The sequence below is a fragment of the Antechinus flavipes genome, chromosome 2 (assembly GCF_016432865.1).
Source record: "Antechinus flavipes isolate AdamAnt ecotype Samford, QLD, Australia chromosome 2, AdamAnt_v2, whole genome shotgun sequence".
NCBI classification, from domain to species: Eukaryota; Metazoa; Chordata; class Mammalia; order Dasyuromorphia; family Dasyuridae; genus Antechinus; species Antechinus flavipes.
In genome coordinates this window covers 606,893,345-607,037,523 of record NC_067399.1, presented here as the reverse complement: position 1 = coordinate 607,037,523, position 144,179 = coordinate 606,893,345, and the positions used below count along the sequence as shown (strand labels likewise).

The 144,179-nt window shown below is 34.2% G+C and overlaps 1 protein-coding gene across 1 annotated transcript; it reads right to left on the bottom strand.

The window, feature by feature from the left end:
* Positions 1–38,170: 38,170 nt before the first annotated feature.
* KIF20B (kinesin family member 20B) lies at positions 38,171–138,240 on the bottom strand. Its single transcript, XM_051981620.1, has 34 exons — positions 138,135–138,240; positions 128,940–129,087; positions 125,978–126,064; positions 125,756–125,872; positions 123,960–124,098; positions 122,811–122,995; positions 121,871–121,907; positions 121,107–121,331; positions 120,680–120,791; positions 120,265–120,336; positions 120,026–120,172; positions 117,959–118,121; positions 117,069–117,338; positions 116,283–116,422; positions 112,979–113,120; positions 109,866–109,992; positions 107,542–107,603; positions 107,042–107,161; positions 103,529–103,694; positions 93,229–94,462; positions 91,026–91,164; positions 82,137–82,256; positions 77,778–77,838; positions 74,415–74,540; positions 72,628–72,767; positions 71,529–71,684; positions 65,212–65,388; positions 62,038–62,205; positions 60,025–60,153; positions 48,575–48,775; positions 46,260–46,355; positions 44,672–44,825; positions 41,779–41,921; positions 38,171–38,914 (listed from the first exon to the last, which is right to left on the bottom strand). Exons 2-34 carry the CDS (start codon positions 129,084–129,086, stop codon positions 38,837–38,839), a joined length of 5,580 nt encoding a protein of 1,859 aa, XP_051837580.1. The 5' UTR covers position 129,087; positions 138,135–138,240; the 3' UTR covers positions 38,171–38,836.
* Positions 138,241–144,179: the final 5,939 nt, after the last annotated feature.

Genomic DNA, 144,179 nt, shown 5'->3' with positions numbered 1-144,179 from the left:
GAATAGGGAATAACATGGTGAGATTTGTATTTTAATAATATTATTTGGGAGATTGTATGGTGGAGATGACAGTGTTATCAAGGAGGAAACTATATTGCAATAGTCTAGGCAAGTAATCTTCAAAGCTCCTGTAATCAATTACTTTGTCCTCATCAATTTGTATTTTTCAATTGCTGTCATTAATTACTTTGTTTTTATCAATTATTTTGTATTATAATTAATCACAGTTATCTATTACTTGGTTCTGTTATTATTTTGTACTATTATATTACTGTTATCAATTACTTAGTATTTTATCAGTTACTGTTATCAACTACTTTGTTATCAATTATCTTGTGTTATTAATTATTGTTATTAATTACTTTGTTATCAATTATCTTGTGTTATTATTAGTTACTATTATCAATTACTTTGTTATTATCAATTATCTTGTGTTATTATTAGTTACTGTTATCAATTACTTTGTTCTGTTATGTTACTATTATCAGTTACTTTGATAAGATCTGTGATCAGCTACTTTCATCCAGGATCTGTGAACTTTCTTTTCTAGTTATTCTTACAAGTGTTTGGTATCTTTTACAATTCTTTCCCTCTAAGTTACGGTTTACAAGTTATTAGGCTAAGTGCTGTATCCTTTTCACTGCTCTCTGAGCCATCTTCTCCTGAGATATTGTCGATTTATAATTTGCAGCTATTATAGCCAGGTGAGGCAGTTAGGTGGCCCAGTAAATAGGCAGCCCACTTGCTTGTTTCTGTTGTAAAATGGGAATAATAATACCAACTCCTCAGGGTTGTTGTGTGGTTAGAATGAGATATTTATAAAGCACTCAGCACAATCAATAAGAAACTTCAACAGTCAATAAATATTTATTAAGCACCTACTTTGTGCCCAGATCTGTTCTAAGCAAAATAGTAAGTACTATATAAAGGCTACTATTATCATCATTAATATTATACACTCAAACTGGTGTATGGTGCTGATGGTAGTTTAGATCCAGTATGGAATGAAATAAGACACTTATGGAACAGAAAGCAGTTAAGAAAAGGAGATTTATTTAGCCAAAAGGAGGAAGACATTCAATGAGGATACCATATTGATTCAGTGGAGCTCAACTTTCCTACCTTCCTGCCTCTGTGTTGTCTGTCAAGGTGTGGGGACCAAGCATTAGACCAGCTGGAGCTTCTTATTATTTGTAATACTCAGGCTAGCAGGAAGCCATGGCAACAACCTGAGCCTTCATCCTTAGAGTCAACTGAATCTCAAGGATAGTTTAAAGAAAGCAGCATGAGGCAGAGTCATATAAGATTGTTCTCACCATATTATGGTACAGTACAATTCACAACTGCACCAAAGAAATAGCGTTGTTATGGAGGTGGGGGATTGCAATAGCAAACCACTTGGGATCATTGAAATCACTTAACAATTTTCCCATGAAAGAGATTTTGGTGGAAATCTTTCTACAGTGTTATTACATATTTCTCTACCTCAGTAAACATGGGTTTAAAAGGTTAACTTAACCTTTTCTTGGTTGATTGTAGGTTATTATTCCAAATATCAACTATTGCTAAGTAGAATATGGATATGCCTTCCAGGAGCTACTAAGGTGTAAAATGCTGAATGGCCTCTCAGACTAATTTGTATTTGGGTTTTTTTTTTCCTTCTCTTCCATCTTGTCGTATCTATACTTCTTAGTCAGACTCCCTGAAATAAGACAGCTTCTAGGTGCCCCAGTTACTGCTTCATGCTAAGAAAAAACTTGCTGTCTCTGGCATCTCTCTCCTTGGTCAGATTGGAGTTTTTCCCCACTATTTTTATTTACTTTTTGGTATCCTTCTTTCTGTCATTTTCCCCATATATCATCTCATTTGGGTTCCTCTGAGGCTTGACTTCATCAGCAAGAATATTCATTCTTTCTGGTTGGCACTGTCAAGTCACAAGTTTACTAATTTCTGCTACTTCTTCATTTTCCAGCTATTTCTACTTGGTGGATAAATGAGACTGCCAGGGAATCTGAAAAATATATTAGAGGCCTTACTAATATTGCTTACTCTAAAATTTAAATTTAGCTTTTTTCTTCCCACCTAACAGTGAGAATTGGCAGAATTCTAGTACCCAATAAAAGGTGTACTTAGGACACAATGTAAACTGACTTTATGTTTTACTTTCTAAATGACTTGCAAATAAAATACTTAATAATTTTGTTTTAAGATTGTAAAAAGCTAATACTTTTAAAGAACTATGCTCTTGGCAAACTCTGGGCACTTTAAATCCTTTTGAGGCTGACATAGAGCGACACTTTCTAATGCATCCATTCATTATCATATTTTGTAATGCTCTCTTAGTTCTCTGTGCTCCATGAGGGCAGGAACTGTGTTTTATTTAAACTTTGGATCTCTCAGGGGTCTAGTGCTCTTCATCGAATAATGGAGCTTTAATAAGCATTTACCAAATTGAACTGAAACATTCCTCAGCTTTAAATGCTCTCAAGAAGATTCATCATGTCCATGGTTATTCTAAATGTTTGTTCTTCAATGGTTGGGTGGTCATTGATAAAAGATACATGTTAGTCCATTTCTTTTTGCCTTTGAAGCAGCCAAAAACATAAGCCTCTTTGTTCTGCTATCATTTTAAGAGCTTTGTGAGTTCTATAAAAAGATGAGTCATTTGAGTTGAAGTGGGAAGAATAATGAAATCCTTTTTTTTTCACACTATTTACCTTCAGGTATTCCGGCTCAACATAACTCTTCCCCTTTCCTCAACATATTATTTTCACCTCAGAGCCTATATACCTGGAATGCCTTACCCCTTCTTACTTAACTCACCTCATTGGTTCTTACCCATCTTTCTAGATACCACTCAAATTTCACATATTTCATGAAGCTTTTCCTGATCCCTCCAGTTGGCAGCAATCACTCTTTCACTTGAACTCATAGCCTAAAAATTGGCAAAGTTGACAAAAAATTCAGTGTTGGAAGGGTCATGGGGCAATGGATAGAAACAGGGCTTAGGGTCAAGAATATGTTCAAATCTGGCTTTAGTCACTTATTAGCTGCATGACCCTGGGCAAGTCATTTAACCTTATTTGTTTCAGTTCTTCTTCTATAAAAATGAACTAGAAAAGGAAATGGCAAACCATTTTAGTATCTTTGCCAGGAAAATTCCAAATGGGATAATATAGAGTTGGACATGACTGAAAAATAGACTTAGCAATAACAAAAAAAAGTGTAAATGTATTAAACAGAAAGAGATTTTTATGTGTACTAAGTCTTGTGTCATTTTGACTTTTTAAAATTAAAAACTTAGAATCTGTCTTAACATGAGCAGAATGCAAATATGCTTCTATTTTTCCATTTTGGCTTCTCTTTTAAAAGCCATTCTGGAGACCTTATATTTCCTGCCTTAGACACTCATTAGAGTAAGATCTAAGAAGTTATATGATTTCCTCATGATTGAATATCATGAACTCTGTTCCATCTTTATAAAATAGAACTGATGCTCATGCTGCCACCTCACAGTGTTGTGAGGGAAGTACCTTGCATAGTTTTGTTAAATACAATTTGTTACATAAATGTGAGTTACAGGATTCTTGTATTTTACAAGTATATGTAAAAGTATTTTTAGCCAGAGATAGGATGGCCAAACCATCAGGGAGTTATTAGTTCTTCTTGGAAAAAGAGGAAACTAACTCACAATCGGCCCTCAAAGAGAAGGGTGGTGAAAGTTTTCACAAGTGGGAATGGTGAGAGTTTTGGGGAATACTCTTTAAAAAGAGGAGGGAAGATGGGAAAAGTAAGCATCATCCTTTGCAACAAGCAGCACAAGCTAGTACTGATCACATCTATATTTCTCCTCTATAAGACCATGAGACATGACCTTGGAAAAGCTGAGAAGGGGATGTGACTGTATATGTTTTATCAGGCAGATACTCACTCCAGTAGCCCAAGCACAGAAAGAAATAAATCATGCCAAAAGGACAATAATCAAGCCCTACCCTGCCTTAGTCTTTATTCTATTTTTCTTAAATCTAATTTGTTAAGGAATGCATTTAACAAATTTAATATTATTTCTCAGAAACATGGATAATCAACTCTGACCTAATGTCCCTTTATTTGCAGCATAAGGGTGCAAAGGGAGGATACAAAAGAGACAGAAATGTTTTTCTAGAGTAGAGATTGGAGTTTGACCCCCATAGTTAGAATGTTTTCCTCCCTAACTGGGATGTAAGTACAAATCATTTCATAACTACTTTTCAAAATGCAGAATCTCTTTGAATCAAGTCACTATTTATTGCATAGATCTACCTGTTAGAGGTAAGTCAAGTTACACCTGTAAAGCACAAATAAATGTGAGTCATGTTTTTTGGTAACTCCATCTGGCCCAGTTTTCCTTTCCGCCCCCTTTCATTTTCTGTTAACATTTTGTGTTATAGAAGAGCAGGGAAGGTGAATATTTTAAGGTAAGGCATTTGCCTAAAAATTTTATGTTTTATATCATAGGATCATAAAATCGGAACTGAAGGGGTTATTGAAGGTAATCTAGGCCAACATTCTCATTTTACTGATGAGAATATTGATGTAAACAATGGCTAAGGGACTTGGCCAAAGTTTCAGTTAGTAAGTGTCAAAGGTGGGATTTGAATCCATATCCTCTGATTCCTGAACTCTAATTTTTGCAAGAAGAGAATATTAGGGAACTCATAGGGAAACTTGAAAGAGATGCAGCACAGTGAGTCTTGCAGCAACCTCTGGGTATGGTTGCCTTGTTTAATCAAGAAATTCTCTAATGTGCTATAGCAATACAAAATTATGCAGAAAATCCCTGAGAGACCTGTTGGAGACCAAGAAGAAGAAGAAAGGAGATAGAATGGACATTAAAGTTGGCAATACGATTAGATTCTCAAATGGTATGTGACAAAGCCATTCTAAGAATCAGTGAGCTAAATTGGGGAAGCTTTTCACCCTTAGAAAACCCTAAACAGAAATCCAGACTAAGACATTGAATGCTAAGACCCCTGAACCTCATCAGAGAAAATAGAGAAAAACTGAAAGAGACTGGAGTCCCTTTCATCAATGGCTAAATTTCATTCAAAATACTTGCACAGAAGATGGAGCAACCTAAACTCAGAACGCCATCTGGTTGTTTGCACAAGGATTGTACCCTGAATAACTTCCAGCCTCACCTCCCTGGGTGTGTGGGCACAGTGCTTTCTGCCTGTTCATTATACAATTGCAATCAAGTCTAAACTTAGAGATATTTTCTCTCATACTTTTTTTTCATTTTTAAAAATTTTATTATTTAACATTTTTTCTTTTTAAATTTTGAGTTCTAAATTCTCTGCCTCCCTCCCACACTATTGCCGACCCAGTGAGAAGGCAAGCAGTATATCAATTATACATGTGAAATGATGTACAAAACACATTTCCATATTAGGTATATTGCAAAACAACAAAAGTGAAGAGAGTGAAAAATTATAGTTCAATTTGCACTTAGAATTCATTTCTGTCTCTGGAGATGGAGAGTAATTTTTCTTCAGGAGTCCTTTGGAATTGTCTTGGATCATTATATTGATCACTGTAGCCAAATCTCACAATTAGTTATCATTGCAACATTATTATTACTGTGCACAATGATTTCCAAGTTCTTCTTACTTCTCTTTGCATCAGTTCATATAGATAGTGCCATGTTTCTTTTCTCTAAAACCATCTCATTTCTTATAACACAATGACATTCCATCACAATTATATGCTACTACTTGTCCAGTAATTCCCCAATTGATGAACATCTTCTCAATTTCCAATTCTTTGTCACCACAAAAACATCTGATATATTGTTTGTACATATAGGTCCTTTTCCTTTTCTCTCTTTAAGATACAGATCTATTAGTGGTATTGCTGACTAAAAAGGTATTCATAGTTTTATAGTCCTTTGGGCATAGTTCCAAATTGTTCTCCAGAATGGTTGGATCAGTTTATTGCTCTACCAACAATTCATTAATGTACCTATTTTTCCTTATCCCTTCCATATTTGTCATTTCTGATGAGTTTAAGGTAGTACCTCAGAGTTAATTTGTTTTTTTTTTTCTAATCAATAGTGATTTAGAGCATTTTAAATATAACTGTAGGTAGCTTTGATTTCTTTTCAGAACTGCTCTTCCATATCCCTTGACCATTTATCACTTGGGGGATAGCTCTTATTTTTATAAATTTGATTCAATTCTCCATATATTTGGAAATAAGACCTTTATCAGAGAATTTCGCTGTAATTTTTTTTGATGTTGCTTCATTGTCTATGCTGCCTTTTAGCAAAATGTAGTTTACTTATCTCTTTTAATTAGACTTATTTATGCTTTTGTTTTGTCTGATCAAAACTGCTATCTCTGCTCTTTTTTTTACTTCAAAAGAAACATTATATTTTGCTCCAGCTCTTTATTTTAACTCTGTGTGTATCTTTCTAATTCAAGTATGTCTCTTGTAAACAACATATTATTGGATTGTGGTTTCTAATCTATTCTGCATCCACTTCTGTTTTATAGAAGAGCTCATTCAATTCACATTCACAGTTATAATTACTGTTTATTTTTTTCCACCAATTTTCTTCTGTTTCTTCTCTCTCTTTTTAACCTGTCACTCCTGAAAAGTCTACTTTGCTTCTAACCACTGCTTCCCTTAACCTTTCCTCCTTTTGGAAAGGGACCTGTATGTGCAAGAATGTTTGTGGCAGCCCTCTTTGTAGGGGCCAGAAACTGGAAACTGAATGGATGCCCACCAATTGGAGAATAAATTGTGGTATATGAATGTTATGGAATATTATTGTTCTGTAAAAAATGACCAACAGGATGATTTCAGAAAAGCCTGGAGAAACTTACATGAACTGATACTAAGTGAAATAAGCAGGACCAGGAGATCATTATATACTTCAAAAACAATACTATATGATGATCAATTCTGATGGCCATGGCCCTCTTCAACAATGAGATGAAACAAATCAGTTCCAACAGAACAGTAATGAATTGAACCAGCTACACCCAGCGAAAGAACTCTGGGAAATGAGTATGAACCACTACATAGAATTCCTGATCCCTCTATTTTTGTCCACTTGCATTTTTGATTTTCTTCAAAGGTTAATTGTACATTATGTCAAAGTCTGATTCTTTTTGTACAGCAAAATAACTGTATGGACATGTATACATATATTGTATTTAACATATAATTTAACATATATAACATGTATTGGTCAATCTGCCATCTGGGGGAGGGAGTAGGGAGAAGGAGGGGAAAATTGGAACAAAAGGTTTTGCAATTGTCAATGCTGAAAAATTACCTATGCATATATCTTGTAAATAAAAAGCTATAAAAAAATTTTTCCTCCTTTTTATCATTCCCCTTTCCCTTGCTATTTCTCTATTGCGTAGAATGGATTTCTATACCCTATTGTCCATCTGTCTGTCTCTCTGTGTGTGCATGTGTGCCTGTGTATTTTCTTCCTTTTTTGAACCAATTCCAATGAGGCTGAGGTTCAAGCATTGCCCACACATGTATATTTTTCTTCTGTTGTAAAATTAACACATTTTTAAGATGAGAAATTTTGTCCATTCTACCTCTCTCTTTTCCCTTCTCCCTGTGCAAACCTCTTTCTCACCCTTTCATTTTTTTTTTGGAGTGGGGGTGGGGTGGAGATCATTTCAACATAATCAACTTATACCTATGCCCATTATCTATGTAAATTCCTTTTTGCTGCCTTAATAATGATAAACCTCTTAGGACTTAGTTCAGTCATCTTCCCCTATAAGAATATGAGCAGCTTAATTTTTTTTAATTTTATTTTATTTAATAATAACTTTATATTGACAGAATCCATGCCAGGATAATATTTTACAACATTATCCCTTGCACTCGCTTAAGTTTCGATTTTTCCCCTCCCTCCCTCCACCCCCTCCCCAAGATGGCAAGCAGTCCTATATATGTTAGATATGTTGCAGTATATCCTAGATACAATACATATTTGCAGAACTGAACAGTTCTCCTGTTGCACAGAGAGAATTGGATTCAGAAGGCAAAAATAACTCGGGAAGAAAATCAAAAATGCAAATAGTTCACATTCGTTCCCAGTGTTCCTTCTTTGGGTGTAGCTGTTTCTGTCCATCATTTATCCATTGAAACTCAGTTAGGTCTTTTGTCAAAGAAATCCACTTCCATCAGAATATATACTCATACAATATCATTGTCGAAGTGTATAATGATCTCCTGGTTCTGCTCATTTCACTTAGCATCAGTTCATGTAAGTCTCTCCAAGCCTCTCTGTGTTCATCCTGCTGATCATTCCTTACAGAGCAATAATATTCCATAACATTCATATACCACAATTTACCCAGCCATTCTCCAATTGATGGGCATCCATTCATTTTCCAGTTTCTAGCCACTATAAACAGGGCTTGAGCAGCTTAATTTTATTGAGTCCCTTATTTCTCTTTCATGTTTATCATTTTATGCTTCTCTTGAGCCATATTTTAATGTCAAACTTTCTATTCAGCTCTGATCTTTTCATCAGGAATACTTGAAAGTACTCTTATTTCTTGAAGTATCCATTTCTCCTCTAAAAGACTATATTCAGTTCTTCTTGATTGTAATCTTACCTCCTTTGCCTTGCAGAATATCCAGAAGACTTCTGCTCTTTAAACATAGAAGCTGCAAAATCTTTTGTCTTACTATGGCTCAATGAATGGATTGCTTTCTGGATGCTTGGTCTATTTTCTCTATGGCCTGACAACTCTAGAATTTGGTATTTTTTTATCTCCATTTTCTATTTGACCTATTCTTCTTTTCTTTAGTGAATTTTTATCTCTTTTACCAAGCTATTAGTTTTCTTTTCATCATTTCTAGCATATATTCATTTCTTTTCCCATTTTTTCTTCTTCCAGGCTTTTCTCTTCCTTTAACTCTTCCAGGAATTCTTGTTGGGCTTCTGTCCAATTAACATTTTTCTTTGTGGCTTTGGATGTTGCATTTTTTAAAAATGTTTTTGTGTTCTGCATTTATATTTTGGTTTTCCCTGCCACCATGTAGTTTTATAGTTGAACTTTATTGTTGTTATTGTTGTTTGCTCATTTTGAACTTTATTTTAAAATTGGGTTGTACTCACCTGGGAATGTAGATGCATTTCCCCACAATTTTTTCATGCTATTATTTCAAAGTTAGTTCTGGGCATATGCATGTTTTTAATGTTTCCAAGATGGTGTGATCCAGGGAGAAGTAAGTTCAGTTGAGCTATTGTATCTAATCCTTCATCTTGTCTTCTTCCCCACTAGTGGTTTCTAAAATAGTTTTTTTGACTCTGAATTTCTCAGGGACAATTGATTCAAATCTAATGTTCTTGAGAGTTTTTGACTTTCTTTTCAGCCATAGTTTAATAAATATTTGTTTGTTTGCTTATTATTAACTGGTATTTATATTGAACTTTACAAATAATAAAATGCTTTACATATTTTGTTTCATTTGGTCCTTGCAATTTCTCTCTGATCTTATTATGCCTATTGGACACATGAGAAAACTGAGAGTGAGAGAGGATAGTAAAACATAAAGCAGGTCTTTCTGAAAATAAGAACTAACTATGCTTCCTTTAAATGATTACATACAAAACCTACAAATAATTCTAAAGTCCAAAGAAGCCAATTTTTCACACTTTTATTGTACTGTATTAGAACTATTGACACCAATAAAATTCTATTTCTTTTTACTTTCCCCAGTCTTATTAGTAGCAAATTGAAAAAGAGAAGAGACTAAGAGAATCCAGAAATTGGATTCAAATAAAACAAGTGATAGCTGTATTTCAACTAAGCTAAAACTAACCCTAAATTTTGTTTTGTTTTTATAAGTCACATCTAAAACTTCTTCATCACACTATCTTCAGTTATGCATTTAGTCAAAGCTGTTAAAAACTTATAAACTCACTAGCCTGAAACCTGCTGAGATATCAGAGTATTGCAGGAGATTGCTCAGGGAGGAGCTATTTCTATATCCTGAGTTTGAAATGTGAGAACACCCTCCATAAATCATGCTTGACACTGTGCTATCAACCAGCATGTCAGACTTAAACTGTCAAAGTTAAAGAAGCAAAGCATGAAAATCCATTAGAGAAGGGGGAGGAAAGAGAAAGGATGTCAGGGAACTATGACATAAGAGAGGAGAATTGGAATGGAAAGAAAAGGGAAATGGTCCTAAAGAAAAATGTTGCCTCCATCCTTAATTCTTCTCTACTCAGAGGCCAAATCCTGTTGTCATTTAATGTTTGTAAGATCCTTAACTGCCCCATCTCCCTGCTGTTTATACATAACAGGCAATAATTAGTAACTGTGTACTGAACAGTTTGGCTACAAAACTAATTTCATGCAAGATGTTCCAAATTGGGCACAAGTCAATGAGTAAGACCATTGTCGACTAACATCTATCCAGAGAAACTGCTCAACAACATCAGTTTGCCTAGAGGCTGGTAGGATGGCTGCAACTTTCCTTATTTGTCTTTACATACATGATTCAGTCCCCTCATAGAAAATTGCTGTCCCACAACTGAGAAACTATTCCTTTGTACACTAGGGTATTTAAATCCTATCTTGTTTCAAGACAGATGTTTAACATCCATTAGGATGGAGGAAAGGGCTAGGCATAAGAAATCAATATAGGGAAAGTCGAATAGAGATTTGAAGCAAATGTTCAAATTACTTCTAGCTGTAAAAAAAAAAATGCATTAACATTTAGAAAAGACTATTTGTTTCAGCCTCGATGATTTGTATTATTGGTTTATGATCCAAGAGTATGAGATATCAAAGTTGGAAGGCATCTTCCACATTCTCAAATGCCTTTTCAACTCAGTACATTACTGATAGATGCCTTGATTATGCAAAGAGTCTATCAAAAGAACAAATGTCTCCTACCTAAATCAGACAATAGAAATGATGTGAAAAAACAAGCTTGGCTTCAAAATGATATGTGAAAACATTTTCCCCTCCCATTCCTTTGCAGAGATGGGGATCCATATGTGTAAAACTTTGCATGTAATGTGTGGATTTTCTTTTTTTTTTTTCTATTTTCTGCACTTCTTTCTCTTTCCCTTTTTCTTCATTAAAAAAAATTCCTTGTTATAAAAGATGGGTCTCTGGTAGGGAGATGGGAAAAGAATAGAAGGGGAAATCCAAACAATGTGAAAAACAAAAAGATATAAACAAAAATTAAGTGTTCTGTTTAAAGTAATGTGAGTTTTTAAAAAACAATAAAACAACAACCAAAAAAACCTATTTATCTTCTCTGCTACACAGCTTCTCAAAGGTTCCAGACCTTGAACTGACATCACTATGAACATGTGAAATACAGGAGCCCAGAAGGACCCATGTGGCTCAATGATAGAGTCAGACTGGAGCAGCTGGCTGATGTGGGATGCCCAGAATAATCCCACAGTACAGAGGGTGACAAGGATGCAATATTAGTACTTCTTCCTGTTCTCTAATGATTATAGCTTGGTGGCCTCGAAATTTTGGGATATTTTCATTATACATAATTTGGAAGTAATTATTGCTATATAACTTGTTGTTATGGGAAAATTATTTTTCTCATCTTGTTTGATGGAATTCAGATAGAAATAGCCTTGCATGGTATAGTCATTCTGAAAAGCAATCTACAGCTATGCCCCCAAAGTCACTAAATTTTGCATGCCCTTTAACTAATCAATATCACCACTAAGTTTATACTCCCAATGAGACCAAAGAGAAATTGAGTCTTGAAAAGACTTTTATAAACTGATATGGAATGAATGAACAGAACTAGAAGAAAAATTTATACAATAACATCAATAATGTAGAAAAAAGAAAGAGAGAGTGAGGGAGGGGGTAAGGGAGAAAGAGAAGGAAGAAGGAAGATAGTCATTAATGGGGGGAGTTATTTGCTTTTTGTTTTGATTTGTTTTTTTTTCTTTTTTGCAAACTAACAGCAGAAAACAGAAGGAAGTCTTGAAAAAAATCACAGATAAGCAGGACAGTTTTGAAAATTACATGCTGAATTTATTATGTACTTTAAAAGAAAACCAACTGTACATAACAGAGCTTCTTAATGTTGTGTAAATCTTCTTTTTCTGTTCCATTCCATATATGTTACTGTCAATTTTATCTGGTGTTTTCTGGGCTCAGAACAAAAAATATGATTTTTAAATGTTCTAGAGAGAAATTATATATATGATATATATGCAGACTATTTCATAGGTGGATAAAATCACTGCTTTTTGTAGTTGCATAAAACTGTTAGGTTGTGTGCCCATTCTCTGTAAGCTCACTTATAGCATCCTCAATATAATGCAGTAACACAGAGGTTCATGATGATACTGACATTTGGTCATTGTCATGACCAGGAGAATCAGATACACCTAATAAAAAAGTAACTGAGTTGAGCTGCCTCTCAGAAATCTTACGCTACTATTCTGAATCCCATGTATAAAACTAAAACATCTTTTCTCATGTACTAAAAATTTTCCCTTATGCAACAACATACTAGACATGGCTGCCTCCTTAGCTCATCTTACAACCCTCAGAGGCACAGAAAAAAATCATTCTCTAATAAAGTAGTTGAGATAAGAAAATCTGGTTCCAAATCAGAGCAACAGAAAGTTTTGTTCACATGTAGCACTTAATTCAAGTGACTTGACTATTATTTTATCTCAGAATCTTCTTCCTTCTTACTGCTACATTGTGCTGTGGCTTATTTGTAGATTTTGGGATTTTGGTAATCTTAACCTCATGAACACCAGGATCTTACAAACCTGACTTAGTTTACCCTCCCAATAATCTGAGAAGATCTATATAATCCTTTTTAATGGTGAGGAATAGAAATCCTATAGGTTAATAAAGTAAGTTAGGTTTGACCTTGTATTGGCTATCAAAGTTTTCCATTTCCAGATGGAATAATTTCCCAGTTTTCATCTAACCTAAACTCTTACTCAGATTTCAAATTTCAAATAGAAATGGGACCACTAAACCTTATATAAGGATCTCTGCTGACTACACATGGACTTAGAAAACTACATATTAATATTATCTATGTATTGTTATATTTTTATTTTGTTAAATATTTCCTAAGTACAGTTTAATTCTGTTTAACCTTACTAGAGAATGGGAGACACGTTTGCTCTATTTTTATTTTGTTAAATATTTCCTAATTACAGTTTAATTCTGTTTAACTTACTAGAGAATGGGAGACACTTTTGCACCAGGAGCCCAGAACTACCTTATTGCAAGATTCCTGATATATTCAAGCCCATTTCCTTCATTCATCTCAAGATTACTTTTCAAAACCCCATCAATTATGCATTCTACTCATACTTTTCAAATTTCTCCAAAGAAGCATCATGTGCCTGGCATTCCCTTCTCTCAATCTGGCCAAAACATTTAAACAATTCCCTCAGTTTATCTGTGAAAAGGGACTTCATCTTGTCCCCCTATAAATCAGACTATGGACCTTCTATGGCTATCCTCCCCAGTTTCTTACGTTGTCAAAAAAGAATTAGGAATTATTGAACTGATGATTCAGAAGGGAAATCATCTTATATAAACTGCTCAGTACATGGATCCCTTCTATTAGGATTGAGCAGTTATGAATCCTTGTGTGTTTCACTGAATAAAAGTAGAACAAAAAACAAATAATTGTGTGCCTGATGTTATTTTTATACTGAGAGAACAGGGTTTCAAATGTGACCTGAGACCTCAAAAATAAACAGAAATAATTATTGCATACATGTTGATGAAACTGTGCATATGTTTGCTCATAATCTAAGTGCTGTAAATTAATTTCTTGCCATTCTAAAATAATTGGTCATCAGAGAGGTTAAAAAAAGTTAAGGGCTTTTTGTAGTGGCAAGGAAGTAGATGCCCTTCAGTTGGAGAATGGCTTAATACATTGTGGATATGAATGTTATAGAATATTATTATTCTGTAAGAAATGATCAGCAGGATTATTTCAGAAAGGCCTGGTGAGACTTACATGAACTGATGCTAAGTGAAATGAGCAGACTCAGGAGATCATTGTACACAGCAACAAAACTGTTATGATGAACCATGATAGACGTGGCTCTCTTCAACAATGAGGTGATTCAGGTTGATTCCAATGGGTTTGTAATGGAAAAAGCCATCTGCATCCAGAAAGAGGACTATAGGGACTGAATGTGGATCACAATATGCCCCTTTTTGTTGTTGTTTGCTTGTTTTTTTCTTTCTCATTTTTTTCCTTTTTGATTTGATTTTTCTTGTGCAGCATGATAATTGTGGAAATATGTATGAAAGAATTGCACATGTTTCACATGTTTGATTGCTTGCTGTTTAGAAGAGAAAGTGGGGGGGACAGAGGGAGAAAAACTTGGAACACAGGGTTTTACAAGGGTGAATGTTGAAAACCATCTTTGCATGTATTTTGAAAATTAAAAGCTATTATTAACTATTTTTAAAATTAAAAAAAAAACAGGCTTGAAAATTTTTTTTAAAAATCACCTTGTTAAAAAAAAAAGTTAAGGACTGAGAAAAGACCTTTGCATTTAGTAATAAGAGATCCTTGGTGAGTTTGGATAAATGGGTTTCAGTAAAGACATATTTCAAGGGACTGAGAGAAATGAGGGATGAGAAAGTAGAGATAGTGAGCATAATGTCTATCATGTCTAGATAGATGTCTGTTAGTAAAGGGGAAGAAAGATAGAATGTTAGCTTTTAAGTATGGTAGGATCTAATGAAGGTTTTTAAAGAGTGAGGTAGACCTGAATATATTTATAGAAAGCAGGGAAAGAGAGCCTATGGATAGAGAGAATATGATATTTATCATATTCTCTCTCTGATAGTGAAAGAAAGAAGAAATGACCAATTGGTCAAATTTCTAGAGGATAAAGGAGGGGATAGGTTGGAGGATATAACGACAAAAAAGGTTGGATTTGGCAAAAATAAAGTCCACCACTTTCTCAGAAGAAAAAAGTAAAGGAAGAAAGGATAAATAAATAAATTTAGAGGGCATGAGGGAGCATGAAGGTATGGAGCAGGTGAGAAGGGGTAGTTCCTGTAGATAATCTCTGCTCAGTAAAATAGAAGATGAGTGCATCTTTTGAGAAAGAAAAAGCCATCAAGGGTTGAAAGAGAGAAGAAACAGTTTGGTATAGCTACTGAAGAGAGCAAAAAGAAAATCAAACAAGGAGAAATAAAAGTTTTGCAGTGAAGTCCCAGATGAGAGAATATGAATTGAGGGAGAGAAGGAGGGAAAGGCATTGTTCACTATCTCCAGAATAACCAGAAAGATAGGTAAAATGATGGGGCTAGTCTGAAGACTCATAGAACTAAGGAATCTGATATAGTCAACAGTGTACTGGTCACCTATCTGATCAAGACTCTTTAGAAAAATATGTGAAGCCAAAGTGATGGAGTGGGAAAATAAAGTTATAAAATTGGAGTTTGTGGTGAAGATGACAAATAGGTTTACTAGTGGGCCAGAAGAGGGAGAAAGATGGTTAATTGTGGTTATTTGACCCATCTTCCTCATTTTTCTATGACTATCTGGCAGGCAAAAAAAAAAAATCTGATGATTGTTTGGCTGGAAATCAGTTTTGCTTTTTAATTCTTCTCTGCCACCCCTCACCCCCCCCCCAAAAAAAAAAAAGAAGTGTTCTAGCCCCATCTAGTGGACATTTTCTTATTTTATCAACTTTTGAAGAATCTAAATCCTTGGTACCAAAAGTATTTTCAACTCAATCAGAAAAGCTAAGCAGTGTTCTCAGCATTACAATGATCCAAAACAAGTGTAAAGGAATTATGATGAAAAATGCTATCCATTTCCACAGAAAAAAACTGATAGTCTGAATACAGGATGAAGCATACTTTTTTTAACTTTATTTTTCTTGGATCAGTTCTTGTTTGTTTTCTTTTACATGAATAACATGGAAATACGTTTTGTAGAACCACACATATATAACCTATATCAAATTGTTTGCCTTCTCAATGAAGGGTTATAGGAGGGAGGGAGAGAATTTGGAACTCAAAATTTAAAAAACAAATGTTAAAGATTGTTTTTACGTACTTTTGGGGAAAAAAATACTAAATATTAAAAAAGAACACCTAAGAGGTAATTCATTACTACAAAGGAGAAAGTCCAGTACGGGTGTATGTTACCACAATTTTTAGTTAGAATCTAAAAGTAGGTTCTCTCCTAAAAGAAGAAACGTCTAAAGGTAAGCCTTCCCATTGTCTCATCCACAAATTGAGAAACCCTCTAATTTTCTGATTTATTCATTCTGCACATCCGTTCCCTGTTGCGTGCAGAATGCTATCCTAATTAATGAGGAGATGCAACGTTTCTATCAGAGACAGCTTCATCCACCAACTCACAGTTAATAGAAAGGAAAAGGTCACAAGGCAAAAATAACTACAATAGACAATGTTATATGATAAGCATCATAAACCTGCTGTGCTTGTCCAATATCACTTTATTATCTTCTAAAAAAAAAAAAAAAAACTTTTGCCATATGGAAAAAAACTAGAGGATTTATTTCTTTGTTCAGCTATCCAACCAAGTGGTAAAGACTTTCAAGTCACTTATCTTCCTTGGCATTCAATTTTTTTCCTAAAAGGAAGAGGCTGGATTCAGTAATCTCTAAGGTCTAAATTTTATTTTAAGAGTATTAAAAATAATGGACTAAATAAGGGCCATGCGAGAATATCATTTAATGGCTGGAGACAATCAAGAAAGGATTCATGAAAGAAGTGACATTTAAGATGGCCTTTAAAGGATAGCTGGGGTTTCAGTAAAGGAGGGAATAGTATTCCAGTCTTAGGAAATAGAAAACAAAGATTTTATCTCTTGGGTTTGTAGCAATGACTACAAATAGCTCTTTCCCAGAAGTCTTTTTTAAATATTTATTTAATTTAGTATTTCATTGCTTCCTCAATTATATGTAAAAACAATTTAACATTTTTTATTTTTGTGTTTTCAATTGTTTTTTTTATGTTTCTGATTATACATGTACATTAATTTTTTAAATACATGTTTCTTTATGAGTCATGTTGAAAGAGAAAAATCAGAACAAAAGGGAAAAATCACAAGAGAAAAAAAAAAACAGAAGACAAAGAGGAAAAAGGGAACTATTTTTTCATTTTTCTGAGTTTCAAATTTTCTTCCTCCCTCTCCTTCTTCCCCCCTCTATTGAGAAGGCAAACAATTTTACAAAGATTATACATATTTAGTCATGCAAAATAAATTTCCATGTAAATCAAGCTTTCCCTCTCTATTGAGAAGGCAAACAATTTTACATAGGTTATACATATTTAGTCATGCAAAATACATTTCCATGTAAATCAAGCTTTGAAAGGAAACAGAAAAAAAATGAATGAATAAATAAAATGAAAGTTTCTTTGTTCCATATCAGGTTCCACCAGTTCTTTTTCTGTAGGTGAATAGCATTTTTCACCATAAGTTCCTCAGAATTATTTTGAATCATTGCATTGTTGAGGATAGTCACGCCATTGTCATAACAATTACACAATATTGCTGCTACTATGTGCAGCGTTCTCCTGGTTTTGTTTATTCCATTATCAGTTCATGTAAGCCTAGGTTTTTCTGACATAATCTTACTTCTCATTTCTTATAGCACAATGGTATTCTATCACAATCATCCTCAACAACTTCCTTTTTCATGAATCTGTGTTGCTGGTCCTGTAGTTCATATGTTCAGCAGCAATCAGTATGACCTGTCCCTAATCCCTGGTATGATCCATTTGTGCTATCCTGCTTTGCTTTGCCAGAAACCACAGCCTCCAGTTATACTACATGCAAGGTGAATGAAATGCCTAAAGGATAGAGAGTGGATCTTTGAACTGTGTTTGACACACACTATCTGTGTGATTCTGGATAAATTACTCATTTTCTCAAAGCCCCAGGCAGCTATCCCAAAGCCTAAATTACAGAAGTTTATGATTTTTGATACAAGGCACTTTCTCACTGAAAGTTCTCTACTACACTAGATTAAAATATAACTGAGAAATATTTAGCAAAATAATTAAAAATATAAAAATGCATAGATAATATTATATTTTAAAATCAAGTCAATATGCACCAACAAGGATACTTATGGGGTCACTTTTTTTATTTGAGTTTGACATCACTGCTCCACAAAGATTAAAAAATATATATTAGCTGTCCTCAAGAAACATATCTGGGAGAGGCTATACTTGGATACAAATGATTACAGTATAAGGACAAGGAACTAACACCTGAAGGGATGGGGAAAGATTTCTCACAAGAGTTGGCAATTTATACTCATATAAAAAATGCCCTAAAACATTATTGATTAGAGAAATGCAAATTTAAATAATCTTGAAATATCATTTTATATATCTGAACTATGTCATAAAGGAAGATGGAGATCCTAAGAGAGGGAGGACATGTATTCCAAGCAGAAGAAGATGACTTGTACAAGGAATGGAAAAATAGAATTTTTAGATCAGAAAAAAAGTTTTGCTATTCCAATTTAATGAATTCATACTCTCTGAGCTTCCTTTCTCAAATTGCCCTGGCATCGAAAGTTTGAGTCTTCAGAGGGTGTAGCATTCTAGAGATCATCCCATAAAGAGGACTATTCTCATAGCTCATGAACCCCCAATGGTGTGCTTTTTTTTTTTTTTTTTTTTTAGCAATCAGGCAGCAGGTATTTTGGGTCCTTAGCAAAGGCATTTATTTAAATAGCATAACAAGAAGAGTAAGTTACAAAGCATTTTTCACTCTCCCATAAGTATACCTAAGATTATGTGGAGGTAAGAGTAGGTCTACAAATCTAAAATTCAATGGTCATAAGACAATTATAGGAAACATACCTGGCATAGCTAAGGGCAATTCATGACTCTAGAACTATAGTCTTGGTGGTTTTTCTTTCCCCAGGTAATACTCATGAAGTTTGAGGCAGCTAGGCTCACTCTTCCCAAAGCATAGCATAAACTCCATAATGAATGGATGCTCTGCTGGTCTTGTTCATTGTATATTCACATCTGGGATAGACCAAACAAGTTATAGGATGGACATGTCACTTGGCCACTGGGAAGCTGCTGTCATGCAAGACAAGGCTAATCTCTTTGCCTCTGGACAGCTGCTGGGGCGTTGGGCAGACTACCTGACTACTTCCATGAGCCAAAGACTTCTTCACAGGGCTCAGCCTCTGACCTTCACCTCTGATGGGCAGCTGCAGTGACTTTCCCTACTGGCTCAGGTGGATGACATGTGCTCTCTTTAGCTGAAGTACAAAAATGCTTTTTAGCTGGAGTGCTAGGATAACAACTCTTAGCTCAAGAGTAGAGGAAGCCTCTTCTCCTCCACTCCCTTTCAGCCTCAGCTCTGAAAATTGTTGTCTTTAAGTGGGAGGTGGGAAGACATGCCTTTTTTGTTTAACATTCCTTCCAGAATCAAAATTAATTCTTTAAGAGATATAGCTTAGGGTGATCACTTGCTTATGAAAATGAGTAGCTAAGAACAAAAGTACAAATGTAAGTTCATTTTATCCTTGGATTCTTCATATTCAGTTAATCTATTAAAGCCTCAAACCAAACCAAATCCATATCCATTATATTTCACATTCTCTGTTTTTTAGCTCCTCGAGTCCTCCAACATTTATTGAAACCTCACTGGGGTACCTTATTTCAATTGAGCTTGGGAGATACATGCAGAGTAAAGGTAAAAGGTTGGAGCAGAATCTACTATGCTTCAGGTGAAGTCAAAAAAGCAGGGGTAGCCATTCTCATCTCAGATCAAGCAAAAGCATAAATTGATCTAATTAAAAGAAATAAGGAAGGGCACTATATCTTGCTAAAAGGTAGCATCGATAATAAAGCAATATCAATATTAAATAGATATGCACCAAGTGGTGCAGCATCTAAATTCTTAAAAGAGAAATTAAGAGAGCTGCAAGAAGAAATAGACAGCAAAACTATAATAGTGGGAGATCTCAACCTTGCACTCTCAGAATTAGATAAATCAAATCACAAAATAAATAAGAAAGAAGTCAAAGAGGTAAATAGAATACTAGAAAAGATAGATATGATAGATTTCTGGAGAAAATGAAATGGAGACAGAAAGGAGTACACTTTCTTTTCAGCAGTTCATGGAACCTATACAAAAATTGACCATATATTAGGACATAAAAACCTCAAATTCAAATGCAGTAAGGCAGAAATAGTAAATGCATCCTTTTCAGACCACGATGCAATGAAAATTACATTCAACAAAAAGCCAGGGGAAAGTAGACCAAAAAATAATTGAAAACTAAATAATATCATACTGGAGAATGATTGGGTGAAACAGCAAATCATAGACATAATTAATAACTTCACCCAAGAAAATGACAATAATGAGACATCATACCAAAATGTGTGGGATGCAGCCAAAGCGGTAATAAGGGGAAATTTCATTATCTCTAGAGGCCTATCTACATAAAATAGAGAAAGAGAAGGTCAATGAATTGGGCTTGCAACTAAAATTACTAGAAAAGAAACAAATTAAAAAACCCCAGTCAAACACTAACCTTGAAATTCTAAAAATAAAAGGAGATCAATAAAATTGAAAGTAAAAAACTATTGAATTAATTAGTAAAACTAAGAGTTGGTTCTATGAAAAAACCAATAGACAAACCCTTAGTAAATCTGATTAAAAAAAGGAAAGAGGAAAATCAAATCGTTAAGTCTTAAAAATGAAAAGGGAGAACTCACCACTAATGAAGAGGAAATTAGAGCTTGTAAAGGAAAGGAAATAATACCTAGCATTTATCTAGATCTAGACATATTAATTTATCTGAATCCTCATAAGTCTATGAAGTAGGTGCTATCATGATCTCCATTTTATAGATGAGGAAATTGAGGCACAGGAGGATGAAGAAATTTGCCCAGAACCATACAGTGGGAGTCAGGCTAGCTGGTGGGGATGGAAGACAGGTTTCAAACTCAGCTCTTCCTGACTCCAAGTCTTGTGCTCTCTCCACTGTCCCATTTAAAAAAGATGTGGGAGTCAGTTGGTAGAGGGGCTTATATGGAAAGATAAGGAATTTGTATTTTATCCTATAAGCAAAGGTTTTTGAATAAATAAGTCACATGGACATGGACAGTGACTTCCCCAGCATCAATTTTTTTCTTTCCCCTAGATATTTGACTAAATGTATATTGGATTCCATTGTATATGTGTGTGTATATATGTGTGTCTAGAGAGATGAAGTGAGTTGTCCAAAGTCACAAAAATTAGTGGCAGAAAAAAGGATTTGAAATAGGAATCTTTATGACTCCCCGTCTACTATAATTCCCCTTAAGGCTATTATGCAGGTTCTTCCCTCAATCCCTCCACTTAACAAAAGGTTCCTGAATTAGTATTCAATTCCTTCTTACCTAGGTGACCCTATAAAATAACCTCATAAAGTCATCCTCCTTGAAGTACAAATGACCAAAAATAACAATGTATAATCTCTTAGGGAATTGGGGCAAGGCAAATCAAGGCCTTTCTCCATAGGAATAACTCTTAAGCATTGGAGAAAGACAGTTGAGGTGTTGAAGGACACTGGGTCTTTCAGAGACCCCTCAGAACATATATCACATAAGCAGTGACATACTATCCCTACAGCAAATGTCAAGAAAGCTTCAAGTCATTAATTATAAAAGAAATGGATGTGAACAATATATCTAAGGTTTCCCTCAAAGCCACCAAAGTGTGAAAGTGTTAGGGGCATAGGGGAATTCCTCTCTCCGAGATATGCCTCGTAGCCTATATGACAAGTCAGCTTGGGCAGGGTGGGGCCCAGGGAAGTAAAAAGGAACATGGTCTCTGAGATGGGCTTTGAAGGAGTTATAGGAACTTTATAGGTTCCTTGAGATGGCGGGGGTATGTCCTCTTGCTAGATCTCCTCCTTGGGTACAATGTCAACTCCACACGCCTCCTTCCTCTGGCAGTGCTGAGTGGGTGGGCACAGGTAATCTGGGACGGGAGGAAGCATAAAGACAGCTCTGAGCAGAACTCACTCTCTTGCTTCATGCTACCCCCACTGAGAAGATTACTGAACAAAAACAGACTGCTTGCACCTCCTGATTGGTTCATCTCAATGTATACCCGGTGGGGCACTGAAGACTGGTAGGTATGGCTCTGGTGGCCCACTCCATTTAGGGAGAAGTATGCTTGGACAAGCACATGAAAGACCATCAAAGACTTAAATAACCAATATCAAACTTGGAGATAGGTATTAAGATAGGGAACACCTTTTCTTTGATGGTAAAATTGTGAATTTGTCCACTTGATTCAAGTTCCAATTCTGCCATTAATTAAACATGGATCTAAGGCAAGTTACTTAATTTTTTTTCAGGGTATCTTTTCCTTGTCTGTAAAATGAGGGGACTAAAATAATATCAAAGATTTATTCTAGTTCTGACATTGTGATTTTATAATTTCTTGAAAAAATATGTATTGTGATAATAAATTTTCATCTTTGATTTACTTTTGTTAATTTTTTTGAAGGGGTGGGTGGGAGAAAGATTATGATTGTTTTTCCTAGTAAGGTTTTAGAGTTAGCTTAAATCTGTCCTATAGGATATGAACATTAAGAACTGAAACATTCCTTAGATATGAAGCAAAAAAGGAAGTATAGATTTCCCAAGTATTTTGATTTGATTTCTTTGAGAAAAGGATTCATCCTGATTCTGTGAGCATATACATCTCCCTTTTCAATTAACCCACTGTGAACTCTAACGGTAATTTAATCTATAACCTGACTTAGTTTACAGACTTAGAGTCTGTTTAACTAGATTTGTTTTCATAGAGGTATATATTGATTCAGCTTAACTGTTCAACTGAAGGTATGAAGGAAGCATAAGATGATGAATGTGTCCTCTTTTAATTTTAATGGTCTAAGAGGATTATGAGATTGCAACATGTAAAAGAATTAGTTCTCTGATGTAATTTTGTCTATAAGAAGGCTTGTTAGAATCCTAATCTTGGTTCAAGGTTATTTTTCTAACCCCTAGCATAAAAACCCAGATATTTTTATCTCTACAATTTCTGCATTGTGGTAAATTTATTTTGGCAGCACTTATCTACCACATGAACTCAAAGAGGAGATATTCTACAGCAGAACGTGTGTGTATATGTATATGTGTGTATGTATATGTGTATGTATATGTGTGTGTATATGTTTGTTTTTATATATATACATATATATAGAAGAAAAGATTTATAACTCATATATGTATGTTTAACCTTTATATATAACACCAATTATCATACCACACAGATCTGGGCAGTGGGGAATGGGATTTGTGGCCCATATATGAGCAAATATCATGTTAAGAAATATGTAATATGTACAAGCACTGTTACTAGATGCTAGGGATACAAAGATAAAATGGAGGAGAATTTGTCTTCAAAGTAAGGTGAGTAATATCATTAAATAGAAAGAACACTGACTTTGGAACCATGAATTAAGGTACTAATATTATATATCTGCATAATCTTGGACAGATGCTTTCCCCCTGTGGGCTTCTGTTCCCTCACATGTAAGATGAGAAACTTAGACTGGATGAGCTCTATGTTTCCTAACAATGCTTTCTTTGTGTGATTCTATGGTAATAGAGAAGAAATTACATAATTAATTCTAACAATTAGATCTTGCCAAATGCAATTATGAGGTGAAAAGCCACATAAAATTTAGAGATGGAGGACACCTTAAGAATCACATAGTTCACCTCCCCACAACAATCCCATACACACACATCCATTTTATAGATGAGAAAAATAAAGAGTTCATAATAGGATGGTAAATCTCTTTTTTTAATTATAGCTTTTTATATACAAAGCATATAAATGGGTAATTTTTCAACACTGAGCCTTCCAAAAACTGTTTCAACTTTTCCCCTCCTTCCTTTCACATCCTCCCCTAGGTGGCAGGTAGACCCATTCATGTTAAATATACTAAAGTATATGTTAAATACAATATATGTATACATATTTATACACTTATCTTGTTGCACAAGAAAGATTGGATTTAGAAAGAGTAAAAATAACCTGAGAAGAAAAAAGAAAAAATTCAAGCAAACAATAACAAAGAGTGGAAACGTTATATTGTGGTCCATACTCATTTCCCAGTGTTCTTTCTCTGCGTGTAGCTGGTTCTGTTCATTACACATCAACTGGAACTGATTTGGAACTTCTCATTGTTGAAGAGAACCATGTCTATCAGAATTGATCATCAATATAGTATTGTTGTTGAAGTGTATAATGATCTCCTGGTCCTGCTCATTTCATTTCACTCAGCATCAGTTCATGGAAGTCTCTCCAAGCCTTTCTGTATTCATCCTGCTGGTCATTTCTTATAGAACAATAATATCCCATAACATTCATATACCACAATTTATTCAGCCATTCTCCAATTGATGGGCATCCGTTCAATTTCTAGTTTTTAGCCACTATGAAAATGGCTGCCACAAACATTTTTGCACATATGGGTCCCTTTCCCTTCTTTAAAATCTCTTTGGGATATAATCCCAGTAGTAACACTGCTGGATCAAAGGGTATCACAGTTAGATAACTTTTTGAGTATAGTTCCAAATTGCTCTCTAGAATGGTAGGATCCATTCACAACTCCACTAACAATGCATCACTGTCCCAGTTTTCCCACATCCCTCCAACATTCATCATTATCTTTTCCTGTCATCTTAGCCAATCTAAGAGGTGTGTAGTGGTATCTCAGAGTTGTCTTAATTTGCATTTCTCTGAACAGTAATGATTTGGAATACCTTATCATATGACTAGAAATAGTTTCAATTTCTTCATCTAAAAATTATCTGTTCATATCTTTTGACCATTTATCAAATGGAGAATGGCTTGCTTTCTTATAAATTAAGAGTCAATTCTTTATGTATTTTGGAGGTGAGGCCTTTATCAGAACCTTTAGCTCTAAAAATGTTTTCCCAGTTTATTGCTTCTCTTCTAATCCTGTCTGCATTAGTTTTATTTGTACTTAATATAATTGAAATTTTCTATTTTGTGATCAATGATGATCTCTAGTTCTTCTTTGGTCACAAATTCCTTCCTCCTCCACAAATCTGAGAGGTAAACTATCCTATATTTTTCTAATTTATTTATAATCTCATTCTTTATGCCTAGATCATGAACCCATTTTGATCTTACCTTGGTGTACAGTTTTAAGTATGGGTCAATGCCTAGTTTTTGCCATACTAATTTCCAATTTTCCCAGCAATTTTTGCCAAATAATAAATTCTTATTCCAAGAGCTGGGGTCTTTGGGTTTGTCAAACACTAGATTGCTATAGTTATTGACTATTTTGTCCTGTGAACCTAATCTATTCCACTGATCAACTAGTCTATTTCTTAGCCAATAGCAAATGATTTTGGTGACCACTGCTTTATAACAGTTTTAGATCAAGTACAGCTAGGCCACCTTCATTTGATTTTTTTTCCTTTAGTTCTCTTGAAATTCTTGACCTTTTGTTCTTCCAGATGAATTTTGTTATTTTTTAAAGGTCATTAAAATAGTTTCTTGGGAGTCTGGTTGGTATAGCACTAAATAAATAGATTAGTTTAGGTAGTATTGTCATCTTCATTTTATTTGTTCAACCTACCCAGGAGCACTTAATATTTTTCCAGTTGTTTAGATCTGACTGTATTTGTGTGGAAAGTGTTTTGTAGTTCCTGACTTTCCTTTAGCAGATAGATTCCCAAATATTTTATACTATCAACAATTATTCTAAATGAAATTTCTCTTTGTATCACTTGCTGTTGAATTTTGTTAGTGATGTATAAGAATGCTGATGATTTATGTGGAGTTATTTTGTATTCTGCAATTTTGCTAAAGTTGTGAATTATTTCTAATAGCTTTTTAGTAGAATCTCTGGGGTTCTCTAAGTATGCCATCATATTATCTGCAAAGAGTGATAATTTGGTTTCATTACCTACTCTAATTTCTTTAATTTCTTTTTCATCTCATTGCTGAAGCTAGCATTTCTATACAATATTGAATAGTAATGGTAATAGTGGGCAATCTTCTTTCACTCCTGATTTTATTGGGAATGGTTCATTTATCACCATTACATATGATGCTTACTGACAGTTTTAAATATATGCTACTGACTATTTTAAGGAAAAGTCTATTTATTCCTATACTCTGAAGTGTTTTTAATAGGAATGGATGTTGGAATTTATCAAATGCTTTTTCTGCATCTATTGAGATAATCATATGATTTTGTAAATTTGGTTATTGATATAGTCAATTATTCTAATACTTTTCCTAATATTGAACCAGCCCTGCATTCCTGGTATAAACTTGCTCATGGTGTATTTTCCTGGAGATGATTTTCTGTAATCTTTTTGCTGATGTTTTATTTAAGATTTTTGCATTGATGTTCATTAGAGAGATTGGTCTATAATTTTCTTTCATTGTTATCATCCTACCTGATTAAGGTATCAGTACCATGTCTGTATCATAAAAGGAATTTGATAGGACTCCTTCATTCCCTATGTTGTCAAATAGTTTATGTTGCATTGGAGTTAATTGTTCTTTAAATGTTTGGTAGAATTCACATGTAAATCCATCTGGTCCTGGGGATTTTTTTTTTTTAGGACGATGATTAATAGTTTGTTCTATTTCTAAAATAGAACTATTTAACCAATTTACTTCTTCCTCTGTTAATCTGGGCAAGGTATATTTTTGAAGGTATTCACCCATTTCATTTAAGTTATCAAATTTATTGGCAGAAAGTTGGGCAAAGTAACTCCTAATTATTTCTCTAATTTCCTCCTGATTAGTGGAAATTTCTCCCTTTTCATTTTTAAGATTAACAATTTGATTTTCCTCTTTCCTTTTTCTAATCAAATTTACCAAGGATTTATCTGTTTTGTTGTTTTTTTCATAAAACCAACTCTTAGTTTTATTTATTAATTCAATAGTTTTTTTTTTTAACTTTCAATTTTATTGATCTCTCCTTTTATTTTTAGAATTTTAAGTTTAGTGTTTGATTGGGGGGGGGGTTAATTTGCTCTTTTTCTAGCTTTTTTAGTTGCAAGCCTAATTCATTGATTTTCTGTTTATTTTATGCAAGTAAGTCTCTAAAGATATAAAATTCCCCTTTATTACTGCCTTGGATGCATCCCACACATTTTGGCGTGACATCTCATTATTGTCATTCTCTTGTGTGAAATTATTGTGTCTATGATTTGCTGTTTCATCCAATCATTCTTTAGTATGAAATTATTTAGTTTCCAATTATTTTTCAGTCTATTTTCCCCTGGCTTTTTATTGAATGTAATTTTTATCACATCGTGATCTGAAAAGGAGGCATTTACTATTTCTGCCTTTCTGCATTTGAATTTGAGGTTTTTATGTCCTAATATATGGTATTTTTGTATAGGTCCCATAGACTGCCAAGAAGAAATTGTTCTCCTTCCTGTCTCTATTCAGTTTTCCCCCAAAATCAATCGTACCTAATTTTTCTAGTGTTCTATTTACCTCTTTAACTTATTTATTTTGTGGTTTGATTTATCTAGTTCTGAGGGTACAAGGCTTTGATCTCCCACTATTATAGTTTGCTGTCTATTTTTTCTTGAAACTCTCTTAACTTCTCCTTTAAGAATATAGATGCTATACCACTTGGTACATATGTGTTTAGTATTGATATTGCTTCATTATCTATGTTACCCTTTAGCAAGATATAGTGCCCTTTCTTATTTCTTTTAATTAGATCAATTTTTGCTTTAGCTTGATCTGAGATCAGGATGGCTATGCCTGCTTTTTTAACTTCACCTGAAGCATAGTAGATTCTGCTCCAGCTCTTACCTTTATTCTGTATGTATCATCCTGTAAACAACATATTGTAGGGTTCTGGATTTTAATCCAATCAGCTATCTGCCTCTGCTTTATGGGGGGTTTTTCCCCATTCACATTTATGGTTAAAACTACTAATTCTGTATTTCCTGCCATCTTATTATCCCCAAATTATACTTTTCTCTTTCCTTTCCCCCTTACTCCCTCCCCAGTATTAGATTTATGAGCACCATTTCCTTCACACAGCCCTCCTTCTTTAGTATCCCTCCCCCCCTTAGAGTCTCTCCCCTTTTCTTAAACCTTTCCCTTACAATTTCTGCATTCTCTCCTATTTATCCTACTCCTTCTCTTTTTGCTTTTCCCCTCTCACTTTCAATGAGGTAGGAGAAGTTTCTCTGTAAATCAAATAAGTCTAATATTTTTTCTTTGAGACAATTCTGATGAGAGTAAGATTCACACTATGTTCATCTCCCTTTCTTTTTTCTCTCAGATATAATAGGTTTCCTTTGTCTCTTTGTGTGATGTAGTACTTTTCCTTGTTCTGGTACAATTTCCTTTCCACCTCTAGATTCTTTTTTATAACAGTAAAACCAAATTATACTTGTATTTGTTATGTATACTCATAACAGAAATATAGTTCCCAAGATTTCTTTTTATTTTTTTATGTTTCTCTTGAGTCCTACATTTGGAGGTCAAACTTTTTGTTTAGTTCCAGTTTTTTTTGTCAGAAATAGATGGGATTCACCTATTTCATTGAATGTCCATCTTCTTCCCTGGAAGAAAATGCTCAGTTTGACTGGATAAGTTATTCTTGGCTGCATACCATGTTCTTTTGCCTTTTGGAATATCAGATTCCAGGCCCTTTGATCCTTTAATGTGGATGCTGCTAGATCCTGAGTGATCCTTATTGTGGCTCCTCAGTATTTGAATTGGTTTTTTTTTTTTTTTTCTGGTTACTTGTAGTATTTTTTCCTTGGTCTGATAGTTCTAGAATTTAGCCACAATATTTTTTTGGAGTTTTGATTTTGGGACCTCCTCAGTAGGTGATCGATGAATTTGTTCAATGTCTATTTTGCCTTCTGTTTCTATAATATCTGAGCAGTTCTCTTTAATGATTTCCTGAAAAATAGTATCTATTCTCTTTTTTTCATCATGATTTCAGGGAATCTAATAATCTTTAGATTATCTCTCCTAGATTTATTTTCCAGGTCTGTTGTATTTCCAAGAATGTATTTAAAATTTTTTTTCTATTTTTTTCATTTTTTTGGTTTTGCTTGACTGATTCTTGGTGTCTCCCAGATTCATTCATTTCCATTTGTTCAAGTCTGATTTTTAATGAATGATTCTCTTCATTTACTTTTTTTATTTCTTTTTGTATTTGTCCAATTGAGTTTTTAAATGAGTTGTTTTGTTCTATTAAATTTTTTTCCACTTTGCCAATTTTTTTTTAAAGAATAATTTTCTTTTTCCAATTCAAAAATTCTGTTTTCCTTGGAATTGTTTACCTTTTCCAATTCACTAATTCTGTTTTTCAGACTTTATTTTTTAAAGAGTTACATGTCTTATCCTGACCCTCTTACAAAGCTTTCTTTTCCTTTCCCAATTTTTTTTCCTAGTTCTCTTTTAAGCTCCTTTTTAATTTCTTCTATGAGAGCCTTATGTAGTAGGAACCAGATAATATCCCGCTTTGGGGTTTCATCTAGAGACAATCTGTTTTTAGTCTCCTCAGGGTTTGAAATCTGCTCTCTTTCCATATAGAAGCTATCTATGAGCCCGCTTAGCTTTTTTGCTCATTTTAAGAAAAGAAAAAAAAAAAAAAGTTACAGTCTGCTTATGGGGTAGTGGGGTATTTCCAAAATGCCTCTAAAGACAACAGGAAGTGGCAGTGAAGCGGCAGTGGGAAAACACCCACTGGCTGTGCTGGGATTAGCAGTTGTGCTGAAATCAGCGGCAGCAGTAAGGCAGTATCTGCCTTCAGAGCAGTGAGTGTAGCTGCACTTGGATCATGCAGAATCACTCCTGGTGTTGGGTGGATGTGGCCAGGTCCCGAGAGACTCTAGCTTTTTGAGGTTATAGACTTTACCCCCTGTGTTTATAGCTTCTATGCTGATCTACTGGCTTGCTGCCAGGGCAGAGAAGCTCACATTGTGATAGAGTTCTCCCCGCAGATTTTCCACCAGCAGAGATCACCTTCCATCCCACCCTCCTGGTCTGCTTAGTGTGAGCTGTTCCCCATGCTCTCACTGCCTGCCTGAGTCTGCCCCTGGCCTAGCCCTGTTCCATCCCATGCGTGAGCAAAAACAGATCTTTTCTGGCAAATTAGGAAATTATCTTTGGTTGGTAATGTGTTGTACTCCCAATATTCATGGGTTTTGACAGTCAAGCACCAATTCCAAGGCTGAATTCCATTAAAATTGAATGAGGGAAAAGGAGAGCCTAGGAGAACGCATGTCCTCTCTGTCATCTTAGCTCCGCCCCCTAGGATAGTAAATCTCAAAGTTGAGATTCAAACCTATCTTCTCAGACTTCAAATCCCATACTTTTTCTACCATACCATATTGTCTTAAAGTAACTGATTTCTTTACCAGCAAACTGTACCTAGAATTTTAGAGCTGAATAAAACCTTACAAGACATCTAGTCTTAAACACCCATATTTTAAGGATGGAGGAAACGAATGCAAAAAACACAGTCAGTTAATGTTACAGATATAAGACTGACCATATGGTCTTCTTTCTATCATTCTACCTCCCATTGCATATGTGTAAGTGTGTGTGCATGCATGTATGTGTATTGGTAAGAGAAAAGAATGGAAAAGATATTATTGAAGGAAAATCTGATATAAACAGATTGATTACAAACCAAGACTATTAATGACAAGACAGAATATCCAATAGTACATACAATATTATAGAATGACATCACTACAAACTAAAAATCAGCTAAGATGGAGGGATCACTGTTAATATGGGCATGAGAGAGGGAAGAAAATCAAGGAAGGGTTCTAGTATAATTAGGACTTAAGTTAGTCCTTGAAGAAAGAGAAAGATTTCAATTAGCAGAGATGCAGCCTCAGAAAGGAATAGGATCTGTCCTAGTCATGATAATGTGACAGCAAAAGTTGGGGCGTTAGGTTTTAAAGGGCTTTAAATACAAAATATTTAATCTTGGGACTTGATAGGAAATCCTTGAAGCTTAATAACTAAAGATTCAGACCTGTGCTTTAGAAAAATCACTTGGGCCGCTGAATGGAGAATGGACTGGACTGTGAAGAAACTTGAATGTGGGAGACCAACCAGCAAGCTTTTACAATAGGTTACAGGTAAGGAGATGAGGGCCTGTATTAGGCTGATGGCAGCATCAGAGAAGGGCAATGGGTTAGCTGTAACAAAGGTAAACATGACAAGTCTTGGTACCAGATTGGATATGGGGAATACGCAATAATAATGAGTTGAGCAAGACACCTACATTGTTCTCCTGGGGGACTGGATGATAGTGCTGTACTTGAATGTAATAGGGAAGTGTAAAAGGGGAAGGCATTAATTAAGATGGGGATTATGAGTTCTGTTTTGGACAGATTGAATTTCAGATATCTATAAGACATCAGTTTGAGATCTCTAATAGGCAGATGGTGATGTGAGATTGGAGATCAGCAGAGATTAGAACTAGATAAATAGGTTAAAGATTCATCAGCACAAAGATAATTGAATCCATGGGAGTCTATGAGATCACTAAGTGAAATAGTATAGAAAAGAGAAAAGGACCCAGAGCAAAGAACCTTGAGGGACACCCATAGTTAGTAGGCATGATCTGGATGAAAATCCAGCAAAAAAGATGGAGAAAGAGCAATCAAATAAAGAAGACACAGGAGAGAGTGGGGTCATGAAAACCTAGAGGGACATATCAAGGAGAAGAAAGTAATCAACAGTGTTGAAAACTACATAAAAGTCAAAAAGGATAAGGATTGAGAAAAAAGATCATTAGATTTGGCAATTAAGATATCATTAGTTATTTTGAAGAAAACAATTTCAGTTGAATGATGAGACTGGAAACCAGACTGTAAAACTTTCTAGTCTGACAAAAGATAAAAAAGATTATTCTCCCTACAAAAAAATTCACAGAGAAACCCTATAGTGAACTTCTTTACGGAATGAATACATAGGAAACAAATGCAACTTATATTTGATTGACACATAGTTTTTCAGTAATATAGCTATTATCAAAGCAAATACAGATGGTGATCACTTTTAGGCACAATGGGATCCTCAGAAACTGCAATGTTTTTGTCGTCAAGTTTGTTTTAAATGGATCCTGTTTTTAATAGTATTAAGGGCTGTGTTCTTTAGCATAAACAAATCAACCATATGGTAAGAGCAAAGTTCCAACCCCTTTCATATTAAACATTCAGCTATAAATATGAACAAGTCTATTCCAGGCTCTTTGAAATTGGCATAGAGTGCAGTGATTATATGCACACCATTAATATAGGCATTATATTAATTGATGAATGAATGTGCATATGACTATATAAAGTATATCTAATAATACACAGAAAGAAATGGTATAGGGTAGATATCAGACTGGCCTTTTAGAATGTCAGGTTCAAGGCCCATGCCAGGTGCATGGCTATAAGTATAATACTTAGCTACCTAGTCTTCCCAGGCAAGGCTCTAAGCCTATAAGAAAGTAGCAAACCACTTGCTCTTCTGTACCATTAAAGAGAATTTTATTTTACTTTGGTTGGGTAAAGGGAGAACAGGAAATGGTGTTTTTGGGCCAGACTTGTAATTTCTTTAATATATAGAACTTCAAGTATAGAAATCCCTTCACTGATTCAGGCTAGTTAATCCTGTATAATTTATAATCTCAGATTGTTTAAAATATGAAGATCAAGTAACTTTTCTATCTTCACAAAGCTAGCATTTCCAAAATCAGACATGAATAGGATTACACTATGCTAGTCATGCCTTAGGCCATTTATATTGTTATTTGTATTATGTCATATTCAAATAACATTTATATAATGAAGTTTCCATGTATTGTTGCATTCAATTCTCATAACCCTATGAGATTCTGTACCCACTTTATGGTTGAGGAAACTCAAAGAGGTGAAATCACTAACCCATGCTCCACTGGCAGGTGTTGGAATCTTTACAAACTGCTAACTAATTAGAGTTGATCTAATCTTACAAGAAGATGTTTTGGGCAGAACCTGAAACAAGGTACTAAGTAGAACTGATTAGTACAATGCTTGTGTTTGCACCTTTACTCATTGGAGTTACAAGTATGCCAGCTTCACAAAGTAAACTTTGTAACTTCAAGGGAGTTCACACCTCCCTTGAAGCTCTTTGGGCCAGAGAGCACTATGGGAGAAAACCCATAATCCCTCTCTCTCGTATCCCACAATTCCTCCCTCTTGTATAAAAGAAACAGACACAGAGACTTTGAGAGATTTCACCGGAATGACATGAAGAGTGGAGCTGACTGGAGGCTGAAGAAAGCAGAGGCAGAGGCTGAAGGACAGAATCCTTGGATTTGGCGACATTCGGAGGGAGCTCTTGGAGCCAAGCAGAGAGATAGACCTCTAAGCTAACCAGGCTATATTGGAGATAATAAAAGCTCTGAACTTTTATCACCTGGCTGTGTTTTGAGAAGAAAAGGCTCACCACATTTTGGCACCCGAACAGGGACCGACAAAATCCTGATTCCAGGGAAGGCACCCAGAGAGAACTTTTATAATATTTTAAAGAAGAACAAGAACCCAACATTTGAACTCCCACAGGCAGGGAAGTGTTAGAGAAAGGACTTGAACCCAAGACTTCTTGAATCAATCAAATGCTCTCCATTGTGCAACTCTACTTCATACTGTTCCTTCCATCCTACTTCCTTCTTTTTCATTTCTAGAATTCTCCAATCTGTGATGTTCTTGGCTTCTGTTGCCTTCTGTCCTGTCTTTCACAAACCACTCATCAATCCCTCTGGATACACTACAGATTTGTCCTTGTCATATCAAGCCATGCTCAAACATTTAATAACTCCCATTGCCTTTTAAAAATGAAGTTTAAATTTCTTCACTTGGCATCTATTACCCATTTTTCATTATCAATAATTTGTTTAAATAGGTCAGGTCTAGCCATTTCAAAAGCATATCATATCTTTCCCTTATTTTTATTTTTTCTTCGAGCTTTGTGCTAATTTTGATCTTGCTCTGAGTTGATAGTTAAGACTATACATGGACAGCTGACATCTACAAAATTATTGAGATTTCTTGTGTGTTAAAGTACAGTTTTAATTTTTGATATAAATCCTCAGCATGTCCAACACCACAGATAAAGAATATGATCAACATTGTTTAAATACTAGGTGCCAAACACTGTGCTAAGTATGATGAGGATACAATTAAGAAAAACAGTTCCTGTCCTCAAAGAACTTACAATTTTATTAAGACAAAAAAAAAAAAAAAAAAAGAGAAGCTAAAATATATTGATGATATAGGAGTGTGAGGCTTCCGTGTGGTCTGCAAGTCTTTGAGCTCTCTCATTTATTTCCAATATCTTTCTCATCTATCTTCCTCTTTGCATTGAAATTTCTGAATATCAAGTTATCTGTTGGTAAAAATAAACTTAAGGAAATATCTAAATGCATTCCTCCAGACTATTTCATTTTTTTATCTTTTGCTTTATTTCTTCCAAGTATTCATGAAGTCCTTGTAATAAATATATTTTTTACTCTCTTTGAGTTATAGTTACTCTCTCTTGCTAAGCTGATCTTTTTGGCAAGTCTAAATCTACAATAAATTTTATTCTTCAGTTTATATTCTCTATTCTTGTGTCTTCTATGATTTACTCATCTCTCAAGCTTTAGATCCTTCACTGGGGCTTATGGCCAATCAGATTCTTTTCCCCAATATACTTTTGGGAGGTCTTATTCTTCCTCTGAGTTACCTGGGTTCTTCAGTTGACCACCATCTCCCAAGAGGAATGACCCTTACACCTTTTCCTAGCCCTCATCGCTGATATTTAAAGTTCTAGATCTTCAAGTGTACTAAAGACTATCCTGAGGCTTCTAGAGAGCCCTGGCTCTTGCTGCTTCTGAACACACAATCCTACAGGTTTGATATATTTCTGCCTGTTTTTAGTGGTACTGGGAATTAGTGGCTATTTCTGGCCTACATTGGCACTGATTTTGCTGGCAGGGCCCACATTCCTATTACCTGTTGACTTCTGCCAAATTCTTTTAGAGTTCTTGGATGGAACAAGTCACTATAGTTTTCACTTATTTTAAAAAATTAATTTTGATTTTCATATTTCTTTCTGTGCTCATTCATTGAGTTTTTGGTATTTTAAGTTGGATGCTCAATCAAGGCTACAGGGGTAATTAGATGTTCCAGGGTAGGGAGTTTCCAAGCATTAAGAAATTCCAGGATGAGGCAGCAGCAGAGACATGATTTTAAAATCTGGAAGTCATGAAAAAAAATCAAGAGGGAAATGGGCATAAATATAAACTGGGAGCTTTAAATTTACAAGTGGAGTGAGGGGAATGGGGGGATAATGAGGAATTATGCAAAGAGCATATCTAAAATGTCCATATCCTTTGAGCCCCTGTGAGCCAGAGATTCCATTGTTGGATATATTTTCAACTTTTACAAGGGTAACATTCTCAGAAAACAGCAAAAATAAAAACACAAATGTTGATATATTAAACCTATGGAAAATAGGAAATTAGGTTTCCATGACCACTAAAAACTATCATCTTTCACTAGCGATTGCTGAAAACACATTTTTCTGCATATAATTCTTTATAACAAATCATTAATTCTGATAATATGCACCTTTCCTAATACAATAACCAAGAAATAACCTATAAAATGCAGTATGCAAAATTGGTAACATTTTTTCTCACTAGTAATTCCCTAAAAATTGTGACTTTTTATGCTAATATCTCAATTTAAAAATATATTGTTCATATGACATTTACTTTTCATAACACATGAAATCTACTGCACCATGAATGCTACAGCAAATAAAACACATATGCCAAAAACATTTTTTACATTTGAATCTTACCTTCCACTATGTCAGATGGTGGTATAAGGGCATTGTGCTGTATTGCTGTAAATCTCTATCTTGGCTGCCTTCTAAAAACCAAAGGAGAGGCTGTTGGAACTTTAGTTGCTGCTGTTGGAAGACGTCAATACTGACTACATCTCAAAATCACTTCTGACACTGTCCTTTGTTGATGACATTGGAGATCGTGAAGGACATATACCAGCTTGACCAGATGATTAGAGGCATAATGGCAAAACAAAATTTTAGCTTTAAAGGCAAACAATGAAAATATAAAATAAATGCATGGGGAACTCTCTATAGTGGCAAAGTAAACAAGACCAGTGAAGTATCTAGTATACCAGCTTTTCCACAAACTTGCCCACATCGCACCTCTCAATATTTTCCTCTACTTCTTTCTTATAGCCACAAATGTGCATGATTGTCAATGATAAAATGAAAACAAGATTACTAATAAAATCATGTGAATGCTTAAAGTTCCAAAAGTTAAATGTGCAAATGTTGAGGGTTAACAGTATACCAAGAGGACCAATATCAGAAAGAAAGGTCCTGTGTATAACAAAATAATTACTGCAGCTTTTTTGATAGTAGCAATAAACTAGAAACAAAGCAGATATCCATTGACTGAGAATGATTAAATACTATAGTACATGAATGTAATAGAATTTTACTATGCTATAAGTAATGATAAATATGAATATAAAAAAGTATGATAAGACAAGTAGAACCAGGCAAACCATATACATACAGTGGACAGCAATGTAAATGCAAATAACAAAACAATCCAAATTAAATATCATGACTTTAAAATGACCATGCTTGATTGGCCGTACGAAGAGCTATGAGAAGACACCTCTCTTGCTTTTTTGCAGACCATGGGTCTGGAATACTGCACACAGTATCAGATTTTTTGACATTGGTTGATTTTACTGAACTTTTTTTCTTATTTTTGTCTTCTTTTTTCTTCTAAGGGATACCTCCATATAATGGGAAAGGTAAATGAAGAACAAAAAAAAAAAAATCAATTAAATTTTTATTTTTCAAAAATCAGTCATTTGGACCAAATAGTAACCAAAGTATTTTATTTGAATTCTGTTCTTTTCATTGTCTTCATTTAGATCACTACAGTAATTTTATAGCTTATTCCTATGGTTTGCTTTCTTTGCCTTGCATCAATTCATACTTCCAATGCTTCTCTGTTATGCATATTCATTGTTCTTTATAGTAAAATATATTCCTTTAATTCAAATTTAACAACTCGTCAGTCCACTGATCCTTACTTGTGTGGCCTTGCTCAACCATTTAACTTGTCTGGACCTCAGTGGTAATTCTAAGGTACTTTAAATTTATGATTCTAGGAGAAACTCAGAATTTTTGTTTCTAGCTTTTAGCTACTACAAGTAAGCTGCTATGAATATTTTTGTATACTTTTGTATGCTTTAGATCACTGGATGCTGGATCTACAGTCAGGAAAAGATGAATTCAAATTCAGGCACTTTCTAGCTTTCTGATCTGGACAAGTCAAATATCTTCTGTCTCTACAAGTTTGTCAAATATAAAATGGGAATTATAATAACATCTGTTTTCCACAGTTGCTGTGAGGACCAAATGAGGTATTTTCAAAGTACCTGGTTGTGTTTGTGTGTGTGTACACACACACACACACACACACTCGACTCTTAATAAATCTTTGTTCCCTTCCCTCTTTTCTCACATAATTACAAATTATTTTCCAAATAAGATCAACACATCCACATTTCCACCATAACATATTCATGTCGTTATCTCCCTCTCTCAATATGACAGCAGATGAAACAGAAACCTATTTCTTAATATCCATATTCTTCTAGTGATGTTGTATGAATGAAAGCTATAGAATACATACATCATTCTCTTAAGAACGTGAAGTTGGAGATAACTTTAAAGGGCAATGGAAAAGTATTATATACTGTATTACAAATAAGATTTGCAAAATACTATTGATCTAACAAATGTCATCAAAGAAATATGTGATTAGTTAAAAACTAGTTTAGTGGTCAAGTAAGTAGAGCAGGAGATAATTGGTAAACAATCTGCATGTTCAGTTGTCATCAAAAAAATACAATAAAGACCCCAGCAAAATGGACAGAACCCATGAAAATAAATTATGGAAGTTAATGGAAAAAGTTATATAGGATTAGCAGGTGTGAATCTGTTCAAGATAGACCTCAGTGGAAGAAAATTTTCTATCAATGAGACCACAGACCCATAAACATAGTCTGAAAAAGATATTTATTTCTTTGACATTACTAGCACATGATTGATTTTTGTAAATGTTATGTGTCACGCATAGAAAGATTTAGATGGGCAGGACATACATTGAGGCTGAGAGATAATGTGGTACTTGATATCAGAAATATAAAAGCATTTCAGTATTTTGAATGGATAACCTATAGAAAATTTATGGGAAGACAGAGATGAGTGTAGCACAGAATGGGCAGGCAGGGATAGTTTATGAGCGGCATTGGTGAAATCCAAACTGATGAGATCACTGATCCATGAATATTTATGCTTAATTTTTAAAAATTATTCCCCTTTCGAAACCAGAGCTTCTTTTCCATGTACCAAAGCCAAGGAAAAACAAGTCAGGAAGTAGTATCCTGCTTAACAATTCTCCTTAACCTCCTACCTTCATATTCAGTCACCTGGAAATTTGTACACACAAAAAGGTTACTTTTCCAAGTCTTGGTATTCCAAAAGGAATAGTTCTTGATATCTTCTTTAATGAATTACAAGTATAAAGTATATATATAAAAACATGAATGTATACAGAAAGAATTAAGGAACCATACTATATACAAATCATCTTTTAAAAAAGGGTAAGGTATAAATTACACTGATTAAGAATGAGAAGTCCGTTAAAATATTCTCCAAATCTGACTTATTTGGCTGTTCTGGCTCGGAGTCTTCGTTTGAGAATCTGGTGATCGCTTTCTTTTTCTTTTGGATCCATAAAAATCTGAAATGGATTAAGATTTATATGACTTTTTGATGAAGAACAATGGTCTCACACTTATTACTACTTCTTTTACTATTTATACTTAAATGATTATGAATTAAAAGTGGCAGCAACACAGGTACAGATAACTGCTGTTTTGATATCCTGTTTGATTAACTACACACCAATTTTTATAGACATAAAATAATTTTTTAAGCAAATAATCGTAAAAACAAAAGCATCTAATAATCCATATATTAAAGTGTGAAAATGTTAGTCAAAAAGAATCATGAAACATATTTTTATATGTTATAGAAACATAAATTATGCCGAGTTTCACACGTGTATAGAAATGGCAAAATTGTAAGTGGCAAATGTGAACAGCTTTATTGGAGACCCTGATGATCAGGTGAAAGAAAAGTTTATAGCTGTGAGATCTACAGAGCAAAGGGTGAGAAGTAAGATTCAAATAGAGAAAGAAGAAATACAGTATGAGTTGCTACCAGGTCTGAAATTATCTAACTCCCTCAAACTACCTAACTTTCAAAACTTAGCCACTATGTTTTATGTTGTGTGACTGTGGATAAATTCTCCCTGTGGGCTGCATATTCTCTTCCTGGCAAAGTAATGGTGGTTACCTAGATTTACCATAAAGGTTTTTTTTTAAGCTCTAAAATTCTATTATTCTAATAAGCAAAGGCTTATGGACAGGAAAGCCATCAACATTTCAAAATAATTGGACAACTTCTACTTTCCCCTCCCAAGTTCTGCCACTTCCAAGTTTCTTTCCTTTGGCAGACTGCCACTGTTGCTAGCAGATCTTTCAAAATGTTTATAGATTACTTCCTGCTCAATTCTCTTCTATAATTGCATTTCCATTCAACTTTCTCTGCTTATTCAACCAAGCAAATATACATATGAAAAATAAGAACTTCTAGTATAGTCATTTATAATTCAATTTCATAGAGAAAGGGTAGAGAAGAGACTGGGTCCTACTTTGAAAAGATTTTCTTTTTTTAGCTATTTATTTATGTCCCAACAGCAGAAGTGATAATAATAGTGGGTTATAGCATCACGGAAATTCAGAGTTGAATGGATTCCCAGAAGACATACTGGTCCAACTTAAACTTAAAACAGGATCTTCACTACAATAGCTATCCCCAAAGTAGTGGTCCAGTTTGTATCAACATCAAGTGAGGGAGAATATACCACCTATACCTTCCAAGACTATTTGATCCAATCAATTTTCATCATTAGATTGTTTTTACTTATATTAAGCCTTAATTTGCTTCTCTGAAGATCACAGGATAGTTTTTTAAATACTTAGAAACAGCTGCCAAATTTCCCCAAAATCTTCTCTACTTTATAGTAAACTTCCCATATATATTCCTTTTTGCTCCCTGATACTTCCCCAGACCCTTGTGAAGTGAATTTTTTGAACCAAGCTTAAAATTGTATTTATCTCTTAACAGTAATTTAATGATAGCACCTTAGCCTATTAAATTTCATCTTATTTCAAAGGATATTCAAAGGATATGAACAGACAATTTTCAGAGGATGAGATTGAAACTATTACCACTCATATGAAAGAGTGTTCCAAATCATTATTGATCAGAGAAATGCAAATTAAGACAACTCTGAGATACCACTACACACCTGTCAGATTGGCTAAGATGACAGGAAAAAATAATGATGAATGTTGGAGGGGATGCGGGAAAACTGGGACACTAATGCATTGTTGGTGGAGTTGTGAACGAATCCAACCATTCTGGAGAGCAATCTGGAATTATGCCCAAAAAATTATCAATTTGTGCATACCCTTTGATCCAGCAGTGTTTCTATTGGGCTTATATCCCAAAGAAATACTAAAGAAGGGAAAGGGACCTGTATGTGCCAAAATGTTTGTAGCAGCCCTGTTTGTAGTGGCTAGAAACTGGAAAATGAATGGATGCCCATCAATTGGAGAATGGCTGGGTAAATTGTGGTATATGAATGTTATGGAATATTATTGTTCTGTAAGAAATGACCAGCAGGATGAATACAGAGAGGACTGGCGAGACTTACATGAACTGATGCTAAGTGAAATGAGCAGAACCAGGAGATCATTATACACTTCGACAACGATATTGTATGAGGACATATTTTGATGGAAGTGGATTTCTTTGACAAAGAGACCTGAGTTTCAATTGATAAATGACGGACAAAAGCAGCTACACCCAAAGAAAGAACACTGGGAAACGAATGTAAACTATCTGCATTTTTGTTTTTCTTCCCGGATTATTTATACCTTCTGAATCCAATTCTCCCTACGCAACAAGAGAACTGTTCGGTTCTGCAAACATTTATTGTATCTAGGATATACTGCAACATATCCAACATATAAAGGACTGCTTGCCATCTAGGGGAGGGGGTGGAGGGAGGGAGGGGGAAAAAAATCGGAACAGAAACGAGTGTCAATATAATGTAATTATTAAATAAAAAATTAAAAAAAAAATAAATTTCATCTTATTAAATTTGGTCCAAGGTGCTAGTTTGTCAATAACTCTTTGGATACTGAATCTGTTGTCTATTTTGTTAGCAATCTCTTCCAGTTTTGTGTCATCTGAAAACTTATGAGCATACTCTTTATGCTGGGGATTCTTAATTTTTGGTATCCCCAGGTAAACTATGGCCTGCAGGCAAAATCTAGTCCACCACCTGTTTCTGTACTGGCTATCATTTGTTTTTAAGAATGGTTATTATTTTTTTGAAAATTCATTCCTATACCTGCGTACAAGGCATTTCTTTCTTATACATTTGGTCTGGATAAAAATATCCAAATCATAAGATTTGGAATGTTAACATATTCCTGACTGCCAAATCCCAGACACAAGAATTTTACTTACCACTTGGCCAGCAATATCTAAAGGAGTGGAAATCTCACTTGTATACAATTTCCGTTTAGCTCGCTTTGGTCGGGATCCATTTTCTTTACCTATCTCAGCAATAGCAAGCTTTGAAGGGCTCATTTTTTCCATCAGCTTCTTTGCTAGAAAATAAAGTTTAATTTCTTAAAATTCATCTAACAAAACAATTTATATTACGGGGGTGGGGAGGGGGGGAAGAGAAATTCTAGGGACAACTCTCCTGAAACTAGAGTGTATCCCTTGAAAAGATATAAGAGATAATGACTCCTGAAATGGTACTTTGGAAAGAGAAGGTATTAAAGACTTCCAATCCTGCTCTCAACAATTTTGACTAATAATAAGTTCCTGCATATAAAAGACACTGTGCCAGGAGCTAAGAAATACAGACAGAAACAAATTAGCCCCTGCCCTAAAGAAGTTTATATTTTACAAAGCAGTTTCAGGAAAAAGAGAGAACATTAAAAACCAGAAGGATCAAAAAAGAGAAGGCAATAGATGAGCTGAACTTTGAAGGAAGCTGGGAAGTTGTAAGGAGAGAGGGGATGGGGTGATAATGAAGCAGTGTATCCCACAGGGACAGCCACAGAAGTAGGAAATGGAATGCTGTATCTCAAGAATAACTAGGAGATCAGTTTGACAAAAAGACAGGATATATAAAAAGATAATAATATGAAATAAGGATTTAAATATTGAGCTGATCTTTGGTGACAAAGAGTAGCAAACTGAGGGGATGCTCATTAATTGGGAAAAAGCTAAATAAATTATGTCATATAAATGTGATAGAATTGTTGCTCTCATCTTTCATTTTTTTTGAAGACAACTAATGGCATCACAGATGATGTTCTGACTTGCTCATGAATTTTATTTTCATGAAGAAGTGCCCCAAAGCCATTAATCATATTCTCTCTTCCAGAGTCATCAAAGTCTAGTGACAGGACAAAATTCAAAATGACTGGCGATGGCCTGGGATATAGTGGATGACCTTGGCATCTCTGATGTCTAACCAACCTCTGAGCACTCCACAGAACCTGATTTGGCCACCTTCATGTCTAATGGAGCAAATAATTCTCATTTACTCATTCTGCTGGGGGAAGTTAGGGGACAACTAAGTCAATGACTGCTTTAAGGCTTGCAAGTACTCTCAACATAGTTTAGTTCGTCCGCCAAGGTAGTTTTACTATGTCCTACGGTTTTTGAACCACAGGTAAGAGTGGAGGGAATCAAGGAAAAACAAAGGTATATGAGCAGCCCTAAAGAAGACAGAGCAAGCTCTTACACCGGAAGTGCTGGTCCTCCTTGAACATCTCATATGCCCATGGGATACCATGGGGATGAAAGAAACGATGCAGGAAATGGTTACAGAGAAGCCTGAGAAAACTCAAATGAAATGATACAGAGTGCAGTAGACAAGAGAGAATAATTTGTACATTAATAATATTTGAAAGACAAATAACTTTGAAGGACTTCGGAACTCTGATCAAGCAATAATCAACTATGATTTCAGAGGACAAGTAATGAATCATGTCAGGCTCATCCTCTCAGAGCGGAGACCAAGACATGCTTTTTTAGACAAGGTCAAAGCCAGACTTGTTTTGCTTGGCTCTATATATTTGTTACACATTTTGCTTGTGATGGGAGTGTTATAAAGGAGGAAAGTGAAATGGGAGGGAAATTAAGTTTAAAGAACTAAAAATAATAACAAAAAGTAAATTAGTATCAGGCTGAGGGATTTGAATTTTATCTTAAAGGCAATAAGAAACTTCTCATGATTAGATATTCTAATTAGTGAGAACAGATGTGAGTACCAAAAGATAGAATATACAAAGATAAGAGAACCTATGACAAAATTTAAGGAACACTCACATTAAGGTGTAGGAATTATCAAAGATTCAGCAAACACCAGCACTAGGATCTGGCAAGGAACCAGCAGTGCTAGGACAAAGGATTCTAGGACTGAGGAGGATATATCATTAAAGTGGTCAACTATAAAGTCTGGCATTTTAAGGAAGGACAGTAAAGTCAGAGGAAGGATGAAGGATCAGAATGGGGAAAGACTAAATAAAGGTTGCAGTGAAAACAAAGAATAATCTTATTTAGAGTAAAGCAGAGGATTAAAAAAAATAGGATACTGTGATCAGAGAGGAATTTCAGAACATTAGATCAAGGAAGCTACAGAAAGATGGCAAGACGAAGCATGTGGTTGTCCATCTAGGTGGCTGAGATGGAGTGAAGATGTAAGCTATGGTAGCTGAAAATCAAGGGAGAGGCATCTGAGTTTGAAGGGATATCAACATAGATGCCAAAGTCCCCATGTATTAGGCAGAGGTTGGGGTGGAAAGAAAACCTGCAGGCCAACTTCTGAACTCTTAGATAAATCACCTAGATGCCAACAGATGGCCAACAGTGACAAGAACCTAGGATGGTGACAGAAAGAGAGCGCCTCATAAGAAGGTGCCTCAGGATAGTGGCAGAGGAGCCCAGATCAATAATTCCTTGGTGAGTGAAGTGTGTATGTTCCACTTCCTGGCAGAGTGTGCTCAGGGATTGTGAGAGAAGCAGAAGCCAATATTAGAGAAGGCAGCCAGGGCGCAGTGTGTTCCAGAAAGCTGTTTTCTACCAACTTTTCTTCTAATGCATTTTCCTTTCAACGCCTTCCTTTAATCAATAGGCATGTGTGACATAAAAACTGTTAGAGCTTTATTTAAAAAAAAAAAAAAATTAAGAGGAAGAGATTTAACAAGGATCATGCCTCCTCTCCTTTGTCTCCCCCTCATCCCCCTCTCCCCACCAAAAAAAGATTTTCTTCAAGGGAAAAGTCAGGAAAATTTTACTAGACTTTTGGATATCCATGTAACTAATTTTTTTTACAAACCTTTTGAATGAAGAATTGTTGGCGAATGTTGCAAGAAATCTCCAAACTTCTGCAGTGTTCCATCTTTTTTCTTAGTGGATGACTTTGTGCTAAGAGTAGATACCTGATTCCGTAAAGAATAATATGCCTTTCTGGATGACAGGGTAGTAGAAATCTAGCAGGCACACGAATATTTTTATTTCTCAAAAATTTATAAAAAGGTAGAAAAATACTGGTAATTAAATGACTACAGTTCTTCCTCATTCCTTTACTATTATAGCATAGCAAAACTTTTTTTTTGGCTTCAACTCAAAAATGACTATAACTAAAAACCAATGAATACAAAATTAATTTACAACTTTGATATTTCCTATAAGGTTTAGTATAAACAATTTGTTTTTTTAACAAATCACTGAGTCTCTTTGTAGTCTACCAATTGTCATGTTTGAAAATTAAGGTAAATTGAGAAATAATGGTCTGATTTTAATCAGTTTAATAATTAGGCTAGTAGTAACCAATAAATTGGGTCTGTGGCCTCTCAATAACTAAAGATCCCAAGATAGGGTTTGCTAATCATCATACAATTTGAAGAGTACAAGAGAAAAAAATAACAGAATTGGGCAGTGAGGAAAGACAACATTATTAGTTGGTTAGAGGAGATAACATCATTGAGTAGGAAAAACATGATTAATTACATCAAGGAAAGCGCCTAAGTGGGGCTATCATTAAAGAATATTCCTGAGGATATTGTTAGTGGACCAGAGATAGCAAACTTTGTGGCTCTTAAGAAAGTTTCTTAAGAAGATGAAACCCTCCTTAACCATACAATGTTGGGCAAGGGTGGACAATATTCCTTGTGGAAACATTAAAAATAACAATCATATGTCCTAGAATTTTTCCTGGAGCTGAAGGTACAATAGGGTAGTAATTCTCCCTGTTAATTATAACTTTAAACTAATTCAGAAAGAAAACTTAATTCTTGAGCTCAAGGACATAGACAGATGGTTTTGGGCAGATGCTGACTTAATTATAAAAAAAAAATTAATACAGCATAAAATCAATTACACTGTAGAATCAATATAGTGGAAATCAATATAGTAGAAACTAGAAGTAATATTAATTTTGATCTTTTCACAATGAAAATAGATTATAATTTATGACAATCATGGGCAATCATGCTCTCTTTGGGGGCAAGGTCAAAGAAAGGAAATTAAAATGGAGATAAGAGCATGGGCCAAATTAGAAGAAGGAAAACTTCAATGACTACTTAGTAGAGGACTATGATGGAGTAGATGTCACCACACAAGAGTAATAGACAGGCTATACAGGGATTGAAGCTGGAGACTGAGGTGATGAAGGCAGAGAATAACAGAACAACAATGTTAACAAAACAAGTTGAATATGACAAAGTATCCTATATATTTGATCTGTTATATTTAATCAACTTTGTTGCACCCAAGGTATTCTACATAGAGTTTAAATGTTACAACTTAATAAATTAATATTTTGAATTTGAAATAATAATTGATAAAGGTACTTCATTGTCATTTTAAAATTTTGCTAAAAAAATTCAGGCTAATAGCTACTATTAGAGAGTTAAAGCATTAACCTTTTGTTCCTTTTTGACAGAACTGCAACCATCTGAGCTTGGCAATTTAGATCTGGGTGTGGTAACATTTTTCTTATTTTCATGCTTCACAAAGTTCTGGAAAAAAAATTACAATATTAGTCTACTATGACATTTTTCTGCACTGACTTCTAAGACATTAACTTATTAACTCCCATGTCATAAAGATACCATAAAATATAGAAAACAATTAGAAGAAAAAAACAACTTTTTTTAAAGTTCATTCTTTAGTGGCTATAACAAAAATTTCACTCCATCTTCAACCCTAATAATTCAGCCCTTAAATGCTGTACACCCCCACGTGTCTAAAATAGCCACAAACTAAAGAAGTTTTCCTAGGAATACACCCCAAGGAGATGATGGATAAAAAGTCCTCAAAGACAGTGAATGATGGAAGCACTTTTTGTAAAGAATGACAAAGTAAATTCCATGGGAAATGGCTAAACAAATTGTGTTTTGTAGAGAGCCAAAGACAGTAGGGGAACTTTCAGTGAGGTATAAGATCCTTCAGCCCTGAGGGAAGCTGCTGAAGATGTGTGGCTTTCATCTCCCCTTGGGGTATTTCGACTTTCCTGAGTAGCTGGGGAAAGGTCTACTTAAAGCAGAGATACTTACAGTAAGAGATGCATTTACATATTAATAGTAGGATGCTTATAGTTAGCTTATAGTGAGCCTTGCTAAGTGTGTTGTGGTGATATAATGGTACTATAGTTAGCACATGCTCAGTGTGCTGTAGTGATGCAACTGTACTAAGATATTTAAGGGCTGAGAGGACTGGAAATAAATGGACTTCATCTTTGACCATCTTCGTGGGTCCCTGCTTCATCACTCCTCCACTAAGACCAAGGACTTGGGTTGGTCCCAAGATCCTCCAGAGAGCTAGTCCAGATAGTATATTTTGGTACCCCAGCATGGGGGCTTTAGAAAGCAAAGTTGGCACCCCAACTCGGAGGCTCTAGAAAGCACACTACAGTGTTGTATGATGTAAGGGGATTTTACTGTGCTGTAGAAATGAAAAAATGATGAATATAGAGAGGCAAGGGAAAGTTTATTTGAATTAATGCAAGTAAGCAAAGCCAGGAAAATAATATATTTGACTACAACAATATAAACAAAAAAACAATCACAAAATCAAAACCAAATGTGATGAAATTATTAAAAAACAAATCTGACAACTTTTTCAATTCCTTGGCAGAGATCAAGGTTCACTGGTATGGAACACTGAATATAATATTACATTTTTTTCACTAGGTGATCTGATTTGATCATTTTTTCCCCTCTCCTTCCTCTTAAAAACATTATTTGCCATAGGGATGGTTCTTGGGGAAAGGAGAAAAGATATGGAGTGATAAAGATATCAATAAAAATCTATTTTAAACCACAAAAAAAGATGTGTTCAGTTATATGTGGGAGATCCAGCACAGTCCAAGTTGAAGAGGTATTCACAAAGCATGATAAAGTCCTCCAGATATTCTTACTTGCATATGACATTGGGCTAGCTGCATCAAGCCCTAGGAAATTTGTAGAGCTTCTTGGAATATTAAATATTAATAATAAATAAATAAATCTTTATTAAATATTGGGCCACTTTTTACTCACATCCATAGCAAGGATCATTAAAGTCTGACATTTTAAATTGGTCTACACAAGTAGAATGCTAAAGAAAAAGTGAAATCCCATGTGGAAGATTATGGTTGGGCCCCTGTACATTGCAATGAAAGAAACAGGTCTCATGAAAGCATTTTAGGGGAAGTTTAACCTGTGGAAGAGATGGTGTTTCAGCCAAGAGAACACAGGTAACCATTAGCCTTGGCTCCATAAAAAGCTACAGCACAAGGTTTATGCTTCTTTCTTGGAAACATAACAGAAGAGATATAGTAACTGGAAATAGCATGGACACACAAAAATTCCCAGCACAGTGATGGGGAAGGTCTAGGCTAGACTCTCTGTAAAGAGCAGGAAGAAAAAGGGGAGTACACATACTAATCAGAACCAGCATAAGCACCAAGTATATTTTCACTCTGACAATTTTATTCTTCGTATCTCTTGCCTGTGTCAGGTCATTTTTTTGTATAATTCTGGAATCTGTGCTTAGGATAGTTGCCAGCAGCTTCTGAAAGTATCAGGTCCATCATAAATAAAATTTTTATATAAAGAACTTTTTCTAAAATTCACATTTAAAGTGTTATTCTAGAGACTTTAGATACAACTAAAATTCAGCAGGTCCATGAGAATTCTGGAGAAGATAATACATGAGCAATGTTTTTTGGAAACTGACTTGTCAGAGAAAGACTTACCTCTTCCATCTCATTACTCTTCCTCTTCCTTGGCTTAGCTATTTTAACTGTCACTGGAACAGAACTACCAGCATGCTTCACTGACACCTTGTTAGGCTGCAGAGGTGTAAACTGGATCTCTAATTCTGATTTTGGAAACCGAGTTGTGTGTTCATGTTCTGTAGATACTTCAGAAGAGTCAAGGACTACGACTGAACCATCCTAGAGTTAAAATGGAAAAACAGAAAAAAAAAAAGTTAAACTTTAACAAATACCTTGGATCACAGTGACTGTTCCTTCTTAGATTATCAACAGGAACTGTAGAGACAAAGTGAAACTGAATGTCTCAAGTGTACTACCTTGGAAGCCCTCAATTCAATTAAACAAATGTTAAACAAAGCACTGTGGGTAAAATACAAAGAGTTATAATAATAATAATAATAATAATAATAAAGCACTTTTGTAAATAATGGAGGAGATACAAATATTAATGGTTCCTGCCCTGGTCATTTAACTTGTGGTGTAGCTAGAAGGGCACATACACAAATGATTATGATTATGATTATGATTATTAGAAACAAAGTGAGACTGAACATCTATAAAAGAGCCTGCCCAAGGTCTTAGAGCTCAATGAGCCACATCAAGATCCTGAAGCAACCTGACTCCATTAAAACTAGTGTTAGGAACTTTCGTCTTTGGCCCTAGAGTTTTTCACTAACTTCTAAACATCCTTTGATTTCTAAATCCCAAACTGAGCTCTTTAGTCTCCTGGTCCTTTCCAGTGCTCAATATCTCCTTGACTAATTTTTTAATAGACTCTAGGTTCAAACCAACAGACCTATTGCCATCCCTCTTCCAAGACATTCCATTTCTCTCCACACCTTACACAAGTTGGTCTCCATACTCCTCCTCATCTCTTCTTTGTAGAATCCCTAAATTTCTTCAAAATTGAGCTCAAATGATACCTTTTACAAGAGCCCATCCTGATGTCCTCCCCTGCAAATTACCCCACATATGTTTTGTATTTAATTTTTTTTATACAAGTTGTTTCCTTTCTCCATAGAATGAGCTAACTAACTGAAGGCAGGAATTGTTTCATTTGTTGTCTGTTTTATCTACAGTAACCAGCACAGTGTCTGGCACATAAGAGATGCTTGCTGAATGAATTCTAAGATAAACCTTACCTTACAGCTGATTATTTTCCCCTTCTTCAATCACTCCCAGCATTACCTTGTTACCCAGTTATAGCAGCACTTTGTTTCTTTTTCTTTTTACTCTAGCTATTACTTACTCCATAGACTAAATGAAAGTCTATTTCCTAGGATTTATTTACCAGAAAAGAGAACATGCAAATTCAGAATACATGGGGGATAAAAAGGATCTTGTTCCAGATGAGATAGCACTCTAAATGAAACACAGAAGAGAGGAAGTAGCCCTGATGCTAACCAGAGTCAAACCCTGGGTTTCGGGGCCAGCTCTGTGACTCCAGGCTAATTGTGTCACTCCTCTGAGCTCCATTTTCTCATCTGTAACACAAGATTGGAATCAATGATCTCTAAGATTTCCCCTCCCAGCTCTAACATTCTAAGGTTCCATGATTGCCAAGCTATAACTAACTGTCATTCCCCAGGGTCTAGCTGGGTTCATCAACATTTTTGTTGTACCTGAAAAATCGCTGCTTCTTTGTGGTCCTGAAACAAAAACAATCTTCAGCTCAATAGCCCCACATCCATTTACCTGTTTCCCAAATTCCAGTTTACCTTTGATCAAATCAGGGAGCCTTTTGATTGACTGAGTTTGAGGTTGGAAACTAAGTCATATTATTTTATTATTTTATTAATTAACTCAATCAATGAACAAGCATTCACTAAGCACCAATTAATGTGCCTAGAAATTGAGGATACAAAACCTGAAATGAACTAGTTCCTTCTGCCCTCAAGCTAAAAGAGAGAACTGAACTTAAACCCTCTCTCTAGCACTAACCCCCTAATGCCCCAGATCACATCTTAGGAGTCACCCCAAATTCTTCATTATCTCACACTGTTACCAATTTCACCTTTCCAGCCTCTCTAAAATGTGCCCTTCTCCCCTGACACTGCCACCCCTCTAGGGTCCCTCATTACCTCACTCTAGATGGTATCATAATAGTTTCTTCTGGGCCTGCCCATTTTACATCTCTTCCTACTCTAATCCATTTTTCCATTTAATGATTGTCCTAAAGCACAGATGATCATATCACATTCCTACTAAACTGTGAGTGGCTCCTGGAGACTATCCAAAATAAAGTTCACTGAGCATGCAAGCATTTACTGGTTCAAGTGCATAGTAGGTACTTAACAAATGCTTGCTCAATGAACTTTGGATAGTCCACAGGAAGAGGGTCTTTATTAACATACAAATCCCCCTGACTCTTACCTTTTAGTATCTTTCTCAAAATCAGCATGTTTTGTTTATAATCATTTATATAAATATAATCTTAAACATAAAACAGCCTTTAAAAACTTATTTAATTTCATAATAAGGTTATGTATTAGTGTTGACAAAATTATGGCTCAGACAATGCTTTCCATGTCTGGTTTGTATAGCTCCTCTAATAATGAATACAAATGCATGTTTTCCATCTAAGATTTTTGTAACTGCAAGTAAAAATCCCCATGCAGTAAATGCAAACAAATCGATATCACCTGCTAGAAACTATGTAAATAACAATGATGTCATTCACCAAATATCTAGAGGAAGCAATACTGATATATTGAGGACTTTTCTCTCTAATATTAGAATCATGTTGGAGTTTTTCTTTCCATCTCTATCTAGGTCAGCATTCCCAGAGGGTAGAATCCTAAGGAAACCAACTAACTGCTTAAAGCAAAAGCTTTATAATCCATTATCCAAAAGAACATATCTCAAAGGGCTCTGTGTTGGTAAAATTATTTAGAGATAATAACTGCTTAGAGTTAGTTTTAGAGTTTAGAGTGATGGTTTTAGTCTGCTTATCTGTGCAATCTGCTGCCCTTCTCGATTTTGCCTTTTTCTGCTGGGAACATCTATCCATTTCTAAAATTATGTTAATTCTTATCTCAGCCTAAATGAAAGGGTGTTTGGTAGCACCCTAATTCCTACAGATAACAGAATTCTACCTTTTAAGTAGAGTCCTTCCATCCTATGCTATTCATCCCACCTAGCCAATTACTGCCCTCAAATCTCTAGGAACAAGACCAAGGAAACACTACTGATAAGTTTCAGAAATGAGACCTTTTTTTCTGTTTAACAAGGGAAATGTTGTGAGTCATATTTAGTCTCTCAAGACCTCTACTGATTGCAAATACTATCTTCCAATAAACCTCCTCTGTACATAGGGCCTTTTTCTTTCCTTAATGGATATAATCTTGAGTTTACCATAAAATTAGTGATTTACAAGCCAACTAATTAAATATGGAAAGTAATATGGATGAAGGAATCTAATCAGTTTCTCTTTTACAATTATATCCTGTGGATTCCAAAAATAATCTTAATTCATCTAATGAAAGGAAAAAAGATATCAAGTGGTCACATCCAAACAATTCTCTTGATTGATCCATTAGGAACAGAGAATCCCAAAATTCAAAGTGAGAATAGAAGAATAGTGTGGAAATGTAATGACCTAGAACTCCAGAGAAGCATACTTGAAACAAGGTGTTAACTCAGAGGAATTGATAAGACGATGGTTATCTAGTTTAACATAGTGATTAATAGTTCTCTAGGTCAGTACATGTACTTAGTACTTAATATAGTTCTGCAAGATTCACACCTACAATGATGTAATTATAATAGAGTATATAAGCTAGGACAAATTCAGCCAGAGACATTCATTCCATCTCCCACCTTTGTGGTGGCTAGAGACTGGAGCATAGGCCCTCAGCCTCAGAGAGACATTCATTCCATCTCCCACCACCGTGGTGGATAGGACAGAGTTGGAGAAAACAGAGGGCTGGAGGCTAGAGCACAAGCTCTTGGACTGAGACAGACTTCAAGACAGAGACTGTCGTGATGGTCCTCCTGCCTCCCCCACAGAAACCAAGACACACTCCAGAGGACCTCCAGAAAGCTGGTTTGGGCCCCAGGCAAGGAAACAGACTGTGAAGGAGATAATAAAGAATTTGGACTTTATCCCTGGCTATTCTCGTGGTGATTACTCAGCTGAAACAAAGACTGGCCCAAAGACCTCCAGAAAACCAACCAGAACACTACATGAAAGGAATAGTCCTTCCTTTGCCCTCATCATATCATCTAATATTTGCCTACAGTTATTAATACTGAGGGTTTATAGACAATCATTTCTGAAATTATTAACTATGGCCAAGTATGTACAATTACAACATAAAAGCCTAATGAGCAGAATGGTCAGAGCTGCCCTGAAGAAAACTCCAGACTTTCAACATTTTCCCAGGTTGTTGGTCCTTCGTGTATGGAGTGAATTTCCTCTTAAGAATAAGACAAAAAAAGATGATTGGTGGAGTACAGGTAAATTCTTCTACTCTTTAAAGGGCTGAAGATCTACAGGAAAAGAAGGTTGCATGTACTAGATTTGGTTATTAAGTTTGCTGGTTTTACTTAATTGTTTTTCTGTAAAAAGGAAAAGTTCTTGTTAGATAGAGAAGCAGGGCAAATCAAGAAATGGTATCAAAGGTTCAAATAAAACTTTCTTTAAAATCACACCATTAAGTATCAAGAAACTTAAAAACATTAAAGTAATTTCTTCCATCAGGCAATTACTAAAAAACAGCCAAACTTCCAAAACAATAGGAAACTGTATTCCTGGAAAAATGCAGAGAATGTGGCTGGGGAGGAGCCACAATGGCAGAGTAGACAGGACTTTGAGCTCTTCCTGGCTTCCCTCAGATTATCACCAGATCAAGCCTCTACATGGGTTTTGGAGCAACAAAACCCACAAATATTCAGAGTATAACAAATTTCTAGCAGAAGTTATTTTGGAAAAACTTCGGGAAAGGTCTGTCTCAATAGTTGCAGTCCAGCAGAAGCACAGCACAGGGTGGCCTAAGATGGAGAGGCTTATGAGCACTGGTGGAAACCTAGTGGGAGGCTCTAAGACAAAATACAATGGCATTGGCTACTCTGTCCTGGTTCAGAAGCCAGCAGATCAGCTGTGAGACCTCCAACGCAAATAGAGAACCCCTGAACCCTAGCATAACAAGCAGTTCTTGCCTAGGCCCACCCAGCATGGGAACTAACCCAGAAGCACCAGCCCCAGAGCATTTTGAAGGTGCTGTGGCCTGTAGAAGAAGCTCAGAACAATCTCCCTTTTGCCCCAAGAGCAGATCTCAACCTTTAAAAATGAGCAAAAAAGCAAAAACAATTCTGACCATAGATAGCTTCTATGGAAAAACAGAAGAACAGACCTCAAACCCCGAGGACACTATAGGAAAATATCTCCAGGTGAAGCCTCAAAGAGAGATAGATATTCGTTGGTCTCCATCTCACAAGGCTCTCTTGGAAGAATTCAAAAAGGATCTTAAAAGAGAGTTGGAAGAAAAATGGGCAAAGAAAACGAGAGTTCTGGAAAAGGAAACACAGAAATTGCTTAAAGAAAACAACTTCTTGAAAACAGAATTTATGAAATGGAAAAAAAAGCCAATAAATAAAACAACTCATTTAAAAATTCATTTGGTCAAATACAAAAGGGGGTAAAAAAGCTAATGAAGAAAATAATTCACTAAAAATTAGAATTGAACACAAAATTAGAATTGAACAAATGGTAGTGAATGAGTGAATGACTCAATGAGACATCAAGAATCAGTCAACAAAACAAAAAAAAAAAGAAAAGAAAAATAGAATATAAAATAATTCATTAGAACAACAAATGAACTGGAAAATAGATTCAGGAGAGACAATCTCAGAATTATCTGAAAAAAAGAGATTAGACAACATTTTTCAAGAAATCATCAAGGAAAACTGCTCTGCTGTCCTAGAATTAGGGATAAAATAGTCATTGAAAGGATCTACTAATCACCTCCTGAAAAAGATCCCAGAATGAAAATTCGAAGGAATATTGTAGCTAAATTTTGGAATTCTATGCTGGCTCGATCTTTTGATGTAAACAGATAATTGTAGGAGGGATTGGGGGTGGAGTAGGATAAGCCAGAGTCACTTTGGAGGAAGAGGAGGAGAAGGGAGGTTAGTCGGTGGAGAGCGTGTGGCAGTTTTACCCATTCCCTTCACTCCTCCCCCTAAAGACCAAGGACTTTGCCTATCTGACTCTGGCTAATTCTGAGGCTTCCAGGGAGCTAACCTGGACTCCACATTTTGGTGCCCAACGTGAACCAAGGACCCTAATTTCACTACAGAAGTCCCCAGTGACAAGGAAATAGGGTGAGTATTTTAATAGACAATTTTGTTTGTCTTACTTTGTTAAGAGTTTAAAAAGTTATTCTCATTTTCTAGCTGAAAAGGCGCAGATATTAGGAAAAGATTCTCCCCCACCCCAAAGAAAATCTACAGGAAGCATACTCAAACTGATAAAGAGACAGGGTTTAATTGTAACTTGGGAGCAGATTGATGGACTCATGAGTACATTAGAATGTACTCCCTGTAAAGGGCTGAAACTCTGAATAGGTGCATGTGAATCAGACAACCAAGCACTTAAGGTTAATTACCTATTGGACAAAAACTCTATTAGCATGTTTCGAATATCCTCTTCTCACAGTTAATACTGGCTCAATGTTGGGAGTTAAGAGAATTATAAGGAGGGATTAGGGGGTGGATTGACACTAGCCAGAGTCACTTTGGAGGAGGACCAGAAGGGAGGTTGTAATGGATTGTACTGGAAGAGGGAAGGGGAGTTAAAATAAGGTAAATCACATCACATGAAGAGGCAAAGTTGAGGGAAAGAAGGGAGGAGGATGAGCATTGTGTGAAGTTTAATCTCATCAGACTTGTCTCAATTTACAAGAAAGTAGGAGGGAAGAGGAGAAAGGAAAAGAGGAGGTCCTAGTAGGGGAAATGCAGCACCCATGCTCAGGTAAACCAGATGGAAGCCTCACTAGCTCTACATAAACAAGGCAGAGACAATTTGTCTCCGATGACATCAATAGCAGAAACCTGCTCCATGAAATTCCCAGGACTATGAGGATCCCACAATAAAGAAAACAGAACAGTATGCCTGTGTCTTGAAACACGGTGAAAATCCAGCACCCTATTCCAGAGGGCCCTAATCCCAGTAGATAGAGATCAGTTCAGGAACTCAGGTAATCCAGGTTGAGACTAAGTAGGACTCTCTACCCCACTTAAAAAAACAAGAGGCATAAAACCTTAAGTGCAGGAACTAAGGTTGATGAGATAAAAAAAGCAAAGTACTATAAAGAATTACAATATATCTGGAAATGACCAATAACAGCAAGCAGGAACCCAAAGGAAAAAAAAAAATAAATTTCCACAAGGAGTATATGAATACCAAGAAGAAATGAAGCAAAAAAACAAAAAAGAGCCTGCTACAAAAGAAGTGATATGGAAAGGAGATCAAGCAGAGAAAATTTAAGAATCATTGAACTTCTTGAAAACTGATTTAAAAAAAAAAAAGTTTGTAGTATGGGAGAAACTAGGCATCGACCCACACTTCACACTGTACACTGTTAGAATCCTTATAAGCTGTTAAGTCATTAGAGTTAATAGAGACAATAATTATCTAATTTAGCATGGTTCAGTATGATTGATCTGATCCTATGAGGAGATGTTTTGGGCCAGAACTTGAAACAAGGTACTAAGTGGAACTGATAGAAATAATGCTTGTGTTCAAATCTTTAGAGAGCTCATATAAGCAAGAAGTGTTTAAGTACTTATTGGAGTTGACAAGTATGGGAGATTCAAAACATTAACTTTGTAACTTTGTGAATTCACACCTCCCTTAATCCCTCCCTCAGAGGAAGAGTCAACGTTTGGGAGATCATATATAAAGAAGCTCTTAGAGCTTCAGGTTAGTTAGTTCAGAACATTGCCAGGAGTCAGAGAGGAGCACTCTGGGAGATACAGAAGCCCGCAAGCCCACTCTCGGAGGCAAGTCAGATTCATTCCAACTTTCACCTTGGTGCTGGCTGGAGACCTTTGGAAGAAGAGAAACCAAAGCTGGCAGAGTCAAAAGATTAGCAGCAAGAGCTCTTGGAACCAAGCAGAGAGATAGGTCTCTAAGAAAACTAACTGGGCTATTTTGGAGGAAGCAATAAAAGATCTGAACTTTTAACACCTGGCTGCATTTGGAGTGATTACTTTCAACTGAAACTAAGGCTGCCTCCAGAAAACCTCCCCAAGAAACCTGCTCTCAGAGAGAACCATCATATATTATATTTTAAAGAAGAGAACACCACAGTATACCAAGATAAGGTCAAAATGGGTTCATGACCTAGGCATAAAGAATGAGATTATAAATAAGTTAGAGGAACACAGGATAGTTTACCTCTCAGACTTGTGGAAGAGGAAGGAATTTATGACCAAAGAAGAACTAGAGATCATTACTGAACACAAAATAGAAAAATTTGATTACATTAAATTGAAAAGTTTTTGTACAAACAAAACTAATGCAGACAAGATTAGAAGGGAACCAATAAACTGGGAAAATATTTTTACAGTCAGAGGTTCTGATATAGGACTCATTTCCAAAATATATAGAGAATTGACCCTATAAGAAATTAAGCCATTCTCCAATTGATAAATGGTGAAAGGAATGAACAGACAATTCTCAAATAAAGAAATTGAAACTATTTCCAGCCATATGAAAAGATGCTCCAAGTTATTATTAATCAGAGAAATGCAAATTAACTATGAGATACCACTACATACCTGTAAGATTGGCTAGAATGACAGGGAAAGATAATACGGAATGTTGGAGGGGATGTGGGAAAACAGAGACACTGATACATTATTGGTGGAATTGTGAATACATCCTGGAGAGCAATTTGGAACTATGCTCAAAAAGTTATCATACCCTTTGATCCAGCAGTGTTACTACTGGGCTTATATCCCAAAGAGATACTAAAGAAGGGAAAGGGAGTCACAAGAATGTTTGTGGCAGCCCTCTTTGTAGTGGCCAGAAACTGGAAACTGAGTAGATGCCCATCAATTGGAGAATGGCTGAATAAATTGTGGTATATGAATGTTATGGAATATTATTGTTCTGTAAGAAATGACCAACAAGATGATTTCAGAAAGGCCGGCATTTTGGATTTCCTTCACAGGCTAATTGTACAATATTTCAGAGTCTGATTCTTTTTATACTGCAAAATAACGGTTTGGTCATGTATACTTATTTTGTATTTAATTTAAACTTTAATATATTTAACATCTACTTACTGCTCATACTGCCATCTAGGGAAGGGGGTGGAGGGAAGGAGGGGAAAAATTGGAACAAAAGATTTGGCAATTGTCAATGCTGTAAAATTACCCATGCATATAACTTGTAAATAAAAAGATATTAAAAAAAAAGTTTGTACATTAAATTTAAATAAGTCATAAAAGAAAACTTCCCATATGTATTAGAATCAAAGGGCAAATCACTTGCTGGAGCAAAAAAAATGCCAAAAGGAAAGTCCTAACAAAGATATAGCCAAAATTCAAAGCTCTCAAGTGCCAGAAAAAACACCACAAACAAGAAAGAAAAAAGTCAAGAGTCAAGGAACCAGAGTCAGGAGCATGTTTGATTCATTGTTTTTAACACACAACCATCTGTTTCTCCCTGTACTTGGGGTCCAGTGCCAAGGCTGAGAAGGCCTGGTTTCAATTTGTTATGCAATTGGCACATTTTGCTTATTAATAAATGGATATGCTTGGAAGCTCACCTTTGTTTCCTCAGTTATTTTATCCTTCATGCATCATAGCAGAAATTTGTCAACTGAGGAAACAGAAGTGGATGGGGGTAAGGAGGAAAAGAAATGATAAAAAGGAAGGATGACAATGGGGAGGGAATAAACACAAACAAACAAACCTTCTGATCCTAATGGAGAAAATTAAGAGGAAAAGAAAAAAAAAAACTACTCAATTGAAGAATTGCAGAATTGTGGTATATGAATATAAAGAAATATGAAAACACCGTAAGAAATGACAAAACCAATGGCTTCAGGGAATTCTAGGAAGCAGGAACTGATACAGAGTTAACACAATGTCAACACTGTGAAGAAAAACAACTTTAAATGATCAATCTCTGGAGAACCCAAAACAAAAAATATTACCCTTAACATAATGGTGAGATGAGGGACTCAAGGTGTGGAAAGAGACATATATTCTTGAATGTGGCCACTGTGTGAATTTATTTTGTTTGAATATGCTTAATAATTACAAATTTGGTTTGTTTTTGTTTTAATTCTTTTTTTTTGAGATGTCATACTTTTTATTAAGCTATTTATAGATAAGGAAACAGAGTCTGAGAGACATTAAGTGACTGTCCAAAACAGCACAATAAATATTGAAGGGAGTATTCCTAACTTCAAGTCCAACATTACAGCCACTAGCCAAGCAGCCTGTCCTTATTAAAACCAGACTTTTTTTTCCTATTAAGAACAGCTGGGTGAGGGCAGCAAATAGAGTTCTGGGCCTGGAGTCAGGAAGTACTGAGTTTAAATCCAGTTTCAGAAACTTAGTAGCTGTGTGATCCCGGGAATGTTATCTAACCTCTCTTGGGTTGCTTTTGTTTTTAGCTTTTTTTTTTTTTTAAATACATATGTAGATATTTTTCAACATTCGCCCTTGCAAAACCTTTTTTTCTCTCTCCCTTAGACAGCAAATAATCTAATAGGTTAAAAATATGCAATTTTTCTATACATATTTCCACAATCATAATGTTGCACAAGAAAAATCAGATCAAAAGGAGGGAAAATGACAAAAACAAACAAAAAAAGCAAGCATGTATTTTTTTTTATCCTTTTTCTGGGGGAGGGATTGAGGGAGAAGGATAATAACAAATGAACAAAAGAGCAAGTTGTTTGAAACATTTTAAAAGGTATAGAATGCCTCTAGGGTGGTTCGGAAGTAAGTACAGACAAGAGGATAGTTCTGTAGATACTAAGTTTGGTTACATAATTTTTTTTAAAGTACTACATAATGGAGTTTCACTTTTATACACAATTTTCTTTTTGTGATCTATATTGTATATTGAAATGGTTTTTGGTGTCTGTTAAGTTCAGAATTTAAAAAAAAAAAAAGCTTTTTAAAAAGAATTAAATATGACTTATCCATTCCCAAAGAATAACATAAAGATAGTAAGATGGGGTTAATGTCCACTGGGAATTTCTAAAATTATGATTTTAGTCCAGTAAGAATAGTTTAATATCATATCAAATGGTTAAATATTCTCTCAATAGAAAATAAAACATTTTCAGTTAAACATTTAACTTAAGTATTGGTCAAATCAAGTTTTAAAATACAATTTTTGAAAATCAGTACCACTGATGATAACACCATCAAATTCATTAGTAATCCAAAAATAGACCTACCTCTATTTCGGCCACAGAGAGCTCATCACTTGGGCAAGGCTTTGAGGACATCTCCCTCTTTACTGTGTCAGAAGTGGGAGGAAGAGCATTTCCAGACTTGCTGTTATCCAAATTTTGTTTGTCCTTTTCCTTAAGGCAGGGAATAGAGTTCTGGCTCAAAAAATGAGCTATGAAACTTTGAAAAATATTTTAAATACTCTTGATATGGAACATAAATCCCAAACTGGTTCTTAAAAAATTGTAAATTGGACTAAACTGTGCAGATGAAGCATTTATGTTCCCCCAATTCTTCAATGTAGTCACACGGTTGCTATTCTCCCAGTCCATGAAGCCAAAATTCCATTTTTATTGTGTCTCCCATTTTTCCCCCCTTCTGTTTTATTTCATGCTAAATTAAGCCTAGGGTCCTATTAACTCATATTTGGGTGACAATAATAATCTCATAAGTCATTTCTCTCTTCTGATCATTCCTGCAGGATCTGCTTCCATGAAGACTGTGTTTCACTCTGTTCCTCCATGTAAACACTATTCAACTGACATCCTTAATGTTAAACCAATGAACAAGCCACCCCAACATGAAAAATCTTTAACTCTTGGAAATCAATTTGTATAATTATTTTTCAGTATATACCTCATAAACATACACATGCACACAAACGTGCATATTCATGCACTATTGTGAAGATAAAGTTTCAAAGTCATGTGCTATTAACTCCCCAGTTTATGGGTAAATGATATTATGATAATATCTTGCTATATTCCCAGAAATATAAAAATCTTTCTCTCAAGTGTAGAGGAAAAATCTAAAATCTCATCATCCACGCAGAACAACTCAGATTTTGATGCCTAACACATTCTCAACTCATTCTACTTGCTTCCCCTTCTAATTGGAGGGCTTGATAGAGGAGTAATGAATTCCTCCAAAAGCCTTTATGAAGGATTAACAACCTTCCAGTAACTCCATTTTCCATATAAGTAGCTTTCAAATCCACTGAACACCATGAAGTACCACTACTCTCCTTTTTAGGTTTTTTTAATAGATTGTCTTCCCCTATCAGACTGTAAGCCCCTTTAGGGTAGAGGCTGTCTTTTTCTTATTTATGTCTTCAGTTTTTAGCACAGTGTCTGGCATATAGTAGGTGATTAATGCATGTCTACTAAATTCAAGTCACAACTCAAACTAGGCTTTGTATGAGTTAAGTATTAAAGTGGCGTGGTGTGCTATGATGGTAATTAGTTAGAAAGGACAGAAAAAATAAATGAATTATTTAATTCCTCCAAAAAAAAAAAAAAAAAGGGTGTCAAGATTACTTTCTACATTCAAAAAAATAATCAATAGTTATTATCAGACTAGAAATGTGTGACGATAATATTGTATCCGTGAAAACAAAACTGTTGTTTAGCTATTTTTTGTCATGTCTGACTCTTCATGACTCCATGTGGGAACTGGAGTGGTTAGCCATTTCCTCTTCCAGCTCATTTTAAAGAAGAGGAAACTGAGGTAAAGAGGGTAACTTGCCCAGGATCTCACAGCTAGTATCTGGAGTCAGATATGAAGTAAGAAAAAGGAGTCTTCCTGACATCAAATCAAGCACTGTTACCACTGTGCCACCTAGCATATGAAAACATGATGTGACTATCTAAGTAAAAATTTTCATTACTGCTGTTATTTTCAACATTGATACTATAGTAAGTGTCAAAATCACAAGAGATTAGGGGAAAAAAAAACATAATTTTTAATTCCATTCCTGAATTGCTGTATACCTGTTCTATAAAAATTAAAATTCAGTTATTTGACAGGAAGAAAAGGAAGATGCTACAGCAAAATAGTGATTTCCACAAAACAACTTCATTACTTTATAGTCACACTAAGGCTATATTGAAAAAATACAATAAAATTCTCATCATCAAAATGTATCTCAAATTATAACCTGATGTGTTTTATGGTCATTATTCAATTATATTTCAATAAACACCTGTTCTAAAAACTGAAAAACTTCAATTCCATTTTACCTGTATGTTAGGAGACAACTGTTTCCCCGTGTTCATCTCTATATCAGCTGTAGTTAAAGGTGTTACTTGCAAAGCATTAGAATTCTCACAATTCAATTCTTTAAACTTTTGAATGTCTTCTTTGTCGGCTAATATTGTCTGCGATTCTTTAATTGTAGGCTTATAATCCTGTATTTAAAACATGATTAAACATAAAATAATTGAAAAGTAAGTTGTGTTGAGATATCTTTACACATAAAAATATTTAAAATTATATAAAGCCAAATTCCCTTCACTTTCATATTTTAAAAGCAAGTCCTAAAAGGTAGTTCAAAATAAAAGTAGAATATTTCCCTAGAGAACTCAAATAACCTATCCAGATACAAAACAATTTCATTAACTATTGCATCAGAGTGAAGTTGTTTTAATTGTAACCTATATTTTCTCCTTTTTATCCTTACTTCTAATTAGATCTAATGGGTCAATAGTCCCCAATACACTCAGATAAAATATTTAAATCTTTTACCATTCATTTCTTTTACATTATGGCAGGAGTTCTTAACAAAGGATCCATGATCTTTGGTTAGATTTGGGAAGGGAGTGTTTGGGAACTTAGATAAGAAAACTTTCATTTTTCTTCTCAATAACTTCTGAAATTTTGCTTTTCTTTTAAATTATGAATGCAGGCAACAAACATTATTTCCAAAAGGGAACCATAGGCTTCTGGGATCTGGGACACACATAAATGTTAAGAAACCTTACATTTATGTGTAATCAATTTCATTTTCTATGATATTATTTAGTACTTGTCAAAAGTGGAATTGATTACACCCTAAATGGTTTAAAAGAACTCATTAATCAGTCTATTAACATAGAACAAAGATCAAAATCAACATCAAATTATACTACATATATCAAAATATACTATACTAAGGCAAATATCAAATTGCCTTACCTATATGATTAAAAGAAAAAGTAAGGGAATTGAAGAATACCTCTCTATTCTGCAGGTTACTGGGACAATGGAGTGCCTTTAAAAGCTATAAGGGATTAAGTGTGGAAAAAAAAAACCCAAAAGAATTTGAAAAGGTGAAGATGGAGTCTGACCTTGATCATGAAGTTGGAGGTTGAAAAACATCCAACAAAGGAAGAAAGGAAGACCTTGGAGATAATAAACAAGTATGAAACTTTTTCTGAAAATAAAGAGTGAAAAGAACCAAGGAAGTGGCAGATACTGATCCTCTGGGGAATGAAAAAGAAAATCCATAGAAACCAACACAGATGCAAGATTATCCAGTAAGGATCAACAGAAGAGGCCTGGTGGTTGTAATGTCCTTCTAAAGGGTATAAATTGACTGGAAATGGATGAATGACAGCTCCCTGGTAATAACAGCAGAGGTCCACTATCCCCCTGGATCAGAAATATCTGACCCCAAAGCAGCTGGTAAGATTAATCAGAGTGAATGACTCTATGAACGCCCAGTTCAGGGCATTGCTAGTTTATGCTCTTTCTTTTGGAAGAGGATCCATCTAATGGATGATGTCTTGACTTGACATGGGAAGTGGATTTATGTGAAGCAGAACTGCACAAAGTCATCAGCCTCCCTTTTCCAGGAATTCAGGTTCAGTGGCAAGACAAATGTCTAGATGGGATGAAGTGGATGACCTTGGCTCTTCAGTACCTGACCAAGGCCCAGGTGCTCCACAGTGCCGGCTTCAGCCCCCGTGGGACAAACTTTTCTCGCCTCCCGATTTTGCTAGGCAAGTCCCTGGCACACGGAAGGGTGCAAGTCCTGTTGGTTACCCCCATCAGGTAGAGTCCATCTGCCAAGATGGTTTTACCTGGATGTGGCTTTTTGGAGCCATAGGTGCAATGGCTCCAAAGAGGGAGGAGCAGCCCTGGAAAGGGTTCAGCAAACCCTCACGCAGAGGTGCTGGCCCTCCCTGAATACTCCGCACACCCAGCTGTAAAACAGAAATGAAGCTGTAATACAGAAAGGAACCCCAATATATAGGAGAAAAGTTGTTCTTGCCACCAACTAGAATTGGGGACAGGGAGTTTTCCCCTTCCCATCTGCCATTCCAAACAACTAAATGGTAACCTTGTGATGACTATGTTAACCTGTGATATCATCAAATATGGCTGATAAAGAATACTTTTAACAAAAGCTAAGTTAGAAAAGTAGGGAAACAACACTGTACTACCAGTTAAAATTACAATAAGGAAGCTTTACTTAGGTATAGGGAGAAAATGCTTTTTAAAAAAAAAAGAGAGATGGTGTCATTTCTATCAGGTCAAAACAAAGCTTAATAATAAAAGGGATTTTCAAACTTTTTCTTGATCATTTCATCCCTGTGCTTTAGTTTATCTCTTCTCTTTTACTGCCAAGATCCTAGAAATCAATGCCTGTTTTGATTGCTTCTAATTCCTTAAACTTTTTAAAAGTGAAATGACAATGAATATAATATAAGAGAAACAAGAAATATCATCTTTCTAAAAAAATTAGCGACAATTTTAGAGAAATCTGGGAAGATATATGAGAACTGATGCCAAGCAAAGTAAATGAGTAATTTATACAATATAACATCCATACTTAAAAAATGAACAATGTTTAAGACTGATCAATGCAGTGGAGAGGAAAGAAACTGGAGGGAGAAAAAAATAAATGCTTAACAATTGAAAAAATAAAATTTAATTCTTATAAGTAATAAAAATAAAATATATGGAAAAAAAAACTTTTAAAATGACTGAATAATGCCCACCATGAGAAATACAACAACCCAAGTAACAACAGCTCAGGAAGATCAAAGAATATGCAGAAAATCTCAGGAAACAATGGAGAATTACAGAACATGAAATATTATATTTACAGAATTAAGAAACACAAACTATGAATTTTTACAGATAATAGATCACATTTATGCAGCACTTTAAGATTACAAAGCTTTTTACATGCATTTACATCTTATTTGACAATTATAAACAACCCATGAATGGATAGTTATAATTACAATGAAATCAAAATTAGGATGGTCTGCTTTCCATTCTAACATTCTTTCTCCTATATAAACCTAAATTTCAAACCTTTATGGTACTATGAACTTCAGCTTTTTAAAATTTTTAAACTTTAAAAGATAAACCAACAATTCCTGTTGGTGAAGGTGAAGAAAAACAGAAAAGAAAAGAAAGGTAACCTTTTTGGAGTCCTCTGATATGGTCCTTTTTAGTTGCTCAATTTCATCATCTTTTTGCATGTTACTGGAAATTAATGTTTTGAGCTGTACTTCTAATGCCAAAACCAAATGATCTCTTTCTTCTCGCCATTTCTGTAGGTCATTATCTTTATTTGCTAGTTGTGCAGTAAGCCTTTCCTTTTAAAAAAAAAAAAGAAAGAAAGAAAAATCATGGAAAAAAACCACTATAATAATCATAACTTGAAGAAATTTTATTAAAAGGTTCCTGTTAAATGTTTATTATGAACTCCATCTTTATTACTAAAAGATACATAAAATAATGTGGTCACACCTATGCATGTTGTCACTGTGAAAACATCAAGATAATGCATTAAATGACTACTTTTGGCAATGTTTTAAAGTTTTAGACAAAATAATGTCCCAATTTTCCAATGTAGTCTAAAAACTGAATAAAGCAAAGCAACTCTTTTGATTTTCTGATAAAAGTTCACGATATTAAAATTTCATAGCTCATTATGAAGAAATATCAATATTATCAAAATTAAAAAAAATAGAGTATGGTTTTAGGGTCAGGATAGGAACAAAGGGGAGGGTCATGACCAGATTATTCTGACACTTTTCCTCATCCATTATTTGGAGTTTGGATATTGTTGAATTATTAATATTTGGCACCATCTACCATACTGAAGTGTTGTATAATTGGAAAACTACTTTATAAATTTCAAATGTTATGGAAAATGGAATTATTATTTTTTTAAAAACCAAGAATCTTAAATATCATCCATGGAGTTATACAAATTGAATGTATAAAACTCCTTGTGGTTTTGTTTATAGCCCTATGGTCAATAATACCAAATATTGTATAGAGGTTTAAAAAAAATTCATTAGTAATCAGGTAGGATCTTAATTTTTATTAGATGAATAATGACAAAGACATCTCTTAGGGCATCAAATTTCTTAATCTATAAAATAAGGGTTTTAATTCACTACTCTCTAAAGTCTTTTCCAACTTTAAATTTCTATGACTTAAAACTTACTCTATTAAGATTAAAAAAAAAGTGTAAAGAATCAAATTCTCCAACTATATTGTAAACTTCTTGGATTCAAATTCATTAGTAGAGGGACAAAGTCTTCTACTCTCAAACAATTAAGTTTGAATGGTGAATGGAAGAGAAGATAGAATTCAAAAGAATCAATCAGACAATAAGATCCTACAATTTTAGACAATCAGTGAAGGAGGGAAGCAGGGGGAGGATTCAGCAAAAGCAGCGTTGGAAAAGAAGGCACATTGGACAGATAGTATTCTACTTGACAGCACTGCCAGCAGCTAGTTGCCCCCTGAAAGAGGCAAAAATGATTATAAAGTAATGCAGTGTAATGGAAAAGAACATGGAAATTAAGGCCAGTACTGGGTAATTAGTAAGACAACACACTTCCTTCTTCTCAGTAAAGAAGTGTGTAAAGCATTCCATGTATGTATAGTCCTCCCCTCATAACAAGGAAGAGGGAAATGTTTTGTTTTGTTTTTTTTCCAAGTAATTACATAGTGTTGGGCTTAACTTCCATGTCCTTTTTTCATTTATATTAATGTAGAGACTCTGTAGAGGGACAACTAAGTAACACAGTGAAGAATGCTGTTTCTAGTCAAAAATTCTCATCTTCCTGAGTTCAAACCTGACCTCAGACTCTTGCTATCTGTGAATGGCTTTGGGAAAGTCATTTAATCTTGTCTATCTGTTTCCTCATCTATAAAATGCACTGGAGAAGGAAATGGCAAACAGCTCTAGTATCTCTGCCAAGGAAACCTCAAATTAGATCATGCAGACTCAGATACAACTGAAATAATTTAACCACCACAAAGCCACTGTGTGTATCATCTGGTTTCATTGATAATGTGTTAGTGTTCCCCAAAACTCTCCAATAAAAGATATTTTCCAACTTTTATCTTCTTTGACAATTTGATGGATGTGAGGTTTGAAAGTTCACATTAATTTTTAAATTTTCATTTTTCTTGGGTTATCTGGAATGTTCCTATTATACAGTAGTTAGGAATTGGCAATTTCTTTGAAAATTGTCCTTACTTTTTTTATTGCTCATCTATGGTCCTTGGTTTTATTTATAATACATATGAGTATATAGTATACTTACATATGTGTATATGTTTATGAGTGTTAATCTCAGCCTTCCATCAAAGATAAATGATGCAAAGATTTTCCCTGTTCTCAGCACTTTCTTTGATTATAGGTGGGTTGATTTTGTTCATGAAAATTTATAATCAATTTTGTCTATTTTCAATCTTTCCTTTTAATATTTTGGTTAAGAACTTCCTCTGCCCCATTTATTTCTCACCGCCCCCCCCTGCCCTTCCATCCTCTGTCCCATTTATTTCTCACCTCCCCCCTTCTTCCATTCATGTTTAATGTATTTATTTTATTGCTTAGGTTGAACAGTCATTCAGAATTTATTGTGTTACATTGTAAGCTGCTGGTCTTAATTTATACATTTATATATCTATAATTTAACATATATATGATATAACATATATATATATATATACATATTATCATTAACCTAATTTATACATTCCAGTTTTCCCAGCAGTTCTTACTAAAGAAAGAAAAGTAACCCTTTGACCAACAGCTTATGCTCTTTATGAACCTGTAGGCTATTTTTTTGTTTGATTATTCTTAAATCATACTGATTAGTGTGCTCCACTGTTCTACTTTTCTTTTTGTTAATTTATCAAAGAATTTTGGTTATTACTGTGTTTGAAATCTTAATCCCCTTATTTTACAGAGGATCTTTTAAATAAGTTTAGTGTATGATCTAAAATTGGTAATGTTTACCTTTATCAAGGTTGGGTGCAAATCACTGGGAACCTAAATAAATACTATTTTCCCTGTCATGCAGTTCATTTAAATAATTTTATATTCACATTTTCTAAAAAAAATGAAATCTTTATAGCAGCACTTTCTGTGGAAATAAAAAACTGGAGGGAAGGGGAGATAGGAAGTGGATATTGCTGAATAAACTGTTATACATAAAACTTGTGGGAACAGTGAGTCAGCCTTGGAATGAAGACAATATAAGATCAAATCCCATCTTCTTTTACTTATGTAATCCAAGCTAAACCACTTAATCTCCAAAAATAGCAGGCAAGTCTCTAAGGCTACACACAATGTAAACCTGTATTGGTAGAAGTAACCCCCTTATTAGGAGCTCCATCATCAATGACATTACAGAAGATGAAGAAGAGGGAAGAGGGGACATGGATAAGAGAAGGTAACAAGAGAAGAGAAGGAAGGAGGAGGAAAGTGAGAAGACAGGAAGGAGAAAAAGAAGGAAAGGAGAGGAAAAAGCAAGTAGAGGATGAGAAGAAGAAAGAGAGAAGGAAGGGAAGTAAAGGAAAAGGAGGGGAAGAAAAAGGGAGACAGGAGTGGAAGAAGCAGGGAAGAAGGAAAGGAGAAGTGAGGAAAAAGAAGAATAAGATTCAGGAGCAATGAATATGATAAATTCAGAGAAACATGGGAGAACTTGGATGTCCTGATGCAGATCAAGTAAAATAGAACTGAGAAAATGATCAAAACCAATCTGGATCCCAGAAAACAGAAAAGGAAATATATTTCCCTCCTGGCCTCAGAATTTTAAAAAACCCATGGGCACATCTCACATCTTCCATATATTGGCTGTGCAACCTCAAGTAGCACTTAATTTCTCCAAGTGTTCTAAATAATTCTGTAAGAACACAAAACAGAGCATAATTTTGTCATAATGCCTAGGAATGGGTTTCTGCAGAAAAAGGTAACTATACCAATTAAGGAAAAAGAGTTATTAAGTAAGAGGCAAGGAGAGAAGGAAATAAGAGTTAAACCATTTTAATAATCAAGATGAAAAACTCCAGACAACTTTCTAGTAAAACTACCAAAATGTTAAATATAACTACCAAGTTATCAAAGCAGAGGATAAATCAGAGATTTTCCATTTGAAGTTGCTTCCAATGATTACTTTCTGGCTATTCTGGGACCAAGGTTAAAATCTTATTTCCTTTTCTGAAAGACTATCAGTTGTTATTTTTATGAACAATTTTCTCAGATAAAGGTTATATTGCAAATATACAGAGAATTTTATAAGAATACTGAGTCATTTCCCAATTGATCAAAGGATATGAAGTTAGTTTTTTCAAAGAAATAAAAGCTATATGTAGTCATATAAAAATGCTCATAATTATTATTGGTCAGAGAAATGCAAATTAAAACAATTCTGAGGTATTATTTCACAACTATCAGATTGGCTAAAATGACAGAAGTAACAAATGACAAATATTGGAGATGTGAAAAAATTGGGACACTAATACACTGTTTTAGAATTGTAAAACTGATTCACCCATTTTGGAGACCAATCTGGAATTATGGCCCCAAAGAGTTATAAAACCCTGAATGCCCTCTAACCCAGAAATATCAGTACTAGGCATGGTTCAGAAAAAAAGGAAGAGAATGTATGTTTTAAAATATTTATATCTCTTTGTGATGGCAAAGAATTGGGAACAGAAAGGATGTCCATCAATTGGGGAATAACTAGACAAGTTGTGATACATGAAATGTAATGGAACAGTACTAATGACGAGTGGGTTGATTTTAGAAAAACATGGAAAGAGTTAAAAGAAATAATGAAGAGTGAAATGAGCACAACAGAACGTTGGTTACAATAACAGCAATATCATTCAAAGAATGAGCTAAAAAAAATAATTTGAGCAAACAGGCAGGTCCAAAGAATTTCAGTTTAAGTTTTGACCAAAAAAGGTCATCAGCAAATAGATAATACACGTCACAAGGAAGATGAAAACAAGAATCAATGGGAGAAATTTAACAAAGCAAAGGACTTGAAAAAGGAGGAAAAATTGCTTTTAAAATTGTAAAAGAAAAGTGAACAATGGACTACATGTTTTTCCCGTAAAGATAAGTGGACTGTACTTTCTATCTTTTCTACTCACTCACTAAAACTTTAGCCACAATGAAAGATTATTTAATTCTTCTCAAGTAAGAAGGATCATAGCACCTTATCTGCACAAATTTTACTTTTTCCTACCACACTGTAAATAAAGTCAGTATATTTGGCCATCACCTTGGAGCCTTGTTCAAATACAGTAGTGGTTCAAATCCTACAAGGGCAACCATGGCAGTAGGAAGAGTTCTGTACTGTGAACAATTCTTAGAAACTCAAGTCAAGGAAAGAAGCAGCTACACCCAAAGAAAGAACACTGGGAAATGAATATAAACTGCTTGCATTTTTGTTTTTCTTCCCAGATTATTTATACCTTCTGAATCCAACTCTTCCTGTGCATCAAGAGAACTGTTCAGTTCTGCACACACATATATATTGTATCTAGGATATATTGTAACCTATTTAACATGTATAGGACTGCTTGTCATCTGGGGGAGGGGATGGAGGGAGAGAGGGGAAAAATCGGAACAGAAGTGAGTGCAAGGGATAATGCTGTAAAAAATTACCCTGGCATGGATTCTGTCAATTAAAAAGTTATTAAAAAAAAAAAAAGAAAGAAAGAAAGAAACTCAAGTCAAAGTGAAAACCAACACTTTCTTTTAAAGACTCTCTAATATAGACTTATATAGAGCTTATAAAGGCTCTCCAATATTCTATGGTGGATATATACTTTTGTGGTGTCTCACATTTCTCTAGTACTGCCTTTCCCTAAAGGTCTTTGTATCCTCTTCAGCATCTAGCACCCACAAGAAGAGCCTGAATGGATTAAACTGTCTCACAGGTTTGAGAACAGAAGAATTTGTATTAGAGAAAATTCTTCCCAAGGAGAATCCTAAACATACACAGCAAATTGGTGTTTTTCTTGTCTATTTTTTCTATTTTATAATAGTCACTGTACAACTAACAGCATGAAGCTATCAAAGAGGATGAAAAGCTGTGTTTGATAGCATGGACAAATTTCTGGCCATATTTGTTATTCGCCAACACCATATGATCTCTTTATCATTTTTCAGGCATCTTCTGGTTTGGTTCTGTTTACCTGATCAACATGTCCCCTGGGTCCCCCATAGCAGGGGAATCCCTATCTTCTTGCTTTCTTCTGAGCAGTATCCCACCCTCTTCTTTCCTTGCCTTAGTCTCAAAAGACTGACTGAGGCCCCTGCCCCAGGAGGGAATGTGGGCTTCTCTCTGCCTGAGGAAAGCTGAGAATCTGAGGAGTGGGCAGAGAAAATACTTTTTGCAAAATAGGCAATGTATCAGGTGCTGCAGCAAAGGGAAAACCAAGAAAGCCAAGCCTCTTTCAGTCTCCCACCTACCACTTCATTATGAAGCTGTAAACAACGGGCTCGGTCTTCAGCATACTTTTTCATCTCTCTGTTTCGATGGTTTTCAGCTTCTTTTGCTTGAGTGATAAGCATTGTTTTTTCTTCCAACCATTTCTTTCTGTCATCTTGATGCTTCTGTTCTGATTCCTATATACAAAAAAATCAAGGGAGCAAAGTTGTTAAGAATAGTTTATGCAGGTCAGATTTGCAAAAAGTTCCTTCACTTAAGATCTTTTCAAAACAAAGCCTATAATTCTGCAAATTAAAAAGGCTTCCTGGAAGAAGCAGAATGGACATGCTTCTGGATTTCTCTTCTAGTTGGGATTATAGTCATAAAATATTCAAATATCCCTTAATTTAGGAATGTTAAGTACAAAAGTATTCTAAAAGATACATGCCTGACATAATATTGAACTGAAGAACATCAGTATTGGAAAGGATGCTAGACATCTAATTCAACTAATAGTCCAAAACTTTTAAGATGACATTTTAAAAGGAGAGCCATTGAATTGATATAACATTTGGTAAATCTCATGAAAGGAATTAATCATCTAGTATTAAGGCCCTGTTGCAGCATTTCTACTTTCAAAAAATAAAAATGACATTAATAAGAGAAATTCACTTTTCTTAAATATCATTTTGTCAACCCAATTTCCCTAGAGAAATTCTTAATTTTTAATTTTTAAAAAATAGTTAAAAATCAAAAGGAATGTGTAGCCCAATACTGAAATAGAAGTTCACCATTATTCATTAAAGGAACAGAATCTCAGATTACAGAAGGCAATGACTTAGTTGCTACAAATTTGATTTTCATGACACAAAGTTTGTTTTAGGAAAAACCTAAAGTTTTTAGCTTTCCCACATATACAGTCATATGTATATATGTGTGTATATGTGTTTTATGTGCATTTATAAATGCAATATGCATGTAACTTATGTTACATGTAACATATATATATATTTTTTACATACTTCTTACTTCTGGGTTTTAATAGATTGCAAGTGATTCATTAACTCAGCCATCTTAAGTTTACTAATCTATTGTATTAACATATAATTAGAAATAAAGATCAAATAAAGATAATATTACCTGTAATTCTTCTTGTAACTGATTGAGCTTTTCATTGAGTATATCTGTGTTAGCCTTATCACTTTGATCTGAGTTTTGTAGCTCCTGCTGACTGATTTCAGAGTCCAGATTCTTGTATTTTTTCTTCCATTTTTCCAACTCTAGTGATAAACATAAGTAGACCAAGAGAAAATGGGACATGAGAAAAAAAAAGATTGACAAACATAAAATGCCATACAGGTGTGTACATTTATTTTCACTTGTGTTTTGGTCCATACTCTGATTTGAGAATTATAAGGGAACTCCATGCAGGAAAACCCCCCTACCATGTAAATCAGCAATTTATTTTAGCACGCTGAAAAGTTGTGGCTTGCCCATACTCTAATATGTATTTGACTAGTATATATCAGAGGCAGGACCTGATCACACATCATCTTGGCTCCTAGGACATTCTTCTGTCCATTCCTCCATATGGCTATCTTATAGAATCATTATTACTTATCACTGAATGTAGTAATGTGCCTATATAACTACTTCATGTCCCCAACAGACTTACTGATGATGCTGAGAGACTGGACAGGATGTCTAAGGATATAACATCTGGAGTACTGCTAAGATGTAAGACTATGAGCAGGGAGAAAGGTGAGCCTTAGTAGTTTACTAATCTATGGTATTCTCAACTATTCTGCAAAACAAGCTCGAGATGTGGCAGAAATACTCAACACAAGTGATTCACCACACAATTTTTCCTACTCTCCATAGTGGCTGAGATTTTTCAACCTTGGTTCTTGATAAAAATAGAATATGAGACTGATTCTAGTAACATAAAATTCAATAAGGGTAAATGTCAAGTCTGGTACTTGGCACACACAAAAATTAACTTTACAAATTAGAGGGAATGGCAATTTTTCTAAAAAAGATTTGAGTGTTTTTTGAACACTTCAAAAGTAACATGAGTCAGGAAGTGTGACGTGATGGCTAAAAAACCTAGTAGGATCTTGGGCTGCACAAAAGGTCAGAGCATCCAAGAGTGGGAAAGTCCCACTATGCTCCCCATCTTTGTCAGATTTCATTGGGAGTACTGTCTTGGGCACCAGTGTTTATCAAAGAAATTGATAAAGTGAAGAGTGTCCAGAGGAATGAGACCAGGATAATGAAGGGCCTGAAGAACTTAACATATGAGGTTCAACTTAAGAAAAAGGACATGTTTAGCCTGAAGAAGAGAATATTCAGAGGGTCCATGATGGTTCTTTTGAAGAAGAAACTAGACTTCTTTTAACCTCATCCCAGAGAACACCAGAAGAAATGAGGTAGAAATTACCAAGAAATTTCCTAATAATTAGAGCTAACCACAAATATAATCAAATGCCTCAAGAAGTGCTAAGTTTTCTAGCAAAGGCTGAAAAATCACTTATTGAGTATATCATGTATGGGCCATTGAGGTCTACTCCAACTTTCAAATGTTGGGATTCTGTGTCCAAATTCCTTCTAAGTCCTCCAATTTTATCTACGCAAGTTTATGCTATCTTTTGTATTTATATATACACATATATAACACTATAATATTTATAAAAGTAGAAAAGGCAATTTTAGAAGAAACAGGAAAATCAAAGCTTTAAATCTGAGATATTTCAAATCATTCTAGGTAGAGATAGGTTGATAGATGAACAGATAGATATTAACTGATAAATAGATGGACAGATAGACAGATGATAGTAGATGGATGGATTGACAGACAGATATAGATAAACAGACAGACAGATAGATGGATAGATATACTGTTATTGTTATTATTATTTTTTTTTTACCAGAAGTCAGTTTCACAACTTCTTCTGATCTAGACTCAAGCATTTCTTCCATTTCTACTTGAGTTTGCTCCTGTTCTTCCATTGTTGCTCGCATTCCTTCAATTATTTTCTCTTTAACATCCAGATCTGGAATTTTTCACAAATTCATTTCAAATATCATTACCATTCTAAGTATTCCATTTCCCTTTAGCCCTTCACAACTGAGAGATACTATAAAGGTAACACATTGAAATACACTTAAAACATATTCAAAACTCTTTAACACTGGGACTTAAGATAAAGTTTTATTAAGCAGCATTTCTAACAACCTTCACTTTTATAAACAAGTTTTCAATAATTTTAACAGGACTCATTTGTGGTACCTAAACACAGGCTCAATCCAAAATTAAGGCTTTGACTAATAAAAAAGTCATCTAGATGAACTAAAACAAACTTTTAAAAATATAAATTTCATTTACATTTATACAAATAACATAACTACATAGATAAGCAACTATTCTTACTTCCATTTTTATGTAAAAGAACATATAGCAGAATATTTTAAAAGACCCAAAGTTATACAAAAATCAATGCAAAGAATAATAAAGATTACTGATCAATTAATATTATTTTTTTTTTGTTAAATACTTTTGTCTGGATCATGGTAGCAAATGTTATAAAAATTGATTTTATGTTGTTAAAGAGGGGAAAATGAGACAATTTTGAACTAGATCTTCCTGTTTCAACATATGACTTTGTAACCACAATGTATACATGAAATGCTGTATTTGAACTTTTAAGAAGAAATTACATTGCTGAGTTTAATAAATATGCTAAGAGTTATACATGAGAATTATTCTTCTAAATAAACACCTGGAGAAGTTGTATATTTATTCCATTGAAGCCATCAGCTTTCCAGCCTCATCATTCAAATGAATCTTCCCTCTAAAGCTATCAATGATTTCATTAATTGTCAAAACTGAATGTCTTTTCTTAGTCCTTAGCCCTCTCATTATCTTTGCAGAGGTTAATTAGTACTGCAAATACTTTTTCCTTCTGGATACTCTTTCCTCTCTGGCTTTCTTACCTGTCTGGCTGATTTTTCTCAATCACCTTTGCAATATCATCAATATCACCCTCCCTAATTGTGAGTGTTTCTCAAGATTTTATCCTAGGCCTTTTTTTCTCCTCCATCTGTATTTCCCCTTTTGGCAATCTCCACAGCTCCCAAGGGTCTAACTATTATCTTTGTACATATGATACATAACTATATGCATCTATCCCAGTCTCTTTGAAAGTCTCAGTCAAACATTAATAACTACCCATTGGACATTTCAAACTGGACCGTTCCCAAACATATTAAGCTTGACAACTCCCAAACTGAATTTATTACCTTCCTTGTCCAAACCTTACCTCTTTCAAGCTTTCCTATTTTTGTCCAAGGTAGCACCAAACCATTTTCTAGTCTATCAGGCTGGTAATCTAGGCATTATCTTGGACTTCTCACTATTTTGCAAACTACATATCCGATCAGTTGCCAACTCTTGCCATTTCTACCTTTACAATATCTCTCAAATCCTACTGATTGACTCTATTTACATAGCTTCTACTTTAATTCACATCCTCTCCACTTTTCTCCTACATCAAGAAGCACATCGGACAAATTTGGATAGTGCCCATTTTTGCATGGTCCACAAGCTAAGAATGATTTTATTAAAAAAACATTTTTAAATACAATAACTTTATTTTTTCCCACTTATTAGAATCCCCCCATTTACATATAAAGATAGTTTTCAACATTTACTTTTGTAAGATTTTGAGTTACAAATTTTTCTCTCTTCTTTCCTTCCTTCCCCCATTCCCAAGACAGAAAGCAATCATGTTATAATGTACAATCATTTTAAACGTATTTATTAATTATGATAAAAGTTTATTTTTAAAAATGCAAAAATCTCTCTTAGCACACTAGTGTCAAAAAAAACTCAAGCAGTATTTTGCTGATTCCTGGTTGACAACAATAGCCTCCTTACTGGTCTCCCAGCCTTGAACTTCTCAAAACTCAGGTTGATGCCTGAGTGATTTTCTTTAAGCACACATCTAACCATGTAATTTCCCTATTCAACCAATTCCAGTGGCTTCTTATTGCCTTTAAAATAAAATATAAACTTCTCTTTTTAGTCTTTAAAGTTCAACATAATCTGATCCCAACCTCACTGGACATTATTCCCTATATTTTGCAATCCAGCCAAACTGTCTCTCTCTGCTCCTTAAACACAAGTAGGGGGTCAGAAAAATGTTACTTGAGTTTTTGTAACACCACATGCTAAGAGAACTTGTTCCCATCTCCATGCTTTTGCATTGGCCATCATGATTAAAATGAATTTACTCAACTTCTGCTTTCCTCTTCCTTTAAGACACAGCTTAAGCATGATGTTTCCCCAAAGCTTCCTGATCCTCCAATTGCCAGTGAACTTTCTCCTAAACTATTTTGTATTTAATGTATATGCATGTATTTCTATTTACTAACTTTGTATTTATGTTTTATACATTTTTATGAATATTTGTCTGTTTCTCCATTAAAATAAAAGCTTTTTGTGAATAAGGATTATTTTGTTGGACAACTAAGTGGTACAGTGGTTAAAGCATTGGGCTTGGAATCAAGAAGACTCATTTTCATGAGTTCAAATCCAGCCCCTGGGAAAATCCATTAACTCTGTCTGCCTCAATTTCCTTACCTATAAAATGATCTGGAGAAGGAAATGGCAAACTATTCCAGTCTCTCTGTCTAGAAAATTTCAAATAGGATCATAAAGAGTCAGACACAATTGGAAATGACTAAACAACAACAATAAAAATTGTTTGGTTTGGTTTGGTTTGGTTTTTTTTGTGGTTTTATCACCAGTGCCTTGCATTGGGCTTGAGACACATACTAGGCACTTAATACTTATTAACTAATTTGCCACAAGGATTTAATATAAAAGCAGTTTTAAAAGAATGAAGTTACACTTCCCTCTCCTTCCCCCCAAATAAATACTTTCCTTTAGAAAAAGCATGTAATTTTTTTTAAAGATACACAACCACATATGGAAAGAGTTCACTACACATAACCTTTAAACTAATTTTGTAAAATACTTTACTTTGTGAAAAGAAACACATTAGCAAGAATCCAGTCTTCTGTCTTTATAACATATGCAATTCATGCTACTATTTATCCAAAGAGAATGTAAAAAATGAGAAATAAATAAAACCTAGTTACCCGTTTTCCATTTTGCAAAAATAAGCACTACCAATTCCACTTCACTTAAGAATTTTGAAGATATTTCAAAACAAATTCAATAGAACACATTTTGCCCCATTTTATTATACAAAGTTTTTAGTTCTTACCTTTACATATGTTTTGATATTGTTGAATAACTTCTTCAGTATTCTGATTATTCAGCTGTTCCTGAAAAATTTAACGAAACTACATTAGTAAATTTATACCTCAAACTTTAGAAACTGGAAAATAAGAAAACATTTATGGGATTTCTAATTTGCAATGTCTAGGGTAGTGCCAGACTTAAATTCCAAAGTTGCTCTTACCTTACAGAAAAAGAACAATCAAAACACAAATTCTCCCTTTACTTCTATAACTACTAGATTCAATAAACACCATGTTTTTTTCCTCTTTCTTGATCCAAAACAAATGTAAGAGGCAAGATCAAGGAGAACCCACAAATTCAGAAATAAATGTTAAAAGATGGTAAGTGATATTCAGTGATGTTTAGGAGGGAAAATATATGACATCTTTGTCAAAATAAAATGTGATCTAAGCTTATTTGTCACCGACCCAGCAATTTAGAAATAGTTTTAGAGCTTATGAGAAAAGGAATGAAGAGTTAGCTATAGCACATCCCTAACCTGCTTCATGTCAATCACACCAAAAACAAAAGAAATGAGAGAAAATCTCTAAACAACAAAACACGTCCAGGGATCATAAGAACATAAGTTTGGAACTGGAAGAGTCTTTAGAGATGATCTAGTCCTCCTCATTTTACAAAAAAAAAAAAAAAAAAAAACTAAGACCCAGTCGTATCCAAGGTCACAAAGAACAAAAAAAAGAGCAAGGATCTATCTGCCAAGGAAGATATGAAATAACAAATGATTTTTATATGACATTTTAAAATTTATACAGCGCTTTACCATCTTAATCTGATCCTCACAAACAGTGGATATTAAGGCATTATTACTGCATTTGATAAGTGAACTAAGATAGAGAGGTTAAATGTCTAATACAATGGTTGACTAGTTAGTGTCCGAAGGAAACTTCTAACTCAAAGTCCAGGCAGTGCTCTCTAACACTGAACACTGAATACTGAATGAGGCCTTTGTACATATAGGTCCTTTTCCTTTTTTTTTTTTTTAAATCTTTTTGGTGTATATACCTAGTAATGGTTTTGCTGAGTCAAAATCAAAAAACCACAGTTTTATATCCCTTTGAGTACAGCTATAAACTGCTCCCCAGAATGGTTGAATCAATTCCAACAATGACTTAGTGTCCCAATTTTCCAAAATCCCCACCAAAATTAATCAATATGATATGTATGAGCGGGGTACCTCAGAGTTGTTTTAATTTGCATTTCTTTAATTAATAGTAATTTAAAACAATTTTAAGTATGATTTTAGTTTTGAATTTTTTCTTCTAAAAACTGCCACTTCACACATTTTAACCTCATCTTAGTAGATAGTGTGAGAGATGTTGGTCTATACCTAGTTTCTACCAAACTGCTTTCCAGTTTTCCCAGGAAAGAGATAAACTCTGAAATACTAAAGCCACAAAAGTTTTTAGGAATAAGGATGATAGCTCTAATTACTGGACACAAGGCAATGAAATTTATATTTAAAAAAAAAAAACAACAAAATGGAAAGAAGATAAATAAGAAGATAAATAATTTTTGTAAATGTCAGAAAATTTTCTAAACTTTTATACTTATACAATTTATCAATGGATAAATGTTCAAAGTTTAAACACAAGATTTACAAAATAAAAATTATAAAAAGTAATGTTAAAAAAAAAAAAAAAAAGCTAAGTAAGTACTTCAAAAAAGTTTATCCTTAGTAGCAAAGTGTTGTGTCCTGCTTTCTAGGGCCCCCAAGCTGGGGTGATTAAATATACCTTCCTAGTGGAGAAGTGATGAGGCAGGACTCCTGGGGAGGGTGAGGAAATGGAGTCTGTTTATTTCAAGGGCTTTCCCCTTTTTATAATGTAACAAAAACAACTCCAATAATGTAAGACCACGTAAACAACTTGCTATGTAGTTTGCCACCTGGTATCATCACTCTTCCACCTTCTATACTCTGCTTCAATCTCTATACAGGTTGTCACTGCCCCCTGACTTCTCAGGAAGGCCGAGAGTCTTTAGGGGAGATGGGGAGCCAAACCAGACATTGTTAGCAGGTTCCCTCTGGGCTAAGGGTCTTATACATTATGCAGTTACCCCATTGACTGTAACCCTTTATAACAAAGTATTACAATTTCTAGGAACTCTGATTCATAATCTAGAAGTCATCCTTTATTCATTCCTCACAAGCACTTATTGCCAAATGTTATTCAGTCTACTCCCATAATATACCTGAAATCAATGATCTCCTCTCTGCTCATATAACCATCTCCTTTGTTATGACCCCATGCCTCAACCCAAACAATCACAGCTGCCTAAAAACGATCTCACTGCCTCAAGTCTCTCCCTTCTCCAATCCATCCTCCAACCAGGTACCAATAGATACTATCAAAACACAAATCTGATGAACCCATGCTCAAAAAATTCTAGTGGCTCCCTGTTGCCTCTATGATAAAATACAAACTTTCTTTTATGAAGTTTTTGAAGCCTTACTGCACATTGCTTTGCTCATATACTCTAATCCCACTGGGCTAGTTGCTTGCTGTTCCCTGTATACCATACATGACTAGTACATGTTCTTATTTCTGCTTAAAAAAAAAAAAATCACTGATTTCCTCCTAAGTATCCCCTCTCATAAAAAGCTGACCCTGATTACCATAATCTGTCACTTTATATTACTAGATAGATGGAGATATAGAAAGATAGAAAGATATAGTTGTATCTAATTTTCTATGTACATTGTTTTCTCCTAATTGAATGTAAGTTCAATGAGGGCAAAAGCAGTTTCATTTTTTCTTCATTCTCTTTACCCCCCCGTATGTTCTAATAATTCACTTGTTACTACCTTGCCTATTTTCAATATCTGTTTCCAGCTGAATAATCTGCAACTATTCCTGCTCCCAGGATGCTAAATAGCACTAGGAGAGGTCATAAAAATGAAGCTAATGTAACCCAGAATAAATTTATGGAGCATAAACTGGGCTCTCACTGTTGCCTGGTCATCCTCTTACTCTAATTGTTGGATTTCCTCTCTCCTTCCTCATAGGAATTATTCCCAACAGTTTCTTCTTTCCTCACAAGATTACACGCTAAATACACAGACCCTTCTGTTGATTTCTCAGCAGCAGCAACATCCACCCTCTTCCCATTTACTAACACTAATCCCTCTAACTACACTCTTAATTACAATCCTCCCAAAACTCCTCAGACTTTATTCCCGTAATCATCCCTTCTCAGCCATCTTCAAATTCTCTTTTCCCACAGCTTCCTTCCCATCTTCCTTCACAAGTTCAGGTTTCCTCATTCCTAAGAAAGATTCCTGATCATTCTATTCTCCATTCAGCTACTATCCCAATTCTTTCCTTCTCTTCGCAGCCAAACTTCTTAAAATTTTTAGTGTCTGCCTACTCTTTTGTCAAACCCTTGCAATCAAATTTTGATTCCTACTGAAACTTCTTTCTCAAATAGTCAAATCAAACACCTTTTTTCAATCCTTCTCCTATAAAAACTCTCTGAAGTATATGATACTCTGTGGTGGTACTGACTACATCTACCACTATAATAAAAGCCTTCATTACCACTTCACCAAATTATTCTAATAGCCTCTTAAAAAGAGTCATTCTGTCTCAATATCTTCCTCTTCTGGTCCAGCCATCACACCACTACTGATCTTCCTTAAATCAAAATTTGGATAAGTCATTTCTTTGCTCAAAAATGCTTAGTGCTACCTACTGTCTTTATGTAAAATACAAATTCCACTGCCTGCCATCCAAGGTCCTGTATAACCTGGGACAAAAACAATGCAAACTTACTCCATGCTACTCCCTCTGCAGTAGGCTTTAATCAAAGGGAAGTCTTCAGCTCCTGGTTTTCCATTCCTCACTCACATCATTCTGTGTATGAAATGTCTTTTCTTTCTCTACTTCCTTGATGAATTTTGATCCATCTTAAAAACCCAATTTAAATCCTATCACCTTCACAAATATATCCCAGATCCCTCAATCTGCCCTATCACTCCTCACAAAGGTCTGTTTGCCTTTATAATAGCTGTCTGCATATATGTCACATCCCCCAACTACACTCCATAAGATAACACATTTTATTTAATTTTGTATCTACTTCCAAGATCAAACTACACCAATATGCATATAATAAGAATTTAATAAATGTTTATCAAATTGAATTGAATTAACTAAATTCAAAGCTTCCTTTGTAATGAAAGCTAAACACCATTAAATTAAAATAAGCAAATTTTCTTTTCCAAAATGAAGCTAAAAAAAAAAAAACCTGAAATAATTTGCTTCTCCATTTTACCAAACATTAAACTATAACCAAAAGAAATTAATTAAAAGAAACACATTACCTTAAGCTGTTGGATGGTTCGCTGTTTGATATCTAATTCCTGGGAAAACTGGTTTTTAATTTTCTCAAGTTCATTAACTTTATTCCTCAGTAATTTCTCTTGGTCACGCATTATAGATATCTGCAAAAAGTAATCTTTATTAAGGAGACTGAACACTTCTAAAAGAAGCAATAATCTTGACCACTTTTGAAGATTTACATAATTTTTCAGATATTAAAAAATCATAAATTCCATCATTATGTAAGGTGTCAAAATAATTCCTCATTTTTCTAACACAGAATATAGACAAATCAATGCATATTTTCATGTTACACTGATTTCAAAAACAAACTTTTAAAATCAATTCTATAAGAATCAACATAATACTTTTTATGTAATGGCAAGTTTTTTTAACATTGTGGAAAATTACAGGGTAAAGAGTGCTGAATTTAAATTCAGAGGACATGATACCAAATTCTAATTTTGTCACTAATTATTTACTACTTTTGTGTCTATGGATAAATTGCTTAGGTTCTATGGGGCACAGTATTCTTAGCTATAAAATCAGGGGTTATCAACTGATAAATGATTAAAAGATATTATCTATGCCAAAAGGGCTATAAATTCACGCATATCCTTTGACCTAATGATACTACTATTAGGCATAAATACCAAAAGAGATTTAAAAAAAAAAGGAAAAGGACCTTTCCATACAAAAACTATTTATAGCACCTCACTTCTCAGGGCAAAAAATTGGAAATGGAGGGAATGTCCATCAATTGGGGAATGGCGAAATAAATTATGATATGTGACTATGACGTTATATTATTGTTCTATGGGAAATGAGGAGTAGGATGCTCTCAGAAAAATCTGGAAAGTCCTCCACAAACTCAAGCAAAGTAAAATGTATTGTGTACAAAGTATTAGCAATGTTCTGAGATAACCAGCTGTAAATGACTTTACTATTTTCAGCAGTATAATGATTCACAGCTATTCTGAAGAACTTATGATAAAAAATCATATGTATATCCAATAATTGATTGTGTCTCAACATAGATGGAAGCATTTTATTTTTCTTGAGGATTTTGTTGGGTTTTTTTTTTTGAGGTGGCAGATCTGTTTTCTTTTACAACATGACTTTTACAGAAATGTTTGGGGATTAGGGAAAGAATCTAGAACTCAAAAGTTTTAAAAATAGGAGTAGGACCTAGTGACGTCAAGGGTTACTTCCAAAGCTATAATTCTACAAGAATTTATGACTCCAAGTTAATTATTCTTTCTCTCTAGCACTACTCCTAGATAGGCATGGTACAATGAAAAGAATATTGAAAGTGGAGTCCGAAAGCTTGAATTTGATTAATAGGCTTATTACTCTCTACTTGTGTGTTCCTGGGCAAATAACTTTCTCATTTGAAAATGATGCTAACTGGACTAAATGGTCTCTAAGATTCCTTCTAACATTAGGTGCTATTACACAATCTTAATTTGTTGTATTACAAGTGTAGAATAATGGCTGCTATTAGAATATTTCTTAAAGCATTGAGACGCTTTGTCTATTTAAATCCAGAAGCAATAAGTGAACTAATTGCTCAAAGTCGCAAATAAATGATTAGATACTAATGATAATAAATTATGTTAACCAAACAATAAAAAGTATATTTAACTATATTAGTAGGTTCTTTAGCCAAAGTTGTTATAAAATTACTATAAAATTACTTAAAATCTAGAAATCCAGATCTATAAGTTATCTAGAAAATGAAAGATCTGATTCCTTATGTTGAATGACACAGGAAAATTTATGCTACACTAAAGTTAGCAAGAACAATGGCTGAACAAAAACTAGATACACCTAAGTCTAAAATTTCTCAGTCCTCACACATATTCCATCTATTTATACAGATGAAAATACATAGGATCAAAGCTAATCTATTTTTATTTTTATCTTTGTTACGTAGAAGTGTTAAATACATTGCCATTAGGTCACATTTCACCCAAAACATTCCCAACTGAGGTACAAATCAGATTAAAATGTAAAAATATTAACAAAATAAAAATAAAATAAAACATAGAAAATATTACATTTTAAAACAAAAGTAAATATGCAGGCAGTTAGGGACTTTTATGTATAGACTGGTGGCCATTTGAGTTTTAAGCTAAAGTTTTATGATATATGGATACCTCTCAGAATCAGCAAGTACAGAGGTAGATAATTAAAATGCAAATCTGAAATTGCCTGCAAATCACTTAAGTCAGGAGAAAACAGAAAGAAAATTCAGTTTGGCTTAAAGGCAACATGAGGCAGGAATCAAAGTAGGACAATCTGGGAAGGAGTTAAAAAGTTGACAAATAAGCAAACTTTAGGGATCTTCACTTTTTTTGACTATTGTTTCCCAAGAACTTCTAAATCTTTCCCTTTCTAAATTTCTCTAAATATAAGTTGGTAAAAGCACTGTTTTAATTAATTTGTGAATGAAAACTGAGTTAGTTTTTAGGTTTAATCTACTCTAGAAGTGATTCAGATTTATATTTCTACTGTAGTCTGATATTTAACCAATACTTTTCAGAAATCTATTTTTTCAGATCACTTTTAGTTTTAAACATTTCTATTTTGGTTTTACTTTTAAGTATCTATTTCTCATTCCTTTCTGAAATTTTGTTTGCTTCTTGTGAAAGGTTTTAGAAATGATCTAATTTTTTTTAGCTTTATTTTACTTTAAAGTCATCAGATACAATTATAAAATTTACATTTTTTATTGAGCCTCTTCCAATATGTGTTGGTACTACAGTTGCAAGATCATGTATCAAAAAAGACAATTTTAGAGCTTTCTAATTGGCATTTAAATTCTCAAATAAATCTGTGATCACATTGATGTGATACTTCCTCTAACAATAGAGACTACAACACATCTAAGCTTCCTCATGTATTTCATGTCTTCCGATTAAGTTTACCATAAGAAGTAGAAAAAGGTAGATGAGGAAGATGGTTATTCCTTGGATCTCAACTAGAATATACACCACCTACTCACAAACCCCAGCACTGCTGGCTTCCATCCTAGGAGCAAGCACTGAGTGTAATAATTGTCATCCTTTGGCTCTTTCCTAAGAGTCACTTCCTACCTCCACATCAGAAGGCTTGACAAGGATGTCTAGGCAGAAGGCAACTTAACTGACTCTTATTGCTGAATAATCTCTCATCACCCAGCAGATCAGTAGGGAGATATTCAAGATACTATAATGTTGTGATACGCATTCAGAAAATAGGAGACAAGGAGAAGCTAGGTGGTACAGTGGATAGAGCACCAGCCCTGAAGTCAGGCAGATCTGAGTTCAAATCTGGTCTCAAGCACTTAACACTTCCTAGCTGTGTTACCCTGGGCAACTCATTAACCCCAATTGCCTCAGCAAAAAGAAAAAAGAATAGGAGACAAACACAAATTATTTTCCAAAAGATTTTCCTCCAGAATCTAAAGATGATTTCAAAGGCTTTAACATTGAAGAACTGATCATTTTATCCACAGATTACCAATAAGGTTATGATAGAATTGAGAAAAAAATGGTAAGAAAATTTAGAAAGTAAATCAAGGGGACCAGCAAAAAGAGTTTGTTTTAAAAGTTCACTAGAAGCCACTATTGCCAATCACATAAAAGTCAATAAGGGCAAAAATCCACAATTAGTCAATATTTTTTTGCTTTTAAAAAAACCTAAGGATACTTAATTGGAGGGTGAGAGATAGGTGGAAGAGGTTGGCTCCTATTTTAAAATTTTTTAGAAAGGTTGGTCAATCCATGTGGAATTTCAATGAATGTTACCTGGGACACTACAAATGCAGATCTTGTATCTTTGCCTTGTGAACAATGTCTCAACTCAAAACAACAGGATTTGAAGCCTGTTTCATATGACAAATGAATATGTTGCAATACATTTTGATATACTGTATATATTGAAACGATCACTTCATATATGTGAGTAGCTAAAGAACTGTATTTCTTCACAGATATTTGGGATCTTATCAATGTTCCATGAAATAACAATGGATAACTATTCAGATATAAAGAACTGGAGTAGCATCATTTCTTTTAGATGTAATTACAATATGAACTTGAAATAAAATTGTGTTTTCAGGAAAGGTAGCTATTTTAAGAATTGATTTAAGAAAAATATGTAAAGAGATTGAAAAATGGTCCCCTTTCTACACCTGCAAATCAGTCACATAGGCAAGATCTTTCTCATAAAATTAATAGTATACCTTTTATATTTGGGATTTTGTTTCCTAAACAACATTATGGACAATTCTAAAGAAAAATTTTTTTTGATGTGTCTTCATCTTAGGTTTAGCCTGGGTCAGAATTTTAAGGGGGAGCTACTTTACAAATAAATATTGGCTTACGGAGACTTTTCCTGTAATGCAGAAAAGACATTTTGTATTTTAGGTTTTATGAATTTGTCAAAATTATGTAATAAAAACCGACTCCATGCACAGCATTTGTTTTTTCTTCAGAGTTTAAGGATTCTTATTTTTAAGGCTCCTACATTTGGCTAAATAAATTTTGTCTCCCTTGTTAATGCATTAATTGTTTGGGGTTTGTTTCTTTTTTAAAACCATCACAAGAGAAATTCCCCATACTGAGCCTTCTTATTTTATTCTATTATTGGAGTATGTAACCACCTACTTATGATCACCATATATCTTGGTCATATGCCTTTTGTTCTTATATCTCCCCAATACTATCCTCATCAGGTTTTATTCCAGATTTTTTATTTGTTATGTGCTGCAGTATACACATACACACAAAGCAACAATCCTATCAATTTTTATAATACTCATTTTTAATTTTTTAAAGACCCAATGTTCAAAGATTCATACATATATATATATTCATATATTCATATTACACAATACCAGTAAAATACTGGTATCAAAAAAGAAAACCTTAACAGTAATGCACTATTGGTGAGGTTATGAGACATAGTACAACCATTGCAGATATCAGTTAATAAAAATGCAAGAACAGTGACTGAACTGTCTGTACCCTTTGATCACATAAACCTACAGCTGAGTCTATAGCTCAAGAAAGTAAACAAATCAAAGGTCCTATATATCTCAAAATGTTCATAAAAGGATTCTTTATGATTAGAATTAGAAATAAAGTGGTACTCATTGATTTGGGAATGTCAGAAAAAAAACTGACATATGAATGTAATAGGCTATCATTATGCAACATAAATGACAAATGGAAAGAAAAGAAACATGAAAAGATTTATATAAACTGAAAGAAAAAGGAGAATCAAGACAACAATAAATATGACTTTAATAATGCACAGAAAGAAATCATTAAAGTAAAGTTGAACTCTTTTGAGTTTTGAGGAGAAAAATCGCTCTCAAAGCACAGAGTTGAGAGACTAATACATATTTTATCAGACAGGACCTCCCTATCAGAAGTATCTCCTTAATCATTTTTCTTTGTTACAAGATAGGGTTCAATCTAGAGGAAGGATGGAAAATCACTCCCATTAGAGTAAAGTGTAAAGACAAAAGACATTAATAAAACTTTTTTTTTAAAGGATTGATCTTGGTTTAAAAAATTTAAAAAGCAGTTCAATAAATAGGCTAGATAAGAATCAAAATCAAATGAGCCAGCTATGTGGCACAGTGGATAAAGTACCAGCCCTGGAGTCAAGAGGACCTGCGTTCAAATCTGCCTTCAGACATGTATCAGCTGTGAAACCCTGGGCAAATCACTTAGCTCTTATTGCCACCAAAAAATGGAACACAAATGAATTCAATTACTTAATATATGTCAAATCCAATAATAAAAATTACTTGGAGAATATGGGAAAATTAGAAAATAGTTATGGCTAAATTAGGTTTTGGACTAATATCTTATACTACATAATCACAGTTATGGTTAAGTCATCAAACATTAAAAGTAAAAACTTTAAAATACTGGAAAATAAAGTACCTTCTATAGCTATGGATATAAGGCGATCTTAGCCAAACAAGGGACTCATAAAAGATAAAAATTTCAATTACACGAAATTAAAAAGCTTTTGCAATAAGCAAATTAGTGCAATTAGGATAAAAAGGGAAAATGTCAATCGGGGACAAACACCTTTACACAATAAGACAGTACAGAGAATTTAAAACAAAGATATCAGTCCAAGAGTCATTCCCCTGTGGATATGGGGTCAAAAAGATATGAACAGTTCTCAAGAGAACTACAAACTTATCAACCATATGAAAAACTGTTCCAAATCACTACTAAGAGAAGAAATGAAAATCAAACTTATTCTGAGGTTTCAACTCACTCTCCAGCAAATTGGCTAAGATGACAAAAGAAGAAAATAGTGTTAAAGAGACTATAGGAAAACAAGCATACAAATATACTGTTAGAAGAGCTATGAATTGGTTCATCTAACATGGAAAGCAATTTGAAATTATGTCAAGAAAATTTATGCTTGCCATCTGGGGGAAGGGGTGGAGGGAGGGAGGGGAAAAACTGGAACAGAAGTGAATGCAAGGGATAATGCTGTAAAAAATTACCCTGGCATGCGTTCTATCAATAAAAAGTTATTTAAAAAAAAAAAAAGAATGTATTTAGATGCATAAAATAAAATACATAGGATTATCTGTTATATAAGATTGTGAAGTGAACCCATTATACCAAAATAAAGATGTATGTTTTTCATTAAAAAAAAAAAAAAGAAAATTTAAATATCTATAATCCTTTAAACCAAAAATCTCACTCTAGATATATACTCACAAACAAGTCTAACAAACACTCTGAGAAAGATCCTATAAACATCAAAATAATAATAGCAACATTTTACATAATGGAAAGAACTGGAAATAAAACATATTATCAACTGGAAAATGGCTGAATTGTAATAGATTAATGCGATGGAATTTAACTGTGAAATAAATAAAGACTACGAAGAATACAAAGAAGCAAGGGAAGGCTTAATAGAAGGGATACAATGTAAAGAAAGCAAAACCATGAAAAAAAACATACATAAGGACAACACTGAAAAAGAACAAAGAAAAAAACACACAACTAAACACTGTATAAATGTGAAGACCATGCTTGGCTCCAAAGAAAAGATGAAAAAATATATTTCTTTCCTTTATTTACAAAGGTAGAGAACACAGATTTGGAATACTGTATATGCTATTCCAAACTGCTTTAAGTGTTAGTTTTGCTTTTCACCACTAAAAAAAACATAAAGAGGAAAAGGACATATTTGAAAGTGAGTGTGATATCCAAAAAAAAATGATGAAGGTGGGAGATTCATAGATATGTAACATCGTATATATTTTTCATATTTTTCAATGTTCTAAACAGTTTTACTGTTTTTTTTCCTTTTTCTTTTAAAACAAAATCATACAGATAATTCTTTTGGGGGGAAAGGAGAAGTATATAAAGGGGAATTTAGAAAATATAAAAAGAAAAGATATCAGTAAAAGTTTATTTTTTAAAATTAGCTTACTAAGCACTATCATTTATAAATTCTACTAATATTAGGGATGCTCAAGATGCAGATCAAGGTGATTCAAGAAATTTTATGAAAAAACAGTACTATAGGTTAGTAGTGATTGATATTTTCTTGACTGCCTTTCTTCAACATTAATAAAGTACATAAATCAGCATTTTCCCTTTTTTTTTTCATTTTTTGTGACTCAATTCTCCAAGAGCTTTGTAAATTTGTAGTCAGAGATATATACTTGTATGTATGTACATATGTATGTGTATATATATATAATACACACACACACACACACACATACACACACATACACACACACACACACACACACACACATATACACTTGTTCTAATTCAGACAATTTCCCCACCTTTTTAGTCTTTGGTGACACATCTTCCTAAGCAGGCCCAGGAGTAGGTTGTTAGAGACCAAGTAAGTGGCTCTATTTGTTTGACAGTGAAAAGTTTGCTTTAAAATTTTGCAGAGCTTTTCCATTTTTGTTCTGCTTCTTACTCTCCATTTTTCATTCATCCTCCAGATAACTCTGCTTATTTGGATCTATTGCCAAGTTTTAAAAATCAACTGATTTTACCTGCCACTGTTTACCTATGCTTGGTGCGAAAATACTATTCATAATCTTCCATCATCCTTCTTCACAAAATTTTACAAACTGATGTTTCATTGATGTTCCCTCTGGTTCCAACCTTGCACAAAGAAGTCAAATATTTGTTGACTAAAGTGTTCTTTAACTTTTTTTGTTCTCCCTGATAAGGTGATTGAATTACAGTGGATAAACTTTTGTATATTACTATATTTTTCACAATATTTATCTGCCTTTGGTAAATTATTAAATAACATAGATTTTACTTTCATTCAAAAAATTCCTAAGAGTAACTAAACTAAGGTATCATCAGAATTTAATGAAAGTCTCTAAAGTACCAAATGGAACAATCTTAGCCAAGTAGGACAAAATATTGGTTTTGTATATCAGTAGAAAGGTATAGATTATATATTTTGTTTCCTTCCCTTCCTATCTTTTTATTTTCCCACCTCTCCTTTTTTTTTTTTTAAACTTTTCTTTTCCTCTACTAGGCAGAATACAAAATAAGAGTTGTGGGATTTTTTTAATGTTGTACTTTCCTCATTAAATTTTGTATGTTGTGATAATAATTACTTGAAACATTTTTCATCTCTGGGTGTTGATTTTTCAAAATTGTTCCTTGCTGGTTTTTTATGAGTCTTGCAATTGTTTCTATCAAACTTCCCAGAAGTTTCTAATCCCAATTCTAATATGTTATGTTTCAAATATGTTAATTACAACTAATTAAAGTTTTTTGAAACTCTTAATTTTAGGGATAGAGATCCCATTGCTAAAACCAATTTACAACTTCATGTCCATTTGATATGACCAATCTGAAATAATTTACCTCTTTCTGTACTTGCACAATTTGCTTTTTGGCATCAGCAAATTTCTCTTTCAGATCAACATAGTCCTCTTCTTTCCGCTGAAGATCTTCTTTCAATTTATATGTAAGAGCAGAGTTGGTAGAGAGTTCTTCCTTCAATCTTAAAAATACCATAATTACTTTCCAATAGTAAAGGAAAGGTGCAATGTTATTATTCTAAAATCACAGATGTTAAATATTTAAATACAATTTTATACAATTATATCTTATCATTAATATTTAAAAATTCAAACTACAATAAGTTATAATAAAACAAGTTCATAATATCAAAAAAAATTACAAATCAGGATTTCCAGATATGATGGCTGCCTGAACAGAGGCTGGCAGCCCAGATCTCACATACCTGCTCCAAGAACCTATAAAAAACTGAAAAACTACCTTGATTTTTTCCATTCCAGAATTACAAAAAAAAAAAAAAAATCAGCCAGAAGACTATAAGCCATGGGTCCTCAAACTACAGCCCACGGGCCAGATGCAGTAGCTGAGGACAATTAGCCCCCTCAACCAGGGCTATGAAGTTTCTTTATTTAAAGGCCCGCAAAACAAAGTTTTTGTTTTTACTATAGTCCGGCCCTCCAACAGTCTGAGGGACAGAGAACTGGCCCCCTGTTTAAAAAGTTTGAGGACCCTTGCTATAAGCAATAGTAGCAAAAGAAGCCAACCAGCAAATCCAGCACCAGCACAAATAAGTGAATGGCCTCCAAATACAATAAGGCCAGAGATACATGTAGATTGGAAGATTCAGTATTCAGCAGCAAAGGAAACAGAAATTGCCCCCAAGCTAGTCAGAAATCTTTAATGTGGCCTTTCAAAGTCACTCAGGGCGCCAAAGAACAGAGCAGGAAAAGCATCACTCTGACACCACTTATACACAAAGGGTTTAGAAGATCCAGTACTCTGAACTTCAAATACTTATGAAAGACCTGATCCAAAGAGGCAGAAGTCAACATAGGAACCCAAAAGATCCAGATTAGGAACAATTAGTACCAACCATTCTACCTCAAAGTGTACCAGGGGATGATGGAGACTAGCTTTGGCACAAATCCCCAATTGAGGAATTAAGACTAGAAACTTAAGTCAATAGAAGAAGTCAATGATCACAATAAACATTTACTATAGATATAGAGCTGCCCAAAAATCCAATCTAAAAGAAAATACAAGTTTACAACAAAGACACGAAGACCTAAAGAAAAAAAAAAAAGTACTCCCACAAACTTGACATGAATATCAAGAAATGATGCAAAAGATTTTTTAAAATTAAATTTTAAAATCTTGAAGAATTAGAATAAACAACTTGAGGGGGAGGAAGGGAGAAGCAGATACACTATTGGTGGAGGATAGAACTGATTCAAACACTCTGGAAAACAATTTGTAATTACATGAGTAAAGTTAGACAACTGTCCATATCCTCTAACGCAGCAATCTCAATATACTAAATGACAGAAAAGTGTCATAGTGACCAAAATATTCTTATTAGTACTTTTTTGTTGAAGCAAAAACTGCAAATAAGCACAAGTACGTAAACTAGGGATAGATAATAGGAAATTTTTATGCTGTTAAAAAATGTTAAATATGAATAATTTGTCACAGAAAAATTTATATGAAGAAATAATGCAGACTTAAGAAAGAACTAGGAAAGTATACAAATGACTTCCATAACATAAAAGGAGAAACATAAGACAATTCAATTTAAACACAATGACTGATGTTGGTTCTAGAATAAGAATACTGTTAAAATATATTTCCTTCCCCTTAGATAATAGTGAACTGATTTACATAGAAAATAGGTTTGGGAGTGAAAAAGAACCTTGGCTGTCATCAAGTCTAATCACTTAATTTTAAAAAGATAAAAACTAAAAATCAAGAGGTAAAATAACTTGTCCAAGATCCCAGAGGTAGTAAGTAGCAGAACTGAGATTCAAAACCCATATCTTTTGTCCTTTATCAATCACTTGCAAATACTATATAAAAAACAGATATTGGTCTTTGTTTGTTTTTAGGTAGAGAAAAGTACTATGGAAAAGGTCAGGAAGTGACTATTGTACATAAACAAAATGCATTGACAAATTTTTTGAGCTTTTTTTTTTTAATTTAGCTGTATTGAAAATTTAGAGACATATAGTTACTTAGCATTTAAAATAACTATTAATAATGTTTAACTTACTTTTTTATTTCTTGATTGTTGTTTTCATTTTCTTTATCTTTTAGTTGAAGTAAATTGTTCACACTTTGTAAATTGTTCATCAGTTGTGTGACTTCCTCCTTTAATTTACCTTCCTTGTCACTTAATTCTTTGGTATTTTTGCTGGAATTATGAAGATTTCCTTCAAACTCTTTCAGATTTCTTTCCAGTTTCAAAATAGCAGATTCTTTTTCCAGAATTGTTTGTTCTAACCTAGCTAACTGATTATCAGTGTCTTTGGTACCCAATACAGTTTCAAGTTCCTTTATTTTTTCCTTCAGGCTTGTGATTTCTTGTGTGAATTCTGAAACTGTTTTCTCTGACTCAACTACAAGCTGTTCTTCAACAGCGAGCCTAATTGTTTTTCTTTCTAATTCTTCTAAAAGCTGCTTAATGAAGTTTTCTTTTTCCTTTAATAGATTATCCTGATTATTATTCTCACTGATTTTCAGTTTTAGATGACTGTTTTCCTCCTTAATATTTCTCACTTCTTCATGTAATTTTTCAACTTGTTGCTCCAATTTCTGGATCTGGTTGCTTTTATTGGAGGAGATATTTACCATTGCCTTGCACTCTTCCCAAATGGCTTCAATACTGCAATGAAAAGAACTCTTTCTCCTAAAGCTCTCACCACCAGATTCTTCAACCTGTGCATTTACAGAATAGTCTTTAGCATCCATGGTAAATGGGGTATTTGGCAAATTATCAACCCTAGTATCTTTCAGAGAGTTTAGATTTTTTGATTCTGCCTGTACAGTCTGAGGCACAGAATCAAACGTATGCAATTTGTCTATTTTTGTTTGCATTATTTTTATTTGTTCCACTTTATTTGTGATATTTTGTCTGGTTGTTGCTATCTCCTTCAGCAGTTCCATAACCTTTTGTTCTTGTTCTTGGTTTATGGTTTTCTGTGCATGTAATTCAGATATTGCATTTTCATAATCAGATCTGATTTGTTGAACCTCTGCATTTAACATACAAATTTTCTCTTTAGAGCAGGACAATTCCTGCAGCAAACTTCCAATTTGTTGATGTAGCTCCTCTTTCACTGTTTTTTCATTTGAAAGTTCTTTATTGATACCAAGTATGTTTTTCTGTAATCTTCCATTTTCCTCTTGTAAATCTTTAATTTCAGCTTCTTTTGCTGAAATGTTTTCTTGCAGATCTCCAATTTCCTTCTGCTTTCCAGGGAGGGTAGTGCTAATATTAACAGATCCTATAAAAATAAAAGTGTTAATATTCTGGAAAATTTCAGTAAAAAAATCTTTTAAAAAATTAAAACCATCCAAATAGGCAACATTTTAAAACCTTCTAATGAAAATGCCTATATTAAACCTTAAATAGCATGTTAAACTGAGAGATCTTGGATCATGTGTTTGTTATGGAAGTCATGATTGACTTCCAAAAGACTAGATCTTACTAAATGTCTGTATTTTATACCAAATATGCAGTCCCAAGGTTCCACATAATACCTCTTTTCCAGGGTTACTTTGAGCAAAGGTCAAAAAATAAGCTTAATTTGTAAGCAGGAATCTCCAAATCACATGGCTTTGAGCTGGACCTGGATTTTCAGACATAAAGGACAATACAAAGGAAAGTTCTTCCTCAAAAAATTTCAAAATCAGGGCACTTCAGCTCTTCCCTAGTTCTCTTTCCACTATACTACAAGAGATCACAAATTTTTTTTGTTTGGGGAATTACCTTCAAATCTTGAATATATTCTCCTTTTGTTTTAAAAGTTGATTCGTTTATCACTAATCCAATATTCTTCCCATTAATCATACACTGAATTCATGGCAAAATAATAACTTTTTTAAATGGGGTCAAAAGAAATTATCCCATTCCTTATTTTCCCTACTCTTCACCTTATTAAATAATTCTGAATGACATTATCCCACAGTATAATGTTGACAATATTATGCTGTTGAAGTGAAAAATATTAACATTTTCCAGCTGCCTTTACTAAAACATTGTGTCTTCTTTTTTATAATTAGAAAAAAAGATCTAAAAAAGAAACTCAATGGCTTTCTTTTCTCTAAAAACTGCATGAATTTTAGTGCATGGGCCTGGTTAATCAGATCTCTTTTGGACTTACTCCCAGGCTCTCATCCATGCTTTGGATAGCTAAGATGGTCAGAAATAATGTATCGAAGTAATGGGTCAAAGTTTTAAAGAAGTCAAAAATGTCTCCAAAGTTAGAGGTGTTCAAAAGTTGAATGTGCTGCTTCAGAAAGACATCTAGCAAGAGACTATATGTAGTCTCTTAAGAGACTATATGTAGTAATAGAGATTCCTTCAGTTTACTAGATGAACTAGGTGATTTATAAAAGGGGGAAAAAAAGAAAATGCTACTATAGCAAGAGCTCTGACATAGAAATGACGATAATTAATAAAACCAGGATTTCTTTTTCAGTGATGTAACAAACGAGCTAATAATTATACATATATGTATAAAAATATATTTCTAAATTTTATTAAATTTTAGTTGTGCTATATTCTTCATGATTCTATTTGGGGTTTTCCTGGCAAAGATATTAGAGTGGTTTGCCATTTCCTTCTCCAGCTCATTTTTCAGATGTGGAACTGAGGCAAACAGGATGAAGTTACTTGCTCAGGTGCACAGTTAGTAAATGTTTGAGGCCAGATCTGAACTCAGGAAGATAAATCAAAATTCTTTATTCCTTGCCCAGAGTTCTATCTACTGTGCCATGCAGCTACCCTGTATTAAAGATTCCCCTCTTCTTAACTTCCCTCTTATTATCAAGGGTACCACCATCTTCTGAGTCATCCAGGCTCACTATTTCATTGCTGGAAATGATTCCTCACTTTCACTTACCTCACTTATCATTGTCAAATCCTGTCACTTTTACCTTTATAAAGTCTCTCATATATGTGCCCTTCTCTCCACTCATATAACCATATTAATTCAGGTTTTCCTCAGCTCTCATTTTCCCTACTACATTTTAAATGTTCTCCCAATTGAGGCTGACTAGTACTTGATTAGTTATGTGGGGTCAAAGAGAAAGAGACATCATGGGTAATAACAAGGTTATGAACTCTTTCTGCTTCAATCCATTCTCTGCTCAGATGCCACGCTAATTTTTTTAAAGTATATTTCTGACTATATCACTATCCTGCTCAAAAAACTCCAGTGACTTCCAATTGCCTCCAAGATTAAATTTAGTCTTTTTTTATCATTTAAAGCTCTTCATAACCTGACCCCTTTCTATCTTTCCAGCTTTCTTATCTTTTACTCCCTTCTATACTTCAATCTAATTACAGAAATATACTTACAGTTCTTCATTCATGGTATACCATCTTCCTATCTCCATGCCTTTGTAGCCCCATGCTTCGAATAGTCTGCTCCACCATCTCCCATCTCTTGAGTTTTCTTAACTTCCTTCAAACCCAGCTGAAATGTCACCTTCTACAAGAGTCGTTTCCCTCTAGTTACTTTTATATAGCTACATATTACCGGCCTATCTATTATATTACTGATATATTTAGTTATTTATATATTGTCATCACCATTAGAAAGATGAGGACAGGGACTATTTCTTGTTTTCCCTTTGTATCCCAAGCTTAACATAGAATTCTTACAGAATAAAGGACCATCTTATCAACAATTAAAACCAAAGAAAAATTTTGCACCATAAGTTTATGCAAGTATGCAATTAAAACAGGATACATTTGGCTAATTAACTTCCTGTAACTTCCTTCCTGAACAAGTACCATTTGCCTTTTCTTCTAATTAAACAGCACCATTATAAACTCATTGTATGATAACCTGATCAGGAAAGAATGCCAACATAAATTTACATACGCTATCCACATAATTCTTAAATCACAAGGAAATCTTGGTTTATCAGATACAATAAAATCATATTTGGCTTCATCATCTAGAAACTCTGCCTGAACCATAATCTTTACAATTGGCTAGCAAATTAATGTTTTAAACTACTGAAAAGTTACTTAAATCTAACACCTAACTTCAGGGGGGGAAAAAACACTTTTACGCTTTTTCTTGCCTCTAAGTTGTAACTATTCCCCACCCCTCCACTCCCAAACCCCAAAGCCCAATTTTTACCTGCTGAATTCAGTTTTTATTAAATTCCTACTATGTATAAGATATTGGACAAAAAAGAAATCATAACTACCCTCAAGGAATTACATGAAGGAGAGGGACAAGAGGATGGGAGTGTAATAGTATGACAAAGAAACAGATAAATAAAATACAATTTCAGGAAAAGAGAGCAAAGTCAGAGAAGGTCCCATTGAGGAGTCGGCATGTAGTTTTCTCTTGCCTCTGAAACTCAATGTCTAGGTACTTTGATTATACTTACTTTTCTGTAATTTTTTCTTCTATGATAACATTCTTCCCTTATATCATAAATTCCCTGATGGAAGAGATCATGATTTTTTATAATTCTGTATAGGGTTGATCATGTTATATACTCTCTCCGATATAACAATTTCTAAAATATTCTCTTATTTAAAGACCTAGAGTTTATATAAATCATTAAAAAAAAAAAATGGGAGTGGAGGGAAAACTAGGTATTTTTGGTTTTATTTTTCAAGTTTTTATTCCCTTCCTTAAGCAACTTCTTGAAAACCACAGAATTTTAAGAAACCTCTGAGGTTCATTGCTAAGAAGTAGAGCTGGGATTAGATTCCATTCCTTGCCTCGTATTTGAGAGCTACCATGAGATTTCCCCCCAAAATACATTCCTCTTCCAGACTTCCTTATTTCTAGAGAATTCTATTAGTCTTCCAGCTTTATAACATCATTACTCTGGATTTCTCACTCTCCCTCACTCTACATATGCAAGTGCCAACTGACCTCTGCAACATCTCTCACATACAGCCCCTTCTCACTAATCACACAGCTACCATCTTAGTTCAGGCCCTCATCACCTCTCACCTAGATTACTTCAACATTATTAATTGGTTCTGTGTCATGTCCAATCTCCACATGCTGTTTCATATCACCTCCTTAGTTAGATCTGATCATGTCATTCTCCAATTTAATCAACACCAATGGTTACTTATTGCCTCTACAATCAAATGAAAACTCTTCAGTTTAGGTTTTAAAGCCTCAAACAACTTGACCCCATGTTATCTTTTCAATATTATTGGAAATATTGGTATTTAATAGTTGGATGGCTCAGGGTAGTGGTAGGAGGAAGACAATCTTTAGGTCGAATAGGACCTAGAATGTAATGGCAACTCGGAAGAATTTTATTGAGAATGCAAGACGGGTGGAGCTACTTCCCCTCCCATAATCAGTGATCTGGCCAAACTGGACTTCTTTCTGCTCCTCATACACGACACTCTCTCCCCATATACGCTATCTTCATACTGGTCATCATCCACATGCAAAATACACTTCTTCATTTTCATTTCATGGACTCCCCTTCCTCCTTCAAGATATAGCTGAAGTTTTTCTTCATCTCTCCCGCCTAGGATCCTGCCTGTCTCATCATACCTTACTATTTATTTTATGTTTATTTGTATTTCTTTTTTAGCATTTATTTTGCATTTACTTACATATAGGCTTGTCTCCCCTAATAAAACATTAAGTTTCTGGAAAGTAGGTATTGTTTCATTCATTGTATTTCTATCCTAAGCATCTTGAATAGTAACTGGTATATAGAATGTATTTAATGAATACTGGTTGATAATTATTTGCTAAAGTAAGTATGTCATTGACAGATCCCCTATTGGCTGTACTATAATCACCAACTATGAATTCTCTTCTAAGGTGTTATTTTGGTCATTAATTCAGTAATCTGTCTCCGTGAGAAAATCAGATCCTTAAAGGATTTTCTGAAAGGTTTTTTCAAAGCATTTTTCATGCTTATCTAAAACTTCAGAAGTATTCATATAACCTTAATTTCATTCTGCTTCTGAAGAATGCTCTGAATTGTCACCATTGTTTTGAACTCCATTTTTATCATCCCTGTTTGTAATTAGCATCATTTCTGAAACAAATTTGGTCATTTCCAATTTTACCAATGTTTAAAGAGCCCAGACCAACAAGAAATCTATTACTCCATAAAAGCAGAAGAGGACTACAAGAGCCTTGAAAACTCACCAGTAGTAACAAAACACTATTTCACATCTGATTCCAGTTCTCACTTACAAGATGTTATTGTAAATACTGTCCATTGAAGTCTTACTTTAATGTCTGATCATAAAATGAAAGGGACACCATGACCCTCAAAGTCTCAAAATGAGAATGTGGAACTGACCCAATTGGAAAGGCTTTAAGAAGGTCTATTATTTGAGGACTGATATAAGAAAAATCAAAAAGGAGGATCAAATAATTTTCTCCACAGATTCATCAAGCTTTGCACCAATAAAAGGGGAACCTATTCCCATGCAATCATGAATCTCTAATGTATTGTCAAATATATTCCATTTGATTTTCCTAATTATGAAAGTCATATGAAACAAATATCATCCCAAAATCTAGCTAGATTGTCATTATTTCTTTCTCTCATCTATTATGTTGTGATGTACCAAAATTAAAATTATTTTTGATGTGTAAGTCCTATAAATTATTGACTAGTAGCTTATGTCAGTTCTGCCTCATCAGTACTGTTGACCAATTGCTAAACATAGTTATGATCCAGAGCCTTTCTGAGTACCTAAATGAAACTGCATACCTCAATTTGTCTTTATCAGGAGGAAAGAACTGAGACTGGTTGTTTTTTTTTTTTTTTTCCTTTTGCCCTGAGAAAGAACACACTTTCCATTTTCTATCTTTAGGCACTTAGTTATTTTTTAAACTTTTAGGAAGGTAAGCTCAAAAGTGGTTCCTTAACTGTGTAGAAGATGCAGGCTTTGCCTAAGGGCATGCATATTCTGAAGGTAAACAGCCCTGCTCCATGCTGTTCTGTATATGAGACAAACGTCAATTCTGATTTTAAGATGAAGCCTCTTAAACCTTAAGTTGGTAACAGGAGAAGAAAAAGCACCAATGGAACAAAACTTCCAACTCAGATGGGTTCTGCTAATGCTAAGACAGGTATACATATATACTTAAACTTTAAGTTTGTTTCACTAGCAAGGGATAAGGCTTGCCAGCTAGGAAGGCAGCACTTTTCTAAAGCTGTATATGACTTTATTATTTAGACTTTGTTGAGTTTGTTATTTGACTTTGTTATTTAGAGCCTCCAGAACCATTTGATGATGTAAGAGTAGGAAAAGGACACTGGAAGGCCTACGTGGAATCAGCCACTCTCTGTACAAGGTTACCTGAACTACTAAATGATCTTTTTCTTGACTGAGAACTGATTAAAACACTAGGACATTAATAAATCTTCCTGCCTTCCCTCTAGGACCACCCAAAATATACCTTGCATGTATCTTCTTTATACATAGTTACAAGTTGTCTCCACCATTAGATTGTGAGCTTCTTGAAGGCAGGAACTGCTTTTGTCTTTCTTTGTATTCCCAAGCCTTCGCACAGTGCCCAGCACATTGTAGGTACTTAACAAATGCTAGTAGACTGATTTTGTAGCAGTATAGTATAGGTTTGTAATGTCATTGACATAAAAAATGTCTGACAAAGAAACATCTCCTCATATAGGTCAGCCTTTTCCACCTAGAACATTGACATGAGAAATTGACAGACCCAGTAATATCACCCAGGCAGGATGATATGTCAGAGGCATGATCTTCCTCACTCCAAAGCCAACTTTCTATATGCCATGCTTTTCACTATAGCTAAGTTATAGTTTATAGTTTTCAAAGCACTTTACTTACAATTAGCCTAATTTTTTTTAGGTTTCCCAGATTTTTGTGCTCTGGATTTCTCTATTCCATTAGTCTGATAATGGCTCAAGTTTCTGTCTAACTTTGAGGACATTTGCCCCAATCATTTCTTCTACTTCACTGTAATATTGTTCCTACTATCTTCAAATTACATTGTTATAATTATATGAGTCTGATTGTATTATTTTTCAACAGATATTTTGTAAAAGTTCCCTAGCATTAGATTCAATATCAAAAATGTAGTAATTTCTGAGTTTTACCACTAGTTAAGATTTCAGGTAAAACATACTATCTTTACCTTATTTCAATTTACCAATATTCTATATTTGTGTTTCTGATGTATACTAAATGGATCATAATGATTCTATCTTCTTATTTTTTAAAATAAACTTCAATATATAACTTTTGTGTTGCTTTTTAAAGCATTCTTAAAGTATTCTTCACCAAAATAAATACTGATTATAATGGTCAGTCAACGTTAAGTGAAAAGAAGGGATAGCCAAGCTCCTTTACAAAGTAAAATTAGAGATAAGGCATGACCAAAGCCACAGATATGTTAAGTGACTCCAATTTGAAAATTAACTCCATGATAAAATAATGGTCTACAGAGATTTGGAACTTACAAACTAGGTGCTAAGTTCCAAAGAGTAATATTCAATGCCATTATCTCTGTCCATTTGTAATCTTAATCAAAGAATGTTAAAATTGGAAATAACTCTAGAGACTATCTGTGCCAAGTTGCCCAACATCACAACTAGAAAATATCAGAAGGCACAAATGCAGTGTTCGTTCTATAATGGCATGCTTGTTTATAACAGTGGTGAGGATATAATGAAGAAGACATAATGAAGAGACACTTGTAATCAGTAAAGCAATGTTATCATTTCACAACATGAAGATTAGAGATTGAAGACTATCTACTTCCAACTTCTGATTTATTTTTAATGTATGTGTATACACAAATACATGCATGTATACACACTTGTGTGTATATATGCATGCACATGCATACACACACACACATACCTAAAACATATGTTCTGAGTCCTAAGAATTAAAATATAGCCCTGGCTGGAGGTAAGTCATGACAGGCTTAATTAACTTATTGTTAACCTTTAATCTTTATTCTTAGGTATTCTGTTGTTTATGAGTAAAAAGAAAAATTTATAAATCATGTGTGCTGGTTTTTAAAATAAATGAGTACATTTGTCACATCTCTGCTTCACCTAAAAAAATACATCTCAAACCTAAGAAATGTAACTTGTGTGGCCGTAACTACCTATTAGACTACTATACTTTTGTTTATATTTTTTCACTAACAGAAAAAACATACATTACCAAACATTTCAATCAGTTCCTATAGCCTGGATAAAGATAATGGAATACTTTATAGGCTTTTATAAGGAAGGGAAGAACAAACAGAGGGGGAAAGTAAGTAATTATCCCATATTAATTAACTGAACACACACTGTAATTTTCTTCTAATTCTCATACTAAAGATACTGTCTAAATATCCAACAATATATTTTAAAACAAACTGCTCAAATACTTTTCCTCCTTCCTTCACTTTAAAAGATGAGTGAACATAGATGAAAGTAAAATCCTAAAATAATCATGATATATATTACACAAAACTTCAGAAAGACATTACTGAATAGTGGAACATCTTTCAGCAATAATGTGAAGGAGCCTCTCCTTATGAAAAAATAGAATTAGGAAAGATGATGGAAATAGTTAAACTTTATATTTGGAAAGATTACTGAACTCAAATTCAGGCAATCAGAATTCAAATGTTGGCTGTTTCTGTCTACCTGAGAACTGTGCAAATCACATTATCTCTAGACTTTAGTTTCTTTAATTATCAAATGACCTCCACGTTTTTTCCTGCTCAGTTCATGCTTCTAAATATCAAGTGATCTCTCTTGCCTTTGAAACTGAAACAATATTTATTCCTTTTGTATTGAAGATGTAGCACTGAATTTGTATTTGAAAAAGGAAATGACAAAATGTCTCATCTTTCAATATTTTGCACAAAGAATGGTGGCATGCAAGCTTCAAGAGGGAAGACAGTGAGCAAGAAATTCAGAGAAAAGGGGAGAAAAGGGGGGCAGGGGGAGAAGACAAACACAAAGAGAGAAAGAGAGGGAGAGGGAGGAAGGGAAAGAAGGGAAGAGAGAGAAAGAAAGAATTACTGAGCTTAATCAAGAGCCATGAACACAGGAAACTAAAGAATTAATAACTATGCAAAAGCAGCAAAGAGGAAAAAAGCATAAAATCTAAATAGACATTTATTACAATGCTTAGAAAACAGTTTTAAAATACAGTCCTGACTCTAAAAAAAATTGCCCATCATCTCAGAGTAGAAATGGCTGGCATTTAGTTTTTAATCCAAGTTTTTTCCTTAGATGAGAAAATTTATTCCTGTTTGCAATCCTCCTGTTTAGTTCTGGTACAGGAGTTAGTTTTCTGAAGTAGGCCCAGTTGGCAGTTGAAGAAGTTGTACCTTTCTTGATGGGCAGCTCTTCCTGTTGAAGTGAACTGTCTTCAAATGATCGTTTTCTTCCCAAAGAAGTTATATTTTCCTTATCCTTCTCAGTCTGAATATCCTCAACTTTTTCATTACTGTTCAACTTTGATATCTCATTTTTAATAGTAAACAAAGTCTCATCCTAAAACAAAATAAGTTCAAATTACTTTTCAGGCAAGTTTCCAACATAATTTTTAAAAGGCCCCAAAACAAAACAAAACAAAAACTTATGAACAATTCATGTATAAAATACAAGTTTAAAGTTTACAGATTGCTTTCCTCACAACAGCCCTGTGATTAGGTAGTACAAACAGTATTAATTTCACAGAGCCTCAGTTTACTAATCTGTAAAATGGAGATAAAAGACTTTTTCACAAAAAGTCTTTGTGATCAAAAAGATCATAAAGAGATTAAATGTAGTAGTCCTGATTCTAAGGACTGCATTCTAACCATCACAGTACAAGTTAGTGCCTCCCAAACACAGCCCAAATTCTTCTTACTCTCTAATGAGAAAATGTAAAAAAAATTTTTTCAAATTTGTAAACAATGGTTGGAAATATTTTTAAAGTAATTTCCTAAGTAATATTTTTTATTCTTCTCTGACTTCCTCTAGTTAACTTCAGTTTTCACTCATTTTTATGCCAATACTTGTGTATCAATGAAATATTATGGTATAGGAGTCGGAAGGCCAGCCTTGAAGTTAGGAAGACCTTTTTAAAGAGCTGCCCCTGAAATGTTCCAGATTCTCATTGGTGGAAGAAATGTCTATCCTGGGCATTCCTCACACAATAAAATTAGAGGTCTGAACCAAAAAGGAGTGGGGAGGGAAAGTAATTGTACTCATTACAAACTGAAGGATTTAAGATTTAAAATGTAACTATTTGTCTCCATTTACATTTGTAATTGATGTAACTATAATTCTATAAAATATTTCTCAGTTCTAGGGAATCTTAGAAAAGAGTTCTCCCTGGGTCATTTCCAAAAGTTGTTTCTCTAAAGTTTGAAAACTCACTGATTTCATATAAAAGAAAAATTTTTTTAAATCATGTTTGGCAGCTTGTTGAACTGCTGCAGGTAAGCAGTGTGGTACAATGGAAAGAGGGCTGGATTTTAGAATGAAAACATCTGGGTTCAAATCCTGGCTCCAACACTTACTACCACTCACCTACCACCTCTGAGTTTTACTTTCTTCATCTCTAAGAGGGGTGGTTTCAACCATGTGACCTCTAAAATTTTTAGAATTCTAAATCTATGATTTGCATATCCCACAGATATGCAGAGCAGAAATGTTAGCTTTTCAGAACTATTTGACTTATTATGCAGGTAATTAAAGCACTGGAGAATTTGGATAAATACAAAGCATTTTGCAAATTTTGGAGTATTATACAATATAGAATGTTACTATTATAATTATTAACTATGAAAAGCCTTACTATAATTTTGATGCTTTTGAAATTGATGTTTTATAAACAAAAATCACTAAATTCATATGTTCAATTAAATATGAATACATAAGCCTACAAATAGTAGTTCTTTTTGCTCACCTTTCACCCATCCCCTAAAAATATTATTTATTATACAAGTAAACTGTATATGCAATTACACATATAAGCTTTCCATCTATCCAAAATGCTTTCACCCAAAATTGAAGAGAAACAAAAAAATGTAAATAATAGGTTAATGCTTCCCTTTAGAACATTTCACTGTTCAAAATTAAAGCTGGGGGAGTCCTCATAGTCACCCAAAACTAGGAAATGTTATTAGTAAGCCCAGATTAACCCTCTTTTTGTGCTTTTAAAAGAAAAAATTCTCTTCTTCAGAAAGAACAGGGAATTAAGAGGATGACATGTTTTATTTACTAAACATCTTTTCTATTACAATGGCCCCATCTACTGGAACTTTGGGTTTTTGCCACTAAAAACTGTTAATTCCGGCAAAGTTGGATTATTCTTTCATAATTACCAGTAAAAGCAAGCTTCAATACTTCCTTCTATCCTTTGGACACACAAAGCCATCCTAAGTTATAAAACTTCTTGTGCAATTTCATACCACCAACTTAGAAGACCAAATCCCCTAGTTAAAATTAGTGCTAGATTTTCTTAATAACTTGAAACTATTTCTTATGTTGGGGCAAAGTTTTTAATTTCACTAAGGCATCCATCCCCCACCCCTAATGCAGATCAGAACAAGCTCTGATATTTAGTTTTGGAGTTACTTGGGGCAATCAAAGGTTAAGCACCTTGCCCAGGGTTCTATCCTCCCTGATAGGAATGTGTTGGAGCTTTTAATTTTTAGCAATTTATTTTCTTATAAACTAGGTTGCATTTTATCTTGGTTTAGAAGTTATAAAGAAAATGTACATGCTAAAAAGTCACAAAATTACAAATTTGGATTTGAGAGGGAACCTGAAGAGATCAGAGTCTTTACAGAAGAGGAAAATTGAGTCTGAGAAAGGTTAAAGTGACTTGGTAAATGGCAGGGCTGGAACTTCAATCCGGTTCCTTTGATTACCAATTCAACACCTTTTCTATTATACCACGCTCCTCAAAAAAGGCCTGGTATAGAAAAACATCAAAATGTCAATAAAGACCCCATCCTCCCTGTCCTCAAATTAAGTATTCTAATGAGGTGAGTACATTAGAAAAATGGTACTTTCTTAACCACTATACTTCTCCCTTGACAATCCTAAATTCATCCTGATCTAAGGTTAAATTAGGTCATGACTGTGGTCTTTTAAGGGTACCATTAACAAGCAACAGTCAAGATGCAGCCAGAACCTAAACAGAACTACTTCTTGTACAAACTATAAAATATTTCTGAAGGAGGTAGAGTGCAGGAGAAGTCAGCTGCCCGTATAACTAACATATAAATCAAACCCACTTAAGGAAAAATAACAATAATCTTAAAAATCAACTTGTAGGTCATTATATATAGTAACACACACAAAAAATATTATTATCAATGTAAACAGGTGATTGAAAATAACTAAGTTTAACTAAAGTTTGTAAACTTTTACAGAGAAAGTATAATAGAGCTGCTATGTCTTCATCTTTCCTATACATGTAATCTCATTCTAATTTATAAGTACTTATGTTCTAAGAATTCCTGTGCCCTGATCCAATCTCTCAGAGGTTAAAGCACCATTATCCATCTATAGTAAAGAGACAGAAAAAAAAAAAAAAACTGTCCCAAATAAGGAACATATTAACATAAGCAAAAAATACCCATAATAAGCCAAAAGAGAAAACGATGACTAACTGAACTGTAAAATGATCTATAGTCAACATCTCAAAAGTTTTACAGGTATTTTTGTGTAGGACATGAAATTACAACAATTTTATCTAAATTTTAAAAGTTTACTAAGTAACATAAACCATCACAGCCAACTTGACTTGGAACAAAAATACCAGCTTCTTTTAAAAATTCTGATTTCTCTTATATACTGGGAAATGAAACTATTTTATAAACCAACACAGTTAAGACTCTTACACAGCCTTTAAATGTATCTTCCATATGTGACACCAAATTCTGTAATCTGTTGATTGTATCTTCTTTTTGATCAATGATATCCATTAACTCTTGAATTCTCTGATTCTGTGCAACTATTTTCTTTTGGAAAGAAGAAAGACATTTTTAGAGTTCAGATACAATTACAATGTCAAAATATTAGATTTGTTTCTAAAATAGCTTCTTAAATCCTCTCAACTTTAGGTCCATTATTGCTAAGAGAACTTAGCAACAATCTATGACCTATGACATTTAACAACTTAACATCAACACCAAAACATTTATATCTTGTGTGTGTATATTTTAAACTGCACATATCAAAGCACTAAATATTTTACAAGGCAGGAAAATAAAGCTAATAGGATGATCTGACTCGCTTGTCTATTTTACTAACAAAAGCCACAAAAGAAACTGAATAGCATGAATAAGCACATTCAAAACAATAATAAATAATGATATCACATAAAATTCTAAGACATCACCTTATTAGCACTTTCAAGCTCATGAATAGATATCTTGTAATCAGTTGTATGCATTTCGGATTCTGAGAAAACAGAACATAGAAAAGCAGACGTTAACTTTATGAAGCTTGAAAGCAAACAGACAGCATCCAAAATACTTATCATTGAACAGCTCCCCATTACCTTAATCACAGATTTCTCCAAAGGAAAGTAATAGTGGCGAGAGGAATAGCAGTGTAAATATTTAAAAGTATTTCACAATTTTGTCATAGTAGGATGTGGAAGGGGCAACCAGAAGACAAAATAGCAGTTAAGGACTAAATAGCCTTGCTAATGGCCACTTATTCCAGATAAATAATGATTGGTATCAATTACTGATCATACTTTCCTATCCCTGTAACTAACTTTTGGAAGTTGAAAAAAAGCTAAACAAAAGCTGTGGTCAAGTACTTTTTTTGCATAAAGCAGGCATAGCTACTATAGCAACAAATATATTTACTCATCTTTCTTCCACAGTAACATGATTTAGTATGTTCACATAGCCCTTGTAATCAAATAATGTATCCATGAGATTAGTAAAATTATCCCCCCCCAAAAAAAAAAATGTTGGAAAGACTTTGAGAAAACTGTTGGTGGAGACATGAATTGGTCCACTCATGCATTCTGGAAAACAACTAGAACGCTGCCTAGCAAGTTACTGAACTTTGGACATCTTTGATCCAATCATACTTTACCAAAGGTTTATCCCTACTACCTCCAAGAGATACAAGAAAGAGGAAATAGGAACCATATATGCAAAAATATTTGTAACTGCTCTTTTCATGAAGGCAAAATGTCCAGACCAGGCAAAAAAATATAGTATGAATGTAATGAAAGAATACTATACTGTAAGAAATGATGAAGGGAAGCTTCAGAGAAAACTGGGAAAACATAAACTTACACAAATTGAAGTGAGCAGAGCCAAGAGAATGAATTATACAATAAAAACACTGAAAAGAAAAACGACTTTGAAAGACTTAAGATCTGATCTGATCAACACAATGACCAACCACTATTCCAGAGGATGAATAATGGAAGCATGCGAACTCACACTCCCTAACAAAGATACAATTGACTCAGTCAGTGTGCAAAATGACAATACATTTTAGAAAAAATTGCCAACTGGCCAATTTGTTTTACTAGAGTATACATATTTGTTACAAGGGTTTTGTTTTTCTTTTTATTTTTTTTTCCAATGGGGAAGATATAGGAGGAAAAGAAAGGTTTTTGTTTATTTAATTAAAAAAAAAAAAAAAAAACCACAAGTTGATATTTGTACCTTAATACCAGGAGTTCCCTATCACTTCAACTTCAAATATTTTTATTCTTAAAATACAAATATGTGAACATACATATGTAACAAATACTATTTCAAATATATTCTCTTCTATATGAAACATAAAATATGATTTAGCATTTATCTTTCCAGTATTCTTACACTCTACCTGTCCCCATCCCCAAACTCTAACCATTGATCTTTTTACTTTTCCTCCCTAAAGAAATGCCACCAGTATTCCCCCTACCAAGAATTCCCTTACTCTTCATCTTTACTTTCTGACTTCAAGTCCCCACAAAAATCTGACCTCTTACAAAAAGTCTTTCCTAACTCCCTTTAATTCAAGTGCTTTCTTTATTGGTCATTTCATATTTATCACTGGTACAGAGCTGTTTGTATATGTCTTTCTAAATCATTGCCCCTCTTTCTCTTCTCTAGACTATAAGGTCCTATCAAACAAGTGCTATTTTTTCTGTCTTTTGTCTTTGTACTGCCGATATTTAGCACTATGCCTGACACATAGTAGGTATTTAATATTTACTGATTATATTTGATATTGTTTATAGAACCTAGAAAGAACTAAAATAAGTGCAGTGATACCCTTAAATACCACATGAACATTAGAATAGGACTCAATTAAAAGCAAAGAGCACACTATATCTTAAAAGGGGAACCCTAAGCTACACACACAGGAAAATAAAAGGTGGAAAACAAAACATGGATCCTAACATGTTTTTTAATTTCTTTGTAAAGGCACCTAAATATTTTTATAGAATCATCCTTCTAAAATCAGGCCCTGAAATAAGCAAAAGGGCACTCATGGGTTGGCCTTTTCATTGTATGTGGGTTTTTTTGGTATTATTTCTAATACTCAAAGTTTTTTTTTAAGTCTGATATATTATGAAATCTGGTGACTACATTAAAGAACTTTGTCCATAATTATGAGATTAAATACATTCTGTTTAATACTGACATGTTACAAATCCCTCTATCTAAGCCTAAACTGTGTTCAAAAAAAGGAAGTACTTACTATTTTCTCTCTTTAATTCTTCTTGGGTTTTGACTAATTCTTGCTGGACTTTAGCATATTCTTCTTGGATTTTAGCTAATTCAGAAGTAACTTGATTACACTTTAGTTCTAAACAAGCCATAGCTTCCTGGGGGTCAGCAAGAGATGAAATGAATAAGTGAGCAATTTCAGTCTGTTTCTTAATATCAATATCATCTTGAAGGAAAGCAATAATGTCTTCAATTCCTACAAGATTATCTGATTCCTAAAATTAGTAAAAACCATGGGACTAATGTTAATAGTAGCTTTCACTATTACAACATTACAAAAATAGTCTACATTCTTTTGGATATATTTTAAAGATAATAAGCAAAAATTTTTACAACTTTTAGGAAATCATTAGAGCCCCCATACAGCCTAAAAAAAAAAAGTGCCAATTACAAACTTATATTGAGACCACAAGCTAGTAGTTCTGAGAACACTAAGAGATAACTTGACAAATGCACAAATTCAAAACAATAGCACCAGATCCACTAAGTTAAGCACCAAACTCACAAAGTGATGGTGCAGAAATGTATACTTAAGCAGTAATACAATGCCAATTGTCAGAGAGCAGAGAGCATGTAGTCTTTTAATTTGGCTACATGTTGCCTTTAGCTATGTGTGTTTACTATGTATTGCTGTTTTAAGCATCCATTAATACAGGCCTCTAAACCATAATATGCACGACCTACTGCTATGGAGGCATATTCTCTGTTCCCTCCTGTGATCTACATAACTGGTCACCGAATGGAACTGTTACATGCTAAGTATTTGAGATTTGTACATCTAGTTCAAGATATGCTATGTTGTTATGAATGCTACTGATTATAAATTATGTAATATATTAATCACATGCACTAATACTTGTTAAATGAAGTTCTAACATACATACCAAATATAACGTACTTGTTTTTAAAATATATCATGTTAAAAGAGGAAAAGAACCTAAGTATGCAAAAATGTTTTATAGCAGCTATTTTTGTAGTGGCAAGGAACTGGAAATTGAGCAGATGCCCATAAGTTGGGGAATGGCTGAATATGTTATGGTATGTGAATGTAATTGAACATTATTGACGTATAAGAAGTGATGAGCAGGCTGATTTCAGAAAGATCTGGAAAAATTTACATGAACTGATGCTACGTGAAGTGGGTAGAAGCAAGAGAACATTATACACAGCAACAAGATTATATGACGATTAACTGTGATGGACGTTGCTCTTTTCAAAAATGAAGTGATTCAAGGCAGTTCCAATAGACTTGTGACAGAAAGAGCCATTCACATCCAGAGAGAGAATTATGGAAACTGAATATGTATCAAAACATATTTTCACCTTTTAATATTTTTTTCCTCTCTTTTTTTTCTTTCTTTCAACTTTTGATCTGATTTTTTTTGTGCAGCATTACAAATATGAAAATGTTTATAAGAATTACACATGTACGATCTATATGCTGTCTAGGGAAGAAAGTGGGGAAAGAGAGGGAGAAAAAGTTGGAACACAAAGTTTCGCAAAGATGAATGTTGAAAACTATCTTTGCATGTACTTGGTAAAATAAAAAAAATTTGGTAATATTAAAAATGGAAAAATAAAATATTATATTGCTAGATATTATATGTCAACTTATGCTGATATTTGTTCAAAGAAGTTCATGCAAATTTAAGTAATTTGCTGGGACAATGAATCTTTACTTGAGGTAAAAAAATATGGAGAAACTGAGGTTTTTTAGCACCAAAGCAATTAGGCTTTGCAACATCAAAAATATTAGGCCTTGCTGTAAACAGATATATAAAAATGAAGATATTGCTAGGTAGGGAGAGAAAACTGGTCTCCTTAGACAAAATTATCAGACACAAATTTTTTAACAGCTAGATCAGAGATCTTTAAGGAGAATCACTAACCAGCAGGTAGTTATATATAGTGGAAGGCTTAGATCAATAGTCCACAAAGGGTCTAATCTTAAGGAAATAGCCCTTTCAGATTTTGATAGATAGATATGGTGGGGCAATAATCTTATTTCTTGCCACCATCCCTCTAGCAGATGGCAGAATTGTTGGATCTAATAGATATACTACCATAATTAGTGAGGAATAGACCCAGAGGACAATTTGGCCATCAGAGAGGCCATGCTCAGTCAGGAAGAGGCTCCCTAAGAGCAGTATGATAACAGAAGACATCAACCTGAAGGTCTAGAAATATATGTCTCTTTACAATTATTACATTTCTGTGATCCCTGTGCATGTGACTTTTCCCAGACAATGATACATACATTTTGGGAGAATGTGCTCTAAGTTTACGGGAACAATGATCTCTTGTAAATCTTGTATTTCATTAAATGTGTTGCTATTGAAATTTATTTCAGCTTTAAAGGATATTTTTCCTTTCACCAGGATTTTAGCAAGAAAATGATAACAGACAAGATAAATCTATAAGATTTAAGAGTTCAAACATTTTTTTTTACCACAATTGCTTAGAACATGTAATAAGAATTTCTTATAGGAAAAGTTATGTTATCTATCTAGGTTCCTATGTAAAGATCTATATGTAAAGATATGCCTAGATGGCATATCCTTTCCCCCAAATTCTTGACAGTCACAAAACTAAGCAGGGGCAAGAAGTTCCCTCCTCTACACTGGGCTACAAAAGCAATAACTAGATGAAGTCTTAAAAAACAAAAATGAAAATGGTAAGGAAGGGATGAATCCCCAGCCTTGGTAAGAATGGATTACTGGACAAATGTTTCTGTCAAAATGGCCATTTATATGTAAATAGTAATAATAGTTCAGAAAAAAGGCTCAAACAAGGAATGGATAGGAAACCATGAAATTAGAATTCAATGGCAAAATAGACAAGTTTGAGGCTCTAAATTCTTCATACATCTAAGTTGTTTCAAATTATATAGCTAAGCTTCATCCAGAATTAATCATACATTGACTATGAATGTGACTATTAGTCATATCCTTGACTATTATATACCTAATAAATACCTAAATGTAATAAGGGCTTTGAAAGTGTATCAAAATCTGTGTTATATTATGCAGCCCCTGATGCCAAAAGCCCCTTCTCATAATTTTATAATTAAAAATACTTACATACCTTGGATTCAACTTTCACAGTATAAGTTTCATCCATTGGTTCCTCATGAGAAGTTTCAAAGTCAGATACCAAATCCTTAAAGATTGCCATCCGACGTTCAGAATTTTCTTCTAACATTTCACGTTCCTGAAGAAGGGATTCCCTTCAAAAAGCAAATTGTACATGAACAACAAAACAAGTTCATTGGAAAGAAGACAGTTCTTTCCCAACATTTTAGAATGTTACCAAAAAGGTAAAAATAAAAAGGCAATAAAATGCCCACTCCAAGTTGTTCTAGTCTGTTGAGCTTTGGGAGACTCAAAGAGTTCCCATTTATTAAAAGAATCAACCAAAATGCAAAAGGCCTTGGTTTGGTAGATTTCTGCTATCCTAGGAAAAATGGTCTTACAGTATAATTTGAAATATCCAGAGGGCAAAAGGACTAGAGGAGAGATGAGTAGTATAAAAGTCACTGTCACCTGAGAAACAAGAATATAATTAAAAAGTTGGGTGGTGCATGAAGAGTGCTGGGCCTGAAATGGCTTCAGACACGTTCTGTGTGACCTTGGCCAAGTCACTAATCCTGCTTGCCTCAGTTTTAATCTGTAAAATGAACTGGCACAACCCCACTATCTTTACCAAGAAAAGCCCAAAGGAAATCACAAAGAGTTGGATATGACTTAATTAACCAATAACAAACAATAAAGATAACCTCAAGGCCATGCACCGTGTAAAAATTTATGATAAAACATATTCCCTCTAGTTCCCAGATTGAACAAGGCTCTTGAGCTTTTTTTTCAGGTCAGTATGAGCACATTTGAATTATTCCACATAGTAAGGCTGTGGAAGAGAACCAGACCTTTTCTAAGGAATGATGTGATCTCAATTAGGTGTCCATCTTTCCCACCTTTAATATTACAGGCAAGTGCCAATTAAATGAGGAAGCTAAAACATTTAGCAAAGAAAATTACATAGATTGAGTGCTGGGGGTCTCAGAAAAGAAATCAGGAGTCCCAGAGAGGAAGAGGGGGAATATGTCAAGCAAGATTGAGTCCAGAAAAATCTAAGGTTTTCCTAAAATACTACACAGGAATGTTAAGACAAAGTCAATTTCTCTTATAAAAAAGAACCATTGGGAAAATACATAAAAAACCCACAACAGATAGTCCCTTCCAAGGTGCTCCCTCCTCTTACCTATATCTCTTCTCCTTCTCAGACATCTTTAAAGATCTGCAACCCTGTCTCATACCTTTCCTTATGGCCATTCCTCAGGACTCTTCACTGAGGTTTCTATGTTGTCTCCTTTTAACAACTCTCATGGATACAATTATGAATCACTACCTGCAAAATGATTACCAAGCCCACAATATACTGCTTCCATCCTTCTCCTGAGCTCAAGTCTGAAATCTCTCAATATCTCAGCAACTCCAGTAAGCTGGCCCAAAGGCACTTTGAACTCAAAATATCCAAAATATAACTTACTACCTTTTCCTCAAAACTTACCTATCTCCTAATTTCTCCATTTCTGTCAAGGGCACCCGGAGGCACAACCTCAGTCATCCCTAACACCAAACTTTGTCAATTATGCCTCTGCATCTCTCATATCCCCCTGCTTCACTCCACTTCCATGCTCATCACAATAATTTAAGATCTCATAACCTCTCACAAAAATTGCTGAAAAGAAGTCTTCTCTCCAACCCATTCCCCATAGTTGTCAAGTAGATAATCTTGAAGTACAGGTTTTACCATTGCAACATGTGAGACACCAAGAGTCCTTATTACCCCAAGAATAGAGGTTCTTAACTTACAGTGTACCAAAATGTTCATGAATAGATTATTAAGTATCCAATAATAAGAATGGGAAAAAATTACATATTTATTTTCACTAAACTCTAACTGAAATTTCCTTCAATTATTTAAAATCATTATTTGAAAAAAAGATTCATAGTCTTTGACAAACTGCCAGATTGTATATGACAGCCAAAAAAAAAAAAAAAAAAAGGTTACATTATAAACTTGAGGATATAATATAAAGTCCTTTGTATGCTGTCAAATCCTTCATAAGGGGTCACCACTGATTATACATTACTTTTCCTCATATACTCTGAATTCTAGAAAGACTAGATTAGTAAATGTTTCCAAGTATACCTCATCACATCTCAAATCCCCCTGCACTTCCACATTCCTAAATTGTTCTCACTTCTCATCTGTTTCTTGGAATTCCTAACTGCTTTCAAGTCTCAGAAAAACTATTAGCTTCTACAAAAATCTGCTCCTGATTCACTTAGTGCTCCCTACAACATTACTTTACATTTATTTGGCACATAAATATCTATGTACACATTGTTTCCCTCCCATGCTAGAATGTAAGCTCCCTGCAGGTAAGAACAGTTTTGTTTTTCTTAGATATATATATATATATATATATATATATATATATATATATATATATATATATATATATATATATATAGCCTAATAGTGCCTGGTATAGACAAGGTATTTAATAAGTGCTTGTTGACTGTGCATACCCTTTGATCCAGCAGGGTTTCCACTGGGCTTATACCCCAAAGAAATACTAAAGAAAGGAAAGGGACCTGTATGTGCCAAAATGTTTGTGGCAGCCCTGTTTGTAGTGGTTAGAAGCTGGAAAATGAAAGGATGTCCATCAATTGGAGAATGGTTGAGTAAATTGTGGTATATGAACGTTATGGAATATTATTGTTCTGTAAGGAATGACCAGCAGGATGAATACAGAGAGGACTGGCGAGACTTATATGAACTGATGCTGAGTGAAATGAGCAGAACCAGGAGATCATTATATACCTCAACAACGATACTGTTTGAGGATGTATTCTGATGGAAGTGGATCTCTTCGATAAAGAGAGCCTTAATTAATCAAAGATGGACAGAAGCAGCTACACCCAGAGAAAGAACACTGGGAAATGAATATAAACTGCTTGCATTTTTGTTTTTCTTCCCGGGTTATTTATACCTTCTGAATTCAATTCTCCCTGTGCAACAAGAAAACTGTTCGGTTCTGCACACATATATTGTATCTAGGATATACTGTAACCCATTCAACATGTAAAGGACTGCTTGCCATCTGGGGGAAGGGGTGGAGGGAGGGAGGGGAAAAATCGGAACCGAAATGAATGCAAGGGATAATGCTGTAAAAAATTATCCTGGCATGCGTTCTATCAATAAAAAGTTATTTTAAAAAAATAAAATAAAATAAATAAATAAATAAATTTTTAAAAAAATAAAATAAAATAAAATAAGTGCTTCTTGGACTCAATCAAATTCTAAAATTTTTTAAACTTACTTAAAATCAGCTTCCCGTTGAGCCAAGTATTGTGTAAATTCTTGTGTAACTTCATCGCGAATTTTTAGTTCCAAGGTTAACTTTTCTTTCTTTTCATTTATCAATTTGTTCTTCAAGTCTTCTATCAGTGACAGTAGTTTCTAAATTTTTTGCAAAAGCCCATAGATCATTCCAAGAAAAAAAATATCCATTTCTTTAGAAAAACAATGCAGTGTGATTTTTCTTTGTGAAATCTTATAGTTATTATTTTATCCATAACTGTTTTTTAAAGCAACAATACCTTTGGGGAAAACTACCCACTGATAGATGTGCTTCTTCTAAATAGTCAAAATAATACTGCCTGAACACAGATTGCATTATCGTTTTTTTTTTTTTTTTTTTTGGGGGGGGGGGGAAGGGGGAGATGGGAAAGGAAAGGAATTGGCCCACCTTATTTTGCTCACATTGGAAATGAAGCAGCCACTCAGGAATTCAATCCCACTTGATCTGCTCCATTTCTGACCCAGACTAGTTTGCCCCTTGTTAAGCAGTCTGGTAGCTCCCTGTTCTTATGGATTCGCCTTTGTTTAAATCATGAAAATCCAAATTAACTGCTCTCCTACTCATCAGCTATTTTAGAATAAATAGGCAAACTAATTACAGGCAGGCAATTGATAATATTTAAGCTGGAAATCAAAGAGGCACACAGATATGTGAAAAGAGAACTCTGAAGGATTATTGAAGACTAACAGATTTTTAAAGCCCTAGGATAAAAATAGAATGCAGCCAGTTTGTCATAATACATACTGCATACTCCTCTTTGCTGACAGCTTTTTCTTCTTCCGATGTCAACTCTAGTTCTTCCATATTGTGGTCCTCTTGAGCAGCATTAGGATTCTCTACCATATCATCATCTTCTATCAAATCTTCAAGACTCCTCTCCCATTCAATAGTGGCTCTCTTCATTTCTAACATTTTAGTATCAGCATTATTAGCAGTGAGTGATGTATCTCTGGAAGATTTAGTCTGGCCAAATGGTTTCTCTTGAGAAAAATTTAAAGTGTCTGGAACAAAAACCTGTTAAAAAAATCCAGCTCTTGTTTTTTTCCAAGTGAAAGATCTAGATAAATGAAATTAACTGACAACTCAGATTTTTAACAGCTCCCAAAAGTGCTCAAGAATTTTTGCTTATTTATATTAATTTAGATTTATAAAAATATATAATTATTAAGATTTTATTTAATCAATTTGATCATTCACGCTAATAAGAGAAGCATTGGTAAAGAAGGAACTCTCAGATAACCTATCTAGAGGTCATTACCAAAGTCCTGCTTGTACTACAGCAAGATTTTCTCTAACACCCACCCAACCAATCCTCAAGCTCAATGGTCATTAAAACAGACAATAGAATCAACTAATTTCAGAGATAGAGCCGCAATGCACATAATTGGCATTGATGTTTCTATTAGCACATATTAAAAAATTCATTCAGCACCAGAATCGGGTATTTAGTACTTGTATTCCCTTTAGACAGCTATTTTAAGTTTAATTTTCAAATAATTCATTTTAAATTAGTAATATAATTATTTTACTTGCCATTATATTTTCAAATAAAAAGTATTCATTCAGTATACCCTAATGTCAGAAATGAATGAGAATGTACTATAAGCAATTATGGTGGTTAAAAATATATTTACTTTTTGTGCAACAGCTGAGAACTTCAACACGTTGAATGTTTCATCATAAGCAGAACAACACTGGCTAATGTTGACTATCATGTTTATTTTCCCTTTGCCATTAAAAAAGCTTTGAAAGTAATGGGTAAGTTTACTTTCTCGGAAGGGTACATGCTGTTGCAACCTAAAAAAGAAAAATTTTTAAAGTGAGTATATATTTAAATTAGATTCCAAAACTAGTTGCTGACAACTTATAAAGGAATGAATAATTCAGCAACTATAGGTATAAGTTTGCACAACATTTTCTAAAGTGGCAACTGCCTTTTATTAATTCTAAAAAGTATTTATTACAATAGTATATGGATTTGGGGAGTTTTTTTGGCCTAAAAAAAAAATCATACAATAAATATGAGAAATATCACTGTTTTCATAAAGGAAATTATATTTAAAAATTGTCAGTGGGCTTAGTTTATTAGTGTTCTGTGTCATAAGTATTACTAGTAGATGTTGGTTGATTACTCAGCCTAAAATGTTAACTGATCTTGAATTTTGGATCTAACTAAATGAGCAAATTATATTAGTGAGAGTGAAGTTTTTACAGATCCTGAACAAATAACTTCAGAAGTTTATTATCTCAAAATACCTGCAACTAAAAAATATTCGAGTAGAATGCTGGATTTTAAGTCAGATAGCCAAATTAGTTGTTTGATTTTGGACTCTGGATTGTCATTTAACACCTCCAGCCCCAGTTTCCTCCTCCACAAAAATGACAATAATAGAAATCACCTGACAATGTTACTACCAGAATTAAATGAGGTAATGATGTAAAGCAATTCTTAAAGAGCTTATTTCCATAAACTACCTAAATAATAACATCCACTAAGTCACAATTTACACTAATATCATACTTCTAGAATGTCTTTTATCTAATATTTCTCAATGGTAACTATAATCCACAAGTCACTGTGTAAGAAGCAAATTAAAAAATAAAAAGTTCAGAAAATAGTAGAATAACAGCAACACTTTTGTGGTAGCAAAAAAATGGAAACAAGTCCATCAGTTGAAAAATGGCAAAAAAAAATTGTATCTGAATGTAATGAAATGTTACTGTGTTATGAGAAACAATAAATATGATTACAAAGAAGCACAAAAAGACTTACATGAATGTTTGTAAAGTAAGTAGAAGCAATAACCACAACAATGTGAATTGAGAAAAAAACCAAAGCAATCAAAAACAAATATTTTAAAAGAACCAGCTTGTTCCCCCCCCCCAAAAAAAAAGAGATAGAAGAAAACATCTTCCTCCCACCTCCAACTCCTTTGCAGGATGGAACAAAGAGATACAAATATATGGAATATCAGAGTTTCAATGTATTGATCAGTTTTATTTTTTCCTCTTCTTCCAATTTTTTCCTCTAAAAATGTCTTTTGCTATATGAGATGGCTCTTTGAGAGTAGGGAAAGTGGAATAGCAGGAAATTTGAATGGTGTAGAAACAAATCAGTAATAAATGAAAAGAACTATATACCAAAAAAAAATCTAAAAATAGATGCCAAAGAAAGACTGAAATGAATATATATGAAGACACCCCCAACCTAACCTTTTGTGGAATTTGTAAATTGTGCAGGTGGTACACATTGCATGTTTTCAGACTTTTTTAAAGATATCATTTGAACTTATTTGGTTCTCTCTCTAAAAAATGTACTATTTGTCATAAATGATAACGAAGGTAGGGAAGAGATGGGATATTTAGTGTACCTGTGATAATAAAAGAAGGGGACAATATCAACAAAACCCTATTTCTTAAAAAAGGAAATTTATTTTTTTTTAAATATTAAAACTGAAGGATTTAGGAGGAAAATTGTGTAAAACCCTTCTGAGAATTCTATGGACAAACACTGAGGACTTCATGCTTTAATAGACTGCTTATAATTTCATCAATATGAGTTCTCTCTCCACTGTTATCACAGTCCCTTCATGTTCTATAATTCATTGTTATCCACATTTACCTTTAAATCCTTCACTGAGAATCTTGTATTTAGCCCAACAAAGTTATCTCTAAATATTATATCTATTAATAACACTTACTTTGATTTCTGGCTGTTCCTTAGAGCATTAATACATTTTCCCAGAGTCAACAAAGAAGTATTAATATTTCCAGTTTCTCTTAATCTTTCACCTTCATTTTGGGTCTTCATACTTCGTTCTGAACCAGCCAAATCACACAGTGATAGTCTGGGCAAGATAGAGGGAAGAAGAAGAAAAATTAGTCTGGAAAGCAGCCTTATAATTTTAAAGCAGTTAAATTTAGGAGAATGTTTACTTACTCACTGACTCCTGTTACATGGGGTATTTCAGAATCCTCTATTTGCAGTGTTCTAATAGTGAATATGCTGTGACTATAACAAAGATTAAACAATGATTGGTTATGTTTTTAGTGCTGGATTTTACTCAAATTTTACATCTAGTTGTAAAATACTTTGATTTAAAACATAGTTTTAAAGCTACCAATATTTCAGCTATAATCTCTATACAGAAGACTCAAATATCTATTTCCAGCCCCAATCTCCCTCCTTGTTTTAATAAAGGAGGAGTAAGCTAGCACTACTGCTAAAAACATAGCATCAAAAGCAGCCTAAATCCCCACTTGGATCTCAAAAAGGACAGGAGAGTTTTGCTTTCAAGTGATTGGTTATCTACTATCTAAGTAGATTGTAACTCCAGCCTTTTTTCCTTACTTGCCTTCGGCTAGATGCACTGTTGAGTTTTGTAGAAGCAGAGCTCTGGTGCTTCAGTCCTAATCTGAGAAGTCTGTATGCCTCTTTAGAATCAGAAACTTGAATCCACTGTAGATCTTAAAGAACAGAAACAAGATAAAGTGGGTCAATGTTTAACAAATAAAACAAAACCATGATAAAGTTTATGATTTTTAACCAGTCAATCTAGGCAAGGTCTTACAACTGTACCTGTAAATTGACTGCTGTGGAAGAAAGATTCACCCTTCATAACCCATACTTGGGCTCTTCCCTTATGAACATATAATATAGATTTTAAAATTTCCCTGACCAAAGTTTATTAAAGATTAAATGAGTATAATTTAATTTTGTGCTGTTAAATGTCCAAAGGCTTTGATGGTACAAACCTTCTTACTCATTTATTATGTATTTACCTTTTATAAATGAGCAGCCTTTGATATCTTGGGAAAGACGCAGCATCTTTCTCTTCTGAAATTTGTCATTTGATATAGGAACAAATAAATCATAAATAAATTCATTGTAAATTTCAAAAAAAGAAATCCAAACTGAAAATTTCACTGTATTTTCCACATTCAAAGAAGGTTGTTCAAAATCTTTAGAATCTTCAAAATCTGAAATGTTCACTGAGTTCCAACTTCCTGTCCAAAAAAAGAAAACAAAATTCTTTATATAAGCACTGAACTAAAAAAAAAAAAAAAAAAAGTCCAATAGGTTATTTTTTTAAATTATATTTTACCTTTTTCCCTTGGCTCTTCAATTATAGAAATAATAATGAATAATAAAACATCCTTTCAAAAACATCTTTGAACAATGAATAAGAATGTACAGGTTACAAAGTTACATTTTCACTGGCCCCAACTCAATTCCATCTTTGATTCAAATTGACAGATAATTATTAAGCACCAATGTTATAAAACCATGAGAAAGTTATCTCCAATAATATATTTTAAGATCCACGGAGAATAAAATTCTATCTGGATATAATTTATTTGGAGATAAATTCTCTATAGACTTTGACATTCCAAAACAACTGAATTTTAGTTACCAAATACAGGTTACTATGTCATTAACATGAATTGGATTTTAGAACTGCTTTTGAAAGCCTATCAAATTTGTATGTGTCAGTAGATCAACATGCTTTAAAAAAAAAAAAAAAAGGAAAGGAAGGAAATCTTACCATACAAGGTATCATAACCGCCATTTTGAAGAGCAACCTAAAAATAAAAGCAAACATTAAGGTTTAGAAACATCTCATATAGGGAGTTTTCCCAACAACTAATAAGCCAAACAACCAACAGTTAACTACTCTTTAATAGTCCCTTTTTCATGCTGAAATGAATTTCCAATAACAGCCTATAGTAAACTTTTTTTCCTTTCATACAATCCCTTCATAGGAAGGACTCAGAATAGAAGTGAACAGATGCTTTTAGGATACTACTACTTTGAAGGCAGCTAGGTGATACAGTGGATAGAGCACCACCCTTGAAGTCAGGAAGACCCTCGTTTAAATCTGGTCTCAAACACATAACACTTCCCAGCTATGTGACGCTGGGTAAGTCACTTAACCCCAATTGCCTCAGCCCTCTCCCCGCCCCCAAAAAAGGATAGTACTACTTTGCTCACAAAAAACTAGTAGCAGGTTGGCAAAATACCTCCTGTCTAGCTATTACAGGAATACCAAGCTTTATGTCCAATCACACAGTCTTTGAGAAAACAGGAAAAAACTATGAAACTTGAAAAAAAAGCAAGGAATAGAGTTTAATAAAATTAATCTTTCAAAATTAGTAAAAGAGTTAATTCTTTCTTGAATTGCACAGCTGTCTCTAAACAACACTAAACACAACAGCTCCATTTTTCAATGAGGTAAGAATGACTACCACCTTCAAAAGAAAATTCCTTACAATTTTAGAAATAGATTTTAAACCACTTAAAACATCTTGGTCTGGGAATGTATGAAATTTAGCTTGAATTATCTGTGTTCTTAATTCTTTGCTTCATACACTTAGCTATACCACACCCCATTTTCACAAGTATAAAGAATAGAATTAAAAGATATTTGAAGATTTTTTTAGAAATCACACCACATATATATTTGACATATTTAAATTATATCTTACCTCTTTAATTTGCCGAAGCAAGGCATTTTTAATAGCAATTTCTTCTTTCACTTGGTCAGCAGATAACCGTAAGTAATCTCTACATCGATGTGGTTTTAGGTCCATCTTCTGATACAGTTTATCTTGAATATTATGAAACAACATGTTCATTGTCCTAGGCAAAATACCAGTATTTTCTTCTGTACCTGAGAATACAATTTAATGAAAAATTATTTTAAGGTATTACTGTCGGGAGTGAAAGGAAGATATATTAAAAGTCTTTCCCAGTAATCCCCCTCCTCCCAAGGCAATTGGGGTTAAGTGACTTGCCCAGGGTCACACAGCTGGGAAGTGTTAAGTGTCTGAGACCACATTTGAACTCAGGTCCCTCCTGACTTCAGGACTGGTCTCTATCCACTGCGCCACCTAGCTGCCCCCACCTTTTCCAGTATTTTAAGAACTCTTTACTACAAGGCAGACTGGCAACAATAAGAATAAAATGAATTAGAAGTGGGAGGGGGACACCAGAGATTCTCAATTATTATAACTACTTCAAGTCCCTGATACTCTATTTGCTATTATTCTAGTTCAAGATCTGTTATACTTAAATATTAAAATAACTGTTCACAAAAAAAGGAGATTAAAATAAAGCTTAAAGTTCAAGTTTTCCCTTGCCTGATTTTTTTTTAAACTAATTGCTACCTGTAGGTGACATTTTGTGAATTTTTATCTTCTAATTTTTATAAGGCTGTTCCTTTATAGTTCAAAATATTAATCTCATTTAAAAAGACAATTAGTGTAAATAACCTTGGACATAGACTCAGGAGATTCTCATATTCAAAGCTAATGCTTAGTAGCTGAGACCATGGAAAGACCATTTAATCCCTCTGATTATTAATTTCCTCATTTGTAAAATGGAACTATTATCTGTAACATCTAAGCTCATAGTGTTATCAAAATCAAGGGAAATAAATAGTAGGAAAAATGCTATGTGAATGTCAATTCTCAGTGTAAAATAATTTTTATATGATATAGGTACTCAATTCTTTAGTTTCATTAAAAATGAGAACCATTTCCATTAGTGAACTGGGATATATCTAATGAGTATACTTAAAAGACTATGCTGTTATTTTTATGATTTGAGGAAAAATTTTTCAAAGTTTCATTTACCTTGGAATGTATATGTTTTACCAGAGTTGGTTACACCATAAGTAAAAATCAGACGATTTTCTCCTTTCAAGAAGTCTTTTACCAGTTGCATAATGCTCCCTTCAAAGAACTCTTTCTGTGTAGTTTCAGGACCAAATACCTAAATGATAATTTCCATTATAATTTTGCATAAGTCAGTTAAAATTAACAAAGTTGTATCACTAACATGGCAGTCACAGAACATATCCTCAGTTCTATTATTCTATTATTTCACAAATGAAAGACTGGTCTAAATACTTTTCTAAAGCCATACTTTATTCAAACACTTTTTCTTGAAACAATTTCTTTTCCTCTTGTCCTCTGCCCCTCTCACAATTGCCGAAATCATACCCATCTTTATGACATCTGCATGAAGCTTTCTCTGATACCGACCAAGTATTCCTCTCCCTTGGCCCAATTTGTTTCCCTTTTGTGGCATTTATAACATTTTATTATGTGCAATTGTTTTTTATAGTATTAGAAAGGCTTCCTCCAACCAAAGTCTTAATCTGATGCCTCACCATGGCATAGGGGAAATCGTAAGTTCTCTAAAGCTATTCTAGCAGAGCATAAGCTCTACCAAGTCACATCACACCAGAAAGGGATCAAGTACAGGCCCCAAGTTTGCTCTCCTACAATCACCCAATGTTCAGAAAGGCTCTTTACCAAAGTGACTGTGCAGTAATGAATTACTTAGAATACTTCTCAAAGACCACTTTGTACCTTACAGAGGGATTGTACTCTGTTGAAGAAAAAACTCAGACCAAACAAGTAATAGCTCTTTAAAGTGTTGTGACATATAGTAAAAAAGACCAAAATCATAAAGCTTGGATTCTAGTCCTGGGAATAAGCAGTAAAACTAAAAAGCCATTATCAGCTCTATAGTGATCAAAAGATCTAAACAAACAATGCTCAGCTGCAAATCATCACAACCATATGAAAAACTGCTCAAAATCACTAATAATTAGGAAAATGAAAATCCCTTCACATTCAATAAATTGACTATTCTTGTCTTTGCTAGTATTGGAGGTGTTGTGAAGAGTCAGGCAAAATAATGCCCCCAGGGAGGGCAGTGAATTTGTCAACTATTCTGAAAAGCATAAGTGATTTCAAGAAAGTGACTAAAATATCTATGCCCTTTGTTAAACAAACTACAAGGAAGTCAGAGTTAAAAAGAGAGATGTGACATAGCCCCAAATATTTATAGCAGCACTTTTGGTAGTAGCAAAGAGGTGAAAACAAAATAGATAGCCATCAAATGGAAAATAGCTAAACAAACTGTAATATATCAATGTCATGTAATATTACTGTGCCATAAGAAATGATGAATATGAATAAAATTAGATGGATTCAGAGTGGGTTAAATGCTTTACTCAAAAAACTAGTAGCCATTATTAATGATTCAACATAAATTTAGAGACAGGTCTTCAGTAAAGAACTCCAAAAATCTGAGGTACTTGGTTATTAAATACTATTTAACATTTTTAACAATACCATGAATAAAGGCATGAACAGCATATACATCACTGCTAGAGAAATCACAAAATTGAGAATGACAGCTAACAATATTTAAAAGTCAGGCTCCAAAAAGGTCAGTAGGCTAGGTCATCAAGGTGAATCTAATAAATGAAATTCAGCCAGGATAAATGTATTTCTAATTTCTATGCCTAATTTTCTATTTATGATATCCATTTTAATTAGGCATTACTTTCAGCAAAGCTCATCATCTCACTACATATCCTGTGAGAATGATTTTTCTTTACTATAACTATACTTACTTTGGAAAAACTGAATTTCTGTGCCATCTGCCCGCAGCACTTTTCACTCAACCGACCAGCTAGACTTTGGGGATCTTTAAGCAGAATAGTATTTGAATCCTGAATGTAAATGCAGCCCTAATACAGCAAAAACAAACGAGAAATTTTATGATATTTTTTGCTTTTCTATCAAAGTTTAAAAGTGTCAAAGACATTTAGCAAATAAAACCACCACACACAAACCTGGGAGTCATTTTCTTTTTCGGATGGTGTGAAAGGTCTTATTCTAAGGCAAACTTGTAGATGGTCCTTAGACTGTAACCCATTTTCCTTAAAAGGGAAACAAAGTAAATTAAATAAGAAACTTAAAGCAAATAATTAATTGCCCTTATCTTCAATATTTGAAGATGTATGATTTGTCAGATGGATGCTCCCTTTACTGCCACTGATTACAATACCCATCTATGTAACTTGGTAAAATCTTCATGAATTGTGTGGCCAAAATTTTGAAGATCCTATAATTAACCTGATGATGAGTAGTTCTAAACTTAGCTAGGTTGTTCCTTAGGCAATATGATTCAGCCTGGGTCCAGTAGAGCAAATAACTGGCGGCCTTGAACTGAAACAAATAAGATTTAAATGATTTTTCAAAAGATCCACTTAAATTAGTAAATTACCACAACTATAATTTTTTTTAATATATCAGGAAATTATGTCAATGGATCTTCTTAGTGAGAATATTTTTTCCATTGGTATAAATAGCAACTCTAGCTTATCTTTTCATCCTGTACAACACCTGGCCGTGTCTCATGATGGACCACCTAATACATAAGGTCTTTTTTTGGTCCTTTTAACACATCATGGTTTTTAGTTCTACACTTAGAAACCATCTATCTGTATTACCCCACTACTATAATAGATATTTGAGAAATACTTGTTAATATTAGACTAAAAAATACATTTAAGCCTTTGCAAAGAACTTCCTAGAGCATTTACATAACCTGAGGCCACAAAGGAGAGAAACAGCAAAGAAAAAAAGCACTTTGATTACTGGTACAAGAGAATAAATCTAAAACTGTGACAAATGAATTTCTGGTTCGGGCTTCTTGCTACCATTAAAAGGACACTGCCTAGTCTCTAATTTACATTTCCAGACATCGTTCCTGGAAACTCAGAGATCATACTTACAAAATCAAGAATGAAAAAAAGGCCACAGCACCTGCTTTGACCAGCTTCCCCATTATGTCACTTCTTTCCAAACATATATTCCCTTACCTTCCCCTTGTGCTTTCTGTAAAATTTCTTTTTTTTTTTAATGTTGCTCATGCATTCATATTTTCCAAAGGGTTGTGGAAGCTGAGACTTTGAGTACTCTAGACTTCTTGTACAGAGGAGCCTGTACTCTGAGCATTAAAAAGAAAAAAAAAAAATCTGCAAATATTTACCCCTGCATCTTGATACAGTGATTGTCCATAGCATTCTAATTAACGACTTCCTTGGATAATTTTTATCTTATCTTTTCCCTCCATGAAAGTTTTATAGCTGTGCCTCATTACAACATACACATGATCTTAAAACCCTACAGGTTATTGTCAGGGAAATATGTTATTCTGGCAGATCCTACTAGTAGAAAAGATTCAGGATTGCAATGGCAATGGACCTATATCTATCAGCAGTGAACCTGCCTAGCTAAGTTCAGAGAAGAATATATCATTCAGTTAGCTGGCCACAGATTTGGGGGATTTGGAGACATTGCAACTCTTTTTCCCCCGTCCAAGCACATGTTAAAACCATTTATTAACATTTGTTTTTTCCTAAAGTTTTGATTTCCAAATTGTATCCCTCTTTTCCTTCCAACCCTCCCTTCTCCTTGAAATGATAAGCAATTAATTTTAGATTATACATACATAGCAACCCTTTTAAACACATGTTAATCCACACAAGATATTCAATCTGCCTTGCTGAAAAAAGTATCCACACCAATAAAATCAAAAATTGTAATACATAATATTGGTACAATTACATAAACAAGATATCTTATGCAGTAAATAAATTTAAATTTTATGTAAAGTTAGCAAAATATACAGAAAAGGCTATGGCTACAAAAGATAAGAAATGAAGAGTAAGACATGGTTTGCCTATTTGTCTTGCCTCTGCTAGTTTTGAACTGTTCTCATCCTTTGCTCCTCATCTATTGCTAACTTGGCAACAAGCTCATTAATAAATAAGCTAAAAACCTGAATAGAGAAATTAAAAGATATTTAGTACTGGCCTTCTAGAAATCCATCATGTCCCACCATAAATAATCAGGGGAAACTTCCCAAACTGGAGTGATGATATCCAAATATTTACTGAGTCCAGGTAAGAAAAGATGTATACATCCAGGTTTGGCATTACCATAACAGGCAAAGAGTATGCAGTTTCATATACTTTGTTACCTTACTTTCTGAGAAGTTAAAGCATGATTTACCAACAAGTCTCAAGCCTTTTGATTTTAGAACTCCAAAGGCTCTTGTATTATATCTCTATTATTTTCTCACTAGAGAAACAAATCAGGCCTGCAAATGGACTTAAAGAAGAAATGTTATCACTAGTCCACCATTGTCTAGAGATCCTGTTCCCCTTAAGAAGATAATGGATATAAAATAAGGAATCCCAAAATCACCATCTCAGGATCAGCCACATATTTCCTAACTGATACCATAGGCTCCCTCTTCATTTGATTGGAATCTGAAGGAATGGAATCGAAAGAAGGAATTATTGTGACCTCCTCAGCTAAGGGACTGTATTGTCAGCAGTAAATTCTTCCATCAGAAATAAAAAGTTTTTGTTTTGTTGTATTTTTTTAACAAAAAACATTGGAAATCCTATTAAAAATCATAGATAGCCCAGGAAGCAGAAATGAACTGTATATATGACCAAAAAAACTATTTTCAAATACTACACAGCTTTAAAGTCTCTCTTCAAATTCCTCCAAGTTGAGAATGTTTGAGAAACAAATTTAAAATAAACTTGAATGAGAGGACCTCCTTAATGTTATCCAATTATGTATAAATATAAATAGTTATTTTGTAACCAGCTCTCTAGTTAAAGCAAAGCTACCTTGTATCTACAAGTGGCTTATATATTATTAAATAAAATTTTCCCTCAATCAGCATATTAATCAGCATATTAATCAGCATCCTGACATTTCTACCAGACTCACCTCAGAGCTAGAAGCAACCAAGGAAAATTCGTGGGACAGATCAAGCTTAATATCATCAACATCTATTCCTGTAGGCCTTTCAACTGGTTCAGCACTAACAAGATAGGAAGGTCTCTGTACTGCAGCTCCATCTAAAATAGATTCCATTCTGCAAGAATAAACCCAATTGCATTAGAACAAATAAAGTTTTGAGTTACTTAACCCATATTTGAAAATCACATTCTCCCACACACTTCTCTCCATTCGTTCCCTATCAAAAAAAAGAAGGGAAAAAAAACAAATTCAGCATATTGACATTATCTCCTACATGCAAGATACTATGACAGACACATTAGGCATTAAGAAGATAACTAGTTCTCTGTCCTTAAACTTCATTTTTCTAGAATTGACAAGATGTGCACAAATTGAAAGTTAAGATTCAGACAAGGTGCTCTAGGAAAATTTCAGGAAAGACAAGAATAGCTAAAAGTAAGGGCTGAGAAAAGAAGTTTCAAGGCAGATTTCAGACTTTATGGAAGATATACACCTAAGCTGAATTCTACAGAAAAGTTTATAAAAAGAAACTTTTTTCTTTTCTTTCAGAAACATTCTAAGAGGAAGCAAAGAAGGGAACCACAAAAAAAAAAAAAAAAGCAGATGATAATAACATGTTAGGTTCAAAAAATTTTTAATATTACTTCAGTTTAGTTGCATTGGAGATTTGAAGAAGAGGAACAATGTAAAATCAAGTTATAAAAGGTCTTCAGGGTTTGCATTTTTATCCTGTGAGCAATAGGGAGCCAGTAAGGGTTTTTGAAGCATATGAATGACATGACCTGATCTGTGACAGAGGAAAATGATTTTGGCATCTACATGAAGATGGATTGAAAAAGGAAGGAAAAAAAGGAAGATAGATTAGGAGTTGTACTACAATAGTTCAGGTATGAGCAGATAAGGGTCAAAATCAGCATAGGAGCAGTGTGCATATCAGGACTTAAGATGTAAAAGATGAGGAAAAGGAAGTCAACGACAGCTCCAAGAATTCAAATCAGGAAGATCTACTGGAACCAACATAAACCAAATAAGCATTTATTAATCACTGCTATGTGTAAAATATGATCCTTAATGCTAGAGAAATAAAGAAAAAACCAAACATCCTCTGTCCTCAAGGAGTATATAAGCCTACTGGGTATACATATAAGCAAATACAAAATAATTTAATGAGAGAGGGAGAAATAAGTGGGAAAGAAAATGCAGTGAAGGAATGAAATATCAGAAAAAAAATGGCACAGCAGCTAGCATCTGTGATTGAAACTTCTTCCAGGCGTCTTCCTAGTTTTCACAACAGGTTTTGTTGAACAGATTTTTGTGAGCATTTATTCTAGGGATTTGGAATCTCTGATTCTACTGAACACCATGCTAATGTTTGTTTGCTCCTCAATGTTATATAGCTATTCTATTCAACCAATAGATTTTTTTCCTATTTATTACCCAGCTACAAAAGTTTGGTAATTGTTGCTCCACAATGTAATTTGTGATTAAGTACTGCTAGATCCTCCCCATCCCACACCTTTATATTATTTTCTTTGAGATCCTTGATCTTTTGTTCCTTCAGATGAATTCTGTAATTTTTCAGCTCTATAATCTTTTAGTATTTCCATTCACATGTACTGAAGATGTAAATTATTTTAGGGAGTATAGCAATATTATATTGGTATGAGTCTAATCATAAGTAATTAATATTTCTCCAATCCTTTAAATCCATATTTCTGTAAATTTCTTTAGTACTTGTATTCATACAGCTTCTGTGTATGTGACTTAGCAGAGAGACTCTCTGATATCTGATATATTTCATAATTATTTTGAAGGGAACTTCCTTTTCCTAACTCTTTTGTCTGGTTTTTATTTTTAACAGCATAACAAAAAGTTGATGATTTAGGTGGATTTATTTTATAACCTGCTATTTTTTTGAAGTTACTAAAATTCTTCCAATTACTATTTTAGAAGACTGAGGTTCTCAAAACAGACCATCATATCATTTACAAAGGGCAATTTTTGTTCTTCCTTGCATGTGCATATTCCTTCCATTTCTTTTTCTTGCTTTAGCATTAATAGTACTACTTCATCAGAGTGATGGTAAAGAACATCTGTGATCTACTCCAAATTTTTACAAGGAAAGCCTCTAGTATTGTGCCATTATTTTATGTTGATGGCCTTCAACTTGTTGTTTACATTAAAGATCCATTTATTTCTGTTTTTTTTTAGATAACATCCTTTACTAACAATATATATTAAAAGAACTTGACAAAATGCAACAGTCTTTTTAATTAACAAAAGAAAAAAAAACACAAATAAATGGATCTTTAATGTAAACAACAAGTTGAAGGCCATCAACATAAAATAATGGCACAATACTAGAGGCTTTCCTTGTAAAAATTTGGAGTAGATCACAGATGTTCTTTACCATCACTCTGATGAAGTAGTACTATTAATGCTAAAGCAAGTAAGATCTCTTACTAAATTATAAATAGCTATAAAATAATAGAATTAATTGTTCTTGCGATGTTTGACAGAATTCATTTGTAAAACTATCTGAAGATCTTATGAATTTTTTCATAAATTCACCTATGACTTATTCAATTTAATTTTGAAAAATTCTCTATTTTTTATTTTGTTACTCTAGTGTTTTAAATTTTTAAGTATTGATAAATTTTACCTAATTATCCACTTGGGGGCATCTAATTGGGCAAAATAATTTCTGGTAATCAGATTAGCTAATTTGATTTTATCAGTTGTGGTCAGTGTGTATGTTCATTCTTTTTCTAAATTCTACAATAATTCTTTTTGTGTTTATAATTTTTTAATGTGTTATTTTTCTAGTTTTGTTTTTTTAGCTACAAATACAATTCAACAATCTATTTACAGTCTTTTGTTGATGACAGTCTTCAGCAATATATATTTTAACGTTAGGGACTGCTTTGGCTCCATTTCAAGAGTTCTGGCTTTTCATCCTATTGTTATCATTTTCTTTGGAGAAATTAGCTGTTTCTATTATTTGTTCTTTGACTCACTTCTTTATTGTTGTTCAGTCAGTAAGTCATGTCTGACTCTTCATGACGCCATGGACCACCTGTCCATGGGGTTTTCTTGGCATGAATATTAGAGTGGTTTTCCATTTCCTTTTTCAGTTTTATGTAGGAAGGAGCTTGCCCAGGATCACACAGATAGTAAGAACTTTCTGAGAGTGGATTTGGACCATGGTCTTTCTGGTCCAAGTCCGTCCAAGCCCAGTGTTATTCACCATACCACCTAGCTACCTTATTTTTTAGCTACCTCAGTTCTTTAGGACTAGATAGTTACATTTCTGATTAAGTTTTAATCCTTTCTTCAAAAGGCCTTTTGTTGACTATTTAGGGTATACTTGTTAGTAAAGGATGTTATCTAATATTTCTGCTTTTACGCATCTGTTTTTTATATTTAAATACATAATCAATTTTTATAAAAGTATCATATACAATTGAGAAATATGCATCTTCCTTCCTATTCCTGGGCAATAATAAATAACCAAGATCTATTATACTTAACCCTTCCAAAATTTTACTGTGCCCGTTAACTTTCTTCTTGTTTATCTTTTTGTTGAATTTGTTTCATGAATGAAAGAGGTATGTTTATATTATCAATATTAATTATATTATATTGTTATTAATATTGTTTATATGTCTATCCTTGTTTATCCTACTCTATTTTTTTGAGTTCACTAAAAGCACAATATTATTTCTGCCCCTTATTTTAAATGTTTCTTTTACATAACTCATTGTTGGATTCTGCTGTCTTCTATTTTATACATTGATCCATCCCATTCATATTCAATTATGATTAACTGTGTATTTATCTCCATTTTCTTATATTTTACTTTTTCTTCCTTATCTTCCATCTTCCTCTTTACAAAGAAAATTGTAGTATGAAAGGGAGCTCAACACTTACAAGGTATCTGTTTCTTTTCCACCACTCTTATTCTATTTATGTTATCTAGATCCTTAGCCATAGATATTTATTCTCTATTTCTTTCCCTTTAATTCTCCTTTCATGATTCACTCTCCAAAACTGGAGTTTGTTTGGTTTAAAACTATTGTCTCCTCCCATCCCTCACCCCAGTTTTCTTTCACTCCTCATCACAGCATGGAGATAACCCTGGATTCCTAAAGATTGTGTGTTAATTACTAAAAATTCTCATAAGTCAATCTCAAGAGGTTTTCACCACAGGCCCAATAACAAACTGTGTTTCATCCATAGGTCAACATATTCAAAACATGAGTACATACATCTGAAGGCTGATCATTAAATAATTAATTTCCTGTACAGGTAATGTGTAATACTTTGAATTTGTTTTGCTTAAGTACACATTTGTAACAGGTTTGTTTGTTTGTTTTTCCCTTGCTTTCTCAAAGAGGAGGAAGAAAATTCAGAGATCAAAGTAAAATAAAATGATTTAAATTTTACAATAAGAAATTAAACAAAATACAATCAAGAGTGGCCTCTCCCAAAAAATTTCTTTGCCCAGGAAACTTATATGACAAATAAAACAGAAGGTACAGATACTGCAGGATTCTATTAAAAAGAAATTTAACTCCCTTTCCTGGTAAAGAAATGTAACTACCCAAGATATAACTTTAAAAAAATTTCTAATTAGTTTCTGTTTCAATGCAATGCAATGAAATATCCCAAAATCAAAGTCTTATCCTTATATGGCAAATTTCTGGCACTGCTTGAAAATAGCAGTAATATTTGAGGGTTAAAGTTAAAGTATGGCCACATTTTTAAAATCTTCCTGTGTACCAACATAACTTGTTATAGAAAAGCTCCTCCCCAAAATCTACCACCACAAAATTTTGAAAATAATGAGATACTACATCACATTCAATTAATAATTTTAGTAAAACTGAGACATAAGTACAAGAATGATGCTAACACATTGTGATCAATAACAATGTTTTAAATGCTGACATTCAAAGAATACTGAAAAGGGTGGTAAGTAATTTTCCAGATGTTAAAAAAAAATTAGATTGCCTCAGCCTTTCATTTAATTACCAATCTAACAAAGGGGAAAAAAAATCACGTTACTATACTCATAGCAACATAGTTGAAGAGATGGGATCCTGTGATTTGGAGGAGACAACACAATGCAATGGAAAAGGCCTACAGTGTCAAAAATATTGGCTCTGAATTTGGAACTATGCTCAAAAAGTTATCAAACTGTGCATACCCTTTGATCCAGCAGTGTTTCTACTGGGTTTATACCCCAAAGAGATACTAAAGAAGGGAAAGGGACCTGTATGTGCCAAAATGTTTGTGGCAGCCCTGTTTGTAGTGATTAGAAACTGAAAATGAATGGATGCCCATCAATTGGAGAATAGCTGGGTAAATTTTGGTATATGAATGTTATGGAATATTATTGTTCTGTAAGAAATGACTAGCAGGATGAATACAGAGAGGACTGGCGAGACTTACATGAACTGATGCTAAGCAGAACCAGGAGATCATTATATACCTCAACGATACTGTTTGAGGATGTATTCTGATGGAAGCGGATCTCTTCAACAAAGAGAGCTAACTCAGTTTCAACTGATCGAGGATGGAAAGAAGCAGCTACACTCAAAGCAAAAACACTGGGAAATGAATATAAACTGCTTGCATTTCTGTTTTTCTTCTCAGGGTAATTTTTTACCTTCTGAATCCAATTCTTCCTGGGCAACAAGAGAACTTCAGTTCTGCACACATATATTATATCTAGGATATACGGTAACATATTCAACATGTATAGGACTGCTTGCCATCTGGGGGAGGGGGTGAAGGGAAGGAGGGGAAAAGTTGGAACAGAAGTGAGTGCAAGGGATAATGTAAAAAAAATTACCCAGGCATGGATTCTGTCAATAAAAAGTTATAATAAAAAAAAAAAAAAAAAGAAAGAAAAGAAAGAAAGAAAAAAAAAATATATTGACTCTGCTTCTTACTCCCTTGGTGATCTCTGCAGGTCCCTTCAGCTATCTGAGCCTGAATTTGGTCATCTATAACATGAAGGTTAAGGACTGAGCCTTGCCCTCCAAAATCAGTCCTCATTGCACTATACTATACTTTCTCCTCCTCCTCTTCCTCCTCCTTCTGAATAGGAAGAGATCCTTTTGTCTCTTCTTTGTATATCCCCTGGTTTACCCAGTGTGTGGCACAAAGACACTAAATAAATACTTGCTTATTGATTGGTTAGTTGGGCAGCAGCACACCTTCAATAAGAATTCAAAGAGAAAACTAATACAAGTAATGGGTATTTTTTCAAGAAAAAAATTCAAGGTAACTCCTGGAGTCAATATCCATTCATCCTTATCTACCATCCAAAGAACATTTCACATAGAATACTAATAATCTTATTTCCCATAGAAAAGAGTAAAAATAAATATTTTGGTTTAATAGTTAAGCTTTACTAATCTGAAAAAAAATTTTATATTAGCCAATGATGAATCTATGAAATAAGACACCTTTGTCCCCCAGGCCTGAAACCTGTCAAGCTGCTTCACCTCAAAGAGCAGTCCCTCTCCAGCAAATCATATGCCAGACTCAGCTAGAAAAGGGATGGCTAGTACTTGGATCATCATCTTACAACTTTTCAACTCCAGATATTCATCCCTGGCCATGACTCCCCGATATATGTATTCTTATCCAATTAAAATGACTATACACACAACTTTCTGCTTTTATATATAAAGAACTTGACATATAATAAGTTCATTTTAGGAGACTTACTTCGAACTGGTTTTAATACTTCAATAACTTATCAAAAGGGAAGACATGAGGGAGTTTACAGAAAATTCAATTTATCCTGCTGCTTTGAGAGTCTACTATTGAACAGATCATACCAAGTTAATAAGCAGAAAAGCCCACAGGTATAAACTGTTTCAACTAACTTTGCTAAGTGAAATAACCAAAGACCAGCTCTGAAGCTGAATCTACTGTATTTCTAATTGGAAGTAGTTGTCATTTTAGGGAAAAGCTTTATTTTCTTATGTCTACATTTTCAAAGAATAAGTTAATTTTTGTATTTCATCCATAATATCATTAATATAACCTTCATAAATATTTTTTAACCTTTCAGGAGTTTCTTATAACTAAGGATTTTTCTTGAAACTTACTGTTTAAATGAACTTCCAAAATAGGATGTTTTACAGTAAGTTGAATTGTGTTTCATCAACTCTCATGCTTCCTCAAAGTGTGGTAGTGATTAAAGGCAAGTAAGTTTTACTTACTTTACTTACTTCCAGGAAACTGGAAGAGCTTCAAGAATATGTTAAGATTGCATTAATCTGTTTTCCAAGAAGCAGCTTAGCTAAGTTTGGAAAGTTTTATTTTTACTAGGTTGGTCTACAAAAATAATGTTACCACAGTAAGACTTAAAAAAATTTTTTTTAACTTAATAAAATATCAACAAACATGACTATATTTCTCTGTACCACCAGTTCTCAACTTAGGAGCTTTGAATTTTTAAAAAATATTTTTAAGAGTGTTTCATATAGTTGGTTTCCTTTATAATCCTATGTATTATACTTTATGCATTGTAAAACATTATTCTGTGACTATAAACTTTCACCAAATTTCCAGAAGTGTCTATCACACAAAAACTTTAAGTAAGAATCCCTGCCATTTTTTCAACAAATGACTCAATGCAATTCCAATAAACTTGTGACGGAGAGTGCTATCACATCCAGAGAAAGAACTATGGAGACTGAATATGAATCAAATCATAGTATTTTCATCTTCCCCCCCCCCTCATCTTTTTTTTTTTCTTTTGATCTGATTTTTCTTGAGCAGCATGACAAATATGGAAATCTGTTTAAAGAATTACACATATTTAATCTATATCAGATTGCTTGCTCTTTTGGAAAGGAGGAAAATTTTGAAAAACAAGCTTTTGCAAAGATAAATATTGAAAACTATCTTTGCATGTATTTGGAAAAATGCTACTTAAAAAAAAAAAAAAAAAGAATCCCTGAAATACATAAAGAATAAAATAGGACTGTATTCAAAACTGTTAATTTTCTATTTTTTTTTCTTTTGTTAAATTTAACATGGTAGCACCAACACTATCTCCCTTGTGTTAACACTTTTGAAGGCCCTCTGCCAAGATAGAGGATTTGCTCAGTGGAAATACTGCTCACAAAATGAAAATCATAGAATCTTGAAGGATTGAAACTATTAAAGCATGAATGTGGGCCAACTATGACTGGAAGAAAAATAAAATTCACAGAATTATCTATCTTCAACAGTTATTCACTGAACTAAGGAATTGGGGCGGGGAGGGAGGGGAAAGAAAGGATGGAAGGAAGGACATAGCATTTATGCATTTGACAAATGCTTCACATATAATATGCCATTTTGTCCTCACAACAACCCTGGCAGGTATGTGCAATCATAATCCTCATTTTCCAGACGAGAAAACTAAGATGACAAGAAGTTGTGCCTTGCCCAGAGTCATATTACAGCAAATTAGTATCTGAGGCTAGTTTCCAACTCTGAGTCTTCCTGTCTCAAGGTATCATTTCCTATTCATGGAGCGCTTAGAGCAGCCCGGCACATTCCAGTAGGAGTGGTTCCGACAGTGTATCAATAAGTATTGATTAAGGGTTTCAAGGAGTTCACATTGTCCGGGAGAAAGCAGAACGTGAGAAGAAGGTGCAACCAGCAACGAGTGCAGGTAATCTACAATCAACCCCAGGAGGTCAATCTTTGAAAGGAACTTCATGAATGCTGGTTATAGGATTGATCGGTCTCGTAGAAGAGGAAAATAATGGGTCGCAGAGGAGTGCTGGCCCAGGAAGCTGAACCCCTTCTCCAGCTGCCAAATATAGAGACCCTCGCCCCGCCCCGCAACGCGTCCCCCACCCTCTTTCTCAGCAGAGCCCCGCCTCGCTTCACGCGGGCTCTTCCCCATCTGTCCCCCCGGACAGAGCCTGTACGCCCCTAAGGAAAGCAACGCCGCCCTCAGGCCGTCTATCGCACCGTCCTCAGCATAATGCTCCGTTCATTTATCCACTAGAACACTTAACTAGTCGCTGCACACCGCAAGGCACGCAGCAAGCGCTTGATAAATGCTTCATTTGTTCATTCACTCATCGAACTCGACACTTTCCTCGCCACTCTCGGCGGTTCTCCGCGGAGTCATCCACCTACCTTGATCTAGCTTCCTTTCCCGTGGAATCCGAAGTCACGCTCCTGTTTTGCTCCCCGCGGCCTCCCTTCCCCGGGATCAGGAAGGCCCGGCCAGAAGGGCGCTCAGTGTTTTCAAATTCAAATGATGGCGGCTGGTGCGCCGCGTTGAATCAAGGGATACGCAAAGACAACCCGGACGTGACGTCACGTAGAGGACCCTCGCCCCACACACCTCCCGGTGAAACGGAGAGACCTCGTTAGCGTGTGGCCGGACGACCAATGAGAGGAGAGGAGGAGGGGGGTGGGACAGGAGCACCGCCTCGTTTGGGACGCCGCGATGCCCCGCCCATGGAGGTCAGCTCGGACCGCTGGCAAACGAGGCATTTAGGTGCGCGTGGGTGCGTCGACGTCCTCTTCCGGCAGCACCCGGTCTTTTCCTGAGGTTCTCTGTCTGTTTTTGACTACGGAAACTTGAGGATCCCCAGAGTCAGAGAGGTTCGGTGCGTCTTTATCAGCCCCACTAGGGCTTCCCGGGAGGCCTAGCCGGACACCTCCATGGGCCTGTGTCATTGTCAGCGAACGTCTGTAACTCTGGCCGTGGCCGGGAGCCCTGAATGCGGGAATCAATGGGGCCAAATTCACGACCTTCCTGACCTGTGTGACCTTGGACAAGTCACTTCGTTTCAGTTCCTTTCTCTGTAAAACAGTTGGAATTGAATTAGGTATTTTAGAGCATTTATTAAGCTTTACATGTGCTGGGGGATGGAAATGCAAGTCAGACAGCCACTGCCCTCAAAGGGTCTTCCATTCTAATGGGGGAAGAAACGCTCCTTGAGGCCCTAAATCTTTCCTTTTCTCCCAGGAATATCCCTGTGTCCATCTTTTATGTATGTGCTACTGTAGTCCCACCTACATTATATCTGCTACCGTGCAATACATGAACATATTAAGTGCCTACTGTGTGCCAGTCAGGGTCGCTAGGGGGAACCGTAGTAGACAGAGCCAGGTTCATCTTCCTGAGCTTAAATCTGGTTTCAGACACTTCCTGTGTGGACCTTGTGTAATGTTCTCGTTAGCTTTCTGGAGGTCTCGGGACCAGCTTTGGTTCCAGCAGAATAATCACCGCGGGAAGAGTCAGGGATAAAGTACAAAGTCTTTATTATCTCTTTCACAGTTTGTCTCCTTCACCTGGGGCCAGGTTAGCTTTCTGGGGAATTTTCAGAGGGGACTTGGTCTCAATGGAGGAATGCAGAAGGCAGGAGAGCCACCAGGATGGTGGGAAATGGAATGTCTCTCTTCCAGTCCTTGTTGGCTCTTCTATGCCTTATTGTAATTGCATCATTATAGCATACTGATTATGTTTGAACTCAGAGAACCATTACTCACCATGATAAGTACTAAGTATAAATGTAAACTAGAGAACCATTGTCCCATCAGTTCCTCTGAGTTAATATCTTGTTTCAAATATACTTCTCCGGAGTTTTGTCTGGGCAAGTTACTTTATCCTGTTTGCCTCAGTTTCCCTACCTGTAAAATGAGTAGAGAAGGAAATGACAAACCATTCCAGCATCTCTGCCAAGAAAACCCCAAATGGGAGCATGAAAAGTGGGACACAACTGAACAATGGCAATAGATGCAGTAATACTGAAGCTATTCTATGGCCAACCCCCCTTCAGACCTACACAGTTGTAGGATGTGCTAACAGATCATTTTCAACATGTTTAGAACCAAGCTTTTTGTAACAATGACCTACAGAGAGAACCTTAAGTTTTGAAAAATACTTGTCTCAAACAGCGCTGTGATAGGTAGCCCCATTTTTATAATAGGGGAACAGACATCATGGAGTAAAAACAGCTTGTCCATGGTCACAGCTGATAATAATCAGTTTATAATGTTTGTTGATTCTGCCTCCTGGAGAGAGATGTTATATATCTATCCCTCTTTCTCTACTTTTTAACCATGCTATTCATTTAGGATCTCATTACTTCTCATTTTGAACTGTTGCAGCAGCTTCCTATTTTGTTTCTCCTGAAATTTTGATATGGAGACAATCAGAAATGATGGGTAAATCTCTCTAAAAAAAATTTTAATTAAGAATTTATTTTCTATCCTTCAACTTTCTCCTCCCCCAATTGAACAATAACAATCAAAAAAAAAAAAAAAAGAAAAAATTTCTAGTAACAAATACACATAGTTAAGTAAAGCAAATTCTTGCATTGGCCAGAATCAAAAATGTGTTTCATTCTGCATGTTAAGTGCATTTCCTCTTAGGAGAGTATCAAGATAACATGTTTCAACTTGAGTGACTAGTATATTATCAGTGTTTATTGTTCTAAGGAATTGTACAAATCTTAAATCACTGCCTCCTACTCATAATGAAGGGCGATGTGAATGATGATATGGGAATAACGTTTCATTTCATTGAACACTTTTTTTTTTAAGTACAAACTATTCGCCTAGAATCGTAGTAATCACATACATATACAAATATAGAGAATAGAAATAGAAGGAACCTAGCCCCACACTGAAGTATCTCAAAGTTATCTAAATGGGAGGTTTTTGAGTCCCAGAGTGGTACATTGTTTTGACACAAGATGGTGCTGTTTCTAGACTTCCTGAAAATATTTGTGCATGAAAATCAATGAAGTTTTAGTAAATAAGTTTTGATTTCTGATGGGTCATTTAAAGATTCATTGTCTTCATGAAAAGCAATAAAAAATGCTATTTATATTTAAATATCAAGCACTTTCCAAATAGCATTTCATCTAATCTCTCCTATATCCAATTATTGCTAAATATTATTTCCAGAATATATTATATTTATCTTTTTTCTCCACTTATACAACTACCACTCTAGCTGATCACCTCATATCTGGGCTGTTGCAATAACCTCCTAACCGTATACCAATCTGCAGTGTCACCCCTCCTAATCCATCTTTCTCACAGCTACCAAAATGATATTTGTAGAAGGGGAAATGGCCAATTAGGGCCCAGTCCTGAATGCATATTGAAGAGACCTACACAGAGGTTGGATGAACCCGTTTCTGCTTACATTTAATAGTTTCCCAGGAATCTACCTTAGAGCACATATAAAAATTCTGTGACTGTTTCTGGTCCTGTTATTGCACAGTGAAGAGGGGTGTTTAGATATGCTGCTGAAATGATCTGAGAGGACATACAAAAGATGGCAATGTAAAAACTTTCATACAGACAAGGTATAAAGAAAACTAAGCACTGGAGAATCATTGAGGCAGTACCTTTTCTCCCATGAGGAAGGACTTTTGACGGTTGCCCCTCCTAGGCAAGTATGGACTCAGAATTAAGCTCGTCTTGTTTAGATATTCTCTTAATTTAGCATAGGGCTGGGTGAATTTCCAAAGATAAAAGAACTAAAGTTCAGTGACAGGATTCCAAACCAGAGTTTGCCAGCACCTGAACCTGGCATACAAATGCAGCCCAGAGGAATTTCTTGCTTGACCTTGCCCAATAAGGTATCAACTCAATAGTCTAGACTCCTAGCCCTTCAGAAAGGTAGTGATTCTCCAGAAGCTATTCCATATCCAGAAGTAAACTTTGGGAGGAAGATGTTTTGTAGCAGCTTTTTGAACCCATTCTCCAGGGACAGAGATGATGGAGGAGAGAGCCAATTTAGAAGGATGTTTTTGTCCTTTGGTTCTTGCTAGATCTTAAAAAAATAATAAGTAGCCCCTTTGATCCAGCTATACCACACTACTGATTATCCCAAAGAGACTATTTTTAAAAGGGAGAGGGGGGAATGATACATATGTGCAAAAATGTAGAAGTTCTTTTTGTGGTGGTAAGGAATTGGAAATTGAGGGGATGCCATTCAATTGGGGGGTGGCTGAATAAGTTATGGTATATAAGTGTAATGGATTATTATTCTATAAGACATGATTGAGCAAGTGAATTTAAAAAAAAAAAAAAACCTAGAAAGACTTATATGAACTGATACTGAGTGAAGTATGCAGATCCAGAAGAACATTGTATACAGTAACAGCAACATTGTGAAATGATCAACTATAATAGACTTATCTCTTCTCAGCAATATGGTCATTCAAGATAATTCCAATAGACTCATGATGGAAAATGCCATTTACATCCAAAGGAAGAACTTTGGAGACTGAATGCAATTCAAAACATACTATTTTCACCTTTGTTATTTTTTTCTTTCTCTAGGTTTTTCCCTTTTGTTTTGATTTTTCTTTCACAACATGACTATTATGGAAATGTATTTAAAATGATTGAACATGTATAACCTACATAAAATCGCATGCTGTCTTGGAGGGGGAGAGGAAAGAGGAGGGAGAAAAAAGAACTCAAAATCTTACAAAACTGAATTTGAAAACTATATGTAATTGGGGAAAATACTATTAAGTGAAAAAATTAAATATCCCTTTATAAAAACTATTTTATGTAAACTGAAAGTTCTAAACACAAGGTTAATGATATAAGGGAGTTATGAGAACTAGTGATTGATATAAGACAAAACATACCAGAACAGACACTCAAGGTACAAGCATTAAAAAGCTGCCTCACTGCCTATGAAAGGGAATACAGGCTATTTTGGGTGGTTCATTAAATAGTGCCTAGTGTCAGAAAGTTCTGAATTCAACTTCACACAATATGTGGTCCTAGGCAAGTCCTTTATCCTCTGTTTGCCTTGGTTTCTTCAATTGTAAAATGAGGATAAATTAAGATAACAAGGGATAGTCTACCTCTCAGATCTGTGGAGAAGGGAGCAAATTATGGCTAAAGAAAAACTAGAGAACATTATGAAATGCAAAATACATAATTTTGATTACATTAAAAAAAAAGATTTTGCACAAAAACAATGCAGCCAAGATTAGAAGGGAAGCAGAAACCTGGAGAAAATCATTTTTACAGTCAGTGCTTCTGATAAAGTCCTCATTTCTAAAATATATAGAAAACTGGGGCAGCTAAGTGACTCAATGGATAGAGCACCATCCCTGAAGTCAGAAGGACCTGAGTTCAAATCTGGTCTCACTTCCTAGCTGTGTGATCCTGGGCAAATCACTTAACCACAATGCAAAAAATAAAATAAAATAAAATATATAGAAAATTGAGTCAAATTTATAAGACTACATTTCCCAATTGATAAATAGTCAAAGAAAATAAACAGAAATGTTCAGATAAAAAAGTTAAAGCTATCTATAGTCACATGAAAAAATGCTCTAAATCTCTTTTGATTAGAGAAATGTACATTAACACAACTCTGAGGTACCACTTCACACTTCTCAAATTGATGATAAATGTTGGAAGGGATATGGGGCATTAATGCATTGTTAGTGGAGTGGTAAACTGATCTAAAAATTCTGGAGAGCAGTTTGGGGCTATAAAAATATGCATACCCTTTGATGCAGCAGTATCTCTACTAGGTCTACATCCCAAAGAGATAAAAAAAAGGGAAAAGGACTTACATGTGCAAAAATGTGTTTATAGCAGCCCTTTTATAAAGTGGCAAGGAACTAGAAATACAGTGGATGCCTATCAGTTGGGGAATAGCTGACTAAGTTATGGTTTATGAATGTAATGGAAAATTATTGTTCTATAAGAAAAGATGAGCAGGCTGACTTCAGAAAAACCTAGAAAGACTTGCATGAATTGATACTAAGTGAAGTGAGCAGAACCAAAAGAACATTGTACTCAGTAACAACGGACTTGACTCTTTTCAACAATGGGGTAATTCAATGAACTTGTGAAGGAAAGTGCCATCTATATCAAGAGAGGGAACTATATGACTCAAATCATAGTATTTTCATCTTTTATTGTGGCTATGTTTGCTTTTTTTTTTCTCTTTTGATCTGATTTTTCTTGCACAGCATGACAAATATGGAAATAGTTCAGAAAAATTGCATATGTTTAACCTATATCAGACTGCTTACTGTCTTGGGCAGGGGAGAGAGAGAAAAATTTGGAACATGAGGTTTTGTAAAATGAATGTTGAAACCTATTTTTGCATGTATGTATTTTGGAGGAAAATCCTATTTTGCAAATGTTAAAAAAAAGGGGGGAGGGTGATAAAAC

What these genes read in the sequence shown, in the direction of transcription:
- KIF20B (XM_051981620.1), bottom strand. Translation starts at nt 129,086, where the DNA reads ATGGAATCTATTTTAGATGGAGCTGCAGTACAGAGACCTTCCTATCTT. An exon ending in CTGTGAAAGTTGAATCCAAG is followed by an intron (nt 109,993 to 112,978) that starts GTATGTAAGTAT and finishes GCTGACCCCCAG; the next exon opens with GAAGCTATGGCTTGTTTAGA. An exon ending in AAGATACATTTAAAGGCTGT is followed by an intron (nt 103,695 to 107,041) that starts GTAAGAGTCTTA and finishes ATTTTGTTTTAG; the next exon opens with GATGAGACTTTGTTTACTAT.